General features: G+C 42.0%; 5 protein-coding genes and 1 non-coding gene across 8 annotated transcripts in view; 2 read left to right on the top strand and 4 right to left on the bottom strand.

The window, feature by feature from the left end:
• Window positions 1-4,059, bottom strand: part of gapdh (glyceraldehyde-3-phosphate dehydrogenase) — a 13,678-nt gene extending 9,619 nt beyond the window's left edge. Inside the window, exons 1-2 of the mRNA XM_062971765.1 lie at window positions 3,907-4,059; window positions 3,487-3,532 (exon numbers count right to left, since the gene is read on the bottom strand). Of these exons, the coding sequence (XP_062827835.1) occupies window positions 3,487-3,509 (23 nt within the window). The 5' untranslated portion in view covers window positions 3,510-3,532; window positions 3,907-4,059. The remainder of the gene's footprint in view (window positions 1-3,486; window positions 3,533-3,906) is intronic.
• Window positions 4,060-26,848: 22,789 nt separating this feature from the next.
• mrpl51 (mitochondrial ribosomal protein L51) lies at window positions 26,849-81,663 on the top strand. Of its 2 annotated transcripts, none has more exons than XM_062971764.1 (3): window positions 26,849-26,975; window positions 78,869-79,049; window positions 81,042-81,182. In XM_062971764.1, the coding sequence occupies exons 1-3, from the start codon at window positions 26,969-26,971 to the stop codon at window positions 81,109-81,111; spliced, it is 258 nt and encodes an 85-aa protein (XP_062827834.1). In that variant the 5' UTR covers window positions 26,849-26,968; the 3' UTR covers window positions 81,112-81,182. The 2 variants fall into 2 exon arrangements, with proteins under 2 accessions (XP_062827834.1, XP_003226504.1); XM_003226456.4 differs by lacking the exon at window positions 26,849-26,975 and adding an exon at window positions 79,470-79,574 and having other exon boundaries at window positions 78,890-79,049; window positions 81,042-81,663.
• ncapd2 (non-SMC condensin I complex subunit D2) lies at window positions 30,848-76,791 on the bottom strand. The gene is made up of 31 exons (XM_008119275.3): window positions 76,598-76,791; window positions 73,870-73,945; window positions 72,365-72,423; window positions 71,747-71,928; window positions 66,411-66,544; window positions 66,046-66,173; window positions 65,780-65,903; window positions 65,561-65,708; window positions 63,437-63,634; window positions 60,847-60,981; window positions 60,438-60,519; window positions 59,200-59,374; window positions 57,862-57,983; window positions 57,073-57,285; window positions 54,331-54,505; window positions 53,569-53,653; window positions 51,084-51,217; window positions 49,841-49,973; window positions 47,659-47,743; window positions 47,406-47,567; window positions 46,987-47,207; window positions 44,637-44,748; window positions 43,361-43,484; window positions 43,062-43,217; window positions 42,707-42,884; window positions 39,355-39,449; window positions 38,157-38,237; window positions 34,732-34,918; window positions 34,488-34,629; window positions 31,976-32,125; window positions 30,848-31,200 (listed from the first exon to the last, which is right to left on the bottom strand). The coding sequence occupies exons 1-31, from the start codon at window positions 76,734-76,736 to the stop codon at window positions 31,118-31,120; spliced, it is 4,218 nt and encodes a 1,405-aa protein (XP_008117482.2). The 5' UTR covers window positions 76,737-76,791; the 3' UTR covers window positions 30,848-31,117.
• LOC134297282 (small nucleolar RNA U85) lies at window positions 72,002-72,313 on the bottom strand. The gene has a single exon (XR_010004010.1). It is a non-coding gene; the product is annotated as a small nucleolar RNA U85 (small nucleolar RNA).
• Window positions 81,664-87,388: 5,725 nt separating the features above from the next.
• Window positions 87,389-101,598, top strand: vamp1 (vesicle associated membrane protein 1). Its single transcript, XM_008119274.3, has 5 exons — window positions 87,389-87,545; window positions 94,301-94,424; window positions 94,510-94,668; window positions 96,133-96,184; window positions 96,472-101,598. Coding segments are annotated over exons 1-5 (354 nt in total). The 5' UTR covers window positions 87,389-87,543; the 3' UTR covers window positions 96,489-101,598.
• Window positions 101,599-104,080: 2,482 nt separating this feature from the next.
• Window positions 104,081-141,780, bottom strand: scnn1a (sodium channel epithelial 1 subunit alpha). Of its 2 annotated transcripts, none has more exons than XM_003226464.3 (13): window positions 141,661-141,780; window positions 129,981-130,386; window positions 128,833-129,088; window positions 125,453-125,640; window positions 118,951-119,051; window positions 116,221-116,384; window positions 113,462-113,560; window positions 113,200-113,317; window positions 112,777-112,855; window positions 110,113-110,170; window positions 108,396-108,451; window positions 107,615-107,690; window positions 104,081-105,616 (listed from the first exon to the last, which is right to left on the bottom strand). In XM_003226464.3, the coding sequence occupies exons 2-13, from the start codon at window positions 130,373-130,375 to the stop codon at window positions 105,296-105,298; spliced, it is 1,911 nt and encodes a 636-aa protein (XP_003226512.2). In that variant the 5' UTR covers window positions 130,376-130,386; window positions 141,661-141,780; the 3' UTR covers window positions 104,081-105,295. The 2 variants fall into 2 exon arrangements, with proteins under 2 accessions (XP_003226512.2, XP_008117480.2); XM_008119273.2 differs by having other exon boundaries at window positions 116,221-116,321.
• Window positions 141,781-144,179: the final 2,399 nt, after the last annotated feature.

Here is a 144,179-nt window from a genome sequence, read left to right as displayed (position 1 = left end):
AGTAGTAGATTCAGCTGTAGATTCTGAACCCATTCTGGATGAAGAGAGGGAGATCTTGGCAAAAAATGGCCGACTGACCTTTCTTTTTTACCCCTTAAAGTAGAATTGGATACAACCTACAGGGATATAAAGCAGAAAGCGGACTGAAAGGCGTTCCTCTCATTCATTCCAAGTGGAGCTTGCAGCCAAGACCTTCCTAAAGGATTGTGCCCTTCAGAACATCCAGGCCTTTGTCTTGCCTCAGGCTAAGGTGGCCTTTCACATAAAACCAGGCCTACAATTGCAAAAATTGCAAAAAAATTGGGAGTTTTGGAAGAGCTAGGGGCCATTTTTTGAGGATGGCTTTGTATCTGAGTTCAAAGAGCTTCTTTGCATGAGAAATTGAAAGCTGACCATTCTTTCAATGGCCTTTCAAGGCCTTCCCTTGAAAGGCAATACTCACAACTGCCAGATCTAAGGGGCAAGACAACATGTGGGGAGGAGGCTTGGATTTCCCTCACTAGATCAGTGTTAACATTTCTCTTGGCAGTAAGTGCATCTGCTTGAAAAGTCTCTGACAGATTCGCCCTGTAAGGCTGCTTTGAAGGTGCCTCTCAGCTTTGCAACCAGAGACCCTGGAGACGCCAGACTTGGGCTACAGGCAAGGAATGCCTCCTGCCACTGGTTTCAGGTGTGTGTCTCTCTCTGCAGGAGATGTGTAAAAGATCTTGAAGTTCTCGTGGACAACAAGTTAAACATGGGCCAACAATGTGATGCAGCTGCAAAAAAGCCAATGGGATTTTGGCCTGCATAAATAGGAGTATACAGTGCTACCTCTATATTCCAATTTGGTCAGACCGCACCCGGAATCACACTGTGTTCAATTATGGGCACCGCAATTTAAGGGAGATGTTGACAAGCTTGAATGTGTCCAGAAAAAGGCAACTCAAATGATCAAGGGTCTGGAGAACAAGCCCTATGAGGAGCGGTTTAAAGAGCTGGGCATGTTTAGCCTGCTGAAGAGAAGGCCGAGAGGAGACATGATGAGGGCCATGTACAAATATGTGAGGGGAAGTCATAGGGAGGAGGGAGCTAGCTTGTTTTCTTCTGCCCTGGAGATTAGGACGCAGAACAATGACTTCAAACTACAGGAAAGGAGATTCCGCCTGAACATTAGGAATGACTTCCTCACTGTGAGCTGTTCAGAGGTGGAACTTTCTGCCACGGAGTGTGGTGCTGCCTCCTTCTTTGGAGGCTTTTAAGCAGAGGCTGGATAGCCATCTGTTGGGGTGTTTTGAATGCAATTTTCCTGCTTCTTGGCAGAATGGGGTTGGACTGGATGGGCCACAAGGTCTCTTCTAATTCTATGATTCTATGAGATGTTACTGGAAGCAACCAAGGGAGATACATGCCCTCCCTTTCCCAAGGAACCCTCTTGGAGAGCCATTCCCCTTGGCACCCCCAGCTCCTGCCACAGAAAGGTCAGGAACTAACTTTAGCTTCTCTCCCAGGCACCAGAGATGCAGCAGACTGATCTAGTTACAGCTTTGAGTCTCCCGCACATTGCAAGCAGAAGGTCATGCATTCTTGGGTGGGCCTTTTCATAGGTTTTAGAAAGGCTTTCTGGGGATGGGGGTTGAAGTGAGCCGGAAGGAAGGAGAAAAAGTCCTCAGGTCTCTGCGGCTAGGGCTGCTTCCTGTTGGCTGTGACTCAGCAGCCTAGCTCCGGAAAGTAAGTAAATGAGTCACCGGGCCCTTTTGCTCTTCTCCACGTGTTTTCCCTGCCCCAAGCAACAGGCTAAAGGAAGTGGAGGGAGCCAGGGAGATAGAGTCATAAGAGTTGGAAGAGACCTCGTAGGCCATCCAGCCTAACCCCATGCCAAGAAGCAGGAAAATCGCAATCAAAGCACCCGACAGATGGCCGTCCAGCCTCTGTTTAAAAGCCTCCAAAGAAAGAACTTCCAAAACAGTTTGGGGTAGAGAGTTGCACTACTGAACAGCTCTCACAGTTAGGAAACTCTTCCTAATGTTCAAGTGGAAATCTCCTTTCCTATAGTTTGAAGCCGTTGTTCTGCATCCTAGTCTCCAGGGCAGCAGAAAACAAGCTTGCTCCCTCTTCTCTCACATATTTATACATCGCCTTCATCATGTCTATCAGCTCCAGCTCCATGCGGGGACAGGAGAGAAGCCTCCCACAAGGATGATAAAAACATCAAAACATCCGGGCGTCTCCTGGGCAACGTCCTTGCAGACGGCCAATTTTCTCACACCAGAAGCGACTTGCAGTTTCTCAAGTTGCTCCTGACATGGAAAGAAAAAAAATCATGTCTCATCTCCGGCTTCTTTTCTGCAAGCTAAACATGTCCTGCTCTTTAAGCCGCTCCTCATAGGGCTTGTTCTCCAGACCCTTGATCATTTCAGTCTGGAGAACAAGCCCTATATCAGCTCCGGATCCGTGAGGAGACATGAGAGATGTCTCCCACAAGGATGGTAAAACATCAAAACATCCTGGGCAACATCCTTGAAGACAGCCAATTTCTCAAGTCATTCCTGACATGAAAAATAAATTTAAGATGCTCATAGGGATTCATGGCCTCAAGACCCTTGATCATTTCAGTCACCCTCCTCTGGACACCTTCCAGTTTGTCAAGATTTCTTTTGAACTACAGTGCCCAGAATTAGATGCAGTATTCCAGATGAGGCCTAACCAAATCAGAATAGGGAGGCACCTCTGGACACTATATATAGGTAAAGGTAAAGGTTTGTCATATCTGACTCTGGGGGTTGGTGCTCATCTCCATTTCTAAGCCGGCATTGTCCATAGACACCTCCAAGGTCATGTGGCCAGCATGACTGCATGGAGTGCTGTTACCTTCCCTCCGAAGCGGTACCTATTGATCTACTCACATTTGCATGTTTTCAAACTGCTAGGTTGGCAGGAGCTGGAGCTAACAGCGGGCGCTCAATCTGCTCCCGGGATTTGAACCTGGGACCTTTCGGTCTGCAAGTTCAACAGCTCAGCACTTTAACGCACTTCGCCACTGGGGCTCCAGACATTATATATACATCTCCTTTTAATTGCAGTGCCCAGAACTGAACACAGTATGATTCCAGGTGTGGTCTGACCAAGGCAGAATAGAGGGGTAGCATGACTTCCCTGGATCTAGACACTATATTTTTATTGATGGGGATCAAAGGTGGGCCATTTGCTTAAAGGGACAGCTGCTGCACAGGGAGAAATGAGAAGGGAAGAAAACAGCTGCAGGATGCCTTTGAGAGCAACAGGAGACGACCTTGAGATGTCCTTGTTAGGGACAGAAGGCAGCACTGTGTCTCCTGGCCAAGAGCAGGAGGAAGGGAAGCATCCCTATTGGCTGGGAAGGTCTCCAAGGGCTACCCTTAAAGAGACAGAGCCAGAGGCCCATCTAAGCCCCTCCCCGCCTGCCATGCCCAGGCTGCCCTCCCGCACGTCTGCCTTTCTTTCCCCTTTCTCCACTCGCTCACTTACCCGTTGACTCCGATTTTCACCATGTTGCTTTCTGGGAAAGGTGTTTCTGGAGAAAGAAAGAAAAAAGGCAAAGTTTGAAGGGACTTCCAAGGGAGACATGGGCAAAGTTGGGCCCTGGAGGGGTTTTGGACTGCGACTCCCACCATTCCTCACAGCCTCAGGCCCTTTCCTTTTCCCGCTCAGCCGCTTAAGCGGCTGAGCGGGAAAAGGAAAGGGCCTGAGGCTGTGAGGAATGGTGGGAGTCGCAGTCCAAAACCTCTCCAGGGCCCAACTTTGCTCATGCTTCCTCTAAGAGCTCTCTCTCCCCAAAATAAAACTTTTCCCAAAGTTAGAGACGGGCCCTTCTCTAACGATCCCTTCCAGAATCCAGGCCTTCCTCCCCTTGGAGTTCTTTCTACCCCCTTCTCCCCTTCGCCTCACCCTTGGGATCCCGGCCGAACTCAGCTCCGCGGTGCAGTGAGGAGGTGAAGCGGAAAAAGGGCCCTCGTCCGGGGCCTTTATAGAGTTGGCTGGGGAAAAGGAGGGGCCCGGCTCTGCCGAATCAGGGCCCGAAGGCGCCGCCCGAAAATCTCGTCTCCAAACTCCTCCCCGCCCCCTTGTTTCCTTCTTCCCCTTCCCTGGCCGAAAAGCCCTCCTCGCCTTTCCCTCCCTGCCAAGCTCCTCGCCCCTTTGTGTCTTTCCAATGTGTTGTCGAAGGCTTTCACTGGCTTGCTGTGACTCTTTATAGCCATGTCCCAGAAGCATTCTCTCCTGACCTTTCGCCCACATCTGTGCCAGGCATCCTCAGAGGTTGTGAGGTCTGTTGGAAACGAGGCAAGAGAGGTTGATATATCTGTGGAAGGTCGGGGGTGCTCTGAATGCGATTTTCCTGCACCTGACAGGAGGTTAATTCTATGATTCTATGATTTCCCCCAGGCAGGAAGCAGCCAGGCTTTGAAACTGCAAGGCCATTCAGTGCGAATCAAAGTGGCCAGTTGCAACACTCACACTTGCCACCAACAGACCAAAATTCTTTCTCCCACCCTGGACATTCCAAAGATCTATAAAAAGGTAAAGGTTTTCCCCTGATGTTAAGTCTGATGAGGAACTGGAAAATATAGATTTTTAGACATTTATTTATTTATTATTTATTTACAACATTTATACCCCGCCCTTCTCACCCGAGGGGACTCAGGGCGGCTTACAAAAATTGGCAAAATTTAATGCCCAAATTGCAATCATAAAACAAAACAATATAAACAGATCTGTTAATAACATTGTTAAAACACATTATAAAAACCTTAAAAACATATATATAATTAATTCCATTCATCCGAGATCCTCATGCTTCATCCTTAAATAAGGCCATGTCAACTTTGTCATTTACTCATCAAAAGCTTGGGCACATAACCATGTTTTCACGTACATATATTGTATGCACATTAGAAGCACTGAAATGTAGAAAAATCAGACTCTCTGTGTTAGATTCATCAAGTCCACTTGTGACCGACTCTGGGGGTTGGTGCTCATCTCCATTTCTAAGCCGAAGAGCCGGCGTTGTCCATAGACACCTCCAAGGTCATGTGGCCGGCATGACTGCATGGAGCACCGTTACCTTCCCGCCGGAGCGGTACCTATTGAGCTACTCACATTGGCATGTTTTCGAACTGCTAGGTTGGCAGGAGCTGGGGCTAACAGCGGGCGCTCATTCCGCTCCCAGGATTTCAACCTGGGACCTTTCCGTCTGCAAGTTCGGCAGCTCAGCGCTTTAACACACTGCACCACCACCAGGGTATATATAAACCCCTCTTGATAATAATAATAATAATAATAATAATAATAATAATAATAATAATGTAGACTCTGCAAGGAAGCAGATAAAACAATAGGTCACGTCCTCAGCTGCTGCAAGAAGATCGCACAGACTGACTACAAGCAGAGGCATAACACCGTGGCTGAAATGATTCATTGGAACTTGTGCCACAAATGCCATCTGCCTGCGACAAAGAACTGGTGGGATCACAAGCCGGAAAAAGTTACAGAGAATGAGTATGTCAAGCTACTCTGGGACTTCTGAATTCAGACAGAAAGGGTTTTGGAGCACAATACTCCTGACCTCACTATTGTGTTAAAAGACAAAGTATGGATTGTCGGTGTCACAATCCCAGTTGACGGCAGGATTGAGGAGAAACAACTGGAAAAGTTGACACAATATGAGGATTTAAAGATCTAACTACAAAGACTCTGGCACAAGCCAGTCAAGGTGGTCCCAGTGGTGATCGGCACACTGGGTGCAGTGCCTAAAGACCTTGGCCTGCACTTAAACACAATCGGCGGTGACAAAATTACCATTTGTCAGCTGCAGAAGGCCACCTTACTAGGATCTGCGCGCGTTATTTGCCAATACATCACACAGTCCTAGACACTTGGGAAGTGTCTGACGTGTGATCCAGTTCAACAGCCAGCAGTGTCTGCTGTGGACTCATCTTGTTGTGTTAATAATAATAATAATAATAATAATAATAATAATAATAATAATAATAATAATAATAACAACTTGATTTTTGTATCCCGCCCCATCTCCCCGGAGGGACTTGGGGCGGCTCACATGGAGACGAAGCACAGTACATCATAAAATACAGTATCAATACATTTAAAACAAGAACACATAAAACAAGCATATAAAACAAGTATATAAACAGTAAAACATAATGAACAGTGGACAAAGCACTGTTTGAGTATTCAATGGGGTCAGACGATAAAATATATGTGTGTGCTGGCACTTGCCTAGTTTCCAACAGACCTCACGACCTCTGAGGATGTGAGTGTGAATGTTGCAGTTGATCACCTTGATTAGCATTGAATAGCCTTTCGATTTCAAAGCTTGGCTGCTTCCTGGCTGGGGTAGTCCTTTGTTGGGAGATGATTAGCTGGCCCTGATTGGCTCTACAGGCCACTGCAAACATCAGAAGAGCTGCAAGGCCAAGAACAAGCCAGGAGAGTAAAGACAAAGATCCATCCAGAGAAAAATGTTCTTACCATACATCAAGGGAACCACACTGACCACATAGGCAAACTGATGAAGAAGCACAACCTACAAACTATCTACAGACCCACAAAGAAAATCCAACAAATGCTACATTCAGAAAAGGACAAGAGGGATCCTCTCATCTCTGCAGGAGTCTACCGTATACCATGCAACTGTGGACAAGTCTACATAGGGATCACCAAATGCAGCATTGTCCAAACACAAATCAAGGGACAGGAAGGGCATTGCAGATTCACTCATTCCAAGTGGGGCTTGCAGCCAAGACCAGAGAAGTCAGCCATAGCAGAGCACTTGATGAACCAACATGGGGACAGAATATTATTTGGGAACAGAAATGCTGGACTACTCTAACAACCACCAAGTCAAACTACACAGAGAAGCCACTGAAATCTACAAGCATGTGGACAATTTCAACAGTAAGGAGGAAATTATGAAAATGAACAAAATCTGGCTACCAGTATTAAAAAAAACTCTAAAATCAGGACAGTAAATGAAGAACAACACTTGGAAAACAGGAGACCTCACACCTCTGAGGATGCCTGCAATAAATGTGGGTGAAACATCAGGAGAGAATGCTTCTGGAACATGGCCATACAGTCTGGAAAACTCACAGCAACCCAATTCGACATAGTTTGTGGCATTTTCTGGAGTATAACAGCTACTTTCAGATTTATCACACAATTAAACAGGAAATAACCCTTTCAAACTGTGATCGAGGTGACCACCCTCCCCCCCAGGACTTTGTAAAAGATAGTTCAAAAATCAAGACTTTATGTTCTATATTCCATATATTTACAGTAGAAGGTGATTGAGACTTTTTACTGGAGTTTACTGTGGATTATCCCTGCACTCTGAGGCAAGAGATAACAACTTCATGAATTGTAAAATCATGCTGCTAAAACTCCACTTTTATGAATTTCCATATTGGGTTCTCCAGATGTTATGAACTTCGTTCTTATCAAATATTTTCAATTGTTTATATCATTCATGATTCCCCTTTAGGCAATGTAACTCACTTTTATGGATTCTCCCTTATTTCCATGAAATCTATCTGTCTGCCTATATGTATTTGTACTCTTTGGGATCCCCGGAAAATATGTATTTTTCCCAGCATGGTTTATATTCCAACTTTATTTTATCTTTTTCATTTTATTTCATATAATTGTCAAGTCATGAAATCAAATAGGAAATATTTTGAACTCAACCTGAACCCCAGAACCTATCCCATTTCCTATGACCCAGGCTTCCCTTCCCAAAAACAAAAGGATAATCTGCCACCGCTAAACCCAATCAAATTCAGATTGCATGGACAATATAGGGCTTGAGTCGCCGAATTCGGAGTGTTGGCCTAAAGGTGATTCGCCCCAAGGCAAACATTGTCATATCGCACCCAAAGGAAAATCCAGGACACCTCAGGAAGGCGCCCTGCAGAGCCTGTCAATATGGCTCATCACCACCCATCTTTGCTTCCACCTCTGACACCCCAAGGCATATCTAAAATCTGTATACGTGACAGAAACCCGGACACCCTTGATTGCTGCCATTAATCCCTTTAGAAATCGGTCTAGCAGGTCTTAATCCGACAGTTCCTGCCCTGTCACCTCATTGTTTCAATAACTCCCGCCTTCTCTTTCCTGATTGGCCCGAGTAGAGACAAAAGGTAGCTTCCTATTGGGCCAACGGAGCAAGGCGGGAAACGAAAGCCCGCCTCGTTCAACCTTCTAGCCTATCAACGATCAGATGGGCGGGGGAGCGGGGCGGGAAATTCAAAGGGCTGTCAGACTGAAATTTTGTATAAATATGGCTTTATTTTGATTATGTGGTATCCTAGTAGACTGAATGATCGCTACTAGAGTCCTCTTCAGCTGAATTGCTCAATAAAGACTCCTTGGCGGATTTTCCTTCAACTTTGGCGGACCTTCTTCATTTCGGCTTCAGGTTGTATTGCGGCTCATATTTTCCTATTGGCTCCGCCAAGGTCCGTTCTCTCAGGACCAGATCGGGTCTCTCCTTAAGGGCCCGATCCCCTAAAACGCGGTCGACAACAAAACCAGGAACAGACATTATTTTCAAATTTTGTTACATAGCGTAACAATATTGTTACCTGCCTCTCCTTGTGGCTACAGTAGGATTTAAATGGAGCGATGAAAAACAACTCTATTGAAATCCATGTAATACAATGCACACGTAATAACCACAATAATAAATATATGGCTATTAATAAATACATGATAATTTAATAATAAATACACACACAAATAACAACAACAATAATAATAATAATAACTTATGCCTCAATAATAATAATAATAATAATAACTTATGCCTCAAGTACCACCTCCCAGCAGCAAAGAACTGGTGGGATCACAAACCTGCAAAAGTATTGGAAAATGAGCACGCAAAAATACTGTGGGACTTTCGAATCCAGACTGACAAAGTTCTGGAACACAACACACCAGACATCACAGTTGTGGAAAAGAAAAAGGTTTGGATCATTGATGTTGCCATCCCAGGTGACAGTCACATTGACGAAAAACAACAGGAAAAACTCAGCCGCTATCAGGACCTCAAGATTGAACTTCAAAGACTCTGGCAGAAACCAATGCAGGTGGTCCCGGTGGTGATGGGCACATTGGGTTCCATGCCAAAAGATCTCAGCTGGCATTTGGAAACAATAGACATTGACAAAATTACGATCTGCCAGCTGCAAAAGGCCACCCTGCTGGGATCTGCGCACATCATCCGAAAATACATCACACAGTCCTAGACACTTGGGAAGTGTTTGACTTGTGATTTTGTGATATGAAATCCAGCATATCTATCTTGTTTGCTGTGTCATAATATAATAATAATAATAATAATAATAATAATAATAATAATAATAATAATAATTGGGTCTATACTACTATATAATGCAGTGGCAGTACATTTGATACACTTCACTTTCTGAAGGAAACTTTTACACTCCGAGGCCTTCAGCATCAGCAGACGAAGCCAGGCATTTTTTCCCTGCAACCCCTTCTTTTGTTAAAAACCTAACCAAGGGGGAGTTTTTCCCCTTCTTTCAAAGAGAGTGATGTCAGCGGTTGCTGGGGTAACAAGTGGAAATTCTTTTGGGGGCTGTGAGGTTGGGAAGTAGCTGTTTGCTTGGCCTGCCCTAGTAACTCTGCTAAAGGCACCACATTTCAGGGATGAAGAGAAAGGCAGGAACTGAGAATGAAAGGCACTGCAGGCTGATTCAACCAGAGGAGTCAGCCAGAGCAGAGCACTTGATGAACCAACCTGGACACAACATATTATTTGAGAACACAGAAATGCTGGACCACCTTAACAACCACCATGTCAGATGACACAGAGAAGCCACTGAAATCCACAAGCATGTGGACAATTTCAACAGAAAGGAGGAAATTATGAAAATGAACAAAATCTGGCTAACAGTATTTAAAAAACTCTAAAATCAGGACAGTAAATATAAAGAACAACACTCAGTAGAAAGGGGAATTCCAGACAGGAAACAATCTGGGCCAGTTAACACCTACCAACAAAAGATTACCCAGGCAGGAGGCAGCCAGGCTTTGAAGCTGCAAGGCTATTCAATGCTAATCAAACCGGCCAATTGCAACATTCACATTTGCCTCAAACAGACAACAGTTCTTGTCTGTTTCGACATTCCACAGATATATAGACCCCACCTACATAGCTTTTCAACAGACATCACAACCTTTGAGGATGTCTGCCATAGATGTCGGTTAAACGTCACAAGAAAGTGCTTCTGGAATATGGCCACACAGCATGGAAAGCTCACAACAACCCCGAGAATTTCTGCTTGCCAGGAAGGACAAAGGCCCCATGTATATTGCTATGCAATCCAATTTCTGAATCTAGATTCTTTGCCTTGAACTGGATAACAACAACAACAATAACAACAACAATAAAATGTAGTGTGATTTCTGGGCTGTATGGCTGCGTTTTAGCAGCATTTTCTCCTAACATTTCACCTACATGTGTGGCTAGCATCTTCAGAGAATATTAGTATTATTATTATGTAGGTAAAGGTAAAGGTTTTCCTCTGACATTAGATCTAGTTGTGTCTGACTCTGGGGGTTGGTGCTCATCTCCATTTCTAAGCCGAAGAGCCGGCGTAGTCCGTAGACACCTCCAAGGTCATATGGTCGGCATGACTGAATGGAACACCGTTATCTTCCCGCCGGAGTGGTACCTATTGATCTACTCACCATTGCATGTTTTTGAATTACTAGGTTGGCAGAACCTGGGGGTAACAGCAGGAGCTTACCCCACTCCCCGGATTTGAACTGCTAACATTTTGGTCAGCAAGTTCAGCAGCTCAGCAGTTTAATCTGCTGCGCCATCAGGGGCCAACTAAAATTATTGTTAGTGTGTTGTTGAAGGCTATCATGGCCGGGATCACAGGGTTGTTTTGTGTTTCCCAGGCTGTATGGCCATGTTCCAGAAGTATTAACTCCTGATGTTTCGCCCACATCTATGGCAGGCATCGTCACACCTGTTGTTAGTGTCTTTTAGGCCTGTCCCTGGGGTTCTTTGGGGCGCTGATTTGGAATATTGCATCGGATAGGCCCCTGGTGGCACAGTGTGTTAAAGCGCTGAGCTGTTGAACTTGTGGACCAAAAGGTTCCAGGTTCAAATCCCGGGAGCGGAACCAGCGCCCACTGTTAGCCCCAGCTCCTGCCAACCTAGCAGTTCGAAAACATGCCAATGTGAGTAGATCAATAGGTACCGCTCTGGCGGGAAGATAACGGCACTCCATGTAGTCATGCCGGCCACATGACCTTGGTGGTGTCTATGGACAACGCCGGCTCTTCGGCTTAGAAATGGATATGACCACCAACCCCCAGAGTCGGACACAACTGGACTTAACGTCAGGGGAAAACCTTTACCTTTACTTTACCTATAGGCCACATCAGCACTAGTTTCCTCCGTATGACTTCTGTGGATGGTGACTGGCACAGGGTATGCATTCTGTATCTCAGAAACTAGGGCTGAGAGAGGAAAACTGTTGCAATTTTTTGTAATCAGCAGGTCAAATATATCCAAAAGCAGGGCTAAAGTTTGAGGCACCAAAATGTGTGTTGGCCAGTGTTATTATTATGAGTTCCAGTTGGGTTGATGGGGCATTAATAGCCACCGATTGCACTAAAACTGATTTCCAATCAAATGCCCAAAAGTGCACTTAGCATTAGAAAACCTATAAAGGCCATTTCGCCACCCAGTGAGCCCAACTTTGTAAAACTTTCCATCCCGCCCCCTGCTTGGGGCATTTCCTGGCTCCTTTGTGAGTTTCTTTTCACTGTGCCTATTATGAGGCCCATTCATTCCTTCCCCCATAGGGACTGAGAAGGGCGCCCCGCCAGGCTTCTACTCCTGGAACGTGACAGCGGAAGTCCCGCCTCCTCTCTCAGGTTGGGCCCCGCCCCTCTGGAGGCGCGCGCTTTCTCCCCGAAGCCAGTCCAAGGCAGTCCTGGGGAGCCCCGCGCGAGACCAGTCCTGCTTCCGGCTGGTGTCCTCGTGCCCTCGGGCACGTCTGCCTGGCAGCTCCTCTTGGGCCTCCGGATGTTTGCAACAATGATAGGCTGGTGCACCGTTTGGTAACCAAAATAGCTGACACTTCCCAACAAAGAACTCTCCCAGGCAGGAAGAAGCCAGACTTTGAAGTGGCAAGGCCATTCAGTGCTGATCAAGGTGGCCAATTGCACCATTCATCCTTGCTTCAAGCAGACAAGAGTTTTTTTTCTCCCATCCTGTACATCATTCTACAGATATATAAAGCCCACTTGCATTGTTTTCTAACAGACTTCACAACCTCTGAGGATGCTTGCCATAAATGGGTGAAACGTCAGGAGAGAATGCTTCTAGAACATGGTCATAGTAAAGGTAAAGGTGTCCGCTGACGTTAAGTCCACTCGTGTCATTTCTAAGCCGAAGAGCCGGCGTTGTCAGTAGACATCTCCAAGGTCACGTGGCCGGCATGATTGCATGGAACGCCGTTACCTTCCTGCCGGAGCGGTACCTATTGATCTACTCACATTGGCATGTTTTCGAACTGCTAGGTTGGCAGAAGCTGGAGCTAAAAGTGGGCGCCCACTCCACTCCCCAGGTTTGAACCTGGCACCTTTCGGTCTGCAAGTTCAGCAGCTCAGCGCTTTAACACACTGAGCCACCGGAGGCACAGTATAAACCCCACTTGCATAGTTTTCTAACAGATCTCACAACCTCTGAGGATGCTTGCCATAGGTGGGTGAAACTTCAGGAGAGAATGCTTCTGGAACATGGCCATACAGGCGGGAAAACTCACCACAACCCAGTGTTTTGAGCTATGAAAACCTTCGACAACACAAACCAAAATAATTGCTTTACATCGCCCTGCATTATTTTTAACCAAGCTGCCCTCTGCAAGAGATTTTCTTTTTGTGCCATGATAAATATGTCTCTGGATAAACAAAATCTGGCTACCAGTATTTTAAAAATATCCAAAATCAGGACAGTAAATATAGAACAACACTCATAATATGGGAATTCTAGACAGGAAACAATAAGGACCAAACAATACCTCCCAACAAAGGAATCCCCCAGGTAGGAAGCAGCCAGGCTTTGAAGCTGCAAGGCTATTCAGTGCTAATCAAGGTGGCCAATTGCAACATTCACACTTGCCTCAAACAGACAAGAGTTCTTTCTCCCACCCTGGACACCCCACAGGTATATAAACCACAGACCTCACAACTTTTGAGGATGCCTGCCACAGATGTGGGTGAAACATCAGGAGATAATGCTTCTGGAACATTATTAAATAAATAAATAAATTCTGGAACATGGTCATACAATCTGGATTTTCTGGGCTGGGTTTGGCCCAGTGGCCATAAATGACACATGTGCTCTACATATTCTGTGCATATCTCAAATTTCTTGTCCTAAAATATTCGTAGGTAATTGGTCAAAGAGGGTTGGTATTTGTATTTGTGTGAAACAACATTAATTGAAAAGCACTAATTTTTAAATATAGTAGAGTCACTTATCTAAGCTAAACGGGCTGGCAGAAGCTTGGATAAGTGAATATCTTGGATAATGAGGGATTAAGGAAAAGCCTATTAAACATCAAATTAGGTTATGATTTTACAAATTAAGCACCAAAACATCATGTTATACAACAAATATGACAGAAAAAGTAGTTCAATATGCAGTAATGTTATGTTGTAATTACTGTATTTACAAATTTAGCACCAAAATATCACGATATATTGAAAACATTGACTACAAAAATGGCTTGGATTATCCAGAAGCTTGGATAAGCGAGGCTTGGATAAGTGAGACTCCACTGTACTTGTTTCAAAAAACAGCTATAATAGCTATTATCCACAAATGTGGATAAACTGCTATTGTATCCACGTTATAGCTACATAGGATGAAAACTAGCCAATTAGAGCTGTAAAATAGCAAAGTTGGCAACATTGAGGCTGACACAATGAAAAATATTTGCTGTCTTTGCGATGTATGCAATCGCTTGATACAAAGTTGTCTCCAGTTTCATGTCACAGTCCCAGCTAAGCTTCATTGCACAGTTGCAATAATCATGATGCAGGCCTGTATACACATAGTCAGCCTCACATAATCTGAATCAGAATTATTTTTTTAGGATTAGTTATTATATTCTTAAATATTTTTAATCACGTCAGAAGCAACTTGAGAACATACTGCAAGTCGCTTCTGGTATGAGAGAACTGGCTGTTCACAGAGACGTTGCCCAGGGGACACCCAGATGTGTTACCGTCCTGCTGGGAGGCTTCTCTCATGTCCCCGCAAGCTGGAGCTGACAGATGGGAGCTCACACTCCCTCACGGATTTGAACCGGCAATCTTCAGGTCAGCAATCCAACCTTCAGGTCAGCATTTCACAAGGGTTTAACCCATTGTGCCACCGTGGCTCCTATACTTAAATATAAAGTAGAGATATTTGATATTCAGAAGCACTGGGCAACATGAAATGGGAGGACTGGTGCTCAGTCTATTTTTATGAATGGGTTGTGTTGTCGACCGCGTTTTAGGGGATCGGGCCCTTAAGGAGAGACCCGACCCGGTCCTGAGAGAACGGACCTTGGCGGAGCCAATAGGAAAATATGAGCCGCAATACAACCTGAAGCCGAAATGAAGAAGGTCCGCCAAAGTTGAAGGAAAATTCCGCCAAGGAGTCTTTATTGAGCAATTCAGCTGAAGAGGACTCTAGTAGTGATCATTCAGTCTACTAGGGTACCACATAATCAAAATAAAGCCATATTTATACAAAGTTTCAGTCTGACAGCCCTTTGAATTTCCCGCCCCGCTCCCCCCCCCCCATCTGATCGCTGATAGGCTAGAAGGTTGAACGAGGCGGGCTTTCGTTTCCCGCCTTGCTCTGTTGGCTCAATAGGGAGCTGCTTTTTGTCTCTACTCGAGCCAATCAGGAAGGAGAAGGCGGGAGTTATTGAAACATTGAAGTGACAGGGCAGGAAATATCGGATTAATTCCTGCTAGACCGATTTCTAAAGGGATTAATGGCAGCAATCAAGGATGTCCGGGTTTCTGTCACGTATACAGATTTTAGATATGCCTTGGGGTGTCAGAGGTGGAAGTAGAGATGGGTGGTGATGAGCCATATTGACAGGCTCTGCAGGGCGCCTTCCTGAGGTGCCCTGGTTTTCCTTTGGGTGAAATATGACAATGTTTGCCTTGGGGCGAATCACCTTTAGGTCAACACTCCGAATTCGGCGACTCAAGCCCTATATTGTCCATGCAATCTGAATTTGATTGGGTTAAGCGGTGGCAGATCATCCTTTTGTTTTTGGGAAGGGAAGCCTGGGTCATAGGAAATGGGATAAGTTCTTGGGTTCAGGTTGAGTTCAAAATATTTCCTATTTGATTTCATGACTTGGCAATTATATGAAATAAAATGAAAAATAAAATAAAGTTGGAATATAAACCCTGCTGGGAAAAATACATATTTTCCGGAGATCCCAAAGAGTACAAATACATATAGGCAGACAGATAGATTTCATGGAAATAAGGGAGAATCCATAAAAGTGAGTTACATTGCATAAAGGGGAATCATGAATGATATAAACAATTGAAAATATTTGATAAGAACGAAGTTCATAACATCTGGGGAACCCAATATGGAAATTCATAAAAGTGGAGTTTTAGCAGCATGATTTTACAATTCATGAAGTTAGCCCAACGATTAGAAATTCATACAACAGTGATTCATGAGGGTGTCCAGGTACATAGAATATGAAAATTCACGGATACATTGGGAAAAGAGTTCATCTGTGGTGGAAGGAATTCATAGAAATAGCATGGGGAAGAGGTACATGTGGGTTGCAGTCTTTGGAAGTATAGGATTTCATAAGTTCAGGGGTAGGTCCGGGGAAGAGTGTTCTTCTCATTCATAAAATTATGAAGGTGTGAATGAAACGTGGAGGGCGCCCGCCCAGGCACCCTCCTGGCAGCTGTAGAGAGGGTGAAGGTCCTTGGAGAACTATGTCTCCCCAGCGGGAGAGCGATCCCCCATCCACAGTTCACAGAAAGGGACCAGTGATCTCTTAAAACCATCCCGCGGGTCGCGGGGAGAGGAAAGTCCGGGATAAGGCTGGAAAAGAGCAGTCTGGCTTGAAAAGAGCAGTCGGTTCCGTTTGACAGTCAGCTGATGAGGTGCCGAGAACTGGACCGATTTTGGTTCCGCTGGTGGTCCTTGGGTCAGGAGCCTTAGGAAGGGTTAGGACTAAAAGAGGAGCGTGCTAGGGGTAATTTTGATAAAGATATGAGCCAATTTGTATCGTCCGCCGTATTAACCTATGGCGGGGAAGCCTCCGCCAGGGTTTGAAGGTCGGACGGGTTAGAGAGAGAGAGAGGGGGGATTGCGTGCAAAAGAAGGAGTCAGGGAAAGACACAAAATAACCAGATAGAGAATGTTACTGTTAAAAATGAATGCTACTTTTATTGGGGGGATTTGTTACATAGTTCAGGGAAGGGGAAAGTGAAGAAAAAAAGATCTTTTAATAATAGTCTGCTGCGGTCCCGCTCCGTTCCTTTGGTGATGGATCTGCGGAACTCTCAGCTGCGGGTTCAAATCAATTTGAAAGCTGGCGCCACGGTCATCAGTTGTGATGAACAATGTTGACTTTCTTTCTTAGAGAGCCCCATATATGATGCTTCTGTCCCCTATTATACTTTGTGGCTTAACATCAGCACCCAGAAGGGGAAAAAAAACTTTACATTAATGTATATCCTTCTGCAGTGATCGCTGGGATGAATTGGCTGAAGCTCAGATTAGGAGTCTGTTTAACTTCATACAGATTGGGTATCCGATACTGACAAAGGTTAATGAGTACTAGCACCGCTGAGACTTGCTCTGCCTTAGAAACAGTGATATAATTTCAACTCGGAGATGACATTTTTGGCCTGCATAGCCAGTGTGGTGTAGTGGTTTGAGCACTGAACTATGGCTCTAAAGATTAGGGTTAAATTCTCTCTTTTCCATGGAAACCCACTGGATACCCCTATGCCCCTTCTACACTGCCATATAATTCAGATTATCAAATCAGATAATGCACATTATCTGCTTTGAACTGGATTATCTGAGTCTACACTGCCATATAATTCAGATCAAAGAAGATAATCTGTATTTTATATGGCAGTGTAGAAGAGGCCGCAATCATGTCACACTTTCTCAGCTTCAGAGGAAGGCAAAGACAAACCATCTTTAAACAAATGTTTCAGAGAAAAGCCATTTGAAAAGCCTTCAGAAGCTATTCGAAGGCATACGTGCAACAAGAAAAAGAAGCTTGGTCAATAGAAATGCTGTACATGCATTCATAACAACTCTGGCAGTGTTAGTCTGCCTTTGGGTAACAATTATTTTATGGAAGTGGCCTCTGTCTTCATTAAAACATATGCAATATTTTTCAAAAGCCTTGCTACATGACTCTTGTTTTGCTTTAGCTAACAAGGCCATACTCTTGAAAAACTGCAACACATCATTAATTTTTTATAATGCTATGTCCTGAGAAGTCCAAATTAGTGTTTAAAAATTAAAGGAGACTTGACAGTAAAGATTTAGCATATTCACTTCTATCATTATTATTTAATACACAACAAGATTGGTATACAGCAAACAAGATAACTACGCTGGCTGTTGTATTGGATCACACATTGGACACTTCCCAAGTGTCTAGGACTATGATGTACCAGCCAATACTGCATGCACATCCTAGTAGGGTGGCCTTTTGCAGCTAAGGTAAAGGTTTTCCCCTGACATTAAGTCTAGTCTTGTCTGACTCTGCGGGTTGGTGCTCATCTCCATTTCTATGCTAAAGAACCGGTGTTGCCCGTAGACACCTCCAAGGTCATGTGGCCACTGGCATGACTGCATGGAGCACCGTTATCTTCTTGCCGTAGCAGTACCTATTGATCTACTCACATTTGCATGTTTTCGAACTACTAGGTTGGCAAAAGCTGGGGCTAACAGTAGGAGCTCACCCTGCCCCCCCAAATTCGAACTGCCAACCTTTCAGTCAGCAAGTTCAGCAGTTCAGTGGTATAACCCGCTGCACTGCCAGGTTAATGACAGATGGTAATTTTGTCATTTCCAGTGGTTTTCAAGTGCTGGCTAAGGTCTTTAGGCACTGTACCCAGTGTGATGATGATGATGATGGTGATGATGATGATGATTATTATTATTATTATTATTCTGGTTTTTCTCTTCACATGGAGACTCAAAGTGTGCCGCACACAAAATGTGTTGGTCTCTAATTGCCATCATCCCCTGCCAGCAGAGCTAAGGAGTAGTTTGCTGAGTATACACATATTTGAATGGCCTGACATTTGGGAATACCAATATTCTCTATCACACATTTTAAATGTGAGGAATATTGTTCCCTGCAAAATAGTAAGTTTCATATCAGGCAGATGACTGTTTGTGAAAAAGCTAACTGGAACATGGGATCTAGTTACATTGTTGCCTGTTCCAGGCCTTGCCTTGTGCTTCATGCATTAACATCCAGTCCCTCCAAATGTCCATTTGAAACAATACACCTGGCCTCTCCATATGTGATTTTGAGTAGTACATAACTAGAGCACTTTTTAAAAGAACCCTACCATTGGAGTAATTAAGGCTGTTTAAAGAATAAATCCACTGTTATTCCCTGGCCTGTTTGGCTTTGCAAAGCAAGATTGAAGGGCAGAGGAGCTTGCAAGGGGAGATGGGGGATACCAAGAGACTCCGAAGAAAGTTCATTTGGCTCAGGAGGTAATCTGATTCTATTCACCCAGCTGCTATTCCCACCACTATTGAAGGACCAAGGCACTAAGTTTAGCCCTGACTGGGGTTATAACCTTTAAGGAAAGGCCAGAGGTATGATTTATAATTTGAAACCAAAAAGATGTAAGGGGGGTTCTGACAAACCAGGATATATTGCTTCTGGACCACATTCAGTTTAGTGGGCCCAGACTGTTCAAGGCTACTGTAAGGAAAAAGGGACAGAAAGTTTAGAATGAAACAGTTGGAGCATTTGCACAACCAGAGCCCACTGTTTGATGAGTAAACAATTGTCAGCAAGGACTCTGTGCTGGGGACAGAGGACAAGATGAGAGAACTCCAGTTGCCAAATATTTCCCTAAGTTCGCTACAGCTATGACCTTGTTCACCCTGGTACATTGCAAAGGGAATGGGCAGCATTTATCTCAGAAGGACCACAATGGTTAGAGACAAAGGAAGCTGCCTTATGCAGAATCAGACCATTGACCGACCAATAATAATGATGATGATGATGATGATGATGATGATGATGATTCTGTAGCCCACTTGTCGATGGATGTCCAAAATTGGCAGCATCCACCACAGTCCTTTTTATCCTGGGCGACGACTGAGCCAGTATAGACTTCGTTTTGGTTTGATTCTCCATAATGCTAATGGGTTAGGTGCTCTTAGTTCCACTCCTCAGCTGAGACCTCTCTGGCTTGGTTGGACCTGCCGGTAGTTACACTACCGCCAGCACAGCTCTCAGCATCATTGGAACAGCTAAGCCCCCCCACCACGACAAGGCTATCAAACATCTAAGAAATCTCACAAAATTTCACATCTGTTGTACATGGATGACCTGAAGCTGTATGGGAAAACGGAAACTGAAATCCAGTTTCTGACTAACACTGTCTGAATTTTTAGCACTGATATCAGCATAGAGTTTGGTTTGGACAAATGTTCGACAGTGGCATTGAAGAAGGGAAAAATCATTGAAAGTGAGGGCATAAATATGCCTAATGGCCAAACAATAAAGTGTCACCAGCCAGAGGCCTATAAATAACTGGGCATATTACAGCTGGACAACATCAAGCACGAACATGTAAAAATTGTGGTCAACAAAGAATACACACAATGGGTCAGAAAAATTCTCAAAAGCAAACTCAATGGAAACAACACCATCAAGGCCATAAACACCTGGGCCATATCTGTCATAAGATATACTTCTGGCATTATAAATTGGACACAGGCAGAACTGGACAATTTGGACAGAAAAACAAGAAAACTCATGACCATTCATCATTCACTGCACCCTCGCAGTGATGTTGACCGGCTATATCTGCCTAGAAGATCAGGGAGAAGAGGACTCTTTTACGTAAAACAAGCAGTCAAAGAAGAAGAACATGCCCTGGCAGAATATGTAAAGCAAAGTGAAGAACCTGCTTTGATTGAAGTCAAAAATCAGAAACTCCTCAAAGCACAGCAGACAAAAAACCAGTACAAGAAAACCGCACTACAAACTAGAGCTGACAGCTGGCACAATAAAACATTGCATGGAAAGTTCCTTGACAAAATTGAAGGAAAAACTGACAAGGAGAAGACCTGGCTCTGGCTCACGAATGGGACCCTGAAGAAGGAAACAGAAGGCCTGTTCCTTGCAGCCCAGGAGCAAGCCATCAGAACAAAGGCAATTAAGGCCAAGATCGAAAAATCAGCTGATGACCCAAAATGCAGACTCTGCAAGGAAACTGACGAAACCATTGATCATATCCTCAGCTGCTGTAAGAAATTTGCACAGACAGACTACAAACAAAGAGACAACTATGTGGCCCAAATTATTCATTGGAACTTATGCCTCAAGTACCACCTCCCTGCAGCAAAGAACTGGTGGGATCACAAACCTGCAAAAGTATTGGAAAATGAGCACGCAAAGATACTGTGGGATTTCTGAATCCAGACTGACAAAGTTCTGGAACACAACACACCAGACATCACAGTTGTGGAAAGAAAAGGATTTGAATCATTGATGTTGCCATCCCAGGTGACAGTCGCATTGATGAAAAACAACAGGAAAAACTCAGCTGCTATCAGGACCTCAAGATTGAACTTCAAAGACTGGCAGAAACCAGTACAGGTGGTCCTGGTGGTGATCGGTACATTGGGTGCCATGCCAAAAGGTCTCAGCCGGCATTTGGAAACAATAGACATTGAAAAAATTACGATCTGCCAACTGCAAAAGGCCACCCTACTGGGATCTGCACGCATCATCTGAAAATACATCACACATTCCTAGACACTTGGGAAGTGTTCGACTTGTGATTTTGTGATATCTATCTTGTTTGCTGAGTCATACAATGTTGTTGTGATAATAATAATAATGATTATGATGATGACTACTTTATTCTTGTATCCCACCTTCATCTTCTCGGAAGAACTCGGGGTGGCTTACAAAAGAAAGGTATTGGTTTTGCTCATGTTTTAGGCAGAATTCCCCAAAGAATATACTATGCTGAAAAGACTGTACAATTTGCTGCCCATTCACACTGGGTCAGAGTAATCCACCAGAAGTCTAAGTACAACATAACTAAAACACTCATATGGCAGGTGGCCAGCCCATATTGTGGTCCCTTTTCCATCTTTCTCAAATCCAAACATGCTCTATGTCCTGATGACACACTTTCCTCTTTGTCCCTGTTCCAAAATGTACTATGGAGTATAGATACATCATGGCCTATTTGATCACAACTTCCAACAACTGGCTGATCAAATTTGGAGGTGTCCTGAAGATTTATTTGTTTATTGTGTCAGAAGCAAACAGAGGATACAGTTGTAATGTATTTGAAAACACAAACAAAGTTTTAAAAATTGGCATTATGCTAAATGTTCTTTGACCAGTAGCTGGCCACTCGGAGTGCCTCTGGTGTGGCTGTAAGAAGGTCCTCCACTGTGCATGTGGCAGGTTTCAGACTGCATTGTGATAGGTGGTCTGTGGTCTGCTTTTCTCTACACTCCCATGTCGTGGACTCCACTTTGTAGCCCAATTTCTTAAGGTTGGCTCTGCATCTCATAGTGCCAGAGCGCAATCTATTCAGCATCTTCCAAGTTGCCCAATCTTCTATGTGCCTATGAGGGAGTTTTTCATTCAGTATCAACCATGGGTTGAGGTTCTGGGTTTTAGCCTGCCACGTTTGGACTCTTGCTTGCTGAGGTCTTCCTGCAAGTTTCTCTGTAGATCTTAGAAAACTATTTCTAGATTTAAGGCGTTGGCATGCTGGCTGATATCCGAACAGGGGATGGACTGGAGATGTCACTGCCTTGGCCCTTTCATTATCGGCTGCTACTTCCTGGCAGATTTTAGGCGATGCAGTGCCGGCTAAACAGTATAATTTCTCCAGCAGTGTTGGGTGTAAACATCCTGTGTATTAACTTGGTGAGATGCATTCCACACTGGGCATGTGTATTCAGCAGCAGAGTAGCAAAGCACAAGGGCAGATGTCTTCACTGTGTCCTGAAGATGATCTCACTCAGCTTGGGTTACAAAGAAGCAGAAAGGGGTTTCTAACACTTGCAGTGACTTTGATAAGCTTGTGAGTACCACTTTCTCCTCTTCCCATTGTTTGGACCCAGGATTTTGTGATTTTATGGTAGGGGTGTAGTAATTGTGGCTCTCTAGATTGTCTGCAGCAGCAAATCCCAGTACAGTAGAGTCTCACTTATCCAAGCTTCTGGATTATCCAAGCCATTTTTGTAGTCAATGTTTTCTCTATATCATGATATTTTGGTGCTAAATTCGTAAACGCAGTAATTACAACATAACATTACTGCATATTGAACTAATTTTTCTGTCAAATTTGTTGTTTAACATGATGTTTTGGTGCTTAATTTGTAAAATCATAACCTAATTTGATGTTTAATAGTCTTTTCCTTAATCCCTCATTATCCAAAATATTCGCTTATCCAAGCTTCTGTTGGCCCGTTTAGCTTGGATAAGTGAGACTCTACTGTATTTCTCATATTTTAACTATGTTGCAGATGGGAAGCTACAGTCCAGCAACAACTGGGTAGCTGCATTATTCCCATCTCTCCTTAAAAAGGAATAATAAAATGATCATAAAAATAATAATTACAAAGAAAAGGATATCTACACATTTACTCTACCCCACCCCCCCACCCCAAAATCAGACTAGAAAATGGTCGAGCAACCATCACAGGGATCACAAGGCCAGGCTGTGGTGCAGGCTGGTTAGCAGCCAGCTGCAACAAATCACTCTGACCAAGAGGTCATGAGTTCGAGGCCCGCCCGTGCCTGCATCTGTCTCTGTTCAATGTTATGACATTGAATGTTTGCCTTATATGTGCAATGTTATCTGCCCTGAGTCCCCTTTGGGGTGAGAAGGGCGGAATATAAATACTGTAAATAAATAAATAAATAAATAAATAAAATGGTAAAGTTTACTGTGAGGTTACTGAAGCCCTGCAATTAATGGGATGCCAGAGAATTAGACTTGGCTTAGCCTATCACCCTTAAGCCTAGTGGTAGCAATGAAAAATGCTTTGGAAGTTCTCAAATATACAGTACTATAAATATTTATGTTGCCTTGCCTTTTGATCAGGAAAAGGGTTTGGCACTGGAAAGCGGCTCTACACAGCTTAATAATGCTGCCTGGAATCATAATCCAAAATGGCAATTCCAGCCTACGTTGAGGCTTGACAGGGATGCTCTTGAGTCCTCTTTTCCTTCTCTCATTCTCCTTCGTGAATCATAAGAGGTTGACCGTGCCACTAGGACAAAGTAAGTTACCCTGTCACGGCTGTAGCCAAGGACAAGGACAGGAGGGGCTGGCTGTCCCATATGCAAAACAAACACCATCTTAGTGCAGGGCTCCGTTAATCTAAACTCTGGCTATGTAAATGCCAGGTAAACTGCCATATTCAGGAAGGCAGTTGACTGTAGTCCTTGAGACACTGCCGGACTCCAATCCTACTGGTCCTAGCCAAAAGGATCAATAACCAGGAGAGGCTACAGTACAATATCTGGTGGGACAGGTCTCTCTCACCCATATTTATATATTTGTTTTGGATTTCAGTTTCCTCTATGTTCATTTGTGGCTGCAGAGGCAACAAGCTCAGACATGATACCGTCCTCTCCTGAGGGCCTTCTTGCAGACATCATTCCCAAAGCATTTTTATTTATATTTGGGCAATGAATGGTGTTATGCACTTTCTGGATGTTGCCTCCATTCTCTGACAGGTCAAAGTGATTAACACCAAGTAATACCATTTTGGACCTGAATATTCAACTGAACACTAGCTATAAGATTACAGCGAAAACTTGAATATAGCCATAATCTATGTTTAGGCTTCGGCTACAGAGGCAGAAAAAGGAACCAAAAGATTCTATGCTGCAGTTGAGGAGGGATTTGATCATACTCCAAACAGGACTTGTCAATCATAGGCAATTGGAACATCAAAGTTGAGTTGCAGTTCCCATTATCCTCAGTCCACATGGTGGATAATCAAAAAGTATGGGAATTGTCATGAATGGACATGAGACCAAGTCTTGGCATTTTATATTGTTTTAATATGTTAAATGATCTGTATGTGTTTTAATAGCTTATACAAGGATTATCCAGAAAGTAGATTATGTTTTGGAATTAAAAATGAACCAAGTATAGGAGAAAACATTTACCATATGCAGTTGAAAGCCACACCCAAATACCACTTCTCAACATAGTCACCATTCAAATCTAGGCACTTATCATAGCGATGAATGAGCTTGGCAACTCCTTCCCCACAAAACTCTGCCGCTTGCATCCTCAACCAGCCGGTCACCCTTTTCCGCAGCTGCACATCATTGCCAAAACGCTGCGTTGAGGATGCAAGCGGCAGAGTTTTGTGGGGAAGGAGTTGCCAAGCTCATTCATTGCTATGGTAAGTGCCTTGATTTGAATGGTGACTACGTGAGATGTGTTATTAGGGCGTGGCTTTCAACTGCATATGGTAAATGTTTTCTCCTATACTTTGTTCATTTTTAATTCCAAAACGTAATCTACTTTCTGGATAATGCTGGATATATTTTGATGAGATGTGTTTTATTGTTTACCTGTGTGGCATTGAATTTTTGCGTGATCTGTAAGCCGCCTTGAGTCAATCCAAGTGTAAAGGGGTGTTGTGTGTGTGTTAAAAAATGTGCATTAATTGCTCACAAGATTCACAAGATTTTTTTGTACATATCATTTCCTTTCAATCTTAATCAATAATTTAGATATAAATGGAAATGTCTCCTGTTCATCAAATTCAGAGGTTTTTTTATTACAGAATTTTTATAAACCAATAAGAGATGACAAAGTGAATCCAAGACAAAAGCTTTTACTTGGGAAAATAAAGATAAACAGCCATAAACAAGGCTTTCTGACCGACCAGTCTATGAGATATTATGATGAAGCATGACAAGGTCATTCTCAATCCTGATCTTTGGCAAAGGCACATAAACATGATTGTGCGCCAGAGCTGCAAAAGATGACATCCAGTTTGGTTGGGAAATTGAGCTGTTTCTCAACAAATGGGAACACTGTGAGCTGGAGTCTAAGTGTGGACCTGAAACAAAGTTATTTGACAATGAGACACTGTAACCCTCTTTTATAGTTAGGTGTTGTCAAACTGTCTTTCTTACAGCAACCCTATGAATGAGACCATTTTTAAAAATCATGTCAGAAGCGACTCGCTTCTGGTGTGAGAGAATTGGCTGTCTACAGAGACGTTGCCCAGGGGACGCCCAGATGTGTTAGCTGGGAGGCTTCTCTCATGTCCCCGCAATCTAGAGCTGATAGACAGGAGCTCACCCTGTCTTTTGGTTTCGAACTGGCGACCTTCAGGTCAGCAGTTCAGTTGGCACAAGTGTTTAACCCATTGCTCCACCATGGTTCCTGAATGAGACCTAAGAGATCTTGTTATTAAAAGCCTTGCTCAGGTCCTGCAAACTCAGGGCTGTAATTTCCTTGGGTGAATCTCTACTCAGATCTTCCTCTTTTCTCACCCTTTCCAACAAGTCATGCAGCTCAAGTCAGTTTAGACTTTTAGTGAGACTTCAGGATTAAATTGCTACAAATCCAATCATTCCCCTTTTCAGTAGTCTCTCCTCCAGCACATTTTCAAGGAACTACAGCCACCAGCCATTGTCAGTACTATGGCAGACAAGGCCGTAGCCAGAAAAATTTTTTTGGGGGGGCAGGGTTTGAAAATTTTGGGCGGGGAAGGGGTTGAACCCGCTATAGGCCTGTCAATATTTGCTTGGGATAGTGCTTGTAGTTCCGGAGAGCCTCTTAATTTTTTTTTGCGTCTCATAGACTTAGCATAGGGAGTTGGTTAACCAGTCAAAATTCATAAGTAAACCAGTTTTTTTTTTAACCTGAAAAATTTCGGGGGGGGGGGGGGGTTGAACCCCTAACACACACCCCCTCCGGCTACAGCCCTGGGCAGAGATGATCCTGATCTTGGTGTTCAGCAATACATCTTTATACTCGAGGAGTATGCCTTTCTTGGTAGCCGTCCTTCCAAACCCAACACCATTTCTGATACAGGATGTTTTTAGCTTGAAAATAGCTGAATATCAGTCATAATAGTGTTGTGGAAGGCTTTCATGGCCGGAATCACTGGGTTGCTGTGAGTTTTCCAGACTGTATGGCGATGTTCCAGAAGTATTCTCTCCTGACGTTTCACCCACATCTATGGCAGGCATCCTCAGAGGTTCCTCTTGGCTGAAACCCGAATTTGGCTATTGCTCTTCCCTTTATGAGGGACAACAGCATTCCTCTTGCTGGCAAACACTCTGACCAAGGAGGCTTGGGGTTGAATAAGCTTCTCTGCTTGCATGAGAAGCTGCCTGGAGACTTTTAGAATTACCCTGGAGAGCCCTCTTGTGGCCAGACTGAGAAAAGCATGGTGCTGTAAGAAGTTGTTTTAATTGTGCCATCAAACTTTGCATATCTTTCTCCACAGCAGCTCCCCTAGAGACTTTTTGCTTAGTTGTGGGATGGGGAGGAGAGAGGCTGCAGTGTTCAGGAAGCTCAAAATGGCAGGCCTTGCAGCTGTAAGCAAAATGGCAGACGGCATCACTGCTGATGGTGGGAAAAAAGCAGGAAAAATCAATCACTAATGGGAGGTGAGTCCAGAGGAGCTTGTCAGGGAACCTGTAGAGGGAAATTAGGGGAAAAAACTTCCTTGCAAAGCAATGGGACCCCCAGGGGAAGGGAATGAAATCTGATCACAAACCTCTTCCCTTATAAGATCCTGTAAACTGAAAAATGCTGCCTTGACCACAAAAGATGTTTCTCACTCTGGGATGTTTTCTTCCAACACCACTTCCTCTATATCATGACTTGTTTTATTGTTGATTGATTGTTTTATTGTTATGTTTTTATATTGTTTGTGTAATGTAATGTAAACTTTTATATTGTTTGTGACCTGGGCTTGGCCCCATGTAAGCCGCCCCGAGTCCTTTTGGGGAGATGGGGTGGGGTATAAAATTATTATTATTATTATTATTATCATTATCAGGGGTCCCCAAATTAAGGCCTGTGAGCCGGATGCGGCCCTCCACAATAATTTACCTTGTCCTCACCCTAAAGTTTAGACATAGGGTTGCCCTACGTATGAAATGACTTGAAGGGATGCAACAACTGTCCTAATTAACTTGACTATTTCATTAGCCAAAAGCAGGCCCATATTTCCCATTTAAATACTTTCCCCATTTGGCACATTCTGCACTGGGTTCTATGAATTAGTCTCCTGTTTTAATATTGTATGTTTCATGTCGATTTTAACGATTGTTTTTACTGATATTGATGTTTTTATTGGTATAATTGTTTTATTGCTGTGCTATTGATATTTGATTGTTTTATTGGGCTAGGCCCCATGTAAGCCGCCCCGAGTCCCTTCGGGGAGACGGGGCGGGGTATAAAAATAAAGTTATTATTATTATTATTGGTAAGTTTATGTTGGCTAAAATGGTTCATTTTCAATATTGTATTTTTCTTTCGTATTTTTTGCACTACAAATAAGATATGTGCGGTGTGCATAGGAATTTGTCGATTACACCTCAGTGGAGGTAGATGCATGTTGCCATTTGGACTTCAGTAGAGAAGTATGACTTATGGACTTCAGTGAGTACAACTATATCTAAAGACTATGGACAATTGATTAAGAATGATACGCTGTGTACTCAACACACAGAGAACTACATTCTATCTATAACTGAACTTTAATAAGAAATGTGCCTGTATGGTGAATCAATACAAGATGTTTGTGAGTAAACAAAATACTGTGTAATATTTTTCAAAGATTTTGTCTTTTTAAATCTCTAAGTGCATATTTTAAACTAAGAGGTTTCAAGGGCAACTGCAATTGCAAAGAAACATCTTTTAAAATTCTTCTATCCAAATATATTTTTGTAGTGGCATGTCTTTAACCTTGGCAGTTTAAAGACTTGGTTCTTCAGTTTAATAGCTGACTTACATGTGTGCCATTATGTGAAAGTTTATGAATATCATTTGTTCAAAGGGCTGACTTATAACAAGGTCATGCTTTTCTTGACTAGTGGTTTTCAAAAGGTAGTCTCCACATGTTCACATTTGCAAAACGGATATGACATTTTTCCTTTTCTATAAGGTTATGATTGCCATTTATTTCCAAAGGGATATGTGCCTAGAGACCGGGTGCAGTTATTTCCAATGTTTCCAAGTTCCTTGCTGATGGTTCTTCTGACCAAGGAATGTTTTCAGTCTCTACACATCATATGAAAATAATGGTAATGTTGCCCTCATATCCCATATTACGTCCATATGCAACATAGTTATCTATTGGGCTCTTTCATTAGATATCACAAACATGTGTAATGCTAGACCAGTAGAAAAAAAATTAAGAGGGAATGACAACAGTGTTTCCTATAGTTTTGATTAAAGCTATTGACTTCATGCTATATCAATTGTTTCATTTTATGTCATTTTATTGCATGGCAAATTCCAGTGCTTTTCAGGTTTTTTATTACAGTAGTCTCGCTTATCCATCGTAAATGGACCGGCAGAACGTTGGATAAGCAAATATGTTGGATAATAAGGAGAGATTAAGGAAACGCCTATTAAACATCAAATTAGGTTATGATTTTACAAATTAAGCTCCAAAACATGTTATATAAGAAATTTGACAGAAAAAGTTCAATACACAGTAATGCTATGTAATTACTGTATTTACGAATTTAGCACCAAAATATCACGATGTATTAAAAACATTGACTACAAAAATGCGTTGGATAATCCAGAACGTTGGACAAGCAAGTGTTGCATAAGTGAGACTCTACTGTATGTGGAACCAGCACCCCCCTCCCAAAAGAGCCAGCAACTACCCTGTTTCCCCTAAGATAAGACATCCCCAGAAAATAAGACCTAGTAGAGGTTTTTCTGAATCGCTAAATATAAGGCCTCCCCCGAAAGTAAGACCTAGCAAAGTTTGTGTTTGGAAGCATGCTCGCCGAACAGAACACCAGAGCAGATCGGTAAATGTACGTACCATAGAGTGTTATACATGGAAATAATGGTAATAACAAGAAATTCTTGATAGGATTCACAGTTTGTCTGGTTATGCTGGTTTGTGATGACAACTACTGTCCAGCTTATAATAAATGTTCATTTTTTGTTCAACAATAAATGTGAATTCTTCTTCATGGAAAAATAAGACATCCCCTGAAAATAAGACCTAGAGCATCTTTGGGAGCAAAAATTAATATAATACACTGTCTTATTTTCGGGGAAACACGGTACCACCATATTTGGGTCCATTATCTGCTATGAATGGCACAAGGACTACAACTTTGATCAATGCAAAGTTCCTGCACTCATAAAGAACAGGCAGGCTTGCACGTAGGGGAAAAATATCAACTGTGTAGCTCAATGATCTTATTAACAACCATCCTGTGGCTCCTCAAAATGCTCTTAATCTCCCAGGCTTTATTTCATCAATTCTTGTTCACTGATATAACTGTAGTCTTACATCAGAGAGGTACTCATTCAGGCAGTATTTGCCCACTGTGAAAACTCAAGAAGTTCCTTGGGTTTGGCAGCAGAGGCAGCCAGCTGTTGCCTGCATCCAACTAGTTTAATATGTTGTTGAAGGCTTTATGGCTAGAATGACTGGGTTGCTATGAGTTTTCCAGGTTTTATGGCTATGTTCCAGAAGCATTCTCTCCTGACATTTTGCCCACATCTATGGCAGGCATCCTCAGAGGTTGTGAGGTCTGTTGGAAACTAGACAAGTGGGGTTAATATATCTGTGGAATGCTCAGGGTGGGAGAAAGAACTATTGGCTGCCTGAGGCAATTGTGAATATTGCAATTGGACAGCAGTGTTGTTTTTCATGTACTGTCCTGATTTTAGAGGTTTTTTAAATACTGGTAGCCAGATTTTGTTCATTTTCGTGGTTTTCTCCTTTCTGTTGAAATTGTCCACATGCTTGTGAATTTCATTGGCTTCTCTGTGTAGTCTGACATGGTGGGTGTTAAAAGTGGTCCAGCATTTTTGTGAACAAAATCTGGCTACTAGTATTAAAAAACTAAAAAATCAGGCCAGTAAATAAAGAACACTCAGAAAACAGGGGAATTCCAGACAAGAAACAATCAGGCCAGTTAACACCTCCTAACAAAGGATTCCCCCAGGTAGGAAGCAGCCAGGTTTTGAAGCTGCAACACTATTAAATGCTAATCAAAGTGGCCAGTTGCAACATTCACACTTGCCTCAGGCAGACAAGAGTTCTTTCTCCCACCCTGAACATCCCACCCTATAATTTAATATTTTACTGTGATATAGCAGAACAAATACAGGAAAAGCTATATGCTTATGTGAATCTTTTTATTACTTTTCATTTTATTACCAGCACCCATATCTGCAACAGGTCATGATCAGAAAGCAATTTCCATAGTGTAATGCATGACATCTAAGCAAATATCCATTGCATTGCGTTCACATACAAAACCAGGAGAAGTGGTGCATCATAAACACAAAAAGCTTTATTCCAAACAAATCAAATGTCCACAGGAAAAAAAAAAGATTAAACGAACGAGAAGGTAACACTATACAAAATATATGGAATGAGCAAGTCATTAAAAGCAAGACAAGCCCATCATAGATTACTGGCAAGGAGAAATAACAGAGGCAGGAAGTGGGGATCAACGATATGATCTCTACCTTGCTGGGGCAGCACAAGGAAATAAGACATGCCTACATGGCTGCTTCCTGCAGTCAGAGGAAGGCAACGTCACCGCACACTGCGGGATGATTTACGGGAAATGGGTGTGGTTTTCTTAGGTGTTTCCTCCTCTGTCATTTCAGCATGGAGTTCTGCAAAAGAATGGAAATATTTCACTTTGCAGCTAAGTTTGCATCTGTAGAGAGCGTATCAATGGGCAGCTGTTACAATCAGTCTCGTGGAACAATGTTTGGTTCCTTTTTATTCACTTTATGGATATTTAGCCTACTTTTCAGAATCAAAAACCTTGCCAAGGCAACTAAAAAAAACCCAGAGTTGATTATGGAAATATAGAAGAGGTGCGTCTAGCCCACTGCTTCTTAAATTGTGTGCATTGACAGCAAATGGGGTCCCCTTAGCTCAGTGGTTCTCAACTTGTGGGTCCCCAGATGTTTTGGCCTTCAACTCTCAGAAATCCTAACCACTTGATAAAACTGGCTGGGATTTCTAGGCCAAAACAGGTTGAGAACCACTGCCTTAGCTCAATGTTGGTGCCATGAAAAATTTGGCAACAGCAAAAGGTTTCTGAATGCCGCCTAGATATTCACATGAAACGGTTAGTAGTGTTTACAGTGGACTCTGCAGAAAATACTTCATTTGTGCCCCACAAAAAAAGGATAATCAGCCTGTTGAGCAAGTCTTGGAAATGCTAATGTATTATAATTAATATTTGATTTTAATACCTTTCTTATATCCTGATATGCCCCTGGTCACATACAAATTTATAAGGCAAAAAGGGGTGGAAAAAGTTTACAAAGCTCTGCTGCAGCCTACCTCTATCACTCTGAAACCTTTCTTGGAAAATAAGAATCATCCATTATGCTCCAACTACTACAGTGATCTGGCAAACAGAATATATATTCTCACCTTCCTCCAGACTGTTCTCCTCGTCGCTAGAAAAGACAATAGTAATTTTTGATTTGGTCTTTCTGTGAGGTCTGGAAACACAAGGCTCAGGAGTGATGAAGGAAGAGTCTGAATCTCTATTGCTGCTACGTAGAGGTCGTCGGCGTGAGCCTGGAAAAGAGAATTGAAAGTCTGAGGCCATATAATCCAGTTGAAAGCAGATAATCGGGATTTTATATGGCAGTGTATAAGGGGTCTGAATGAGTCAAAAAAAGACATATGAGCTGAATTCTTATTGCTCCAAAGGTAAGGTACGTTGCAGTATATTTTTCTATAAAAAGTTCTTCAATTTCAGTGACTGGAGGAAGACAATGCCTTCACACTCTGCATAATTCCTTTGTGGTACCTTCCCTATAAGCACTGCTCATTCCTTATGCCCTAATAATCAATCTACCCAAGCAATTCCTAAACAGTATTCTAAAGAACCCTAGTTTCCTCAAAAGCATAACAAGGGTTATGCAAAAAATCTTAAAAACAAAATATAAAATGAAATTTAAAATAAAACCATACGAGGCCAACTATTTGATTTACAATCTCTGGAATAGCTAATTTGTCCTACAACTACTGCTATCAGATATGTACTTACTGACTACTTTTCAACATTATTGTACTGTTTTAAATGTATTTATTGGATTATTCTAAATTGATTGTTTTAATTGCTATGCTTTATTTTTGTACTGTATGTCGGCATTGAAATTGCCAGATTGTGAGCTGCCCTGAGTCCCTTCGGGTGAGAAGGGCGGCATAGAAATGATGGAAATAAATAAATAAATAAATAAAACAAGATTGATTCACACAGTGAATGTTTCACACTGATTTCATATTTCTTTCTGATCTTTGTTCTTTCTTGTACCTTTTTTGAGATGAAAGACATTTAGGTTATTGAAATATCATTCATACAATATCAAGAGTAAACTTTATTTAAAAACTAGACATTACATATAGCAGTGGTTCCCAACCTGTGGTCTGTGGACCACCAGTGGTCCCCAAGAACGAAAATATGGTCCGCAGCCTCACTGTTACTACACCGTTGTAACAAGAGCGACTGGTCCCGCAAAACTCTTATAGTGCCGAGGCAACGGATATGTCGGGAGGGGAGACGCTGACTACTGACTACGTGCAAAAAAAATTCCTTCGTTTTCTTCAGGCTATTGTTTCGACTGTTCGTTTACACAAAATGAATGATGACATTTTCGTAGGAAACGAGGTGACACGAAAATAAAAGCCGCACAGTCATCATGCTTGCTTTCGTTTCCTTTCATTTTCGTCCCATAACAATAAGCAGGTACTGACAGAGGGCTACTTTCCCATTACAGCTGATGTGTACCAATGGGTCTTTGAGGATCATATTTATATTAATAATAAGAACAGCAGTTATCCTGGCAGCCTAAGCTGATTCTGGATCCAGGAGAGGAATGCTTTCCAATGACATCCGATATGGATCAATGGGTCTTGATCATATTTATATTAAGAACAGCAGATATTCTGGCACCCTAAGCTGAGTTTGGGTTCGGTAGAGCAGTGCCTCCCAATTACATCTGATGTCAAAATGCCTTCCATGTGTGGCGATTTTCACCCCACTAGCCCAAAACGGAGCTGGGGGGGGGGGGGGGGATGAATCTTGGAAGCCCTCCCATTGCAGCCAATGGTCCGAAAATTTGAGTTTTTTTGTAAGCCAGATGAAAATTTGTGTCATATAGGTGGACCATTTTCATTAGTGGGACACAAATATGAAAATGAGGCAACACAAATGAAACTACACAAAACGAACAGCAATTCTATACGAGTGCACACCTCTAATATGCTCTGTATCAGAAACTAGAGATGATGTGGTCTATCCAATGCAATTGTCTGAATCGGCACCCCAGATAACCAAACTGAATCTAAAGTTGATCAAAAACTGATGCGTAACCCTTTTGGTACTAATGTTGGAATGGTCCCTGGTCAAAGTTATCACTGGTCAAAAAAAGGTTGGAAACCACTGATATATAGGAAATTAGAAGACACATGTGAATTAGTGTAAAATGATCTACAACACATAGAAGTGTGGTGGAGTAACCTTTCTTGGAGATTTTTAAACAGAAGCTGGATCAGGAGGGCCTGAATTGTGTTCTTGAATGGCCAAATGGGGTTGGACTGGATGGCCTTTGAGGTACCTTCCAACTGTAGGATTCTATGGTACTTTGATTGCACAAATTATTATTATTATTATTATTATTATTATTATTATTATTAATATTACCCTGCTTTTTCTCTCCACAAGGAGACGCAAGGATAGTTACGTTTCCATGGAAAATAAATGCCTTCTAAAAGATTCTATGATCAAAAAAGCTTCTGATGTAGAAAACATGTATAAACAAACTTAGAAAATGATCAATGCTGAAAATGTTGGAAACTAACTTTAGAAATCAGGTGTGAATTTCCATTCTACACAGAGGATGTCTTAATGCAATTGTGTAAATGACAGACATACTTGCTGCTGTTTTTTTCGACGACTGCAGCATAGAAATATTCTTGTCTTCTTGGCCTATAGACTCCCCAGGAGCTTCAATGACAGAGTCCAGACCCTTGCTGTGACACACCCGGAGTTTCTGCTCAAATTCTTCGGTAATAGCCTAATAAAAGACACCACAAGCTCAACACAGTGGAAACTGTGTCTCAAAGGAAGAGAATACTACGGGCTTAGACTACAACAGTAAAAAATATCTGAGCTTCACCTTCATCTCAGGCTTTGTCCCCACCCTGCGGAGTCGAACCAGCATCGCCAGGAAGCAATTGTAGACCTCTTTGTCCTGAAGTTTGTCAGCAAAGCAATCAAAATTGTCTTGCATTTTACGGAGACCCCGTTCTGTGAGTGGCAGCAAGGTCAGGCAATAAGCCAGGTCGTGGTGCTGACGCTCTGTTCTGCAGGAGCAGGAGAAGGGACAACAATTTATTATTATGTTTAATTATACCCCACTTTATTTCTCCCAAAGGACTCAATAATAATAATAATTATAAATAAATAATAATAATAAACAAACACACACCACAAAGTCAAAACTAGGTCTTCCTATTACTTTAGAGGCTGCCCAGTATGTCAGCACCACAATGGCTCTTTCCAACTTTACCCCTGCTCCTCCAACTCAAGCCATGGTTAATGGAATTTTGAAAAAAGCAAACAGAAGAACTCTTGCCTGCTGTCTTCCCTATCAGAGCTCATTTCCTGGACAAAATTGATCTGAGAGTCTTCATTCTTTCTTCAGGTAATATCTCCGCTCATAAACTTATTCTCAGAAAGATGTTCACCCATATCATCCACTTCTAACACTTCTCCCTCAGCAGAAGAAGTCTTGGTACTGATGGCCATGGCCAAAACTGTTAATGGTACAAGTTAATGCCAAAATTGGGGAGCTGGAGCTCTGTGGACTCAGATTTGAACTGGATTATATGGCAGTGTAGACTCAGATAATACAGTTCAAAGTAGATGTGAATTATCTGCTTTGATAACCTAGATTATATGGTAGTGTAGAAGGGGCCCAAGTCAGCTAATCTGATTTCAAATGACTGCTATTTATTCTGGACCCAATAAATCGTGTTTCTTTCCCTTGGGATAGGGGACTCCTAAGATATTTTAAAATGTTCCATTTGATTTGTAGTAGAATCATCCCATCCCAAACAGTTTAAACAATGTGTGTATCAGAAAAAGGGGACAAGGAAAATATCTAAGTTCCTCAATGGTGAAGCAAGCAGATTTATGCAAGATCAGAAACACAACTGTTTCTAAATTACAAGAATTGGTGGGCATTTGGCAATTAATTTGCACAAACCCACATTAAAAATAGAGGAAGGAAAACAGTTTCAGAAATGAAAAGAGGAAGATGGCAAATTCATTAACTAAGGAAGAGTTGTTATGTGAAATAGCTTATGAATACTGGAGCCATGTTCGTGGTTAAAAAGGTTTGTCTGGCCAACTAAAACCCTGTCGTCAACAGGATTCCTCCCCTCCAAGGGCAAGGGTTGTGTCCTTAGCCTCTTTTTTGGGCTCTGAAACTGTTATGAAGCATATGTCGCTCCAGTTACATTGCTGATTCTGCACTATGCTGACAAAAGTCTTACAGGTGCCTCCTGCCTGTAGCCTGCAGGTAGTGATAGAAAATGAAAGCTTGTTTATGGCTCATCATGTGCACTAGAAAGCGAAAAAGCAGGGTGAGCTTGTGAGGCGGGGACAGGTATATACTATTTTGTAGTTCCATGCCTTGGAGGAAATCTTGGGCCCACCTTGCTCACCAGACTCAGGCTTTTTCCTGGAAAAAGCCAGTTCAAAAGCTAGCTTTGTATGTTTTTGAGGCTAATTAGTACAGTCCAGGCTATACTAATTCAAACCGCAGGTTGCCATCCTGTGAGCTCCAACTTGCGGTTTGAATTAGCATAGCCTAGACGCTGTTGGGCCAAGAACTAGGATGCAGACAGCAAAACTAGAAACGCTGGTAACAGAAGATGGGACAAAGTACTGATTGCAGCAATATCCGAAGCTATTTCCAGAGAGAGCAAAAGGAGATATTAAGTGGTAGAATAAGGAGTTGGAACCATTCAAGGAAGATGAAAATGGCGGGAAAAAGAGAGAGTGTTGTTTAGCAAATTCACTCCATACAAATTTATCAGAGCATGGCCTGCTCATTCGCGTTAACAAAAGGAAGCCTTACAAAACACCTTGGCCAGAACTTCCTCCTCAGTTTCTGGGCCTCCATTCAAACTGGCAGCATCTCTCTCTTCTAAAGAAGCAGCTGAGAATGCACAAATTGAAAAGCCTGCAGGTGTTGTTATTTAGACAGATGTCAGCGGAGTAGAAATATCCTTAAAACCAGGACAGCCTTGATTTTAAAATATGAAAAATAGGGGATTGGAGCCACGTGTGGCTATGGTGTCCAAAATATGGAGATTCTGGGATGAAGTTCTATTACGGATAAAATAAATGGTGGGGGAAATAGCACATTTCGGTGGTGCCCTATCAATGATATCTGTATTCAGAAGTGAGAATAAGGATTTGGGAAATAAAAACCTTATATTGCTCATGGTATGTGCCACAAGACTTGAGATTGCTAAAACCTGGAAAAAGCCATAGAATTTGTCAATAACATATTGGTTAAACATGATATGGGCAATAGATCTGTCAGAAAAATTAACCTATAAATTAAGATTAGGACAAATGAAAGAAAATCTATTTGATAACACATGGAAACTATTATTAGCTTCATGTGTAAATGCAATGGTGAATGTAAACCATCAAACGTCCAAGAAAGATTGTGGATGAATAATTAGAAAATGTATTACAATTATATGGATGAGGTCTTTGTTTTATGGATACACTTAGGCACTTTGGCTTTTTCTTAGATTATTTAATCTATTGGAACCACGGTATTTTAAATGTGTTTTAACTAATATTTAATGTTTACTGTTTAGGATTTCTGGGAGTTAAAGGCCAAAACATCTGGGGACCTTCAGGTTGAGAACTGTACTTAGAATAAGCAGAAGTAATAGAATTGACAGAGCTGTATTTTTATAATGCTGTGTGAGTGATGGGAGGGCTGGGGAGTGATATAGAGGGGAATAATGATGTGAAAAAGCAACTGTATTATGTTTTAAGTGTTTTGATTTTTAAAAAAATAAAAAATAAAAAAGAGATTTTAAAATCAAAGAGCAGCCAACTTGCCTCTACTATGCTTAGAACAGTTGTGGTGCTAAGTATCAATCCTTCAATAATTTATTGCACAACTTACCCTCCATGTAGTAAACATACCAATTTTACATTAAAAAAACCCACACTGCTAGGGGAGGCCCCTCACCCCAGGCAGTAATTCTTACAGCATTTCCAACACATGCACAAACTATGCAAGAACCTAGAAAACAAGTAGTTTTGATAGAGGTCCAGATATCACTTGGCATGTAAGGCCAGGAGCTGTCATAGTCCTCTACCAATGTTCCCAAGGCATATCTTAGGACACTAGTCTTCCTGAATCATACTGCAAATAAATAAATAAATAAATAAATAAATAAATAGATAGATAGATAGATAGATAGATAGATAGATAGATAGATAGATAGATAAATAAATAAATAATCTTCCCCCTCTTTTCCAACACTCAGCAATTCCTTTACTCACTGCGCAGTCCGGAATCTCTGACAAAGCTTTTCCACCAAACTCTCTGTCTGCTTGTCCTTTGTGATATAAGAGAAAAGTTGCCTGGGAGACAGGAGGGAGAAAAGGATTAAGACAAATTATCGTGGGTAATAGCGTGAATGGAACTACAGTTGGCCTTACATATTCCCAGTGGTTAGGGATTCAGTACAGAAATGAAACAAAACAAACCATTCTAGCTTCTCTTAAAGATATCCTACAGATGCTGTTTGGCTTTGACCTCTTTACTCCCTTTCTTAAAGGCATCAGTCTAATCTTAAAAGCTGTCCCCACCCATCCATTTCTTCCCCACTTATTCCTTCTCCCCACATCTCTTACCGTCTCTTCTCCTGCTACCAGAGCACCCCAACACCATCCTCTATCATCCCACCACAAGTCTTAGCCTGAATTTAAAGTGGTGGTGGTGAGCTATAGGAGTAAGGGATGAGGTGGATTGGCGGAGAAGGGCTTGAAATTCAGGCTGCAATTTATGGTGGGATGATGGACAATGAAGTTCAGGGAAAGGAGAGGAAGAAAGGAATCTAAGACCTGGATGAGGTTTTGATGGGAGAGGGAGGGACTGGTGAGAAGTGGGACAGCTGAAGATTGGGCTGGGGAGGTTGAGCCAATTAAGCAGTACTGTAGTTACAAAAACGCAAATCTGCAAAAGCGAAACCCACAAATGCGGATGGCCAATTGTATTATAATGAGTTAGGAAATGCTACACTGAGTGTTGGATTTTTTTTATCATGCTCAAATCACAAATGTAACTATTGTGACAATTTTGACCTAAAATATACCTTTTCAACTGTAAGAAAGTTAAAAGAAAGCAAACCTTTTTTTCATCTATTTCCAATGTTCAGTATTTTACTCTCTACTAGTCCAGCTTCCATGTGTGCAAATAGGATATAGGAACAGAAACCTATTTACATCTACCCACAGCCGGGTGATGCAATTTGCTGATCAACTATTGAAAAGCATAGCTTTCAAGAATGGAATATTGCATAACCAAAATCAGTTTTTAGGGCCTGGCATTTTACGAGGTCTTCTGGTCCTCAGATGGCCCATATTCACAGCCTTATGCATTGTGCTGGGTCCCATTTCATTTATAAAGAATTTAACTCAAGACATTCTGTACATGAAACATGCTGCCTTTGGGGGAATAATGAAAAAGCAAGGCTACCTCATAATGGTCCGGAAAGACTGTTCCTCTATGCCCGATTCTGGATCTGAGAGACGGCTGATAATATCTGGTAGCAAGTTGTACACAGCGTTGTCCTGCACAGACAAAGTGAGACTGTGAACTATGTCAGTGGTCCAGGTTTAGAGTCTCTGGTGCCTACAACGTTAGGAATTATGGGCTAACATACAGGCGCTAAAAAAAAAAAGGTACGAGCCCATTTCCTCCCTTTTACCTCTAACTAGGCATATGTGTGATGTCCCATGGACCCTTGGGCCGTGAACCTGACTCCATTGTGGACAACAGCGATGAGGAAACAGGTTTAGCGCCAATTCAGCAAGACTGCCCCGTTCCAGATGTTCCCTATTGACAATTCTAGTTCAGTGCTCATTAAAAAGGGCCTTGAAACGGAGTCTTCTCTTCCCAGCTCTCCTCCCTTTGATAGGAAAATGTTTGTACAAACGAACAGACAGGAGAAAGCTGGACAAAGACGAAGCACGCGATTAGCAGCAAGGGAATCTGCTGATTAACCTATTTTCCCCTGAGAACTCTAAGGGAGGATTGCATCTGGTCAAGATGTTGTTCTAGCTCTTTTCCCTTGGGAAAAGAGCAGTGGAGACACCTGTTCCGAGGGAAGATTCGAAGTTCTTAAAAGTTCTGTGCGCTGGCTAGCCAGCGCGGAGTCAACGTGTCAGTTTGGAGGATTAACTTCGCTTCCAGCCAAGTGTGGACGGCGTTTACGTCCACTACCTTCCAGCCTTGCCGTGCCTAGCCGTGTTTCTTGTCTTGTCTTGCCGTGATTCCAGCCTTACCTAGTCGTGCCGTGTATCCAGCCTTGTCCTCAATCCTTGCCTTGGACTTGCTTTTGAACTTAGAAAAAGACTTGGACATTTCCCCATTCAAACTGCTTGGAAGTTTGAGTGCGTTTCGGTTTTTGGATTACAAACTTTAAACTCTAATATTATATATTGGACAATTTATTACTGGACTATATTTGACCTTCCCTGAAAGGTCTATTGATGAACTATATCTTCTGCTTGTTTTCGTTTTAATTTCTTAATTCCTTAATAAAGATATTAGATTGTTTATTGGCCCCGGTGTATTGGTTTCCAGTGCTCTCTCAGCCAGGGGCATCACAATATGGCCAAATTTTCTCAAACATCCAACATGAAAATAGCTGTCTGGAATCATGCTTAGAAAAGGCATGACTAAAAAACACATTATTTTTCCTCTCTGTAAAAATCAGGCTTCGCCTTTAGACTTCAATTCAGGTTTCAATTCTTGGGGAAAAATATGCTACTTCCCGAGGACAGTTCAGAGATGGACAAAATGGGGGCGATTTGCCTGAATCTACCAGCAGATCTGACATCAACCATAATCTCCTTATAATTCAGACAAGAGTTCAGGAGGCACTGTACCAAGGAGTCACATGTTGCAGTGGCACTGAATCCAGTGCCGAAGTCATTTTGCTGCCTTGAATAGAACCCAAACAGCTTCCTGCATGTCTAATGCTTTTTCTGCCGTTAGGTTTTTTTTGTTGTATTGCTGAAATACTAAGCTGTGATTTGCTCATCTCCATCCCTCCCAATGTGGTTTCTCTCTCCCTCACTCTGTTTTCTGCCAGGCTGTGTTTTGCCAGTCTAGTTGTCTGTTTTATTCATTTTATTGTCTCATATTACTTTTATTTTAAGGCTATCATTTCACCAGTTATAATATGACAACACATGGCAATTGTTTAAGAAACAATGTTTCTTGAATCAAGTCATTTTGTTTAGATTTGTTTCAGAGCAGCTTCAGGAATATACAGTGCCTTTCTATATAAACACGGATTTTCCATCTACAGTTTCCATCAACCATGGCTTGAAACTATTAAAAAAAAGATTTGAAAAGCAAACCTTGGTCATGGCATTTTATGTGCCACTGTATATAATGAAACTTAAGCATCCATATATTTTGGTATTAATGGGGTGAGGGGCTGGAAGCAATCTCCAGTGTGGCTCACTGTGGCTTGCTCTCCAGCTTAGAGAGCAGGCATATTAGAGATCTTTTTGTCACCTTGATCTAAGGGACTCAATATTTTTCAAAGCAAATGACTGTGAGAGCTGTTCAACAAGTGTAGAATGCATTTTTTACATGAGATCTCAATTTACCATTTGAAACAGTAAAATCGAAAGGGTTTGGTCACCATGGTGGGAATCTGGCATTATATTATATCTCTTGATGTTTCTTGCCTCAGGAAATAGGGTCAATTAGATGAAACCACCTACTGCATTAAGTCTTGCCTGCTTATTCTGGAAGACAGGGAGAATGTGTTGCCATCCTCATTAACCATCTGCAAGATGTACTTTGTTCAATTAGGAACTTATATTTAACTTTGCCTAGATTATAATAAAGGAAGTGAAGCTCCAGGAAATACATGAAATTAACAAACAGCAAACCAGTGTTGAAATAATAAAATTCCAGACTACTTGGAAATATACTGGGGAAAAGGAGAGTTTCAGAGTTTCAAGTCATCTTGGAGATGGGAATCAATAAATATCTCGGCTTGGTTGAGTGTGTCCTATGTCAAGCATGTTAACTATGTTCTTAAAGATGGCATGACATCTCAGGTTTTTTTGTTCCAAATTGCCCAGTGTCATGGAATTTAATGGCAACTTTGCTTCATACAGCAATGTTGGAGCTATGTAGAACACATGCAGTTTGATGGCACTTTAACTGCCCTAGCTCAATGCTATGAAATCCTGAGAATTGTAGTTTGATGGAGCACCAGCACTTTACCAGGCCTCATAAACTACAGCTCTCAGGATTCCATAGCTGAGCCAGTTAAAGTGGTATCAATGTGCATTAATTATGTAGTGTGATCCACCCTAGGGTTCTTTCAGACTACAGGTAGTCCTCAAGTTATGAACAAGATAGGTTCTGTAGGTTTGGTTCTTAAGCTGAATTTGTATGCAAGTCAGAACAGGTACATTTTTAAAATGTAACTCCAGCCAATTTTTTTCCAGTTTTGTATAGCATAGGGATGGGTTGACATTCCTGGAACATTTGTTTTGCTGTCTATGCTCTTGTTCAGAAGATTCCACCTCATCTTCTGTTCCTGTGACAACTGGATTTTGAACATTTCAGACTGCCGTGGAAATAACGATTGGTGAGAAAGCTTCAATGGAGACATCTTTCCCCCATGATAACCCTTACAGGAATGAATTTCCCTTCCTAGGGGTAGATTTCCTCTCATGTCCTGTTATCTCATCCCCATTTGTAACTAGGAGTCATATGAAAGTCAGATGTTTGTAACGCAAGGACTGACTGTAGTATGTGTTGTGTTCTAGATTCACACCACAGCCTGCTGCCTTACCTTGCTGGAGAGTTCAGTGAAGAAGTTCCGGGCCAGCCCAACAATTTCCTCCTCAGGATCAATAAGAAGAGTGGCCATTTCACTCACTTGTCCCCTCACTTTTACCATGTCCTTCAGGATCAAGTGAGTCATTACCAAAGCAGCTGTCTTCCTCACGTACGGACAAGGATCACGCAGCCTGTGGAACAAAGACAGCCAAATGATAATAAATATCAAAGCCATCTTACTGGCTTTAATGTTAGATTACCTGAATGCTTTTTTGTTATTACTACTAGCAACACTTTAGACCATGACAACCCTTCCTTGTCCAGACTCAGTCCCTTTCTCCCACTATTTTCTGTACACAAAGCTTTACCTGGCATACAGGTGAGGTGTCCAGGGTTCCACCTGGTTGGGGAAGCGGATGGCCAGGTCTCCAGCTGCAATCATTAGGTTGGCGCGCACACTGGAGTGGGTGGATTTTTCCATCATTGTGAAGAAGAGCCGCAAGTGAGCATCACAAAACTCTGAACTACATGGAAAGGCAAAGCAAACCAATTTCGTGTGTATATATCTGTTAAGAGCTACATTTCACTGGCAGAATAATGCATGACAACGTGAGGGGTGCACCAAAAGAATGAGGGCTAGGATGAGAAGATGGCAACAAAGAAATACCTGATCATGCAGAGTTTTCCAAGGGTCAATGCAGCCGCGGCTGTCAACACCGGATCACCATAGAGTCCTGGGTTGTTACAAATCTTGAGCACCAGTGGGATAAAAGCTGAAAGCAACTGTTTTCCTATAAACACAAGAAATGGTAAAAGTCACAGCTGACCAGTTTAGGGTAGGGATGGAGATGTAGTCTCCAGGACTCAAGCAGCGAGGAGTGCCCTCCAAGGCCTCAGACATTACCCTGCCCCTACATAAGCCAGACACCCCAAAATAATCGAACCCCCCAAACAAAACAAAATATTGGGTATGGAGCACCCAATGGCGCAGCGGGTTAAACCGCTGAGCTGCTGAACCTGCTGACCGAAAGGTTGGCGGTTAGAATCCAAGGAGCGAGGTGAGCTCTAGCTGTTAGCCCCCGCTTTTGTCAAACTAGCAGTTCGAAGAGATTCAAATGTGTGTAAATCAATAGGTACCACTCAGGCAGGAAGGTAATGGCGCTCCATGTAGTCATGCCGGCCACATGACCTTGGAGGTGTCTACGGACAAGGCTCTTAGAAATGAAGATGAGCACCAACTCCCAGAATCGGACAGGACTAGACTTAATGTCAGGGGAAAAACTTTACACCCCCCCCCCCCCCCAGAAAAACTGCAGATATCAACTATTACAGTAGAGTCTCGCTTATCCAACGTAAACAGGCTGGCAGAACGTTGGATAAGCGAATATGTTGGATAATAAGGAGAGATTAAGGAAAAGCCTATTAAACATCAAGTTAGGCTATGATTTTACAAATTAAGCACCAAAACATCATGTTATACAACAAATTTGACAGAAAAAGTAGTTCAATACACAGTAATGCTATGTAGTAATTACTGTATTTATGAATTTAGCGCCAAAATATCACGATGTATTGAAAACATTGACTACAAAAATGCGTTGGATAATCCAGAATGTTGGATAAGTGAGACTCTACTGTATTATGCTCAATCTTGCCCCAGAAGAGATGGGATAACATTTTCAATCCTGGCAAGAGCACGGCCTGCTTAGAGGTGAAGAGTGTCCGTCTATTCTATCCTTTGAAATAGCAACCCCAAATCTGACAATATCAGAAGTGCCCATATTTTGACTATATGTGCTACAAACCAGCTCAAACATAGGTCTAAAAGTATAATTAAAAAATCCTCATGGAGATGTGACATGTTGAAATGCTAATGTTTATTTCTTGCAACATGGAAGACATGGGCCAGAAGGAGAAACCTGTGCTTAGACCAGCACACTCACCATCCAGGAGCTCTGTCTCCTCAATGCTGCGGATGAGTTCTGCCTCCGTGTCCTCCGCAGAAGCCCCAACCAATCCGAGGTCCTCATCCATGGTGGTCTCATTCCCAGTGCTCTGTACAGAAGGAAGACATTATAAGGTAACTTTCCATTTGAGTGCCTAGTTTGAAGCATGGTAGAATACAAAGACATGTCTAACTTTTGGCAGATAACACTAGGTAACATGATTTGTGTTCCCGGGTAATGTCCTATTTGATTCTATCATAAAAACATGGAAAAAGTTTATTAAACGTTTTTGAGGGACATCTTGCAGCACATTTTGCTATGAATATCTCAGTCTCAACCAATTCAACATAGTTTGAGACAACCACAAAAATGACATTTCATATTAAAATAATGTATGAATTTGATTAAATGTGGATTTAATATATATGGGTATGAATGAACTGAATGAAAGGAATGAATGAGCTAATAATTTTGGTGACACCATCCTGACGATGAAGGCCTGCAATGACTAAACCATTAACTACCTGCTTAATGAATTGTAATGAAAACCTGATAATGAGAACTGAAATGGTTGACCTGCCCTAGTAAACTGCGACAAGAACTTTGACAGTCGTAAGAGAAATGTTTACATCTGCCAACATTTACTGTCCAGAAACCAATATCTGTTAAGGAAGTCAACAGAAGGCTCCTTATGTTTACCAACACCAATTAAGAAAAGTTAACATTTGCCAGGAAACTGAGATGAAGACAGGATGTTTCTGGTTGGAAAACATTTACAACAAGAAATATTACTACAGTAGGGTCTTGCTTATCTGACCTTCGCTTATCTTATCTGACACTCTTATCCAAAGGAGGGAAGGTGTAATCCCTCCTTCAGTGATTTTCATGTTAAGCGCAACTTCCAGTGAGCGGGACAGGGAGCAGTGAGGAGGAGAGCAGGCACTGAGAAAAGCAGGCAGCATTGGTGGCGTCGGCAGCATCAGTGATGACGTTAAGGCCAGCAGCCTCCTTACTGGGCCTGTTACCTCCCCCTTCCCTTGGGCCTTGCGGCTCATCTTTCCCCGGGGCCTTACTTTTTTCTTGGGCCTTCTGGCCAACTTCTGGGGCCTGCTGCTTCCTTTTTCCTCTCTGAGGCCTTTTCCTGAGCATCTGGGCCTGGCTGCCTCAGTTCTGAAGGCCTTGCAAAGCACCCAGGACCTGGCTGCCTCATTTCTGAAGGCCTTGCAAAGCACCCGGGACCTGGCTGACCCTTTCCCAGAGGTCTTGCAAAGCACCCGGGCCTGGGCGACTCCTTTCCCAAGGCCTAACAAAACACCCGAACCTTGCTGCCCTTCTTTTTCATGGCTGGCTCCCTCTGGGTCGCTCTAACCCCGAAGAGTGTTGCCTTGCCTTAACCCTTTGAGTCCCTGTTGTTAGCACCAAAGACAAGGGAGTTGGGAGGGGTGGGGGCTGTAGGAGACTCTGTATTATCCCTCATTTTTGTTTATCCAACGTTCTGGCAGTCCATTTATGTCGGATAAGCAAGACTCTACTATATATAAGACCTTATTACAACCCAAAATTGTGGAAGTCCCGAGAAGTCTGGCTCACCCGCTATGCTCTGCTCCTTCAGATGGAGCGAGATATCATATTTGTAAGGTGACAGACAGCTGTGCTGTTCACCTGCCATGCTCTATGGAGAGAGATGCTGTACCTTGGAGTGTCAGATCTGCTATGGGAAAGCAGGATTCTGATCCCTGACATTGCTCTTAGAGAAACAGGATTCATTTTGGAGTTTTGGAAGTATGCGTTACCAAAATTGCAAAGAAGCAGTCTGGTCTAAGAGATGTTCTTCTCTAGGAGACAGCAGGAGAAACGGTGATGTATGAATGAGGATGAATGAATGTGAATGCAGAGTAAAAAGTAATTCTCCTTTGTTTGTTAGCCAATGTAACTATAGGTTGTTTGTGAATTCAATGTAGTTACATAGAATCTGTATATCTGTATCTCCAATGTTGGTCTTTGTGTAAAAGTTCTGATACCCTTTCTCATACTGGAAAATTGCAATAAAAAGAACCTATGCTTTAAAGTTATTGAAAATTTATACCCTGAACATTCCAGAGATATATAAACCCCAATTGCCTTGTTTCCAACATATCTTACAACCTTTGAAAATACCTGCCATAGATGCAGGAGAAATGTCAGGTAGGAATGCTTGTGGATCATGGCCATACAGCCTAGAAAACTCACAGCAACTAAAAGTTTCTTTTAATGAAAACTGAGCTACATAGATACAGCATTTTACAACCAATAAAAAACAACATAAACTGCAGGTATGGGGTATGAAAACAGTAACTACAGCCCTCACCTTGTTCTTTTGTGCTTTTGTATTGTTTGCTGCATGTTCATTTGCTTGTTGTTCTTCCCCAAGGAGCCGCCGCCTTCGTAGCTCACTGCTTACTGATAACTCCAAATGCACTAGCTGCTGCAAGGCCACATCCCCCGCAAGGGAGACCAAATGTGTCAACACTGTGGTGTCAATTGTGCTAGAATCATCTGCAACTTCATTGGGAGAGGAGTCGGCCACATCTAAGGAACAAACAAAACCTTTATAAGATAGCTAGGGTTTTTCTTTTTGGCCTTCTCTTTGGGCCAAATATTTATTGTTTTAGAGTCTGTTGTAATATTTCTCCTCACTTGTCATTTCCTGTCCAAGCCAATTGTCTCATCCACCTCCACTTCAAAGGATTTCTACCAGAAAGAAAGACTTTGGTGCCTTTAGCTCACCTGCCTCTGAACCTTCTTTCTCCTGCAACTTCTCCAAGGCTTGGTGGCTACAAGACTGTAAGATCTGGGCACATATTTCGTCAGGCCCTTCTGCCAATTGATAGATGAGAGTAATTGCTGCCTGGGTGAAAGGGATCCAGTGTGCACAAGGTCTTCCAAAGCCTAAAGGCGGCCAGAAGGGAAGACATACAATCAGGCAAAGGAGAAGGCTTGCCTATACTACCACCGTCCTCTTTCAGCTTGAGATACTCACCCACGGTTATGACTTCACGCAGGCGCTCGAAGAGTATGTGTGACTGGGGAAGCCGGAATGGGGAGCTGCTTTTTCCAGGACTAGGCTGTAGGGAAGGATTTTTTTTTCATTTTTGCACAGCAGAAACTTTTGTTTCTCCTGTGCACAGTCTCTCTGCAAGTTAGAGATGGGCAAACAGCAACTCCCAAGATTAAACAAAGAACTTAACCACTAGAAATGTTGAACTTCTGATACACAAATCAAATGTTCTAAATCACACCATCTCTAATCGTTTGAGAGTATATGCTGTATGAGAATGGATGTGGGCTTGGGGATAGGAATCTTTTGGACCAAGCATAGGGAAGGAACCAAGAACATGAATGGGAAGCCTTCTAGTTTCACATGCAGGTCAAAATAGATTTCAAAAATGCAGGTACTATATCTGTATTAGTGTGCAGTTGTAAAGGTTAAGAAATGTGGCACTTTGGGGTTTTAGAAATATTATTACCATAGAATATTATAGACTGAGGGGTAACACAATTACAATCCTGAACAATTCATGAAACTAGGAAATGTAGTAAAAGCTCCAGAAAGGAGCCCACCTATACCTCAAATGGATGTCCAGCCTTTTGGCTTCCCTGTCAGCCCTTTTTTAGGGCCGAAAAAGCCCCCCCCCCCCTTATACTTGAGTGAGGGTCCTGACCGGCTTATATTCGGGTCAGCTTATACTCAAGTATATAGGTAATCAGAGTTGGACAGTCTTATCTTATTAAAGTCTTATTATTGCATATTAGTTTTATGTAAATATTCAAAAATATTTAACCTACTGATACCTTAATTAATGTAATTTTATTGATATCTATTTTTATTTTTGAATTTTACCAATGTGCCTCAGCTTATATTCGGGTTGGCTTATACTCGAGTATGTATGGTAACTATATCAGTATTTCATAATGTTTTAAGTAAGTTTATGATTTTGTGTTGGGCTGCATGTAGCCATGGGTTGCAGGTTGGACAAGCCTGCCCTAGACTATGGCTAAGGTTCGCCAGGGTAGTTCTTAAAGACAGAACTTGAAATCAGCAAGGAACCTTGCTGTTCTCAACTGGTTTCGCCAGAACTGATGCAGATATGTGAGTTAAAAGAAATTACAGGCGGAGGAAAAATCTGCAGAGAAAGAGATGGTTGAGGATCAAGCTTCCCTTAATCAAATACCATTTCCCTGCAACTACAGCAGTGAAAGCCAGGAGTTGCTGCACTCCCAAGTTGCCCATACACACAAATATCTGTTATGTGTTAGCCCAGAAACTTAATTCTGGGAGAAAGGATTTTCTCAAGGCTGCCACGTGGTAGACTGGAAATTGTGGAGAGAGTGGATTATTTTCAGTTGATTCACTACTCTCTCCCATCAAAATCAATAACTTCTAGTGACCAGCAGTAATGGTGGAATATCCTGCTGTTTGGGAAATGTCTGTGAGGGACTGATCATAGCTGCGTAGGCCACTAGTAATGGAGCCCCCTGGAAATTCTAATCTTTTTCATTAGATACCTATAAAATTATATTAACTACTAATAGTACTAATAGTAGTTAATGTAATCTTCCTTTTTTGGCATGTTTTTTGGCCCGGGCTGTGGTGCAGGCGGGAGAGCAAGCCAGCTGCAATTAGCTGCAATGAATCACTCTGACCAGGAGGTCATGAGTTCGAGGCCCGCTCGGAGCCTGTGTTTGTCTTGCCTTTGTTCTATGTTAAAAGGCATCGAATGTTTGCCTATATGTGTAATGTGATCTGCCCTGAGTCCCCTTCGGGGTGAGAAGGGCGGAATATAAATGCTGTAAATAAATAAATAATAAAAATGTTCTGTATGAGAGGCACCAACTAAGTGAAGACCTTTCTGAAGGATACTGTCTCTGGGCTATTTCTACTAACAGTTATCCTTTATCCATTTAGTATGCAGGCCCTCACATTCCCTTGACGACCACTTGTTGTATTTCTTCGATTGTAAAATACCATCAATTGTAAGACGCACCCTAATTTCATCAGCACAAAAATACATATTCACTTGAGATTCTAAGACAGCCCATTTTAAAGATGTTTATATAGAGAAAAAGTGCATCTTAGAATTGAAATACAGTAATAAACTGGGTACACATGTTATGACAATGAAAACAAGGGAAAACTGTTTTGATCATGGGTATGTTCTAACCTTATGGTTATTGCCAATTTTAGAGATGGCATTACACACTTCCAAGGCAAAGCGATAATCTTCATGCACACGTTCACCCAGTCCCACTGTTATCAAGATATCAAGGTTGCTCCCTACAATCTCAGGTTTCCCCCTGCAGTTGGCAAGAATACATTTCATTAGATTCAACCTACTACAGAGATTCTGTAGCGCATCAGTGACATCAACAGACCAAAGCAACATCTTATATATGAACACTTTAATTAACAGAGCAAATATTCCTAGAGATAAACTTTAATGGGAAATATACTAGAGGCAGAAGTAAAATGAAAAGAACAGAGAGATAAGGTTAGAGTATTACAAAACGTTTCAGCAAAATTTTATTCAAAAACTAAACAAAATGCAAATGTGAAATGAAACAACACAGTTAAACTCTGAATATTTAAACAAAAACATTTTGAACATTCTAAAAACAATGTGAAGACTTTCGCTTTTTCCATGATTTTACTTTTGGTGGGTTTTTTCTATTGTGTCAGAAGCGAATTGAGAATATGCTGCAAGTCGCTTCTGGTGTGAGAATCAGCCACCTGCAAGGACATTGACCAGGGGACACCCAGATGTGTTACCATCCTGTGGGAGGTTTCTCCCATGTCCCCGCATGAGAAGCTGAGGCTGACAGATGGGAGCTCACTCCTTCTAGGGGATTCAAACTTTTGGCGGCAAAATCTATAGACTTATCCTTCTTAAAAATAATGAGGGAGCTGGTGAGGCAGGGTTATTTGCTTTCCCATCTTTTGTTCCTGTTAAGCTCAATAAAGTTTCTGGAGGCAGCTGCTGTTTACCTCACCTTGTAGACTGGCACATATAGCTACAGTAAGGTTGGCAGTAGTAGAATGACATTGTTTTCTCAGCTCAAGCTTTATTTTTTATTTACTACACAGTGACTGCTGCACCCTGATGCCAAAAGTCTATTTTTCTCCAGCCACCTTCCACCATCTTCTCAATGCTAAATAGAAAACAATGAGGAGAGGAAGGCTGGTGGGTGTAAAAAATCTTTGCAAAAAGATTTCTTTGTCAGATATTTGTTAAAAGGAGCATGCCTGTATTTCAAAATCTTCAAAAATAAAGGTTGGCATAGATTCAAGCTTTTTTGGAGGGAGGTGGGGCTGGAAATCTTGACTGATTCTTCTTTAAGGCTTGCTATTGTTACTACAAAGTTATCTATTGTTTGTCAGATGATCAAGTAGAAAAAAACCTGACTCACCTTGCCATCATTCCCAAAAGCATGATAGAAGCACGACGCTCCAGCACTGAGCACGGTGATTTCTCTGCAAATCGCTCCCACAGCAACTGGATCACTGCGGGTTTTATCTCATCTTTTTGAACAAATTCAGAGATCTAGGGAAACAAAGTTCGTCAGGGAAGGAAAACATTATTTTTTCTTAAAAAAATAAAGGCAATTGTCCTGCCCCCATGCTATCTTAACTACTTGGAAGGTGAACTGGCTGCGCAGGGAACAGATTGGAGACTATATAATTGAATCAAATAAGAATTTATTAACTGACAAGAATTTTAGACTTTCTCTCCTCCTCAGTCTCACTACAAAGTCTTTATGACGAGGTAAACTCTTTAAGATATAGATACTGAGGCTCTTGAATCTTTATTTCTTCTTATTGCCTCTTTATTGTAAGTTTTTGTGTGTGTGTCAGGAGTGACTGGAGGAACTGCAAATTGCTTCTGGTGTGAGAGAATTGGCAGTCTGCAAGGATGTTCCCCAGGGGATGCCTGGATGTTTTATTATCCTGAGGGAGGCTTCATGTCCCTACATCTGAAGCTGGAGCTGACTGACAGGAACTTATCACACTCCCCAAATTCGAACCGCCAACCTTGTCAGCAGTCCTGCTGACACAAGGGTTTAACCTATTTCACCACCAGAGGCTCCACTTGTTGTATGGTGTTTTACTGTCTCAATATTTAATTCTGAATGGACTTGAATACAGCTCCGACTGGATGTGCTATTTTGTAGTCTTTCCAGCCTTCTTCTCTCGTCACCTTCCAGTCACAAAAAGGCTGACTCTTCCAAGAACCAGAAGTGCTATGCCTGAGGCTCCATCACTGAGGGTATTCTTAAAAGGGGGCAGGGTGACAGAGGCTTCAAATGCAAAGAGGCTGTCGAGACTGATCCCCCATAAACTGTACATAAAATTTTAATCCCTCTAACTAAAAAGGGCTTAACTACAGTGAGGGTCTCCATGGGGCATGACACAAATCCTTAAGGAGAGTAAGGCCCCTTCTACACTGCCATATAATCCAGATTATTAAAGCAGATAATCCACATTATCCATTTTGAACTGGATTATATGAGTTTACCCTGCCATATAATCCTGTTCAAAGCAGATAATGTGGATTTTATTTGGCAGTATAGAAGGGGTCTTAGTAACCACCATCTCACTCAAGAGAAATCACTGTTGTGTAGAATAAACTACAAACTCCTCCTAATGAGAGGAAACAGGATTTCCACTGAGTTTTTCCTTCTCTGACATAAAAGTGGAACTCCATGAATGTTCCTGTTTTGCAGAATCCTGACTAAAAATAATCTCTGGATACAGGATGTGAGTGCATACATACAAATGTGGAGGTAGCTTGTACTGAGAATTCAAAGAAATGGCTTTAGCTTCTACGAACTCCCGATGGCATGTAGGTCAAAAGACTGCAACATACCACCTTTTATTCTGTGACATATTAGTGTAGATGCTACATAATCTGGGAGCCGCACAGGATCAGACTGAAAACATATCTACTTAACCATTCTGCTTCCAGATTCTAGAAATATGCTATGTAGTTTGCTCCACACAGCTGGCATTCAGAGGAACACAGTTCTTTGAATGCAGAAGCTCCATTTAGCTCATATTATGGCTCTGGGAGGCATTTATAGAGCATTCATCATGCTTGATGTTGGAGTACCATGCTGCCAGCAATTTTTTCTTATATCCTTAAAAGGTATTCAAGCCACTAGTGCTACCACTATAACACATTCTGTAAATTAAGTATGCATTGCGGAAAATTATCTACTACCCTTAGAATCTCCTTCTCTTGGATTTCACTGAATAGCTCTGCAATCCCGTATCACAAGAGTAGAATTTCTCTTCATATGGGAAATGTTAAATTGTACTCCCAAGCCTCTCGATTTTGTTGCTTCCAAGCTATGGGAGACCAAGAGAGGATCAACTTTACTTGCTTCAATAAAATGCCTCAAAGGCACCAGATCCTATTTGATCTTGGAAGCTAAGCAAGGTCAGACATGGTAAGTACTTGGATGGAAGATCACTAATGGATACCAGGTGCAATTGCCTATATTACAGAGAAAGGAACTCTTCTAAGTATTCCTCACCTAAGAAAACCTTATGAAATTCACGGGGTCACCATAGGTGACTTGAAGGCATGTACACACGCCAAACATACAAAAAAATGTATTCAACCATCATGAAACCATCCTTCAGAGGTCCTGGGACCATCCCTATTCAAATAAGCACCTCTGAACTAACAGAAATTTATCAAAATTGCAGGAAAAGTTCTAGACAGATAGCAATACTGTCACCTTGCAGGTGTCACCACTATGAGACCTCTCTGCCCTGAGTCAAGGACAACAATCTGCAGCAAGTACAAGATTCTTAAACATAAACCTAAAATTAGGTTCAACTACTGTAGGATTGTGAGCTGACCTGTTACAAGAAAACAAATATACTCACAATTTTTTCAAGGCACTGAATAGTCCCCAATGACGCATCGATCATGAGAAGGAAAAGAGATTGCATCAGGTTTTGAGCTCTACTCCTATGTAAAAGATGAGCAAAATGTTTTGGAATTATTTAAAAAACATTATTATGGGATTTTACACTACTGCCAACCATCTTGATTACATCCAACAGGAAACTTGCCCCATGCCCATAATCAAGAGCTTCCCTAGGGAATAAGTTTGAAAGCCCAGGTCAATTCACTATGTACCACAATTTCTGTTCCTGGGTTATGCCATTTCTTAATTGGTTCTATCATAAAAACATGGGAAAGGTTTATTAAACTGCAAACACTTTGTTTTTGTTTTGTGGGATAGCATATTTTGCTATCGTTTTTCAGTGAATATCTCCTAGAGTCTCAACCAATCCAACATAGTTTGTGGCAGCCACAAAAACCAAGTGTCTGGAGTAGAACTAATTTCAAAATAATTACTGCACAATTAAATAGGAAATAACACTTTGAAACTAGGAATAGATTTTTTTTTTCAAATTTTGTTAGTGACTGGATCTGCACTTTTTGTTCTGTGATACTAAAGATCCTATTTTAAGGAAAACAGAATCAACCTAACAAATCAAGACAGCTTAGCTTTCACCAGTGGGGTGTACTAACATGACAATTGCATTCTGCATTTTCTTGACTACCACCATCATCCATACCCCAGCTAAGAGAATGCACCTTCTCCTCTGATATGGTTTGCAGTAGAAGGTAACCCAAACCTTTCAGTGTCTCCTTTAGGGTTGAGGTAGAGCTTCCTGTAAGCATCCAACACAGCTTCTCTGATTCCTGGATCCTTAGAGCATATAAGGGGAAGCATTTGGCGGACTCCTAGAACAGCCTGAGGGATGCCAAACTGAGAGACTATCACAAAGAACTCAATGGCTTCTTGTACCACTGGGGGAAAAAAAAGATGAGGAGGGTGTCAGGATCTTATGCTTTGTTTTATCTATTCATGCTGTAACTGCATGTTTGTTATGTAATGTATAGTTTGCTATAGAGCAATGATTCTCAATCTGTGATGTTTTGGCTTTCAACTCCCAGAAATCCTAACCGCTGGTAAACTGGCTGGGATTTCTGGGAGTTATTGCCAAAACACCTGGGGACCCACAGGTTGAGAACCACTGTTATAGAGGGTTATGTTATTCACGAGCTTTTAACAAAATTGCTAATACAAATGTGTGCAGATACTGGGAGATGCCAGGTGAAACTAGTAGCCCAGCCAGAGGCTGCTACATCCTATCACATTAAAAAGAAACTTGCTGATAATGGACAGGAGTTGTAGATTAGTTCCAAGAACAACTTGATACTCTCATGTGAAAAGAAGGCAATATTTTGATTGCTTGACCAGTGAGGAAAAAGAGAAAATTATGCCACGACTTTTAGGCAAATGGTGTTAATGTGCATGAAATGTTAAAATAAAGAAGTTTATACATTTTGTAACTTTTCAGAAGCTGTGATATCCAAGAATGAAGGTTTTCAGCAGTCTGGTGGTTTTATATTGCAGTCCAGATCAATGACTTAAGCAAAAATAACAATGTAGATGTATTCATGTTACAATCTACACTGCTATTTAGTATAAGGCATGCATGCAAGCTGTATGCTTTAATTGAACATGCTATTTCAAAGATTTAGAACAGTGGTTCTTAACCTGTGGGTCCCCAGGTGTTTTGGCCTACAACTCCCAGGAATCCTAACAGCTGGGCTGGGATTTTTGGGAGTTGTAGGCCAAAACACTTGGGGACCCACAGGCTGAGAACCACTGCAGAATCACATTCCTGGTTTTTTGTTCTCTAATTCATAAAAAAAAGGGATAGACCTCTGGAGTCCTATAGTTCCTCTCGAGAGGTGGGGAAAATACTTTGGCTCCCTTTTTATCTGTTTCAGTTTATATTTGTCTATTGCACTAAAATGTGTATAATTGAATTCTCTGAACTAATTACACCTCTTGTAATCTTCTATATAACTCCTTAAAGGATATAAGAAATTTAAGATTCAAAACTCTCCTTATAATTGCCAATAAAAAACAGCTTTTCATGAGATTTCCAGATTTTGATTTTTTAAAGATAAAACAACCTTTTATATTTTAAAAATACTCCTTAAATATTGTAGATATTAAAATATTGTAGATCTTGAACTCTGGCATCAATCCCCTGGTCATGAAGCTGTCCCTGTTGTAGGCTTTCAAGACAGTTCACTTTTTTGGCATGTTTTTGTTAAACTGATCATTGGAAATTAGAGGTTCCTCTAGCTTCTTAAAATGAGGCCCCCTTGGCTCAGTGTTGGGGTCATAAAAATGACAACAGTTGACAACAAAATGACAACAAGCTTCTGAACACCAACTAGAGATTTACACACACCTGTTAGCAGCAATGTGCTGCATTTACAGTGGGTTCTGCAGCAAATGCTTTAGCTATACTCCACAATACAGTGGAGTATGTCTGAATAGTGTGGGCATTATATGCCATTCATACAATTTTATCCATTTGTTAAGAACATTCAGAATACAAGACAGTGGTGCTTATATAACGCAGTGCTAGCTGCCATATGTATCTTTGACAAAAAGTAACTCCAGATAAAGGCTGGAAAACAAAATTGTCTGAGTTTCTCAGCCAGTGTCTTGCTGCTAACTTTTATAAACTGGAGAAGGTCCAAGCATTGACAGTACACATAATATCTTTCTCTACTCCAAGTGTCCCGTCCCTGCTCTTGCGCACTACAAATTGAGAAGTATTACAGTATATACTCGAGTATAAGCTCACCTGAATATAAGCTGAGGCACCTAATTTTACCACAAAAAACTGTGAAAACTTATTGATGAGTATAAGATGAGGGTGGGAAATGCAGCAGTTACTGGTAAATTTCAAAAATAAAAATAGATACCAATAAAATTACATTGAGACACCTGTAGATTAAATGTTTTTGAATATTTACATAAAACTGTAATTTAAGATAGTAAGACTTTAATAAGACAAGACTATTCAACTCTGCTTGCCTTACTCAAGTACAAGCCTACCCGAATATAAGCTGGTCAGGACCCTCATTCAAGTATAAGCCGAGGGGGGCTTTTTCAGCCCTACATGTATATATGGTATATCAATCTAACAAAACTAAACCAGAACCTTTCTTTGAGATCCTATTTTTTTTTTTACAGAAGGTTTGTAAGAAGTGCGGGTGGAAACACCATATGAAAGCCTCACCTATCCTCTGAAGTTGTATTGTCCAAGAGGTTTCACATTCTAATGAGCTGTGTCTAGAGCAGAGTTTCTCAAGCTGTGCTCCTCCGTATGTTTTGGACTTCAGCTCCCATAATTTCTAACAGCTGCTACGTTAGCTAGGATTTCTGGAAGCTGAAGTCCAAAACACCTGAATGAGCAGTTTGAGAAACACTGGTCTAGATAATGGATTTTAGGAATTGCGTATTTCAAGCTACCAACATCCTGCCTTTTCAGATGTATACCTACCGGAGACAGAACTTTCATACATCAGTTTGGAGACCATATTCAAGGCTTCAGTGATTTTTTCAGAGAAGTTGTAAGCATTCTGCAAATACTGTACAAGCATCTCCTGCTTCACCAACTCTTCTGGGGGCTCTTCTTCGTTCTGCGCTTGATCTTCGTTCTCAGCATTTTGTGTACCATTTGCGGATTCCTGAATACTGTTTTCAGTGCGAGAACCTATGCATCAGGAACACAGGGGAAGACCTCTGAACTTTTCAGATCTCATGTGGAGTTGTATCAACACAAGATACACACAAATCTATATTGAAATGGTGAGATTTCTATCCATTGCATCTGAATAATGAAAAATGTAGTGTTTCTAGATCATCCATCAGGGGCCAGTGATGGTGGCAGCCACTTTAATTCAGTCATGTACAAAATTGGGAGAAGGTGGGTCTAATTTCATCAAAGGGTTATATAAGGTGGGAGAAATAACATTTTTTAAACCTTATTCTCCTGTGCCTCCCACCATGTCTTATCCCAGTAATATTTGTATTGGAGTAAAAGGACCTCAGGTGGGCTAATGGCAAAAGAGTTGGGTTGGAAGGAAGAAAAGGTTGAATTCTTCACATTAAAAAAAAGCCCTTAGAGTTGTATCTCATCCACTACCTGCTTTATTTGTGAGGAGACATGTGAATAAAGAAAATACGGCTGCAACTACAACATCTAATTTGGCTCAGGAAAACGGAATCTTTAGCTGCTGTGAACAGAGCCAATGATAGGAAAGCAAGTAGAGTACCTGCAGATGATTACCTAGATAAAAGGATCTCAACATGCTCTGGATAAGATCTTCATGATCATTCTCTATTATTTGCTTGAAGGGTTCCACCTCTTGGAACTGATTTATCCCTTCTTGCACCAGATGGATGGCATCTCTAAAGTGACAATGAACATAGTAAAGTTAAATATGTTCCACACACACAGACAATCTCCAATGTATTTTTGGAAGGTGCAAAGCACCGCATGTCCTCACATAATAGTCAAACTTTTAATACCTTTTCAAAATGTTTTAACTGAATAATTAAATAAGCTGCCTTACCTCCAAAAGGGGAGGAGGAAGAGAAGGGATGATCCAGGCTCAAACAAACAACTATTTCTGGGTTGCTGTGAGTTTTCTGGGCTGTATGGCCATATTCCAGAAGCTTTTTCTCTACAACCTCCGAGGATGCCTGCCATAGATGTGGGCGAAACCTCAGGAGAGAATGCTTCTGGAACATGGTCATACAACCCGGAAAATTCACAGGAACCTAGTGATTCCGGCCATGAAAGCTCTCCAGAACACAAGCTCTGTTTCTGTTTGTTGGTTTTTTATATTGCTTTGCATCAGAGAAAGGAGCAAAGAGAAGGGACCTTCTCTTCTGAAGACAAGGTCTTTTACAAAATGTGAAATGGAACTCTTTGGAGAAAGGAAGGGACAACTGGAGCTCCAGAGACTTCCAGGTTTTTAAAACTTCCTTGCCTTCAGTGAAAGAAGGGAGGGTGAATCAGCAGCAAACATCTCTGCGACATTTATACGATTTAATATCATACAGTAGTCTCACTTATCCAACCTTCGCTTATCCAATGTTCTGGATTATCCAACACAGTCTGCCACCTGCCTGGATCTAAAGCGGTTTCTCTAGGCAGCAAGGACTGAACTTTTTATAGATTTAACGCCGACAATGTTGTTACTGTAAACTCATTTTATGCAAGTCTATCTTTATTTGTAGTTAATTTGTTAGTAGCCAGTGTTTTTTTATAGTCAATGTTTTCAATCCATTGAGATGTTTTGGTGCTAAATTTGTAAATACAGTAATTACTACATAATGTTACTGTGTATTGAACTGCTTTTTCTGTTGGTTTGTTGTAAAACATGATAAAATATTTGGTGCTTAATTTGTAAAATCATTATGTAATTTGACGTTTAATAGGCTTTTCCTTAATCCCTCCTTATTATCCAACATTTTCGCTTATCCAACGTTCTTCAGGCCCATTTATGTTGGATAAGTGAGACTCTACTGTACTTCAAAAATCACTTTGAAGTGGAAATATGAAATATGAGTTCTTCCTTATTGTACCAAATTGCACCATACCCCTCAAAAGTCCACTCACTTGTAATTTGATTTTCTCAAAAGCTGGACAACGCTGTTGGATAATTGTTCTGGGTCCTCTATTGTGAATGTGTGCCTTGTATCTTCCTGTTCCTGTGAGGTAAGGCAACTCTTCAGAGTAGCCTGGAGCTCTGGTTGCATTGCTTCCCATTCCTCCTCTGGAGAAATCACCACTGCTACAAAGCGAAAGGAAGAGTCAGATATAGGCTTCCATCTCCACTAAAGTTAAACAGTTTGTAGAGATTTTTTAACATGAAAGAGGCAGGAAAGGGAGAAACAATATTATCAAGTCTTTACCAGTCTTCCACACCAATATTATTTTCACAATAATTCAGAGGTATTAATAATAATAACAAATTAATGCAATTGTGGGCAAAACGTCAGGAGATAATGCTTCTGGAACATGGCCATACAGCCCAGAAAACTCACAGTAACCCAGTGACTCTGTATCTCAACTCTTGTCAAAAAAGGGAAACATTAATTTCTCTAAATGGAATGGCGGAAAACCTCTTTAAATGTCTGGGCAGGAAAATGGTGGTAGCCCAAGAACAGTGAGCCCCTGAGGCAGTATTGGCATTGTCCCCTTTCCATGGAATTACTCTTTACTTTTTAGTTTCTATAAAAATCTAGAATTTTGACCCTACCTTCAACTTATATACAAGATCAGTTTATAAACCAGTATACACATGATCACAGTCCTACACAGAAGGGGCACTTGAACTGCAAAAATATGGAGAATGTGCTGCAAAGCAAGCAGTTCATACATAACCTGTTTGTGAAATGAATCACCATGCCAAGGTAAATTGTTCCCTTAAATTACTGACTTTAACAACCAGTGCAAAGAACACTTGAAATACAGACCATAAGACTTCGACAGAGCGGAGTATAGCTGCTTGTGTTCCCTTTATTTTATCAGTTTTATATTTATTTTTTTATGCAATGCTTTTGACATGAAATAAAATACAGTCAAAGCTTCCTTAATGCAGGACAATACAAACTGCAAGCATTTAAAATATGCATATGAGTTTTTTTTAAAATGAGGGAGCTTGCAGGTACAACCACTGGAAGGTATTATTGTCAACTCTATAGCTGTTAGGAGGATGTCTTCTCTGTTGCTATTCTCTCATCTTTGCCAGCTCTACACTTGGGAACCTTTCTGTCAGGGGAGAGCCAGCACAAGAATGGGAATTAATCAATTTCTGGATAACTACTTTGACATTAAGAGACAAAGCATTTTACCGGTTGTGGTTCGGCGTTCCTTCATTTTTTGAAGTTTCTGCTTCTCCTTTTCAAGTAGTTCAGTTAACTCTGTGGAGCTTAACTGTGGGCGAGATAATTCTTGTTAATGCAGCCCCTTTCATGGATCCAGTCAAGTTTTCTTCTATCCTTTACCACCAAATGTTGTGTCCTGGTTTTATGGAATTCAAAATAATATAAGCCAAAAACTAATTTGAGTTCCAGTTCCCTAAGCACAGAAAAATCTAAAAAAAAAAATCAGGTGATGCAGTAGCTACTCATCCTGTCTCCCTCCCCTTACCTAATATGGTTAACAAATAAAAATAAAATAAAATATTGATATATCAGCCATTAGATACGGCATATATGAGGGTTTTACTGTGTTTAATAACTTTCTAATGAGGTGTCTTACCTTACAAGAGAAAGGGTTGTTGGAAAGGAAAGCAGCTAGCAGCTGAATAGCATTTTTCACTACATTTATAGATTTGTCTTGTAGCCGACCTACAGCTAGACACACTACAGCATGGAATTGAGTCAAAGGCAGGGCCTGTGGCAAAAAAAGAAAGAGGGACGCAAAGTTGGGACTTCAGAAGGAATAATGAGGAAAGATTCAATTAACATAACTTATGCCACCAGGCTGTGACGTCAACACTGTCCAGGCAGCAATGCAACATCTACTGGAAAGCACACTGCTTTTGGATCTTGACAAAGCTTTGGATCAGGAATGGGCCACTCTAGTACCATTTTGACACTCACTAGAGCAGTGGTTCCCAACCGGTGGGCTGTGAGACCTAAAATAAGATCTGTGAGACATGCGGGGAAAATCAGCTCTAGATTATTAAATGTTTTTTTGTGGGCAAGTAGATGGCAACTACTAAATGACATATGTTATGTATCAGAAATGAGAGCTGGTATGGTCTATCTAATGCAATTTTCTGAAACAGCACCCTAAATAACCAAATCGAATCTAAAGTTGACCAAAAACTGATTTGTAACCCTTTTGATACAAATGTTGGAGAGTGGTCCGTGGTTAAAAAAAAAAAGTTTGGAACCACTGCACTAGACTGTGATGGGGCATACCTACTCATTTTGCCAATCTCTACCATTTCAAGTTGTGATAAAGGTTTTTGGATAAACCTTGCAAGATGAATCCTTATCAGACTATTTAATGTATATTGAAGGCTATGTTAGCCACACAGGTCCCTTAGTCCAAAGTACTGTAACCATAATAATACCCTAATATTAAACAGAGTCTTATTGGGGCCTAAAGAAGTATGTCTTCCAGTATTTGAATGGGAAATCACAATCCTGGAGGACTTGTGGGTCTGTTTGGCATTTTGGGAGGAACTTGAATTGAAAGGCTGTTGCCTTCTCTAAATTGTTTCTGTAAGTTGATTTTCTTCAAGACCTACTTTTATTTAGCCAAAATATCATTTAAACTCTAGGGTGCAGATACATTGCAGAAATAATGCAGTTTGACACTACTTTAACTGCCATGGCCAAATGCTAGGAAATCCTGGGAGTTGTAGTTTTACAAGACCTTTTGCCAGCTTTGCCAAATTGCTCATGTCTCGCCAAACTATTATTCTTTGATTTGGGTAAAAACTAAAGAAAACTAACCACTATGTAAAAAAAAGTTATAGCTGGCCCTCTATGTCCATGCATTCAACAGTCCTTAGAAGGCAAACGCTAATGTGGCCCTTGATGAAAAAGAGTTTGACACCCTTGGTGTAGATACACCATTGGTTGATAGGGTATAGCAATCGGGAGACTGCTCAGGAAACCAGACTAATTTTGTCAATCTCTAGAGCAGGCATGGGAAAACTTCGGTCCTTCGGGTATTTTGGACTTCAACTCCGACAATTCCTAACAGCCAGTAAGCTGGCTGGGGTTTCTAGGAGTTGAAGTCCCAAACACCTGGAGAGCCAAAGTTTGCCCATACCTGCTCTAGAGCCTATGTGGGGCAGAAATCTAATCCAAACAAAGCTTTTAAATCAGAGGGTAAGAAACTAATGGGGAATTACCCATGCAGGTTTTTTTCTCGTGTCAGGAACGACTTGAGAAACTGCAAGTCGCTTCTGGTGTGAGAGAATTGTCCATCTGCAAGGACATTGCCCAGGGGAGGTTCGGATGTTTTGATGTTTTTACCATCCTTGTGGGAGGCTTCTCTCATGTCCCCACATGGAGCTGGAGCTGATAGAGGGAGCTCATCTGAGCTCTCCCTGGGCTGGATTCAAATCAGCAACCTTCAGGTCAGCAACCCAACCTTCAAGTCATCAGTCCTGCCAGCACAAGGGTTTAATCCACTGCACCACTGGGAGCTCCTTACCCATGCAGGTGATCCCGGTTCATCCATGAATCCTCTAATGTAGTGGTTCTCAACCTGTGGGTCCCCAGGTGTTTTGGCCTACTACTCCCAGAAATCCCTGCCAGTTTACTAGCTGTTAGGGTTTCTGGGAGTTGAAGGCCAAATTGTCTGGAGACCTACAGGTTGAGAACCACTGCTCTAATGGGTTTTTTTGGGGGCCCTTAAAATATGGTGGTTTTTGATCTCCTCTAGACCACCTTTGCTCAAGGAAAGGTCTGTTTTCCCAAAAGGAATGAATCTAGAAGTCAACCTTCACCTCACTTATTGTTGAAAAGAGAGCTCTTCTGGGGCTAAAGTGGTATCATGGAGAAGGATAGCACATAAAAAGTTCCTCCAGCCCTTCAAAGTGATGGCTAAATTAGGGGAGGGCAGCCCACATATAGTCCAAGTAAAAAGAGAAGGCACTTTATAGCCACCCAGTATTCCACCCATTTGGATAAGTCAGTGGTTCTCAACCTGTGGGTCCCCAGAAGTTTTTGCCTTCAACTCCCAGAAATCCGAACAGCTGGTAAACTGGCTGGGATTTCTGGGAGTTGTAGGCCAAAACAGCTGGGGATTCATAGGTTGAGAACCACTGGGGTAAGGGAATGAAATGGCCATTACAAAGAAGGGGTCACCTTTACTCAGAACTCACTTTTTGTTGCACAATTCGTGTGAAGAGCTGCAGTACACGACTACGCACAAATACATTGATATCACACACATGTGCCTGCAAAGTTTCCAAAAAGTCATCCCTTGTACTCTTTGCTGTTTCTTCCAGTTGCTCTCCATTCAAGACCTGCAGCAACACTTCTGCCATAGCTGTCAAAATGGCGTTACGCATCGCATAGCTCTGTAGGACAGTAATATTGTTTATTTTTTAGTTGTTCCCAAACCTTGCCAAGCAAAGAGTGCGTGATGCTCAGGGGAGAAATGTCTGAAGGAAGCTTCACGTATGAAACAAGCTGGATTGCATCACTGATGCAGCAATTACGGGCCAAATGCTCTCTATGGCAGCAGCTCTGTTCCAGCATGGGACTATTTATCATTGGCTGCCAAATACTGCAGGGAAAAGGCAGAAGTTGCTGATGTAATACCTGGGAATTAATGGTGAGTCATAACTCAAATGTACATTCAGAGAATTAAGTAGCCACCCACCAGCCTTTCTGAAGAGAGGAAAAAGCACTTCAGTGCTGGCACAGCTGCATTCCCTTGGTATTCCACTTGTGCCATAGGCTCAAGGCTGAACTGCATCCTGATCCAAACTATGATTATTCAGGAGAAAATCCCAGTGTTTAATTCCACTAATTTCTGAATAAGCAAAATCGGGATTGATGTCACACCAGCAGACAACTTCATTAAATAAGAATAAGGGATTATTTATATTTGAGCTAGGATATTTTTTATCAGTAATGAAGCAGAAGCAGAAACAATCTATAATAGTAGTAGTAATAATAAATTTTATTTTTTATCCACCTTTCCTTGTGGCTTGAGGCGGGTTACAGCATAACGAAAATACAAATATTGTAAAAAAAAATCCTTAAATACACATAATTTCTGTAAAAGATACATATTAAAATGCATTTCTATAAAATACTAAGAATATTAATTCTTAGGAATGCCAAAATTTTTATTATAGCACAGGGTGCTCAATTACAATTTTGGAAAAAGAATGACGTCTGGATGCTTATTTTTTCTGCCTTGCCACCTGGAAAGCAGGTAGATTTATAATAAATAATAATAAAACTTTATTTTTATCCCACCGAGAGATGGAAGTAAAAATTGGGCCTTCTGAGATGCAATTTCTTTATTTTATTTATTTAGACTTTTTTTAAATTCTGCTCTTCAGCCACAAAGGAACTCACAGCAGCTTACAAAATGTTGATATGCCCTCAGGTTTACAATTTACATAAACAAATAAGGTGTAATGATGAGGCACAAAGCCGCTGTGTCCTGCTGGCTGCTTTCCTCCCACTCAAGAACAAGGGAGTACAGAACACCAGGCAAATTCTCAGAATAACAACGCTGCTCTGAAGCACAGAAAAGGCCTGATGAATACGTAACATGAATGGGCAAAGGGTGTTTTTGGGGCTACTTGCAGTCCCAAAGACAACCCCTCTAGGTTACGTATATTGTCCTTTTTCTTTTGTGCTCATGCACACATATACACAATTGATTTTTTTCCTGGAAGCCATCAGGAATAGTAATTGACGCTTTAAAATAGGTTGCAGCCTCTTCCTCTACATAGTTCGACAATGCACACTTCTCAAAACCAGAAGTGGAATTCTAGCCACTTTTGTTTAGATTTTTTTTTTTTTGCATTTGGGGTAACTTAATGCAATCTCTGTCAAGCAAAACAAAAAAAAAAACCCAAAAAACCAAAAACAAAACAGAAAAACCCTGGACAGTTGAATATCCAAGGATGCATTTACAATGCAGAACTGATGTAGTTTGACACCACTATAAACTGCCATGGCTCAGTGGTACAGAATCATGGAGTTTGTAGTTTGATGAGATACCAGCACTCTTTGGCTGTGCAGACTAAAGACTGCAAAACTACAGCTCCAATGAGCCCATAGCATTAAGCCATATCAGTTAATGTCAAACTGCATTAATTTTAGAGATGCACCGCAATTTAATAAATGTTGACACTTCTCTGTTCTTACAGGTCAAACATCCAGTTCAGCTACCAGGTTTCTCATGTACTAATTTCAAACAAAGAATATATATAATTTGCCTTAAAATGTATTTTAAAAGTAGGATGTCTGGGAAACAGTACCTCTCCATCCAGATGGTGAAGTAAGACACTCATGTTGGCCAACACAATGGACGGTGTTTGTTCAGCTACTTCTGCAAGGAAGGTGGCATAGCCTTTTGTCCCTGAAGCGTCTCTGGCCAGCTCCTGAGGGCACTTCTTCCCAATCTCCCTGAACAGTGAGCCAAGAGTCAGTAGCTGAAGCTGCAGAGCCCAGCTAGAAAGAAATAGAGCATCTCTCACCTGAGTAACTCTCCCATAATGCTCTTCATACCGTACTCCTTGATCCACACACCCACAGCCTCCACAAACACTGGAGCGACATGTTCAAAGTGTGGAAGCATATGCACGAGCCTCAGGGTGGCACCTATCAAAGACAACTGTGCTAAGAGAAAACCCATTTTCAGAAACAGGGTAGGGAAGCTGGCTTTAGCTAGAGGCACATGGTAGCAGCTAGGCCACATAGGATCAGTCACTGAAATAAATCTAAGAAAGAAGACCAGACTTACTGAGCATATGATTATATCGTCGTAGAGCAACTCCTAATAGATGGATAATTGCCTCTCGTGTTGGCTGATGCTTTTGATGGCCAATACTAGGATTTTCCAGGATGCGATAACAACAACCTGTCACTAAACTAAAGGGAAAATCAAAGTAGGCGTTAGAAGCGATGTGTATTATCCTTTGGGGATCATAACAATGGCATGATTTTGGTGACCACCCCAGATTGAAGCACCGAAGCCCTACTACCGATAACTGAAGTTCACCACATTGTTTTAACAGTCTCATTTCCTTTCAAATTCATGCCACATTCTTTCAATGCAGCATTACATGTTTTTGGGATCCAATGCATCTTTCCATCCAGCACCCATACCTGACATACTCTTCCTCCACTACCAAGCCACTCCACAAGTGATGAAGGTCCAGCTGAAGTAACTGTGTGAACAGTTGTAAGACAGACTGCCTTTCCTCTTCCCACAGAAAGGCTTTAGCATTGTTTTTCTTGCCCTGTAAGGCAAATGTAGAAAAAGATTGGAGAAAAGGAAGTAATTGTTTTTTTAAAAAATAAATTTTATTGTTTTACAGTGTATACAAGAAATAAAGCAGATAGTAAAAAAACAAAGAAGAAAAAAGGGAAAAAAGAAGATACAGTAGAGTCTCACTTATATAACATAAACGGGCCGGCAGAATGTTGGATAAGCGAATATGTTGGATAATAAGGAGAGATTAAGAAAAAGCCTATTAAACATCAACATAGGTTATGATTTTACAAATTAAGCACCAAAACATCATGTTATACAACAAATTTGACAGAAAAGGTAGTTCATTACACATTAATGCTATGTAGTAGTTACTGTATTTTTGAATTTAGCACCAAAATATATTGAAAACATTGACTACAAAAATGCGTTGGATAATCCAGAATGTTGGATAAGTGAGACTCTACTGTATATAAAAGAATAAGCAAGTTTATGAAATGGTATACAGTGTTGGTTAAACATGTGAAAAATCAAATTTGGCTGTACAGTTATTATACCTTAATATGTCTTATCCCTCTAACTCCACACCTGTCAACCCAACCCCCATGAACTCCGACACCTCTTAATATGAATCACATAACTAACCAGCAACTACCCATATGTCTTCTTTCACTAAATTTCCTTTATGGCAATCTTAAAATCTACCTTTGTCTTCTTTTCCAGATAGCCAAGTACCAGCCTTCATTTGTTTGCAAATTCTTCATTATCTCCTCCTCTGCTGCTATTTGTCAACTTGGCCATTTAGATATAATCTACCAATTTATCTCTCCAATCTTTAATACAGTAGAGTCTTGCTTATCCAACCTCCACTTATCCAACGTTCTGTATTATCCAACACAGTCGGCCTGTTAGTAGTCAATGTTTTTGTAGTCAGTGTTTTCACTATATTGCAATATTTTGGTGTTAAATTCGTAAATACAGTAATTACCACATCACCCCTTCCATGTTTTAGCTATTACTAGCTGTGCCCGGCCACGCGTTGCTGTGGCGAAGTATGGTGGTATGGGAAATAAAGTATTGAGGAATTAGTGGTAGTTAAGGTCAAGGGTAAAGGTTTTCCCCTGACATTAAGTCCAGTCATGTCTAATTCTGGGGGTTGGTGCTCATCTCCATTTCTAAGCCGAAGAGCCGGCGTTGTCCGTAGACTCCTTCAAGGTCATGTGGGATGACTACATGGAGCGACGTTACCTTCCCGCCGGAGCAGTACCTATTGATGCATTCACATTTGCATGTTTTCGAACTTCTGGGTTGGCAGAAGCTGGGGCTAACAGTGGGGGCTCTCTCCGCTCCCCCAATTCAAACCTGTGGCCTTTCGGTCCAGAAGTTCAGCAGCTCAGCGCTTTAACACGCTGCGCCATCAGGGGATATTATTTCCTAAAGGTTGTGAATATACAATATTTCTGATTGGTTTTTTTGTTTGTTGGAGGCAAGTATGAATGCTGCAATTAGGAAAAATGATTAGGATGTAATGGCCTTGCAGCTTTAAAGCCTGGCTGTTTCCTCCCTGAGTGAATTTTTTGTTGGGAGGTGTTAGCTGGCCCTGATTGTTTCCTGTCTGGAATTTCCCTGTTTTCAGAGTGGCGTTCTTTGCGATATTTTATGTGCTTCTACTGTCTGTGGCCCTGAGAAAACAGAGGATTTTCCAGACTTTGATGATGGGAATACTTTGTTGGGAGGTGTTAGCTGGCCCTGATTGTTTCCTGTCTGGAATTCCCGTTTTCAGAGTGGTGTTCTTTGCGATATTTTATGTGCTTCTACTGTCTGTGGCCCTGAGAAAACAGAGGATTTGCCTGATTTTGATGATGGGAATACTTTGTTGGGAGGTGTTAGCTGGCCCTGATTGTTTCCTGTGTGGGATTCCCCTGTTTATTTACTGTCCTAGTTTTAGAGATTATATTGTTCTGCATTATTCTATCCCAGTAATTATTTCATATTAAAGAAGAATCTCACTTATCCAACATTCGCTTATACAATGTTCTGGATTATCCAACGCAGTCTGCCTTTTCATAATCAATGTTTTTGTACTCAGTGTTTTAAATTCATTGTGATATTTTAGTGGTAAATTTGTAAATACAGTACAGTAGAGTCTCATTTATCCAACATAAACGGGCCGGCAGAACGTTGGATAAGTGAATATGTTGGATAATGAGGAATTAAGGATAACCCTATTAAACATCAAATTAAGTTATGATTTTACAAATTAAGCACCAAAACATCATGTTAGACAACAAATTTGACAGAAAAAGTAGTTCAGTACACAGTAATGCTATATAGTAATTACTGTATTTATGAATTTAGCACCAAAATATCACGATATATTGAAAGCATTGACTACAATAATGCGTTGGATAATCCAGAACGTTGGATAAGCGAGTGTTGGATAAGTGAGACTCTACTGTAAATACTACATAGCATTACTGCGCATGGAACTACTTTTTCTGTCAAATTTGTTGTATAATATGATGTTTTGGTGCTTAATTTGTATAACGATTACCTAATTTGATGTTTAATTGGCTTTTCCTGAATCCCTTCTTATTATCCAACATATTCACTTATCCTGCCGGCCTGTTTACGTTGGATAAGTGAGACTCTACTGTATATTTCTAATCTTATATTATCTGCTCAGAACTGGATTATATGAGGCCCCTTTTTCACAGCTGTATAAAATGCACACTGAAGTGGATTACATGGCAGTGCGGAGTCAAGATAATCCAGTGCAAAGCAGATAATATAAGATTATAAATGGGTTATATAGCTGTGTGGAAGGGCCTTGAGTCTACACTGCCATATAATCCAGTGCAAATTAGATAATCTGTGGAAGAAGTCTAAGTGAGGCCTAAATCTGCCTGTCCCCCTAACTGAAACCTGGCTGTCCCTTGGTTGCTAGGCAACCAAGTGGGCAGAGATTAGCCCTCTAAACTGGCAGCAATTGGATAAAAAAAATTATTGCTCTCCCTCTAATTAGGACTTTATTTTTTTTTTTTGTTGTATCAACCTTGAGGCGTGGATGGTGGGTTGTGTTGTCAAATTTTGAGGTTGGGGGGCCTGTACTTTTGTTGTCTTGTGAATTGCCGTGATGCCATCACTCTTTTATATATATAGATTAGTCTTGCACCAACAAAGCAATATTGACAAAGTTCTTCATCTCCTACACTAATACACCTTGTAAATAGTCCTTATAAGCACATTTCTGGATTTTAATTGGCCTTTTGTTGATCATATTGTTTGTTTCTTACACCACTTTTCAGGAAGGATGCGAAAGTAGGATTTGCCTCTAAAAATCGGAGTTAGAATGTATCTTCAAGAAGGGCAACAAAGGCCTAATCTCCAGGCTCTATACATATATTTTAGAATATAACTTAGTAGACAACCAGATAAAAACTGCTACGATTACATGGGCCAAAGATTTAGGTAGAAATATTGATTTGGAAGATTGGGAACATATTTGGAAAAAGAGGTTTAAAGTTTCAGTGGCTGGATCAATTAGAGAAAATATATTTAAAATGTTTTATATAACTTACATAACTCCAGAGTTATTGGCCAAAATATAGAAAACAGGACAAGGGGCTTGCTGGAGATGTAAGAAGGTGAAGGAATCTTTTCCACGTTTGGTGGACCTGTGATATAGTTCAAGAATTCTGGAAAAAAGTGGCAAAAATCAAGTATTTGTTGATGTATTTGGGCTAAAAAGGGGGTGCATCTTAGAATTACTGGCAACCTAAATTAACAGTTGTTTTTAAAGAGGACCAAGGGTGGCAATGGTGGCTGAAAGAATGGAAGGAATGTTGGGTAATTTCAAAAAGGAAAAAAACCTTTAAAAAGCAAAGCAGCAACAATAATAATTTAGCAGATCAGAAGCCTCCTGAGCACAACAGTAGAGAAATAACAGTAATTATAGGAACAGAGTCAAGCTACAAAAGACTTTATTCAAGGATCTTCATTTCAATATAGGAAAGTTAGGGACTAGATATCTAACTCACTGGAGACATCTTGCCTCATCTTGCCATGAGGCTAGAAACTTCAAAAAAAGAGGCATGTCCCTGAAAAGTATCAGTCTAACAGGACACAGGAGAGAAAGACAGAGGCAGACAAAGTGGGCAATGTGGGAAGAGCTTTCCCTGCCAGCTAACTCATTTGCTTATTTCCTTGACGAGGACTATAAACTTGTGCGGAATGTGGTTGAGTTTTAACAAGCGAAGCCAGTGAGGAGCCATCAAGCTTCACCCATATCTCTCAGCTGGTTCCTCCTCTCCCCTCTCCCCACTTTCCTTCTCTGCCTCGCTCCCAATATCTCAGGTGGTTTTTTTTCCCTAAAATTGAAGCTCCAAAATGGGGGTGTGTGTCTTGGAACTGATAACGTCCTAGATTCTGTACATTATGGTAGTTTCCATGCATTCAAAACTCACTGTCCTGCAAGCCCTACCATCACTATTGCATGTTCAAAATAAGTACCAATCAGTAACACCTTTACACAATTGATTAAACATTGTCAACCTTCCACATAAGGCACAAAGGTTTGTAATTGGAGCTGTCAGAGACAATGATGTTTGGGTGGGCCAGCGTGTACAGCTTATTCCTCCACCATTCTTTTAAATTGCAGGGCTAGTTTTTAGGAAACAAGCAACTTTGATAAACATACCTTCTATTCCATCTTTTCACACCCCCCCCCTCCCCCCGGACTACCCACTTTGCCCCTTTCCTGCCAGGCTCCTACAAGACAAGATGGATTGCCTGTCCTAGAAATCTCCAGGAACAGCAAACCCCTTTCTAAATTGGTTGAGAGACACAATGTTAATTCTTAGCTCCAAAAACGTCCTCTTTTAAAATGCCTGAAGTGATTTTATGGCTCGCTGTGCAGTCTTTGTGGCCCTAAGGGCCCTAACAGCAGACACTGGCTGCAAGACCCAATACAAGTGCTCATGCCTGCTACAGTCCAAAGCAAATAATCTGGATTTTATATGGCAATGTAGAAGGGGCCTAAAAGAGCTAAAGCTAGTCCTACCAAATATTAATCCGGAAGTATAGAATGCTTCAATAGCCAACAATGCTCAGACTGAAGTATTCACTCTGTAGTTTTCATATAAATTGCAAAAATGGCAGTTTCCTTTTGGTCAACACTCTTCAGAGAGAAAATTTCAAACCAATAAAGTTTATGTATTCACTCTTCTACCTTTATCTTGGAATTCAGGCCCACCAAGTTGTTTTTGCCAGACTCCATTTCAAAAGCCTCTCCCAGCCGTACTAGTACATAAGAGTTCATCTTGAGGGCATTCAGGTGAAGAGCACGAAGTGAGGACACCAGATCAGCACTACTCAGGATGGATGCCAGGGCAGTGGAATGGCTCATCACAACTAGAGGGACAAGTAAAATGATGTGATTATAGATCAGCTCTTTGGGCATCTGTCCTACTTGCAAAACCAGTGCAGCTTTCAGATTACCAAAGACTTGTGCTCATGCCCCAACAGCCAGCATTCTGGCAGCACCCAGCAACCTATAGCCCAGGCGTATGAAGTTGGCCCTGTCCCCATTCCCTTTACCATTCCTTATGATGCTTTGCAAAGGAATGGCCATTTCCTTCTAAATGGAAGGAGGAATGGGATATTCTGTAGGTCTGCCCTTACAGCAAACAAACATTACTTTGTATTGCCCACCAAGATTACAGACCGTTATATGAGCAACAGATTGAGGGAGCAGCCTGCTATTGAGGTCACATTCGCCTTGATGTCATCATGAAGCTGCCAAAATAATAAAATAAGATGTCCTATAATCTCAAGAGGCTTTACTCACCCTTCATCATCAGTTCTAGGGCATCTTCCTTGACAACAGAATCCACAGTTCTGAAGTTGCTACAGGATAGAAATATGAAGGTATTTTTATTTTGTTAAGAATAACGAATATTACTACAGGATAGAAATATGAAGGTCTTTCAATTTTGTTAAGAGTAACTAAAATGGGGGTTCTGTTCATAACAAGTTTGTGCCTGCACTGACTATCTGCAAACACAAACTTTTCAAAGCCCCTAGTGCATATCGGAGCATTTTATCCTGGAGACCATTGTTCAAATCCCTGCTTAGCCATGGAAACCCAGTGGGTATCTTTGACAAGTCACACTTTCAACCTCAGAGGAAAGCAAGGACACCCCTTCTAAACAATCTTGGAAAGAAATCTCCATAAGAGATTCACCTTACAGTTGCCATAAGTGAGAAACAGATGGAAGTACCCCCTACTTCTGTTCGAGTCAAAAATTATTGGTCCCTAAATCATTGGTTGGAACACTGATTCAAGCTTAGATGTACAACACTTAAAGAAAGCTTTTTTAACTGTCAGTGTTGGAATTTTTTCTCACATTTTTAAAGTTGTGCTATTTGAGAACTGTGAACTGTGTTGAACATCTCTTAATTTGGGTTGCTTTTAATTGTGTCAGGAGAGACTTGAGGAACTGCAAGTCACTTCTGGTGTGAGAGAACTGGACGTCTGCAAGGATGTTGCCCAGAGGATGCCTGGTTGTTTAATTTTTACCATCTTTGTGGGAGGCTTTTCTCATGTCCCCAAATAAGGAGCGGAGCTGACAGAGGGAGCTCACCTACTCTCCCCGGATTCGAACCACCAACCTCTTGGTCAGCAGTCCTGCCGACACAAGGGTTTAACCCATTCCGCTACCAGGGACTCCAGATTTCGGTTGCTTATCTTGTACACACAGATATCTGAGGCACTGAAAATATCAAAGAGCTTCGTAGTGTCTTTCACCTCAACTTTTTATTATCTAAAAATATGTCACAGAAAATTGCCATGGCTTTTTTAAAAAGCAAAGTAACTTTAAAATACAGTAAAGTCTCATTTATCCAAGCAAAACGGTTCGGTAGAGGCTTGGATAAGCGAATATGTTGGATAATAAGGAGGGATTAAGGAAAAGCCTATTAAACATCAAATTAGGTTATGATTTTACAAATTAAGCACCAAAACATGTTATACAACAAATTTGACAGAAAAAGTAGTTCAATACGCAGTAATGTTGTAATTACTGTATTTACGAATTTAGCACCAAAATATCATGATATATTGAAAACATGACTACAAAAATGGCTTGGATAATCCAGAGGCTTGGATAAGTGAGGCTTGGATAAGTGAGACTCTATTGTAGTTATATTTCTTGTGTTTTCCACCTATTGGTATCTAGTTCCTACTAACATAAATACGATTAAGAAGAGGGGCAAAGCCAAGAGAATCTTAACCTCAAAATGCAAAGTTCTCTCAAAAAGCTATCAGTAATGCCTTGAGATATGCAAACTCACTGTAGAATACTGTATAGAGTATCAAAATGTTGCAGGATAGCAAGAGCTCCTTGTGTGTTGAATGCTCTCCGAAATTCTGCAAAAGGAGAGAAAGTCAATTTCTTACACAACTGTTGAGGCCTGTCTATAAAGAAATGCTATATGCAATTATATAGTAATGTATACACATACATATTAGCAGAAATGAGCCACAGCAACCACAGCAAAGCTTCCATGACTATAGGCAGAGTTCTGCTTACCTGCTAGTGATCTGATTGATGTAAATGCTGATAGAACAAGGGACAGCTTTGGTTCAGAACCTCTAGCTTTGACTGTCTTAAACATATCATACTGCACTTTAAAGTACTGCTATCCCATTTTAAACCCTACAGCTACCTCCTGTGAAATTCTGGGGTTTATATTGTAGTGAGGCCCAGGACCTCTCTGGCTGAGAATTTTAAAGTCCTCTCCCTTAAACTGTAAATCCCAGAAACTGGGATTTTGCATCATTTTGAAGCAAAGCAGTATGAAAAAATAGCAGAAACTGTACCAATGTTTGCAGGTCAAAGCCTTTCTTATTAGAAGGGACTACAATGTCATCTGCTCCTCCCCATTAGCCCTGATCATGATAAACTCCTCTATAAGCTGTTTCGGGTCTTTAATGGTTTTATTGTTTTAAATACATCTATGTTCGAGATAGTAACCTTCTCAAGCCTCCTGAATCTAATGTTTTGCTTGTTTATAATTGTTGGTTTATTTCCTGAAGTGTATGTCTTTTGTATGGTTAGCTGCTTTGAATCTCCTTTGGGAGAGAGGCTTGAGGTCCTTGGAAGTAAACTGTTATAAAAGAGAGCTGTACAGAATATAGTGTTGAAGAGACTGATAAAGACTATAAATTAAAGATACAAACTGAAAGGTTTTGAAGTTTAACCTGACAAGAAATAATAATAAATCTTCATTTGTATCCCACTTTTCTCCCTAAAATGGGACCCAAAGTACCTCACAACATTGTGTAAAAGGCAATACAAAACACACAATCTATAATACAATTTTACAATCAAAGATAAGCATACATATTTAAAAACATTCATCTAATACAATCAAGTATTTTTTTTTGAAGTTTGAGTAAAACAAACACGTTATTTTAAAGAAGCCTACTTGAATCTTTGTCTGCTGAGAGCATGGAATAGAAATAAGTTATTTACATGCCCAGTGATCATCTATTACTCAATAAAATAAAGGAACACTCCTGAAACTCTGCTACCCAATAGGTTATGTATGATTCTAACAGGTCATAGTCCCCACTAGGTTGTGATCCTAACAGATCATAATCCTCAATAGGCTGTGATCATAACAAGTCACGATCCATTAGTCCAGGGGTCCTCAAACCTTTTAAACCGAGGGCCGGTCCACAATCCTTCAGACTGTTGAGGGGCTGAATTATCATTTGAAAAAAAACCCGAACAAATTCCTATGCACATATCTTATTTGTAGTGCAAAACAACAACAATAACAACGAAAGACCAATACAATATTTGAAAATGAAAATAATTTTAACCAACATAAACCTATCAGGATTTCAACAGGAAGTGTGGGCCTGCTTCTGGCCAATGAGATAGTCAAGTTAAGTAGGATTGTTGTTGTTGTGTGTCTACAAGTCATTTCAGACTTTGGGCGAGCCTAAGTCCAAAATTATTTATTTATTTATTCATTTACTACATTTATTTACTACATTTATATCCCACCCTTCTCACCCCGAAGGGAACTCAGAGCAGCTGTATGTACATACAATATATTATATTATTAGCATAGCACAATATTAGCATTATATATTACAATATTGAACTATACCACTATTCTGTAATATTATATGTAATATATAACATATAATTAATATTATTACATGGTATTATTATTAGTATTGTATAAAATGATAATATTATTATCAATATCATATGTATATACAATATATTATATTACTAAAACTGATATAAAAATATTATATTATAAATGAGGGCGGGGGCCAGGTAAATGACCTTGGAGGGCCGCATCCGGCCCCTGGGCCTTAGTTTGGGGACCCCTGCATTAGTCCAACAATATATCTAATAGGTTTAATGTTTGTTTGCTTTGGATTTTAATTTACATATTCTATGTAAATATGTAGGCAACCTTTTTATTCAGGCAGGCATTTAAAAAAGGTTTTAAAGATCATGTCAGGGGGTGCTGTAGTTTTTAGCTTTTATGGGTTTTAACTGTGATTTTTAAAATACCATTTATATTTATGTCTGTTTTAATGTTTGTATATTTTAAACTATGCTGAAAGGCTTTTAATAAAATCCACTTTGAGTTTCTTCGTTGGAGAGAAAAGCAAGATATAAATAATGTAATATAATAACATTTGTATGGTTAGCTGCTTTGAATCTCCTTTAGGAGAGAAGCAATGAGATATAAATACATATAATAATAATAATAATAAGGTCCTATGTCAGGAAAAAGTTCCATTGGCTTTACAAAAGGCCTGCTTGATACAAAGATGAAAACTGATAGATATGGACATACAAGTCTACCTATCTGCCATCTAGACAACTGTGACCTATCTGCATTTTTCGGAGTCTTTCTTGAGTAGCACAGCAACTTCTGCCACCTGAATGTCTACTGCAGATTAAAAAAAGCCTCACGATTCGTCTTCTACTCGAGGCTACTGTCGGGACGGGCCTATCGCCCTCTCCGCCCGGCTTTCCCCACCAACCTGAAAGCCGGCCCGGGAGCTGCTTGACGGGCAAGACCTCCTGCACCGCGTACTGCGAAGGCGCGGCGCTGCGAAGCAAGTCGGCGGAAGTTAAAGGCAAGTGGAACTCCCAAGCAGGCGCCGAAAGAGAGGCAGCCATGGCCGCTCCACTCCACGTCTTGACCGGAAACTCAACTAAAGCTTCAACGCTTCGCGCCCCAGACGAGAAGGTCCGCCCGCTAAGGAACAGCCTATCACAGACGTCGGAATGCCCAGCCGACCAATCGGAACGCGAGAAACTTTCCCGTATGGAAACGCCGAGCCAGACCCGACCTCTAGCTCGCGGACCCACTGACCAATAGCAAGAGGGGAGGAAAAGCGCGCCAGCATTTCAAATAGCAACCGTTCGGCCAATCAGGTTCTTAGATCAGAGTTGAGGGACCAATGGATGTTCTCCAACTGCAAGCATTCGAATTTCTCTCCAGCGTGACTTCCGGGATGTTGAATCCGAAGTGCTATAGTTGGCAGAAGCTGGGGCTAACAACGGGAGCTCACCTTGCTCCCCGTATTCGAACCACCGACCTTTCGGTCAGCAAGTTCAGCAGTGCTGCGCCACCGGGGACTCCATTATCCAAAGCATGTATTTTTGGCTGGAGTTACGCTTAAACAATGTACCAGTTCCGACTTACAGACAAATTCAACTTAAGAACTTCTTTGTTCGTAACTTAGAGACTGCCTGTACTATAGCCTGAAAAGCCTAGGGCTTATCTTTGTTGTTTATTTGTTCAGTCGTTTCTGACTCTTTGTGACCTCCTGGACCAGCCCACGCCAGAGCTCCCTGTCGGCTGTGGCCACCCCCAGCTCCGTCAAGGTCAGGCCAGTCACTTCAAGGATACCATTCATCCATCTTGCCCTTGGTCGGCCTCTCTTCCTTCTTCCCTTTTCCCCATCATCATTCTCTTCTCCAAGTTTTCCTGTCTTCTCATTATGTTGCCAAAGTACTTCATCTTTGGGGTTGTTGCATGTCTTTTGGGCTGTGTGGTCATGTTCCAGAAGTATTCTCTCCTGACGTTTCGCCCACATCTATGGCAGGCATCCTCAGAGGTTGTGAGGCATGGATAAACTAGGCAAGGAAGGTCAATATATATCTGTGGAGAGTCCAGGGTGTGACAAGAGTCCTTTGTCAGTTGGAAGCCAGCGTTAATGTTGCAGTTAATCACCCTAATTAGCATTGGAAAGGTTTTTCTCTTGCCTGGGGGGCATCCTTTGTTCAGAGTCATTAGCTGTCCTTGGGGCTCCTCTGCCCTCAGAGTGTTGCTTCCCATCTACTGTTCTGATTTTTGAGTTTTTAAATACTGGTACCCAGATTTTGTTCATTTTCACGGTTTCCTCCTTTCTGTTGAATTTTTCTACATGCTTGTGGATTTCAATGGCTTCTCTATGTAGTCTGACATGATAGTTGTTGGAGTGGTCAAGCATTTCTGTGTTCTCAAATAATATACTGTGTCCTTTCCAATGCTAATTAGGGTGATTAACTGCAACATTAACGCTGGCTTCCAACTGACAAAGGACTCTTGTCACACCCTGGACTCTCCACAGATATATATTTACCTTCCTTGCCTAGTTTATCCATGCCTCACAACCTCTGAGGATGCCTGCCATAGATGTGGGCGAAACGTCAGGAGAGAATACTTCTGGAACATGGCCACACAGCCCGAAAGACATACAACAACCCTGTGATCCCGGCCATGAAAGCCTTCAACAACACATACTTCATCTTTGCCTCTAATATCCTTCCCTCCAGTGAGCAGCCGGCCATTATTTCCTGGAGTATGGACTGGTTGGATCTACACTGGACTGGTTTGTCTGCACTGCAGAATACCACTTTTAAATGGCTCAATACTGTGGAATCCTGTTGTTTACGGGGCCATTTCTCTTCTCTGCTGAAAAGTGCTGGTGCTTCACCAAACTACAAATCTCAGGATTGCATAGCATTGAGCCAGGGACAGTTAAAGAGGCATCAAACAGTGCAGATGCACTCCAAGTGAGGAAGTCATGCTAGCCTCAAACTAATCAACACTACGTTTCCCATTTACAGCCCTTTCCTGAACGATAGAAATACTAATACATTGTATTTTCAAACAATTTATTAAACACACCCGTACACAACAAGGAGTTAGGACAAGCACATTTCATCGTGAAGAAACGCACTGTCTCCCAGTTACACAGCTTCACTAAAGTGAGGATGAACCCGGAAGTATCGTTCCTTCGCTGCCTCTCTTTCTTTCCTAGCTCTACGGTGTTCCGCCCCTTCCGATCGGCCCCGCAGGATTGTGGGAAGGAACCAAGATGGCCGCCTTCTGAGGAGCCTGTGCTGGTTTGAAGGGCTCGATGGCGGCCACGTTGTTATGGGCAGCCGGGCGGAGTCTCCTCGGCCGCAGCTCGCTCACTCCTTGCCGACTCATCGCAACAAGTAAGAGAAACGGGGGTTGGACTGAAAGGACAAAGGAGGAAGCAGTTCTTAGGTCACTTCATACAGCTCAATAAAATCCCACATTATCTGCTGTAAACTGGAATATATGGCAGGGTGGACTCTGATAACACAGGGCCTTTCCACACAGTCATATAACCCAGAATACCAAGGCAGAAAATCCCACAATATTTGTTTTGAACTGGGGTATCTGAATCCACACTGCCATATATTCCAGTTCAAAGCAGATAATGTTGATTTTATTCAGCTGTGTGGAAGGGACTCAAGATAACCCAGTTCAAAGCAGATATTGTGGGGTTTTCTGCCTTGATATTCTAGGTTATATGGCTGTGTGGAAGGGCTCTGAGATTTACAGTGGCATGCCTAGCAATTACGCTAATTTTGGATTATATTTTATTGAAGATCCTCCCACATTCAAGGTGAGGGAGCCCCCGCAGCCCAAACTGGTTGACCGATGGACAGAGAAACGAGCACTGTTTGGAGTCTATGATAATATTGGAATTCTGGGTGAGTATCCAGTAGGCATTTATTCAAATTATACAAGAGACCACCCCCCCCCCCCCCCCCGCAAATGGATGGCCACTGTACATCAGAGGAACTGATAATTTAATACTTAGATGTGGTATTTTAATAAGAGAGAAGAATCCGGAAATGCATTTGTTTTGAGGCTTACAATGTAATAGACAAGGTTCAAAGTGAAAAGGAATGGGTAAAAGAAGAGAAGGGCAATCACTTCATTTTCATTAATATACTGGGCTGTGTCTATCCCCTTTACGTTTACTGTATTCGTCATTCTGTGAGGTATAGCCTTTTGGTAGTAGTTGATCATGGCCAAATATTGGAGTTTGCATCCCTACACCTTTGTATTCCCTGCATTGTATTGCCTCAAGTTGGCCAATAAGAAGTATAGGAATTGCAGCGTGATGACCCTGGCATGTAAGAAATAATGCCAGCCAGCATTTTTCTAGCCTGGTCAATTTACAAAGCCAACTGACAATCCTTGGTTCTTTGCTGTCTGCATGTTTCTCTATCTGGGCCGGAAGTCCTATGTAATTGATGTCTCACAGCCATGTTGACTGGTGTTCTACTATAGAGAAGCAAGAAAATAAGAAAATAAAAAAAAAACAAAACTTGCAAAACTACTTTTGAAAAGTAAATCCCTACTTTAAAAAAGCTAACGTAAATAATTGCCATTGATTGTCATTGAAAAGAAACTTTTTTGTTGCTTGCTTGTTGCTTAAAAAACCCAGGTACCAGAATAGTTCCAAATTCTACCAAATTACATCTCCTAGTAACATTCTAGAAACAAGTAAACCTTGCTTGTTTTACTAATCATCTGATTACATTGTCAGCTGGTGTGTAACTTTACAAATACTAATTTAAGATTGATTTCTCCTTCCCCTCCCCTCTTTAACTATGTATTTTCATTGTTAGCAAACTTTTCTCCTCTGTTCTTTGAATCTTTCCTCCTTGAGACTTCTGCTTCCCACCATTAGTTTACCTTAGACCTGCTCTCAGATTTTTTCTGCTATTCCAGTGTCTTCTCTTCTCTGTTCCTGACACTTCTCACCAATAAAGGTGTTGAACACTACTCCCTTCCCAATGTGACTGCTGCTGCAAACCCCTCTTCTGATATTACTAGTATGTGTTTTAAAATGTTTAAGGGAACCTATTCTTTTCTTGGGGGTTGCGGAGAAAATCAATATGAAATCTTTGCTTTTCATGCTATTGAGAGATATAGCTTTTGCTAAAATGTGGTCAGGGAAAACTGCAATGATTATCTCTGCATTTTTTGAGGGAAGGGAAAAGACTTTGGAGGTATGTGAGTTGACAGCAGAGATAGGAGATAGGTAAAAAAAAATCAGAAGAAAAACCCAACGGCTGGCTGCTAAGCAAAGACAGCATTTGCAGTATATTGCAATATTAACTACCCTTTCTGAAATATTTCATTTCTCTCTTTCCTTCATTCTTTAGGGGATTTTTTGGCTCATCCCAAAAACTTGATAAAAGGCCCAAAGTGGTTGCGTGGATGGAAGGGAAATGAACTGCAAAGATGCATCCGCAAAAAGAAAATGGTGGGTGACCGAATGTTTGTTCAGGATTACCACAACCTGAAGAAGAGGATTAAATATTTGTACAAACGTTTTAATCGTACAGGAAAGCATCGCTAAGTGTAGCTCTTCAAGAACTGTCATTTGTCTCTTAGTACATGGTATATTTTTCTAACACTGTGCACTACCTGAAGGAAGTGTTCAGTTATCTCCCTATTTTGTTTTCTGATTGTTTCTTATTTTATATCTATTTTCCCCTTCATCGTTATTTTGTAATGCACTGAAGTTTCATCCCCAAAGACCAACATTGGTTTAAAGATTTCAAGATAACATTTGTTGCAGTTACTGTCATATTTTTGGTACATTAATGCACAGTGGCTGCTATGTATGCCTTCCATGACTATTTACATCTCAAATATTTGTTCCTTGTATTTTCTCTGCTTCATGCTTATTTCAGAATGAAAAAAAAAACTATAAAGAGAAGACATCTTTGTTATAATACAAATATCTGCAAAGATATCAATAATAAAGTAACAAAAATAAAAGTTTTGTCTCTTTCACTGCCTCTATCCTGTGTCTAATTTTCTGAGTTGTGCAGGAATGTATAGACAGTAGCATGAATCCATTTTTTTTGCCATACACTGGATATATCAGCCTATGGGGAGATACAAATTTAAAGGCCATTTTAGTGTAATTACTATATTTTAATTCTGTTTTTACCACACTGTTACTATTTTTTTAACTTTTTTTACAGCATTGCTTTTTTAAAACTTTTGTATTGTAGATTGTTAGCTGCCTTGAGTTTCCATGGGGAGAAAGGTGGGGTATAAATAAAAAAATAAATGAATAAAAAGATAATAATACAGTAATAATAATATCTAGATCATTTTATGAAGAGGTACAAAACTGGTTAAATGCCAAATTTATCTTGGTTTTACAAATATCCTCAATTATTTCTCTGTGTAGTCTTTTCGTCATCATCGGCAATCACTTGTGTTCGAGTATGATTGTTTTCAAAGTGTAGTGTCTTGGTGGTGAGTATGTAGGTAACTGTAGAGACCTATTCTTCATCCACATATTCTTCCGTAGTGAGGACATTGATTTCCAGGTGGAAGGCAGTCCCGGTCAGGGTTGGCTTGACCTGCCTTCTTGACATGTTTCTCCCTTTTGCCTCCATTCATGCCACTTCAAATTCCACAGTACTGTTGGTAACAGCTGACCTCCAATTAGAACGCTCAAAAACCAGGCTTCCTGGTTCTTAGTGTCTATGTCACAGTTTTTAAGGTTGGATTAAAGACCATCTTTAAATCCCTTTTCCTGACCAACATTCTGTTTTCCATTCTTGAATTGGGAGTATATTAACTGTTTTTAGAGATGGTGATTGGGTATTTGGACAATGCGGCCAGTCCAGTGAAGTTGATGGCGGAAGAACACTGCTTCAGTGCTGATGATCTTTGCTTCTTCCACCATGCTGAGATTTGTCTGCCTATCTTCCCAAGATATTTGCAGGATTTTTCAGAGACAACGCTGATTGAATCTTTCCAGAAGTTGAATGTGATGTCTGTAGACAGTCCACGTTTCGCAGGCATGTAAGACGGTTGGAAAGACACTGGATTTGTAAACAAGCATCTTGGTCACCCCATGAATGTCCCAATCATCAAACACTCTCTGCTTCATTTGGAAAAATGCTGCACTCGCAGAGCTCAAATGGTGTTGTATTTCAGTGTCAATGTTGACTTTTGTGGAAGGATGGCCGCCAAGGTAGTGGAAATGGTAAACATTTTCTAACATTACATCATTAAGTTGTATTTCTGGTATTGGAGAAGGATTGGGTGGCGCCTGCTGAAAGAGCACAATGGTTTTCTTGATGTTTAGTGAGAGGCCAGCCTTTTTGTATGCTACAAAGTTGATTTGAGTGGCTTGTAGGTCTTCTGAATAAGCACAGATTACACAACCATCAGCATATTGCAGTTCTATAGCAGATGTGACCTGGGTTTTGGCTTTTAATCTACTGAGGTTAAATGGCTTGCCATTTGTCTGATAGATGATTTCCGCGTCGGTGGAAAGCTTCCCATCAACACAGTGCAGTATCATAGTGATGAAGATGGAGAATAAGGTTGGGGAAATAACACATCCCTGTTTGACACCTGATTCTATCTTAAATGGGTCACTTTGGGAGCCACTCCCGTCCAAGACTGTTGCCATCATGTCATCATGGAGGGAGCCGCAGGATATTCACAAATTTGTCAGGGCATCCAATGTTTTGGAGAATGGTCCAGAGAGCACTGCGATTCACTGTGTCAAATGCCTTTGCAAGGTCAATGAATGCCATGTACAGAGGTTGGTTTTGTTCCCTGGATTTTTCTTGGAGCTGTTGTACAGTGAAGATCATGTCCACTGTTTCTCTGGAGGGGCAGAAGCTGTTCTGGGAGGATGTCTTTTGAAATAGGTAGAAGGCAATTTGCAAGAATTCTTGTAAGGGTTTTAGGGAGATACCTCGATAGTTTCCACAGTCTGTTCTTTCTCCTTTTTTGAGAAGAGTGATGATGGTGGCATCTTTGAAGTCTGCTGGGATTTTCATGGTCACCCACACCTTTTCAATGAACTGGTGGAGTTGTGGAGGTTTCAGCAGGGATCCCTTCAGGTCCACTGGTTTGTTGTTTTTTAGTTGGCTGATGGCTTTGCTGACTTTCTCCAAACTAGGCAGTGCTGCAAGCTCATCCCTGGTATGTTGTTGTGGGATTTGCGAGATAACCTCTTCTGCCATGTTGGAATTGCGGTTAAGGATGTTGTGATAGTGCTCTTTCTAATGCAGTGCAATTGATTTTTTTTATCCTTCAGGTTCCATCTGATGAACATAGGGAGTGTATGCTATGATTTCTTGGGCCATAGATGACCTTTGTGGCATTGAAGAATCCCCTTGCATCATAGACATCTGCAAAGTGTTTGATTTCTTGAGCCTTTTTTGTCCACCAGATGTTATAGCGTTCTCTGGTCCTTCTTTGGACTTCAGATTTTGCACTAGCACATACATTTTTCTTAGCAGTGCAGTTGGTGTCTCTCTGCCATATTTGGAAAGCTTTCCTTTTCTTATCTGTTGGATCTTGTTATCGTTTTCATCAAACCAGTCTTGATATTTCTTAGTTTGCTATCCAGTGATTTCTTTACAAGGTATGATGATGGAGGTCTTCAGTTTATTTGAATGTTCCGCAACATTTTCAGAGTGTTGTATGGGTAGATGATCCTTGAGTGTTGTTTGGAGAAGGCTTGTTTGGAGGGCTCTTGAAGGACTTGGGTGTTCATTTTCTGCCTTATCTCTCTTGGAGTCCGTGTTTGGGAGTGATCGTGATGGCCATCGTGGATCGGATTAACCTGTGGTCTGTCCAGCAGTCAGCACCTGTCATGGCTCTTGTGAGGAGCATGCCACCGTGGTCTCTGGCACGCATAATTACAAATTCTAAGAGGTGCCAATGCTTTGACTGGGGGTGCTTCCATGATGTCTTAAGCTAGTTTTTATGGCGGAAGAGTGCATTTGTGATGACAAGGTTGTGTTCCGCACATTTGGTGAGAAGCAGGATGCCATTCGGGTTGTTGTTTCCAATTCTATCTTTTCTTATGGTCTCTGGCCACAGGTTGAGGAAGGAAGAATCACACAGATTTCAGTGTTTCCATATCAGAAGTAGATCTAACAACTTTTACACCATTTGAAAATTGCTGGTCTGGAGCTCCTGTCAATCAGTGGCAAGGGATGATGATAATTGCACTCCAATGACTAACAGAGCAGAAATTGCCCATATCTGTTCTGTAGTGAAGTACATTGATCTTTTTTTTAAATTCAATGTTCTGGGAGCACGCTATGGGCATTTTATAATATATAATGTTTCCATTGTGAGTGAAATGGGTTTTTCTAGAGAGCCTCTAGCATAGGACACTGGGATGAAAAAAGGCCATGACTGACATCTTTTGAAAATGTAGTAACCATTTAAGACTGTCTTGTTAAACGGAGTTGGAAGAGATCCCAAGGTCTGTTCATTCCAACCCACTGCCATGCAGGAACACACAATCAAAGTCTCTCCAACAGATGGCCATCCAGCGTCTGCTTAGAAACCTCCACTCTCTCAAGAAACATGCTCCACTGTTGAACAGCTCTTACCATCATAAAGTTCTTCCTAATGTTTATGTGGAATCTCCTGTCCTACAATTTGAATCCATTGTTACATTATATCCTAGTCCCCAGAGCAGCAGAAAACAAACTTGCCCCCTCCTCAGTGTGGCGTCTTTTCAAATACTGAAACATGGCTATCATGTCCCATCTCAGCCTTCTTTTCTCCAAGCTAAACACACCCAGTTTCCTAAGACGTTCAACTGTTTTTTTTTTAATTGAAGCTGATTTTATTCTTCATGTTATTGATCCAACAGCAAGTATTGTCCCTGGAGTGGGAAGCCCGAATATTCCGATTGCTGCTACAAATACCCACACATCTTGAGTGTGTTATCAAAAAAGGCCAGAGCAACCATTGGGGCCCAAGCAGATGACCTTAGGTTTTTCCTTTCAATACTCTGGAATTCCCTAAAGGACAAAACCAAATCTTCTTTCCCAAGCCTTTCCCACTCAACCACTAAATAAAAATAGCCAGGCTTCACATTAGCTAAAACCTCATCAAACAGCCTTCTCACCCTTTTGTCTTAATCTCAGAAGCCCATCATGGGACACAGCCACTCATTGTCCCAGATTCGGAAATCTTGTTGGACCCATGTCCCCAGGAGTAAACTCATCAACTACCCGTGACCCAATAATCCAACTGCATCCTAAGGGGCCACGGTGGTACAATGGGTCAAACTCTTGTGCTGGCTGAACTGCTGACCTGAAGATCGGCAGTTCGAATCTGTGAGATGAGGTGAGCTCCCATCTGTCAGCCCTGGCTTTCCATGTAGGGACATGAAAGAAGCCTCCCAGCTTAAGCGGCTGAGGGGGAAAAGGAAAGGGCCTGAGGCTGTTAGGAATGGTGGGAGTTGGAGTCCAAAACACCTGGAGGGAAGGCCCAAGTTGGCCCATTTTTTTGTGTCAGGAGCAACCGGAGTTGCTTCTGGAGTGAGAGAATTGGCCGTCTGCAAGGACGTTGCCCAGGGGACGCCCGGATGTTTTGATGTTTTACCATCCTTGTGGGGCTTCTCTCATGTCCCCGCATGGAGCTGGAGCTGATAGAGGGAGCTCATCCACGCTCTCTCCGGGTGGGATTCGAACCTGGCAGCTTTCAGGTCAGCAACCCAACCTTCAAGTCACGAGGCTTTTATCCCCTAGGCCAGTGATGGGCAAGCTTTTGCACTTGGTGTGTCAAAATTTGCCAAAAAACCTAGCATGACTTGGGTGGTGTGTCACTTTGAGAAAAAAACCATAATTTCGCGATATGTATAGTTTAAATAACAAAAATGTATAAGTGTAATATATAACTGTATTTAATAAATCAAAAACTATTTACCACCGTTACTTCCATGTACAACAATCTATGGTACTTCTTGCAGTTTAAGCTTCACAAAGTTTCCACACTGATTTCTCTCTATTCTAGTTTCAATATAGTCATGAATAATGAATAATATAATAATAATATAATATAATAGTAATCATATGATAATATACTACAATAATAGAATAATAATAGAATGAATGATATAATAATAATAGAATATAAAAATATAATATAATGATATAAAATATATTAATAAGATAATATAACAATAGGAAATAATAATAATCTCTCTCTATATAAATGTACTGTTCATTTGTAGGACTGAGTAAACAAAAAAACAACTGGATGAAGTGACACAAAGTTTGGCCACAAAACACTTAATAATAATAATTTATTTGTTTGACCAGTCATATGACCATTTCAAAGTGCAACATAAATAAAAACAAAACACTTAACTACCCAAGAGGTGACCACCGCGTGTCAGCAAAATTGGTTAGACGTGTCAGTGCTGACACGTGTGTCATAGGTTCGCCATCACTGCCCTAGGCCATCGGAGGCTCCATTTAGTTGGCCCATGCCTGCACTAGTGTTATACAGTACTTTCAAGCCTAGGACCCCTCAGCTTGGGGAGGGAAGCAATGGGCGGGGCTATGCAGATAAGAGCCAGCTTCGATTGGTTATTGGAGGGAGAGGCTTCTGTTTCTGGGACGCGAGCCCGACTTTGAGGGAGAAAGTGGGCGGGGGCGAAACCAGAGCGTGTTTCTCATTGGTTCCCGGGAGACGGGGCGGGGCCAAAGGGACCGCCTTCTTCGCGTGCCCGTTAAAAGGCGAGGGGGTGGCGCGTGTGGCTTCTTGCTGCAGAGCGTCTCGGTGGCCGAGTGAAGGAAAGGGGCATTTCCTGCGGTCGCTCCTGCACCTGGAGAAAAGGAGCGGGGTCTCCTCGAGCCGAGGCCGGCGATGTGAGTACCGAGGCGGGGAGGGCAAGCAGGCGGAAGAGGAAGACCCTCTCGACTGGGCTTCCAGGCTCCGCGCTGCCCCTTCTCCTTCCTCCCTTGCGCGGATGCGGCACCTGCCGAGTGGCGCATTGCAGCAGCAGCAGCACCGCCGCCGCCCCCTCGCGCCCTCTCTCTGCCGTCCGGGGCCGGAGTGGTGTGGCTTGTCTTCCGGGATCGTCCCGGTATAAGGTCCCGCGGAGAAGGCATCGCTAGACTCCAGGATCCCCTTTCGCCTCCAGCCCCAGGGCTCCTTAAACTTTTCCCGCTCGCGACCCAGGACATTTTCTCCTGACCCCGGGTATATAAAATAGGCATAGAAAGACCCGCATTGACTGATCACTCACCAGCTTTTTGCAAGGTTTGCTAAACAGGCTGATTGCTTGGGGTTGGTGTGAATTTCCCGGGCTGTATGGCCATGTTCCAGAAGCATTCTCTCCTGACATTTCGCCCGCATCTATGGCAGGCATCCTCAGAGGTTGGGAGGTCTGTTGGAAACTAGGCAAGTGGGGTTTATACATCTGTGGAAAGTCCAGGGTGGGAGAAAGAACTCTTGTCTGTTGGAGGCAAGCGTGAATGTTGCAGTTGATCATCTTGATTAGCATTGAATAGCCTTGCAGCTTCAAAGCCTGGCTGCTTCCTGCCAGGGGGAATATAGTAGAGTCTCACTTATCCAACATAAACGGGCCAGCAGAATGTTGGATAAGCGAATATGTTGGATAATAAGGAGGGATTAAAGAAAAGCCTATTAAACATCAAATTAGGTTATGATTTTACAAATTAAGCACCCAAACATCATGTTACACAACAAATTTGACAGAAAAAGTAGTTCAGTACGCAGTAATGCTAAATAGTAATTACTGTATTTACAAATTTAGCACCAAAATATCACGATGTATTGAAAACATTGACTACAAAAATGTGTTGGATAATCCAGAACATTGGATAAGCGAACATTGGATAAGTGAGATTCTACTGTAGCTTTGCAGCTTCAAAGCCTGGCTGCTTCCTGCCAGGGGGAATACTTTGTTGGGAAGTGTTAGCTGGCCCTGATTGTTTCCTGTCTGAAATCCCCCTGTCTTCTGATGATTAGCATTGAATAGCTTTGCAGCTTCAAAGCCTGGCTGCTTCCTGCCTGAGGGAATCCTTTGTTGGGAAGTGTTAGCTGGCCCTGATTGTTTCCTGTCTGGAATCCCCCTGTCTTCTGATGATTAGCATTGAATAGCTTTGCAGCTTCAAAGCCTGGCTGCTTCCTGCCTGAGGGAATCCTTTGTTGGGAAGTGTTAGCTGGCCCTGATTGTTTCCTGTCTGGAATCCCCCTGTTTTCAGAGTGTTGTTCTTTATTTACTGCCCTGATTTTAGAGTTTTCTTTAATACTGGTAGCCAGATTTTGTTCATTTTCATGATTTCCTTTTTTCTGTTGAACTTGCCAACATTCTTGAGGATTTAAATGACTTCTCTGTGTAGTCTGACATAGTGGTTGTGTTTCTTCATCCGCATAGGGAAACGGATGAAGAAACACAACCTACAAACTATCTACAAACCCACTAGGAAAATCCAGCACATGCTACATTCAGCAAAGGACAAGAGGAATCCTCACACCCCTGCAGGAGTCTACTGTATACCATGCAGCTGTGGACAAGTCTACACAGGGACCACCAAATGCAGTGTTGCCCAAACACAAATCAAGGAACGTGAAAGGCACTGCAGACTAACTCAACCAGAGAAGTCAGCCATAGCAGACCACCCGATGAACCACTCTGGACACAGCAGATTATTTGAGAACACAGAAATGCTGGACTACTCTAACAACAACCATGTCCGACAACACAGAGAAGCTATTGAAATCCACAAGCATATGGCCAATTTTTATAAAAAGGAGAAAACAATGAAAATGAACAAAACTGGCTGCCAGTATTAAAACACTCTAAAATCAGGACAGTAAATAAATAACAACACTGCAGACAGGGGAATTCCAGACATGAAACAATCAGGGCCAGCTAACACCTCCCAACAAAGGATTCCCCCTGACAGGAAGCAGCCAGGATTTGAAGCTGCAAGGCCATTAAATGCTAATCAAGGTGGCCAATGGCAACATTCACACTTATCTCAAACAGACAAGAGTTCTTTTCCCCATTCTTGGACCTACTACAGATATATAAACCCTACCTTGCCTAGTTTCCAACAGACTTCCCAACCTTTGAGGATGCCTGCCATAGATGTGGGTGAATACTTCTGGAGAGAATACTTCTGGAACATGGCCATACAGCCTGGAAAATCCACAGCAACCCAGTGATTCTGGCCATGAAAGCTTTCGACAACAGGCTGATTTTCCTTTTTGTGGAGTCCAGCTTGATTTTCTGCAGAGTCGAGTGTAAACACTGCACAACCGATTGGTGTCCCAAAAAGCCACTGGATTTTGCTGCAGCCAGGTCTTTTCAGGACCCTCATTTTCTCTTAAGGATCCCATAGTTTAAAAGGCAGGACTTTATTCTCCTATAAGGCTGAACGCTGCAATCTCTGCCGCATCTATACTGCCATTTCTGAATGCAGATTATCTGCATTGAATGGCATTCTATGGCAGTGCAAACTCATATGGTATAATCCAACTCAGTTAATCTGGATTATATGGCAGTGTACATCCAGCTCCTTTCTCATTTTTTGCATTATGAGTTGACCTTGATCTCTGACAGCATTGAATGTGGCTTTTGACAGGTGATACTAGCCTGGTCTGATTGCCCTAATGGAATTATAGACCTAGCATCACTCCCTGATCCCACAAATTGCCTGAAGGAGGAGCATGCAGGGATCTGGATGGCAAAAGCAAGGGCCCTGTCGTGAGATTCCCCTGTGAGCCTGGCATCCTGCCTTGTGACACAGCAAATCTTCCATAGAATCCTAGAGTTGGAAGACACCCCGAGGGCCATCCACTTCAGCCCTTTTCTGCCATGCAAAAACACTCGATCAAAGCACTCCCAATGGATGACTGTTAGCTAAACATCTTGAAAAACTTCCTGACAGTGAGAGCTGTTTGGCAGTGGAAGATGCTGCCTTGGAATCTGGTGGATCACCATCCAGCATCTGCTTGAAAACCTCCAGAGAAGGAGACTCCACACACTGAAGTCCAAAACATCTGGAGGGCCACAGGTTATACAGGCCTGAATTTCATTGAGTTGGAAGAGACCCTAGAGGCTGTCCAGTCCACCCTCTGCCATGCAGGAAAACACAACACTACGTAACAAATTTTGGACAATTTTCTTTTTTTAAAATTTAATTTTTATTAGTTAAGAACACAGATTTTATTATTTACAATATAAAAAGTGGGGCACAAGGGAGAGTGGAGATAAAATTGGGAAAACACTATTGCAAGTGAAAATAATAATAAATAATAATTGTATTGTTATATCCCGCCTCCATCTCCCTGAAGGGATTCGGGGCGTCTTACATGAGGACAAGCCTGATCCAACAGAAATTAAAACCAAACATAGATTAAAGCATATCTCAATAAAATAATAATATAACCCCCCCCCCCAATTTACTAGGGATCTGGGGAAGGAGGATGGTAGAAAAAAAAGAAAAAGTTTGACTTCCAATCTTCTCCACCATGCTATACATTATCCTTTCTTAATTTCTTGTATTTCTACTATCCCCTTTTTGTTTTCATTGGGAAACGATTGGTTGGTTTGCCCATGTTCATTATGTCAAATTATTTTCAACATCCATTGTTCTGTTGTAGGTATTTCTTTTGTTCTCCAATTTCAAGTATTGTATATATTATTCTAGCTGCTGTCACTAAATTAAATAATTTATTTTTATTTTTGTCCATGTCCATAAAATTTCTAATAAAAAGTATTCCGGTTTCAGTTGTATTTTTATATCTAATATCATCTGATTTCTTTCAATTTTGAACAATTTTCTGTTCCTGGTTAGAACATATTATTTCCTGTTTAATGGTGCGATACTTACTTTGAAAGTAGTTGTTACACTCCAGAAACTTCATTTTTGTGGCTGCCAGAGACTATATTGAATTGGTTGAGATTCAGTGAGATCGTTATTGAAAAACTATAGACAAATATGCTGCAGAGTGTTTCGCAAAAACAACTTTTTTTTGCAGTTTAATAAAGCTTTTATAACCCAGGAACAATAATTGTGTTACATAGTGCAATCAAAGCACTCCCAAATATGGCCAAGACTCTGCTTAAATGCCTCCAGAAAAGGAGATTATGGGCCTTTGCACGCTGCCCAGGATCTGATCCCAGATTATCTGTTTATCCCAGGTTATCGGGCAGTGGGGACTCATGTATTCCAGTTTAAAGCAGATAATCCGGGATCAGATCCTGAGATAAAGGGCAGTGTGCTTAAAGGCAATTCTGTCCAGTGCTGAACAGCTCTTGCGGTCAGAAGGTTGTGCCTAATATTTAAGTGGAATTTCTTTTCCTGCGGCGAAGTCCATGACTGTATTGTGTCCTGGCCCCAAGAGCAGCAGAAAACAAAATAGCCGCCTCAATGTGACATCTTTTTGAATATTAAACATGGTTGTGAAGTTCTTCCTAATGTTTAGGTGGAATCTCTTTTCCTGCTTTGTTTGCTGTCCTGAGATCCCTTTCTATTGATGAGAGAAGTCTCCTGACCTTGTTTGCTGCAGTATTTGCTCTCGCGGTGTAACTGTAGCCACAGTGGTACTCACATTGTGCATTTCATGCATTGACATTGCTTCATGCGCATACTTTTCAAACCTCATGACAATATTGTTTTTTAAAAACACCCAATAATCCCTGCTTGTGATTGGGGAGGATGGGCATGAAGGCTAAAGAAGCCGTTTTACCCATTACCACTGCCTAGAGACGTCGTGACTTAGGCAAGGCTAGATTGGTGTGGCGTCCTGGATCATCGCTGGGATTTGTTCATAGTATCAGCTGGGTCGTTCTCTTTTTATTGTCCCACAATGCGGGATACTATGAAAGAAATAAATCTTTTGGATTAGTAAAATGTCGCCATGTTGCTTATCTGTCAATTACTTTATTTTGAATGCCTTGGTATTGCAGTCTCCACAGTATTCCTCATGTGCTGAAGATGATAAGCAAAACTCTATTGAGCCTGATCTAAGTTTAATACCTAACCAGTACTGTTATTGTATTGTGCAGACATTAAGTTGTGGGAAGCAGTACCATGGCATGAAAGCAATGGCTTCCATCCATGACTGTGCCCCATCCATTTGTATCAAGGTAGATAAAACATTGTTCCTAAACATGGAACAATGTTTTTAGCTTTCGATTGGCTAATAGGTGTTGAAACTTGTCCTCTTCAGTGCTGCCAGCCTTCTCTCCTCCTTGTACTATCCAGTATTGAATATCAGATGCTGTGAGCAAAATAATAATAATTTTATTTTTGTACCCCACCTCCATCTCCCTGAAAGGACTCGGGTGGCTTACATGAGGCCAAGCCTGGGTAATTACTATAAACAGAATAAAACGTATCAAAAATAGAAATACACAGGAAAATATAAAATTATACACATTAACATAGTAAGATTAAAATTGTGACCATTGTAAAAACATAATTTAGACACCAGAGTAAAAGGTAAAGGTTTCCCCTGACGTTAAGTCCAGTCGTGACCGACTCTGGGGGTTGGTACTCATCTCCATTTCTAAGCCGAAGAGCCGGCGTTGTCCGTAGACACCTCCAAGGTCATGTAGCTGGCATGACTGCATGGACCGCCATTACCTTCCCGCCGGATCGGTACCTATTGATCTACTCACATTTGCATGTTTTCGAACTGCTAGGTTGGCAGAAGCTGGGGCTAACAGTGGCCGCTCCCGCCGCTCCCGGAATTTGAACCTGGGACCTTTTGATCTGCAAGTTCAGCAGCTCAGTGCTTTAACACACTGAGCCATCGGGGTTCTGGGACACCAGAGTAAAAGTCATAAAAATGAACTGGGCCAAAGTGTGCAGAGTGAATTTTGTAAACACAAGGGATGAGGTAGATAGCTAAAGTGCTACAGAAGGTCCAATTCTGAATGTGTTAAACAAGGTTGCTGTTGGGATCCTGAATTGTATTGACAAAGGAGATACTGTATATACTCGAGTATAATCTGAGTTTTCAGCCCTTCTTTAGGGCTGAAAAAGACTCCCTCATCTTATACACGAGTGAAGGTCCTAGCTGGTTTATATACTCAGTTTATACTTGAGTATATAGGTACCGTAAAATTAGGTGTCTCGGCTTATATTCGTGCCGGTTTATATTCAAGGATATACGGTACATGGCTTCATGCATAATTTCATCTAGCTCTTGTGCTTCTCATTATGATTTTATTTTATTTTTAAAGAAGAAAGAATGAAAAGCTTGTAGCTTTTCCTTGCAGGGAAAACTCTCAACACCCTTATCATTTTCTGTATGCTTTCAAGTGTCACATACTGTTTGGTCTCCATGTATACTACTAATAATATAACATCTCGGGCTGGTACTTCTGATTATCATGTAACCTTCTTTCTTTGGTCTGAATGGTGCATAGTTATTAGTCATAGGGCCCTTCCACATAGCCTTAAAACCCAGAATATCAAGACAGAAAATCCCACAATATCTGCTTTGAACTGGGATATCTGAGTCCAGACTGCCATACATTCCAGTTCAAAGCAGATAATGTGGGATTTTATTCAGCCTTGTGGAAGGGGTCTTAGATATGTGCTACTTATGCCCTTTCTTACTTGGTGTGCTTCCCCAGGTCTGATCCAGCACAGCCAGCTGCCCCAGGGGCAGAAGGAGAAAATGCTGGGGGAGCCCCTGGACAACCTCCAAATTTGACCAGTAATCGTCGCCTGCAGCAAACTCAAGCACAGGTGGAAGAAGTAAGTGGCTGACTTACTGGATCGCCATTTATGGTTTTGAGCTTTCTCCCTTGTATGTAAATTAATTGCCTATTTTCCCATTTAGGTGGTGGATATTATGCGTGTGAATGTGGACAAAGTCTTGGAGAGAGATCAGAAGCTGTCAGAACTAGATGAACGAGCAGATGCCCTCCAAGCCGGTGCCCAAGTATTTGAAAGCAGTGCAGCAGCACTCAAGAGGAAGTATTGGTGGAAGAACTGCAAGGTAAGCTCCTAGTGGATATGTTGTCAAAGGCTTTCATGGCCGGAGTCACTGGGTTGCTGTGAATTTTCTGGGCTGTATGGCCATGTTCCAGAAGCATTCTCTCCTGACGTTTTGCCCACATCTATGGCAGGCATCCTCAGAGGTTGTGAGGTCTGTTGGAAACTAGGCAAGTGAGGTTTATATGTCTGTGGAAAGTCCAGGGCGGGAGAAAGAACTCTTGTCTGTCTGAGGCAAGTGTGAACATTGCAATTGGCCAGCTTGATTAGCATTGAATAGCCTGGCTGCTTTGACCCAACCTGGACACGGCATATTATTTGAGAACATAGAAATGTTGGACCACTCTTAACAACTACCATGTCAGGCTGCACAGAGAAGCCACTGAAATCCACAAGCATGCGGACAATTACAGTGGTAATATTGTGATATGCTAATAATATAATATATTGTATGTACTTATAATATTGATCATAATATTGTAATGCAATATAATACTAATAATAATATGATATAATAATATATAAATATTCTATTATATATTACATGTAATATTACTAATAATATTGCAGTATAGTGGTATTGTATAATATATGATATTGTGCTATGCTAATCAAATCCAGGGAGCGGAGTGAGCGCCCGCTGTTAGCCCCAGCTTCTGCCAACCTAGCAGTTCGAAAACATGCCAATGTGAGTAGATCAATAAGGTACTGCTCCGGCGGGAAGGTAACGGCGCTCCATGCAGTCATGCCAGCCACATGACCTTGGAGGTGTCTACGGACAACGCCGACTCTTCCACTTAGAAATTGAGATGAGCACCAACCCCCAGAGTCAGACATGACTGGACTTAACGTCAGGGGAAACCTTTGCCTTTACTAATAATATAATATATTCTATGTAAATACAACTTGTTAGCTGCTCTGAGTCACCTTCGAGGTGAGAAGGGTGGGATAAAAATGCCGTAAATAAACAAATAATAATAATCTATATATATATAAAAGGGTAATGAAATTTCGCCCTAGGACAAACAACAAAACTACACATCCCAGAAACACCAAACTTGGCAGCACAACCCCTCATCCATGCCTCTAAGTTCATACAACAAAAAGCTCCAGCTACTTCAGAAAAGGATTTGAGACTGCAAGGCTATTCACTGCTATTCCGTCTGGCCAACAAAGGATTCCCATAAGCCACAGCAACGCGTGGCCGGGCAAAGCTAGTAACTAATAATAATCTTTATAGATCATCCTTTTCCCCCAAGGGGACTCAGGGTAGTTTGCATATAAAAAGGCAAACATTCAATGCAATAGACAAATCCAAACACATCAAGATAATACAGAAAATACAAAATAAGGTTTGAAGCTGTTTGAAATGATGGTCTGATTGCCAATTTTGGTGGTAGGACCTTGTCGTTTGCTGGGAATGGCTTTGGAGAGTAGCTGGGTATTACTTCTTCATCTTTCTCTCTAGATGATGATCATGCTGGGAGTGATCTGTGCCATTGTGGTGATTGCAATTGCCCGTAAGTACCAGGAGTAACTCAAGGTAACGGGGTTTATGAGTCACAAGCACTGGATCAAGAGCCACAATGTCCTGCCTATGTGGGATCGTTTTTGCTACCCTCTTCTTTGATGTAGAAGACCTTTGGGGTGATGGGTGTTTCCTTCCCTGGGTGTGGGACAGACATGGCAGTATGGGAGGGACTTCCTCTTCCTGGATGTTCAGCTGCTTTTGTTCTATGTGGGATGCCCAGTGTAACATGCCCTCTTGTTTTCTCCTTTCTCTTCCTTCTGTTGCTTCCACCCCCAGTCTACTTTTTTACCTGAGAATGTGCTTCCCCCTCCCCCCTTCCCCAGTCTGCAGCCTCCTTTCCCCCATAGCCCTTTCCTGTCCTGATTTCATCTTCTCTTTTGTTTCTCCTGTCATTCTGGCTTTGACATCTATTTTCCTTAAGTTACAGTTTAATGCACTGTTTGCAGCTTTGAGTTGAAACCCTTCACAAATGGTGCAGCCTTTGTAAGCAGGCCAGCTCTTTTTTGAAGGGTGGCATTGGGCCTAGTGAAGGAAAGGGATATATATAAGGGGAGGGGTATATGGGAAAGGGGGGCATGGGCTGGGGTCTTGTGTTTGGTGATACATTCAGGTTTCGCTTGTTGCTTGTGGTATATTACAGGTGTCCTTTCCCCTTATGACTCTATTGCAAAGCATCCTCTTTGGCTATGAAATGTCTACAGCATTAGGTGGTAGGAGAGGAGAGAAGCTGAGTCCTGAACATTTTTTCCCCAAGAGAGACTATTTAAGTATGTGACACAATAATTGGTCTTGGTTTTAAATATAAATTCATGCTAGATTCTCTGTTTGTAGAAGTTTTGGTCTTACGAAGACCATAGTTTTTTCTGTACTTTTTCTGAGGTACCTCCTGGCCTCACAAATGCAGTGTAAAAGATACTGGTTGATTCATTTTCCTTGGCTCCAAAGTAGGTAGATGGTTACCTACATTCTTAGTATTATCATAGTTGAAATCAATAGTGATCTCAAAACTGTGTTGTCGAAGGCTTTCATGGCGGGAATCACTAGGTTGCTGTGAGTATTCCGGGTTGTATGGCCATGTTCTGGAAGAGAATGCTTCTGGAACATAGCCTTACAGCCCGGAAAACTCAGAGCAACCCAGATCTCAAAACTGCATACTTCTTTGCTCTTCTATAGCTGTGTAGCTTGCTTGACTACTCAGGTAGCTTATTTTTGTGTGTCAGGAGTGACTTGAGAAACTGCAAGTTGCTCCTGGTGTGAGAGAATTGGCTGTCTGCAAGGACGTTGCCCAGGGGATGCCCGGATGTTTGATGTTTTTGCCATCTTTGTGGGAGGCTGGAGCTGACAGAGGGAGCTCATCCATGCTGTTCCTGGAATCGAACTGGCGACCTTCAGGTCAGCAACTCAACCTTCAAATCAGCAGTCCTGCTGGCACAAAGGTTTAACCCACTGTGCCATCAGGGGCTCCTAGAAGCTTATTGAGAGTCCACCACTCAGCTAGCAAGTCCCGTGCTGCTTGCTTTTTGGCTGAATAGGAAATGCAAATGCTTAAAAGTAGCAATGTGTCCAGGACTTGCTACTCTGCACATGCTGTTGTAGGAGGACATACTTTTTCAAGGCAGTTGTGCTGCATAAGGACAGGTCTAAAAGTAAAACAGTTTCTCGGGATGAAGACAGCAATGTGGTATACGTGGAAACTGACTGAATTCTGATTTTCATGTTTTTTTAGGTCACCACTTGATAATAGTGGTGAGCATGCATCTTTGAGCTCATGCCTAGTGGCCAGCTAACATGATCTGCTGAAGAAAATGCAGGGAAATGGTTGCGAGGAAGAATGTGCTCAAGAGTGAGTACTGCTGTGTTTGCTAATCAGGTGACAGATTTTTGTGTCAGGAGCAACTTGGGAAACTGCAAGTCACTTCTGGTGTTGAGAGAATTGGCCATCTGCAAGAATGTTGCCCAGGGGACGCCAGGATGTTTTACCATCCTGTGGGAGATTTCTCTCATGTCCCCGCAAGGGAAGCTGGAGCTAACAGATGGGAGCTCATCCCGCTCCCTCGATCTGAACCTCTGACTTTGCAGTCAGCAGTCCTGCCAGCACAAGGGCTTAACCCATTGTGGCACCAGGTGCTCCAGGGTACAGGAGGTGATGTATTTATGCAGCATAGTCCAAGACAGACTGTTTTTGGATGCACAAATGCCTTCCTTGCTACAGCCAGATAGAATGCAGTTGAAAGCGGGATAGAAGTTGTGGTGCTGTGTAGGGTTGGGGTGGTCAACAACTGCCCCTGAATGTGATTGGAAAGTGATTTACTTTGTCCTAAAATTCTACCCTAGATGTGGCAGGAATAGCCTTGACTGTCCCCACAGCATGTGGCAAAAATGCTGACTTTTTGCATGTTCACTGCCGTGCACCAGCATTTCATTTGCAGAGTTCATCTCCTTGCGATTGTCCATCTTTCTCCACTGTGGAGGATGATGAAGGAAAACAGGAACAGAGCTTCCATCGTCTTTGGACAGGCCTCTCGCATCTCAGTGAATTGAGCTGACTGAGTGCAACATCTGAAGAGGAGCCAGGGTCCCATTGATGACGATGCCACTACGGTCAGTGTGAGAAGAAACCACAGTAAGATATTGAGGCCTCTCTTGATCTCTTCTGGACAAGATCTTGGTTTGATCTGCTGGCATCTTTATGGAGAGACGTTCTCCTGGCTGCTTTTTTGTGTCTATCTGTTCTCCTGAATGTTGTATGTTGCGCCTCCTCCTCCTCCTTTTCCCATTCCACTGCTCCATCTCTTTATGCATGGGCAAAAAACTACACCCACCCCGCCCTCTGTGCCTACAGCAAGGGACTACTTTCTCTATGCACAGGACTTCAGCCGCTTTCTCACACGCGTGTGGTCTCCCCTTGTGAGGAACGCAACTGTGATCTTTCCTCTTAGCATGTGTATCTACCCGCTCATGTACTCTTAACAACTTCTGCTAACACACACTTCTTCACCACCCAAATGAATCCGGTTTGTCTGTCTGGATATTGGAGGGGGGAGTAGGCCCTGCTTGGAGTTTATAGCAAAGCAGAAGCAGCCAGGCTAAAAATAATGGGCATGAAACATAGCATGTGATACCACCTGAAAGATATGATTTGGTAGCTCTCAGGTAGATAGTGAGACACCATGATGGGCTTAGGAGAGCCTGCAAGTGTGGTGCAGCTATGTCAGTGTTCCTTGCTGCATTGGCATTGTTGTGTCATTGCTGCTTTCCTCCTTAACAGATTGTAAGTATCCCTGGTCCTTGGTGAGAGGAGTTACTTTAGTACAGAGCTGTATTCCATCTTACATGTGCACATGCCCAAAGGCTGGCCTTGGAGAACTTAAGAGCCGGATGCAATTAACAGCAATAGAAGCAGCGATAATCCCCCAGGCTAGCACAAGCCCTGCTTAGCACACCTACGTCTCCACTTTGCTCTTACCTTACTGGCAATCCTGCACATCCTATTCCTTCACACAAACAAATAACTTCAGTAACACTGTTCTTATAGGTAGAATAAACGACATTTAGATAAGCAAATCCTTGGCATTACAGTTTTCCTAATTTGGTTTTCCTTCAGAGAGGTGGAAATATTTTGTGACACTAGCATTTGAGAAGCTGCAGCCAAGATGGCACAAGCGTCTTATTTCTCTATCACATCTAAAATGAATGTTGAAGGCCTTAAGAGCCCTCACCTTGGTGAAAGGGAGAGGTCTTATCAAAGGCTTTCATAGCCGGAATCGCTGGGTTGCTGTGAGTTTTCCGGGCTGTATGGCCATGTTCCAGAAGCATTCTCTCGTAACGTTTTGCCTACATCTATGGCAGGCATCCTCAGAGGTTGTGAGGTCTTTTGGAAACTAGGTAAGTGGGGCTTATGTATCTGTGGAATGTCCAGGGTGGGAGAAAGAACTCTTGACTGTTTGCGGCAAGTGCAAATGTTTCAATTGGCCACCTTGATTAGCATTGAATATCCTTGCAGCTTCAAAGCCCTGGCTACTTCCTGCTCCTTTCAACAGAAAGGAGGGAACAATGAAAATGAACAAAATCTGGCTACCAGTATTAAAAAATCTCTAAAATCAGGATAGTAAATAAAGAGCAACACTCAGAAAACAAAGGAGTGTTGGAGTCTCTTTCTTTGGAGGCCTTTAAACAGAAGCTGGATGGCCATCTGTTGGGGGTGCTTTGAATGCAATTTCCTGCTTCTCGGCAGGGGATTGGACTGAATGGCCCATGAGTTCCAGACATGAATCAATCGGGGCCAGCTAACACCTCCAACAAAGGATTCCCCCTGGCAGTAAGCAGCCAGACTTTGAAACTGAAAGACTATTCAATGCTAATCAAGGTGACCCATTGCAACATTAACACCTGCCTCAACAGACAAGAGTTCTTTCTCCCACCCTGGACCTTCCACAGATATATAAACCCCACTTGCCTAGTTTCCAACAGACCTCACAACCTCTGAGAATGCCTGCCATAGATGCAGGCGAAAAGTCAGGAAATAATGCTTCTGGAACATGGCCAGACAGCCTGGAAAACTCACGGCAACCCAGGGAGAGGTCTGTTTTTATCAGATTTGAACCAGACCGAACAGCATCCCCTGCATGAAAAGTGAGCAGGTCTAGGTAGTATTATGACGTTAATAATGAGCCCAGCTCTTGTGTGCTTTGTCACCTTCTATTTTCCAGTTCAAGAGATGAAGCATAACTGGAAGGAATGGGAGGGGAATATTTATGCATCCATAAATACTTAAATACTTAAAATCTGACTCTGGGAGAAGATTGTGTCTCCTGAAATGTTGTTGGGTTGCAACTCCCTTCACACTTCTGGTAGCCTTGGGGGAAGGTAGAGTCTCATAGCAGCTGGAGGGCCACAATTTGCCCTCTGCCCATCTAACCTACTTTAAACCATTTCTGTTTTAATAATAAAAATGCAAGCAGGCATTTTACAAAAAAAGGGGAGAGAAAAGCTGCTATGCTTTGTGTATGTCGCAATTCTTTGTCTCACTGCTGTCCTTGTTACCTGTCAGTGTGGGAATGGCACTGAAAGTCTTCTGTAGCTACTGTTAACACAGGTGTATATATTGGTGAGTACCAAAGTCAGAGCAAAACTGTGTCTGGCTCACAGAGATGACAGGACCAATTAAAGCAGGACCATTGTGTCTGTGTCTGATACCCATGTCCTCACCGAAATGTTGCTGCCTGAAGCTGCCCTTGTCGACTCATTACATGGCAGAACGATGTCTTCTTTATTTCTCTTCCATACAATGTATGTATTTTCTCTACTATCTGTCCTGCACTGATTTAAAATGGCAAGTGTTTTGCTACAAATACACTGGAATCATAACTGTCATATAATACATTAAACCATTCAATATAACCACCCCAGCTGTAGTGTATGATATAGCAGGCTATTACTTGATTGTGTGTGTGCATATCTATACATATGTGTGTCCACTCTTACATAGAAGAGGTCAAGCTGTCCTTGTGCAAATCTTGAGTTGCTGGAGCAGGAAATGGTTGCAACTTGGAAAACTGCCTAAAAATAATAGCCTTCTAATAAAAGCATCTGCAGAAGACCACATAGCATATGGTGATCTACTACTACTACTTGTATATCTGAATTGTCAGAGGAAGCCATTGGATTATATATGTGCAGCAACCTCCAGCCATCATAGTTGCATTGTTACCTCAAAAATGATGGATACTAAAAAAGTGACTGATACTCAGGTTTCATGGTGGACTTACTATATGAAGTTCCTGGCAAAAAGAGGAAGGGGTCCTGGTAATACGTTTACTCCAGCCATTTCATCATGCTTCACTACTAATAATGCCTTAAGGTTTGTTTTTTTGTGTGTGTGTGTCAGGAGCAACTTGAGTCGCTTCTGGAGTGAGAGAATTGGCCATCTGCAAGGGGATGCCTGGATGTTTTGATGTTTTTACTATCCTTGTGGGAGGCTTCTCTCATGTCCCCACATAGAGCTGGAGCTGACAGAGGGAGCTCATCCGCACTCTCCCTGGGTGGGATTCGAACTTGTTAGCTTTCAGGTCAGCAACCCAACCTTCAAGTCTTGAGGCTTTAGTCCACTACGCCAATGGGGGCATAGGTGGAAAGTTGTAAATATTACAGAATAATCTGAAAAACAGTTAATGATGAATAGAAGGTGGAAAGTCCATCCAAGCACTCACCATGTTTCTAGTGTGTGTGTATGTATGTATATTATGTTGTGTCAGAATCATAACAGATTTGGGGCTGCAGGCAAGCCCAGCCCCAAGAAAAGAGTCTTGAAATTAGGGACTGGTCCAGACAGTATCTTTATCCCAGGAGCTCCTGCTTCAAAATGACGGATGGCAAAATGCTGTCCCCTGAAAACGTGGGAGCAATTGCTACAAATGGCAAAAAATGAGAGATTTTCAGGTGTGGGAATAACCTGGTTCTGGCCAGAAAATGCATATCTTTGTATGTTCCTACACTCGGAAAACACAAGATTTTTTATATTTGGTTTGTTCCCGGGTTATACATGTCAGTTCCTGATTGGTTGTGTCCTAAAAACATGGTAACAGTTGACTAGAGGGTGAAAAATTTATCCTGGCAAGAAAAACATCATCCTCCACATGTTTAATGAAGTTTCTGACACAGAAACAAAGGTTTTGCCATGTAATCAACTTTCTACATGTTTTTATCATAACAATCAGGAACAGACATGTACAACCCAGGAACAGTACCCCATAGTGCCCAGGCACAAGTACACAGCCAAACTTGTTTGCACAGATGACTACGCAGCCTATATAACCCAGGGGACTTATACAATGATTCGCATATTCGCATCTTTTGGTTTTCCCCTGACATTAAGTCTAGTTGTGTTCAACTCTGAGGTTTGGTGCTCATCTCTATTTCTAAGCCGAAGAGCCGGCGTTGTCTGTAGACACCTCCAAGGTCATGTGGCTGGCATGACTGCATGGAGCACTGTTACCTTCCCGCCGGAGCGATACCTATTGATCTACTCACATTTGCATGTTTTCGAACAGCTAGGTTGGCAGAAGCTGGGGCTAACAGTGGGAGCTCACCCCACTCCCTGGATTCGAACTGCTGACCTTTTGGTCAGCAAGTTCAGCCGTTCAGCAATTCAATCCGCTGCACCACCGGAGGCTCATATTCGCATCTTAAGTTTATTTTTAAAAAATTGCCGAAATTTCCAGTGGACGTCCGGCGATGGCCATCTTGGTGGCTGCAAAATTCCAGGACAAAGCAAGTGTGGATGATGGAGGCAGAAATCCCGGGACCAACACATCTGTATGTGGTCCTCTTCTCAGGTCCCGGGATTTTTTGCCCCTAATTAAAACCTGCAATTTGGTGCTGTCTGGAAGCACCCTGGGTGAGGTCTTGTTCTTTGCCAGCATAAATATCCTGTGTGGAACTCTTTCACTCTGTATTACTATATATATATGTATATTTATGGGAAGTGGCGCTGGAAAGTAATGTACTTTGGAAATTTAGAAGGGCTTGCGCAAAAGACTTGATGCTAGTTTTGGAAGTTAAATATAGATACTGAAGTGGCTTGGTGGAACACTGCTCTTTACTGGATTCTTCCTGTCTTGCATAGGTAAGTGGTTTTTGCAGTCATATTTGAAATTGAAACAAATTGCTTATACTCTTATTACCTCTTTATGCCTTTTTAATGTTCTCATTTCATAGAATCATAGAATCCTAGAGTTGGAAGGGACTGCATGGGCCATCCAGTCCAACCCCCTGCTAAGAAGCAGGAAAATCACATTCAAAGCACCCCCAACAGATGGCCATCCAGCCTCTGTTTAAAAGCCTCAGAAGAAGGCTTTTATAAAAGGAAAGATGATTGGAAACTTACTTAGGTGCCCTTTAGAGACAACATAGTTTAATAACAAACAAACAAAACAAAACTTGAGGCCTTTCATCCATTCATCAGTAAATGAAAATAATGAAATTTAGGTAAACAACACAACATTTGTTTCTTTTGAGTTTCCTGGATGTGGCTCTGGGTAGAAGACAGTATGGAGTGTATCTTATATGGTCTGAAAGAAATTGAGTGGGACCAGTGAAAATATTTTTATGGAACTTGGGAATGGTTTGGATCAAACGCAGGTAAGTGTATCCTTGAGGATGGTTTTAGTTTTATACAGGATACTGTTGTCAACATGAATTTGAATAACATCAGAAGGATTGACGTAATTGGTGTTAGTAACCCATTCAGCCATGTAGTTTATAATGAGACCGTATCTTTCTGCTGAACCTGAATTTATGAGGATTAATAAAATCGGGAAGGAGAAACTTGTAAGCCAGCTTTCCTTAGGGCAGCGGTTCTCAACCTCTGGGTCCCCAGATGTTTTGGCCTTCAACTCCCAGAAATCCTAACAGCTGGTAAACTGGCTGGGATTTCTGGGAGTTGTAGGCCAAAACACTTTGGGACCCACAGGTTGAGAACCACTGACTTAGAGAAAAGGAGGGATATAAACCGAACAAATCCCCATAAAGCTGTGTTGAAAGAAAGAATCCTCTAAACTTTTTGCTGGCTCAGCTATGATATCGCCTCTCCTCGGGAGGTTCACTTCACTGTAAAGACACAAATATTTAATATCATTTTTTCACAAGCTCCATAAATATTTTTGAAGTATTCTTGCTATTGTAGCACTTTTACTACTACCTTCCTGTTTCCACAAGCTCCCTGGTGTCCCTGCAAGTGGCAGGGGGACGGTGGTTTGGTTCCAAATGTAAGATGATACTTCTGGGATCCACCTGGGCTTGTGGTTTGGATGTGCTAAGCACGAGGACACCCTGGGGTGCCCTTGCTTTCTCTTTCAGCGTGGTGCTGCGTGTTTCCTACAGCCGATTGCGTACAACACAGGTGAAGAATAGAGATTCCAATCCACAGGGTGTTGTCTGTGTTATAATGCCACACTTCCTGCAACCTTTACAAAAGATCTTGAACCATCCTTGTTCACTGGCGGTCAGCACATATAACGACCAACTTGAGTCTATGGCCACAGAATCATCTTCCAGCATTAATGTACTTCAATGGAGCTGCAAGCCATAGTTGGTCCAGAACTCACTCTGTCTGCTGAGAGGAAACTCTGCACAGGTCTAGTGACTCCAAACTCTTGTAGGACGGCAGTGTAATCACATCAGGATCCACAGAGGCACGTGGTAGGGTGTTAGGAGGAGGCAAGACATTGTGAAATGTATCAGTGGTGTTGCTGGTGGGAATCGGAAGGTCAGATGATCGATTCATGTTCAGCCAGTGGATCGCCAGAATGCAGGTGATAGCAATAAAATCCAAAATCAGTTCCACGAGCTCTACGACTGAGAGGACAGATGAACCAAACCAGAGACTCCACTGACTCCCCAGCTGTGAAAGCAGTGTGACCACCTACAAAGTGATGAGCAAAAGATGAATATTTTTAAAATAAAAAGTTCACAAAACCTCTTTCTCAGTAGATGAGTTATTGATAGGAATAGTGATCCTTCCCTCATTTGCTTTGGGATTTGCCTAGCATGTCAGTTGTGTGTCCACTGTTATAGACTAGTGTTTTAGTGTCCTATCTTTTTTCGTGTCAGGAGTAACTTGAGAAACTGCAAGTCATTTCTGATGTGAGAAAATTGGCTATCTGCAAGGATGTTGCCCAGGGGATGCCCAGATGTTTGATGTTTTATCATCCTTGTGGGAGGCTTCTCTCATGTCCCCACATGGAGCTGCGGCTGACATAGGGAGCTCATCTGTCCTCTCCCCAGGTTGAATTCGAACCGGCAACCTTCAGGCCAGCAACCTAACCTTCAAGTTAGCAATCTGTCGGCACAAGGGTTTAACCCATTGTCCCACCAGGGGCTCCGTGTCTGTTCTATGAAGGAGCAACACAACTTCCAGCCTATCTGTAACAGGACATCATTTTCCATTTGAAAGCTGCATAATATATATAGCACTTGTAATCAAAGTAACATCCTGAAACTCCTAGTTTGTGTTCAGATTTGATGGCAAGCTAAACACTTGTGTTTCAAAAACAAAATTGCTCTTTGACTATCATATGCTTTGATTTATTGAATAACAACATTATGTGGCGCAGCTGGTTAGTAGCCAGCTGCAATAAATCACCACTGACCGAAAGGTCATGAGTTCAAAGCCAGCCTGAGTCGGTTTGAGCTCCCAACCATTAAATAGCCTAGCTCGCTGTTGAGCTATGCAGCTCAAGAGACAGTTGCATCTGTCGAGTAGAAAATGTAGGTACCTCTTTATGCGGGGAGGCTAATTTAAGTAATTTATGACACCATAAAAACTTCCAGCAGCATGCGGAATAATGAGGAATTACTCCCTCAAGGACTCAGTGTCACAAGTAGACGGTGAAGTGGCAGCTCCCCCTGTGGCCAGAATTGAGCATACCCCCATGAAGCCAGAAGCTGGAAAATGTTAAATTGCCCCTGTGTCTGTCTATATGTTGTATGTCTAATGGCATTGAATGTTTGCCATATATATGTGCATTGTGATCAGCCCTGAATCCCCTTCGGGGTGCGAAAGGCAGAATATAAATACTGTAAATAAATAAATCAATATATTATAATTCAGGACAAATTGGTGGGGTAATTTGACTGTTCCTGAACACTGGCTATTGCATATGACAAATAGTAGTATGCAGCACCTTTGCATGCAAAATGCTAGCATGGAATATCCAATATTTGCTAAAGATATATGAACTGTGTTTCAAGCTTTGTAGATGTAGGGAATGCTGTGGATGTAGCATATCTTGATTTCAGTAAGGTCTTTGTCAAGGTCAAAAGCCTTACTGAAAGCTGCTGGAGAATTGCTCACTTTCACCCAAACCAAGCATGATTTCTTTAAAAGAACGTCATGCATGTGTTGTCGAAGGCTTTCATGGCTGGGATCACAAGGTTGTTGTGTGTTTCCGGGCTATATGGCCATGTTCCAGAAGTATTCTCTCCTGATATTTCACCCACATCTATGGCAGGCATCCTCAGAGGTTGTGAGGCAGAATAACACACCGCTGAGAACGCTTGCCATAGATGTGGGCGAAACGTCAGGAGAGAATACTTCTGAAACATGGTCATACAGCCCGGAAAACACACAACAACCACAACGTCATGCATGCTTTTCTTTAAGCCTAAAATGCAATGTCTGAAGACAGTCTGCTTTAAAAAGAAGGCATGTATCTATACTACATTTTAAAAGATAAATGTACTTTGTGGTAGTGTCATGGAAATGGCCCTACGTCATTTTCAGGAGAGTGGGACATAGTTCCCCAAGCTGCAGAAATGAGTAGCTTCTCTTTCAAGGGTAGAGGCTCTTGGAGTTTACATATGATACAAAAAGCATTTCACAAATTTAGCAATTGGTGATTTACGTGAATGAAATACTTACTGTAAAAGCGGGAGACTCCCCGTTGCTTTTATGATTCCACTGCTCAAAAAAGATATTCACTTTGGCAACTCCGTTTCTGGAAATCAAAGAGGGATTGAGTAAATTTAGGTCTACAATAGCTTTCCAAAACATTTTTAGCAATTATTTGACTCTGATATACTAGTATTCCAATTTTATCGTAAAACGCTCTTCCATAATGTATTGTCATATAGTAAACCTTTAAAAGCAACGTGACTGTCAATTCAGATTTCATACTGGGCTTGTTCCTGAAACTACAATTATGAGCAACAATGTCTCCTTACTGATAAAAGCAATGTGTAATATTCTGCAAGAAATAGATTATTGCATTGCTTTTTGCACCAGACATTTTGCACCATACCTCCATAAATGAAACATCTGATTCAAACGATTGAATTTAGAATAATAGAATAATAGAGTTGGAAGAGACCATATGGACTATCTAGTCTAACCTCCTGCCATGCAAGAAAAGCACAATCAAAGCACCTCAACTGATGGCTATCAGTATCCAGTCTTTGGGTTGCTGTGAGTCTTTCGGGTTGTATCCAGTCTTTGTTTAAAAGCCAGAACGTAAGCTTTGCCCCAAACATTTCCTGTAATATACTTATATTCCCCCTCTGGCGCATATAACGTATCTCAAGGGTAGATGCATACTGAATCTCTGTTTCTATCCAGTCTTGACATCTATGTTCCTTTGTCCCTAAGGCTTGAGTTTAATCTTGAATGTGAAATGCTTATTTTGGACGGCAGGTGGCACCCTTACCTTTTGGATGTGATGTTGTATTGATTCTGCCGGGAGAGAATGTGGAACACCCAGGCCTGAAAGTGACAAAACACAGTTTACCACTTCATCACATTTACTAAATTCCACCGAGTCCTACACTATTAAAATCTGGTAACCCACTGTGTTTGTCACATTAGATTGGGTTCAAGTGTAGGGTAAAGCATTCTTTCCATATTTTAAGCATGGGGCCCAGCATTCTTTTTAAACGTTTCAGGCGGTGGTAGGGAATGATCCGGGTGAATGACCAATTCAGTAATGTGATGGCATTTGTTGCTCTCAGGATTAAAATGAGACGTTTCCCCAATTTGTGGGAGGGGCCAAGATACTCTTGTGAGGGAAAGATTATTATGCCACGTCTACATGCTGTGCAGTACTGGGCGTCATAGTTTCCCAAGGTCCATACCCTTCTCTGGGTGCGTTTACACTATGGAATGAATGCTCTTGGACACCACTTTAAATACCATTGCTTCATTCTATGCGTTCCTGGGAGTTATAGTTTCCCAAGGTCCATACTCTTTTCTGGGTGCATCTGTACTGGAGAATAAATGCAGTAGGGACTCATTTAAAATGCTATTATTATTATTATTATTATTATTATTATTATTATTATTATTATTATTATTATTATGCCATGTCTCCATGTTGGGAGTCATAGTTTCCCAAAGTCCATACCCTTCTCTTGGTGCATTTACAATATGGAATGAATGCCCTTTCACCCCACTTTAAATGCCATGGCTACATGCGATGGAGTATTTCTGGGAGTTATCGTTTCCCAAGGTCCATACTCTTCTCTGAGTGCATCTACACTGTGGAATGAATGTAGCAAGACCTTACTTTAAATGCCATGTCTCCATGAGATGGTCTTGGGAATTGCAGTTTCCCAAGGTCCATGAACCTTCTCTGGGTTCATCTACACTGTGATATTGAAAGCAGCTGGACCTTACTTTAAATACCATTTATCTATACTATACAGTCTTGGGAGTTATAGTTTCCCAAGGTCTACGCCCTTCTCTGTGGGGCAACTGAATGAGAGGAAGAGTGCGTCATTGCTTTCCCTCTCTCTCTCCTGTCTTCCTTGCTTCCTTCCCCGGTGGGGCAGCGGAAAGAGAGGTCAGACTGAAAGCTCAGGGATTTGAAGATTCGTAACAGCTGACATTTCAAAGAGAGGAGTCTTTTTTTCAACAAAGAACATGAGCAGAGGGATGGTAGACGGGGCCAAATCTCTACAGTGTGATGGCAAATCAACTGAAAGAATACTGAGTCACATAGATAGATTTAACAGTGTGATTAAGGTAGGGAAATCATTCGTTTCATTTCAAAATTGAGCTCTATGATAAATATACTCTTTCAAACATTTCCTTAAAGTGGTATAGCATGAGCAGTTCAGGAGATAAATACTTGGTATACGGAAATGTGTGCTACTGTTCCCCATCCCATCTTCTTAAAATGGAAGAGAAGAGCGTATGAGTAAAGATATGGGGGATGAAGGGCTTCCCACTTCTGTGCTCCAAATTGCCAGCCTCAAATGGATTTTTCTCCCAGAGCATTTAAGAAGTGTGTTATGTTCCTGTCCTTCGTGGCATCCTTCTCCCCAGGGGTTTTTCATTTTAAGATCTAGCACTGTGATTCTGCTGTATTTGTGTGAAACAGTGGGTCCCAGGTGAATGTGCATACAGCCAGAAAACCAATGCCGTACCTCGGATGCAGTAGAAGGCCAGCGTGAATAGCCAGCTGACAGCTGGTACTCTGTCACCCTGAAGAATAGCATGAGAGATTAAGAAGAATATTAGCACCACAAAACACCTTTACATCTGGCATTTATCAGAAATCTTGTTATGTGGTGGCTCGGTTCTTCCCTTGACAGTTGAAGCCTAGACTAAAATGACCCCAGGCCAGAACCAGCCCTAGGAATTTTTCAAGTGTAGGCAAACAGAATTCCCCCCCACCAATCACTGAAAAATAAAAGCGTTGGATAAGCGAAAATGTTGGGTAATAAGGAGGGATTAAGGAAAAGCATATTAAACATAAAATTACATTAAGATTTTACAAATTAAGCACCAAAACATCATGTTTTACAAGAAATCAACAGAAAAGCAGTCTCAACTGCGCCCCCGTATGTTTTGTGCCCCAAGCGATCACTTAATTCGCCTCATTGTTGGACCGGCTCTGCCCCAGGCTGTAAGATTTTTCTGTTATGTACCTTCAAGCTGAATGTGTTATAGCAACCCTTTCCTAAGGTTTTCTCGGTAAGATTGATCCAGAAGAGAATTGCCATTTCCCCCCCCCCCCCCTCTTCAGTGTGTGATTTGCCCAAAGTCATTGAGTTGCTTTCTGTAACTCAGTGGGGATGCTACATTGCTCGCCCAGAGCCCTCGTTCACCACTCAAGCCACTACAACACACTGCTGTTCCAGATGTATGATGTGGTTTCATTTATTTCGTGTCAAAAGCATTGCCTCAATAAATAAGCTTAAAACTGATAAAATAAAGGGATCATAAGCAGCTAAATAGTTTTAGACCAAGAACGGACAACAGCGACTGCATTGTCTGTAGCTTTAAACACCTCTTTCTCCATACATGAGGCAGGACATTGTGGGCAAGCATACAGATGTTAAGTTGTTTGTTCTGTTCTGCAGTCGCACAAAGTGCAGGATTCTTCTAGGTAGTGCCATTTTGCCTGATTGTCTTTTGATCTGCCCACTCCACTTGTGAGTTTGTTCAGTGTCTTCCAAGTTGCCCATTCTTGGTTTGCCCCTAGAAGAAGACCCTTGTGTGGGGCCGTCCTGCCCAGAGGGACACTCTTGCTGTTGCTGGAGGAACATTTAGAGGAGTGGTGGTTCTCATGAAGCTTTTCCTTGATTTAAGTCTACTGGGAAGTGGCTGATAGCCATAAATTGGTTGGCTTTCACAGTGTTCAACCTTATTTCTCTCACAGTTAGCAGCAACTTCCTGTCGCACACTGTGATGATTCTACATGTCTCATTCAGTGCTATATTCACTTGCTTCACATGGACAGATTTATGCCAGACGGGGCAGGCATACTCACCAGATGAGTAAGACAAGGCCAGGGCTGATGTTCTTATTAATTTTGGGTCTGCACCCCATGTGCTCTTAGTAAGTTTCCACAGGATGTTATTGCATGTAGCTACTTTGTGCTTGGTGTTCACACAGTGTTTCCTAAATGTTAGTGTTTGACCTAAGGTGACGCTAAGATATTTAGGGTGGGAACAGTGTTCATGCTCTTGGCCTTTCCATGTAACCTTCAGTTTCCTGTTGGCTTCATGATTACATAGATGGAAAGCACAGACTTGCGTCTTGGCAGGGTAAGACTTCAAGTGGTTATCTTTGTAATGTATCAGGGCATTATTTAGTTGGTTTTCGACTGTTTCAAAGTTTTTTGCTTGTGTTGTTAGGTCAAGGTCATCAGCGAATATAAAGCTCGGTGTAAGTGGTGGTTGTGGCTGATCGTTAGTAAAAATGTTGAACAAGGTTGGTGCAAGAATGCTGCCTTGAGGTAGAGCATTCTTTTGCCTCCTCCACCCACTTTTCCTGCCCTGAAACTCCACATAAAAGCTACGATTTTTTAGGAGGGTCTGGATGGTTTTGTAAAATCATAGTCCCAGGTGATATGGTAGACTTTATGTAGCAATTTCCTATGTTGCATCATGTCATAAGCTGACGTAAGGTCTTTATTTTGTGACGTGGTAAAGTCAAAATAAAAATCCAGGACAACTGTGGCTCTATCATTTTCTAATACAGTACACAAATGCTGCAGTTTACAATACAGTGGAGTCTCACTTATCCAAGCCTCGCTTATCCAAGCTTCTGGATTATCCAAGCCATTTTTGTAGTCAATGTTTTCAATATATCATGATATTTTGGTGCTAAATTCATAAATACAGTAATTACCTTTTCTGTCAAATTTGTTGTATAACATGATGTTTTGGTGCTTAATTTGTAAAATCATAACCTAATTTGATGTTTAATAGGCTTTTCCTTAATCCCTCCTTATTATCCAAGATATTCGCTTATCCAAGCTTCTGCCGGCCCGTTTAGCTTGGATAAGTGAGACTCTAAAGTATATGGTTGTTACATTGTAATTAGAATCATGAAATGAGGAAATAGCTTACTAGAAGCCCACTAGAGGTCACAGAAGGGGCCCTCTCCCTTGTACATTACAGGAAATGTAGTAAAGCCTTTGGCTTAAGAACTCACAACTGCAATGAAATTTGGGAGGCTAGCACAGAATCATGTGTTGGGTACAAATCCTGTTTTTCTTCATTTCACGGAAGACCAAGCAAGCTCTCTGGAATTTGACCAGGTCTAGGAATGCAACTCTACAAGTTTTGAAGCCAACTTACTTGCAAGGTTTCCGACATTTTGTGAAACAGCCTAGGAGATCTGCCTTAAATTCAGCCAGGAGTTTGTAATAACAGTAACCTAAGGAGGAAACACATTTATATTAATGATTGCTATGCAAATGCATGCATGGGATTATGCTTTAGACCAGAGTTTCTCAAACTGTGCTTCTCCAGATGTTTTGGACTTCAGCTCCCACAATTCCTAACAGTTGGTAAGCTGGTTAGGATTTCTGGGAGCTGAAGTCCAAAATGCCTGGAGGGGCACAGTTTGAGAAACACTGCCCTAGACAACAGAGAATAGTGCAGAAAGCAGTAGGTCTCGATTCAACTGCATCTGGATTCATGTATAATTTCCCCTCCTGATCTAGGGAATAGGGTATGTTGAAGTATGAAATGGGCTTGTGGTCTTTAGTCTGTACTTACCCCAGGCTTTGTGTTTAGCATAGTCACAATAAACTGCTCCAGAAGGCAAAGGGTAGAAATAGTGGCCACAGCCACACCGTTCCACTATGCTATTCTGAAAACAGGAACGAATGCAGACCTAGGGATGGGGAGGGGAAAAGAACATTTTGGTTGCCAACCAACATTGACAATCCCCTGGCAAACTCATCTTGACAGATCTGCAGTCAGAATAAGCCATACTTGGGACAAGGTTAAGATTATGGATAAGGTTCATTAATAATACCTGCTCAGTATAACGGGATGTGTAGAGATTCTTCACTGGTACATCACTCCCATCTTCAGTGCAGTCACTGTAAGTGCCTCCAAGGCGATTTGTTGTTTCCTGTTGGTCAAATTGTAATATGCTGCATCAATACATTTTTCTTCCTTTGTTTCCATCTGCCCCTACTGCAAGTCTTAAGAACAGACAAGCATTTCGAGCTCTGAGGATCATCTGGAAAGGAATCCCACTGTACAGCAGCACACCAGAATACCACGGTTTCTCTGGACCGTGATCTGACTTATAAGCAGCACTGCTTGGATATCAAGCAAAAAGTGGGTGCTAGAAATAATATCATATGAAATCTGACTAGCACAACTTGGAGATCACAACCAGATACCGTGAAGACATCTGCCCTTGTGCTTTGATACTCTGCTGCTGAATATGCATGCCCAGTGTGGAATACATCTCACCACATTAAAACAGTGGATGTGGTCCTTAATGAGACATGCTGCATTATCACAGGATGTCTACGCCCTAAACTGCTGGAGAAATTATACTGTCTAGTCAGTATTGCATCAGCTGACATCTATCGGGAAGTAGCAGCCTGTAATGAAAGGACCAAGGCAGTGACATCTCTGGCCCATCCCCTGTTCGGATATTACCCAGCACACCAACGCCTTAAATCAAGAAACAGCTTCCTAAGATCCACAGAGATACTCGAAGAAACACCTCAGCAAGCCAGAGTCCAAAAGTGGCAGGGTAAAACCTGGAACTGCAATCCATGGCTGATAACAGATGAGAAACTCCCCTCTGGGCACACAGAAAACAGGGTGATTTGGAAGGCGCTGAACAGACTGCGCTCTGGCACCACAAAATGCAGACCTAATCTTAGGAAATGGGGCTACAAAGTGGAGTCCATGACATGCGAGTGTGGAGGAGAGCAAAGCACAGACCACTTACTATAATGCAACCTGAGCCCTGCTATATGCACAATGGAGGATCTTCTCACAGTGACACCAGTGGCACTCCAAGTGGCCAGCTTGTGGTCAAAGGAAATCTAGTATAATGCCAAGTTTTTAACTTTGTGTGTTTTTAAATACATTATAACTCTATCCTCAACTCACTTCTGACAAGATAAATAAATAAATAAATCTGCCCCTAGTGTCAAGTTGTCTTCACTTTTCTTCCTCCTATGCTAAATTTACCATTTGAGTAATGAACTTTGCTGATCTTGGGGCTCTACACCAAGGAACAGGATATGCCACAAGATGGTATTGCTTAGCCTTTGTTGGACACAAAGAAACACCGGTCTCAGGCATTGATGGTTAGCATGATGCCTTTGGATTGCTTAGACCGGATATTTAGAATAAGCCTTAAAGCTTTTCTGTTTCATGATTTTACAGCAGGCCTGCACAACCAGTGGCTCTCCAGATATTTGGGACTCCAACTCCAGAAAGCCCTTGCCAGCTTGTCCAATGGCCAGGAATTCTAGGAACTGAAGTCCAAAACACCTGGAGGGCCATTGATTGTGCAGGTCTGCTTTATAGGATCTGGCTTCAGTGGGTGCTTGCCCCGCTACAATTTATGGGTTAAATCCTGGTTCAGCTATCTGTTCATAAGTAAAGGTAAAGGTTTTCCCCTGACATTAAGCCTAGTTGTGTCCGACTCTGGAGGTTGGTGCTCATCTCCATGTCTAAGCTGAAGAGCTGGCATTGTCCATAGACACCTCCAAGGTCACGTAGCCAGCATGACTGCATGCAGCGCTGTTACCTTCCCGCTGGAGTGGTACCTATTGATCTACTCACATTTGCATATTTTTGAACTGCTAGGTTGGCAGAAGCTGGTGCTAATAGCAGGAGCTAACCCCGCTCCCCGCATTCAAACCGTGACCTTCAGACAGCAAGTTTAGCAGCTCAGCAGTTTAACCCACTGCGCCACTGGGGGCACATATCTTTGCATGTCAGAGAAATAGACTATTGGAATGCTTTAATGTGAAGATGAGGGGGTCCTTGGCATTTAGTAAATAGCTTGCTATGTGCTATGCACAGCAGTGGTGCACTGGATGCAGAAACAAGGGATTGGAGGAGTTAGGTCAGTGCTTTGAGCAATGTCCCTATGCACAGTTGGGATGAAAGATTATTACAGTAGAGTCTCGCTTATCCAACATAAACGGGCAGGCAGAATGTTGGATAAGCAAATATGTTGGATAATAAGGAGAGATTAAGGAAAAGCCTATTAAACATCAAATTAGGTTATGATTTTACAAACTAAGCACCAAAACATCATGTTATGCAACAAATTTGACAGAAAAGGTAATTCAATACACAGTAATGCTATGTAGTAATTACTGTATTTACGAATTTAGCACCAAAATATCATGATATTGAAAACATTGACTACAAAAATGGCTTGGATAATCAAGAACATTGGATAAGCGAGTGTTGGATAAGTGAGACTCTACTGTATCTTCATGTCTGCTTAGTTTGGTGATATAACATAAAAGATGGGTGTGTTGTTTTCTTTTTTCTTCCAAGGTAATAACCCAGTGAAATGTGTTATGCTGAGAAGGAATGTCCATGAGAGAGTTGAGATAAATTCCAGCTCCCTTAGGCATGTAAGCATAGTTTATATACTGGGGAGAAAATATTTCATTTGTTCACACATTATGGACTAGAGGTAGGCATGTATTAATGGACAGTCAGCTCAGGTATTGCACAGATTGTCTTTCACTTTGGGATAGATAATGGCTCTAAAAGAATAAATCTGCTTTCCCCTCTCACCTTTCTCATACTGATGGATGTTTCTATACCAGGCCGCACGTTAAAGCCTCCCTCGTCCATGAAAGCTGGTTCGTTCTGATTGTGGACCATCACTCGGGCTCCTGTCACAGTGGAAAGCAGTGGGATAAAGTCATTTTGCTCTGTGCGAACAACAAGAGAGAGGCCTGTGGAGAGAAAGAGCAAGGAGGATCAAGGCCAGGCTAGACTGGAGGCAATACAGGGCAGGAGATCACAGCATCACAGAGCTGGAAGAAACCATATGGGCCATCCAGTACAACCCCTTACCATGCAGGCAAAGCATAATAGAAATATCCCTGTAGGAAGATGGCTGTAGGAATGAGCAGAGGCGGTCCAACCATAAGGCGAAATAGGCATTTGCCTGTGGCACCATCGTCCCGGGGGCACCATCGTCCTGGGAGGAGGGCACCACTCTCCACCTCCTTCCTTCTCTTTCGGGCCTTCCAGCGGCTGTGCTGGGCCTTCCGGCCAGCGCAGACCCACCTTCGCACCACGCAAGCCCACCTTTGGGGCCTTCAGAGATTGTGAGGTCTGTAGGAACTTGGAAGCTAAGTATGTGGGGTTTATATATCTGTAGAAGGTCCAGGGTGGGAGAAAGAACTTTTCTTTGAAGCAGGTGTGAATGTTGTAATTAATCACCTTGATTAGCATTTAATGGCCCTGTGGCTTCAAGGCCTGGCTTCTTCTTGCCTGGGAGAATCTTTTTTTGGGAGGAGTTAGCTGTCCCTGATTGTTTACTGTCTGGATTTCTTCTGTTTTCAGAGTGTTGTTCTTTATTTATTGTCCTGATTTTAGAGTTTTTTTTAATACTGAGGGCTATCTGGGTTATCTAAGTCCACACTGCCCTATATCCCTGTTCAATGTTTAGTGCTAAATTTGCAAATATAGTAATTCCTACATAACATTACCATGTGTTGAACTGCTTTTTCTATTGATTTGTTGTAAAACATGATGTTTTGGTGCTTAATTTTTAAAATCATAATGTAATTTGATGTTTTATAGGCTTTTCCTTTATACTTCCTTATTATCCAACATTTTCGCTTATCCAACGCTTTTATTTTTCAGTGATTGGTTTGGGGGGGCGCCAAAATTCTGTTCGCCTACACTTGAAAAATACCTAGGGCCGGCTCTGGGAATGAGATAGGCTAGGAAATTTAAGATTGGGGGTTCTCTACACTGCCCTATATCCCATGATCTGATCTCAGATTATCTGTTTATCCCAGATTATATGGCAGTGAAGACTCATATAATTCAGTTCAAATCAGATAATCTGGGATCAGACCCTGGAATATAGTGCAGTCTAGATCCATTTTAGGATGGAGTGTAGTGCTCAGGATAGTCTCAGACATTAGACCAGTATGGGGTTGTTGTGTGTTTTCCAGGCTGTATGGCCATGTTCCAGAAGTATTCTCTCCTGACGTTTCGCCCACATCTATGGCAGGCATCCTCAGAGGTTGTGAGGTCTGTTGGAAACTAGGCAAGTGAGGTTTATATATCTCCGGAATGTCCAGAGTGGGGGAATAACTCTTGTCAGTTGGAGACCTGTGTGAATGTTGTAATTAATCACCTTAATTAGCATTAAATGGCCTTCCAAGCTTCATATCCTGGCCTGGGGGAATCCTTTGTTCAGAGTCGTTAGCTGCCCCTGATTGATTCATGTCTGGAATTCCTCTGTTTTCAGAGTGTTGTTCCTTATTTACTGTTCTGATTTCAGAGATTTTTAATACTGGTAGCCAGATTTTGTTCATTTTCATGGTTTTCTCCTTTTTGTTGAAACTGTTCACATGCTTGTGGATTTCAATGGCATTTCTGTGTAGTCTGATATGATAGTTATTGGAGTGGTCCAGCATTTCTGTGTTCTCAAATAATATACTGTGTCCAGGTTGGTTCTCAATCTGTGGATCCCCAGATGTTTTGGCCTTCAACTCCCAGAAATCCTAACAGTTGGTAAACTGGCTGGGATTTCTGGGAGTTGTAGGCCAAAACACCTGGGGACCCACAGGTTGAGAACCAATGAGTTAGACTATGATAACTTTTCAGAAACCCATGTCTCCGTCTATGGTTTGGAAACTGGAGCTGATAGAGGGAGCTCATCTGCGCTCTCCCCGGGTGGGATTCGAACCTGGCAGCCTTCAGGTCAGCAACCCAACCTTCAAGTCACAAGGCTTTTATCCCCTAGGCCACCGGAGGCTCTGGGTGTATAAGATGCCAATAGACAGAAAAGAAGGGTGCTTCCAAACAATGAACTCCTTTTAGTGCCACTAGTCAAAAGTCCATATTCCTTCTTTCCCTTCCAATATGGATGAAAAAGTATGATGGAAAAGTGGCAATATCTGGACTCACTTTAACATCCTATAAAACAAAGCAAACACACTACACAATAAAAGCCTATTCTGGAACCACCCTAAATGTCCAACAGCTAGCCTAGCTTTTTTGCCAGCTCAGTTGTCCATGTGTGGGGATTTTCCCCCATGGGCTTTCTGATTGGATGCTTAAGCAGCAAGAATTCCTTGTTGGATTGGATGAAATGTTCCAGCTTCCTAGACTGGAACATTTCATCCAAATCCAACCAGGAAACAGACACAGTGCCTTCTTTCTGAGACCCATCCTTTGGCACATATTACTGCTAGCATTGTTCAATTTGAAAATGGGAAGGTCAAGCAGCCACTGGTGGTATCCATCCATCCCATCTGCACCCATTCGCACACTCACCATTATTGATACCAGGCAGGGAGGACATCCAAAGGTTACTACTGTTGGCATTGAATGTATAGCAGTTCCCATAAATGGGGTGATGGAAATGTGTGTAGTTCCTGAAAGAAGAGGCACAAAAGAATCAGGTTAACTCAGTGATTAGAAAAATAGGCAGCTGTGTTGGTATACTAGAAGAACAATCGCACTACTGGTCCAATATGGAAAGGGAGAGGGACATGGAGTCTATGTGGGTCTGTTTGTAAATATGGATGCTTGCATGCAAATTCCAAATGGACTGAGAGAAATCCCTTAATATATGCCATCCTGCCCTTAAATTGGTGCCTGTCATCAGTGATGGACTGAATGAGGTCTAATAAATTGAAGGTAAATCCAGATAAAACAGAGGTATTTCTGGTCAGTCGGAAGCTGGATCAGGGTATAGGGTTACAGCCTGTGTTGGATGGGGTCACATTCCCCCTGAAGACACTGGTTCGGATTCTGGAACCCAAGGTGTCAGTGGTGACTAGAAGTGCCTTCGCGCAACTAAAACTTCCAAATGCCGGCTGAGATATCATCATCATCATCATCATCATCATCATCATCATCATCATCATCATCATCATCATCATCATCTCATTTGTGGGAGACAATGCAGTTCCCACAATCTTGAAGATTGTCCATCCCTGGCTTTATTGGAAGCAACTAAAACATATCCAGTGTTGAGAAAGGTTTTCAGTGGCAGAACTGTTCTGTGTGTTGGCTATTAAGCCCCCCAACACAGGCTTGAAAGTATTATACTGGTTGTGCTTAAAAGCCCAGCTCCATATCTTGTAAAAATCTTAAGATGGAACCAAAGAGGCATTGTCTAATGTAGTTTAAAGGAGTTGTGATATTTTCCCCACTACAATAGAAATGTTTTGCACCAGTACAACCTGATAGTGTGTAGCATCTCCATTCTCTTAAAGGCAATTATGAAGTGTCGACTTATGCTTTTTACCATCTCAGCAAAAACATCTTTTCCTCTTCCCCCAACTGCTCAGACATTTTGCAGTGTCTACATTCCACCAGAACAAAAGTGCGAGACAACTCAGTAAATTGTGTTGACCTGTAATACAGGCTTCCACTGCTCACCAGGGTCCCTAGTATGGTCATGCTTGCTGGGGATTATGGGAACTGCAGTCCAGCATTGCTCAAGGGCCGCTGGTTAGAAAGAGTGCTTGTAGCGAACACTTTATTGGGGAAAGTGACAGATGGGTGTCATGAGTTTACTAAGGAGAAGCAAGAATATGTAGGATGTGAGAACAAAACGAACAAACAAAAAGGTGGTGATGGGGAAGGAAGTAGAGGTGACCTTCCACAAGCTGTGTCTACACTATAAATAATGAGCCCAAGACACCAAGTGCAGATCACAATGGCTTAAATGCAATGTAAATTTAAACAGGAATACAGGGCATTCAACATGGATTCAAAACACTTATGGAGAAGTTCAGTATTAGCAGCAGGTGGGTTTGGGAGAAAAAGAGGTGCACACATTGTGAAAGAAATGGCAATGGAAGATTAATTGCCAACAAGTTCTGGGAACAAATATGCCATGTCTAGATACTATCTGATCACAATACTCGAGGTTCAGATATATTAGTGTTTGTATGGGTGGTGTGTTTGGAGATAGGAGCCCAGCGGGTTAAACCACGGAGCTGCTGAATTTGCTGACCGAAAGGTTGGTAGTTCGAATCTGGGGAGCGGGGTGAGTTCCTGCTGTTAGCCCCAGCTTCTGCCAACCTAGCAGTTCAAAAACATGCAAATAGGTACCACTCCGACTGGAAAGTAATGGCACTCCATGCAGTCATGCCAGCCAAATGACCTTGGAGGCATCTATGGACAACGCCAGATCTTTGGCTTAGAAATGGAGATGAGCATCAACCCCCAGTCGGCCACAACTAGACTTAATGTCAGGAAAACCTTTACCTTTACCTTATGGGTGGTGTGGTGTGAGATTGTATTTCCACACTAGACAAGGGATTCAGCCAGCGTAGCAAACTTCTGTTTAACTGTGGTCAGAGAGGCTTAGGTCATTCAATTTCTTATCATCAAGGCAACGGTACCCCACAAGGGACTTGAGAAACTTCCTTGTTTGTGCTGCTCGCCTGATTCAGCTTATACAGGGAGGAAGGAGCTGGTTGCCAAGCTCCTGGCAACAAGCCTGAGCACTGGGCAATAGGTTGTGGGTCATAGGGAGGGCTGTAAAAATTGCATGGGCTCCTGTAAGTTGAACAGTTGTGTAGAAGAGGGAATTTCTGCAGATGTTGCATGCCACACAACCAGGCAATGATCCACACCTGTTGAAATGCCCCCTTCTATACAACCCCGGTGGCATTATCACTCTGGTGGCAAAGTGTGTTAAAGTACTGAGCTGCTGAACTTGCAGACCGAAAGGTCCCAGGTTCAAATCCTGGGAGCTGAGTGAGCGCCTGCTGTTGCTCCAGCTTCTGCCAACCTAGCAGTTCAAAAACATGCCAATGTGAGTAGATCAATAGGTACCACTCCGGCGAGAAGGTAACGGCGCTCCATGCAGTCATGCTGGCCACATGACCTTGGAGGTGTCTACGGACAATGCTGGCTCTTCGGCTTAGAAATGGAGATGAGCACCAACCCCCAGAGTCAGACATGACTGGATTTAACGTCAGGGGAAACCTTTACCTTTATACAACCATTGAAGGCAGAGAAGCTAGCTCATTTTTCTCCCTGTGCTGTTCTAAATGTTAGTAAATTATGTAAATTAATTCAAACAGAAGTTATTAGAGCCAAAACTATGAAAAAGCTAAAAATGAATTGATTTTAAAAACCACTGGGAATGTGTGCTTAATGAGAATCCTGAGGAAATTGATGGGAACAGGGCCAAGAAGAATAAAGTTGTAAAACATTTACCCAAATGACTCCTGTCAGTGTTATTGTCTGTAATCTAAGAAACTACTTTAAGAATTAAAACCTCCACAAATTTAAAGTGGAATGGGGGAAACAGTTTGTAATTTTTTTTATCTCTCAATGAAACACTGTTTTCCATCCCTACTCACATTTAGCAGTGGCTCACAGGAAGCTACAAAAGAAGCTTCATCCAGAACTGGCAAAGGGGCACACAGTTGCCTTAGCAAACTCAGCTCTGTTCTGTGCCTATGGCTGAGGGCCTGCTTGAGCTAATGGATCTTCAATCTATAGGTCTGATGCCTCTCCAAGTGCAGCACTAGCAAAACCTTTCGATATGACAGCTCTCCTCTCTCATCCAGTTCCTTGTCAGTGGAGAACACAAAAAGCAGCAAAAGTGCATCCAGCTATTTTCCTTTGCACCATAACAGGCATCCTCAAGGACCTCCTGGGCGTCCATGTGAGATCTATTGCGATGGCATTATTGTTATGTGTCCAGCTTAAGAAAATAGCCAGATATATCCCTGCTGATCTCACTACTCGACATTGATATGGAAATGCCAGGGTTTGAGGGAAAACTTGTTATGCTGTTGAAGCAGAACTCTAATCTCTACAATGACCTAAATTAGACTTGTGCCATAGTAGGTCACTAATAGGATGCCACCAGTTAACGTATGCGCTGGTAATTTCCTGATTTATCTGCCTGTTTTGATTTACAAAAGCATGGACTCACCATTCAACAATTGATCTGATGGTCTATTCTACCGTGTTTCCATGAAAATAAGACAGTGTCTTATATTAATTTTTGCTCCCAAAGATGCCCTAGGTCTTATTTTCAGGTGATGTCTCATTTTTCCATGAAAAATTCACATTAATTGTTGAACAAAAAAAAATGAACATTTATTATATACTATACAGTAGTGGCCATCACAAACCAGCATAACCAAACAAACTGTGAATCTTATCAAGAATTTCTAGTTACTACCATTATTTCCATGTACAACAATCTATGGTGCATATATTTACCGATGCTGCATGCTCTGGTGTTCTGTTTGGTGGCCATGCTTCCAAACAAAAACTTTGCTATGTCTTACTTTCGGGGAGGCTTTATATTTAGCAATTCAGCAAAACCTCTACTAGGTCTTATTTTCTAGGGATGTCTTATTTTCGGGGAAACAGGGTAGCTGGGGCTATCAATAGGGATTTGACCATGGCACATGTACCATGTGAGAGAGGCACCTCCCTACATCCCTTTTTTTGCATTCAGGGGGTTAATGAGTAAAAATACAAGACCTGTTAAAAACCCATCCACAGAGTACACATCAGTTCCTGATACAGTAGTGTTTTTGTAGGCTTTTAAACCACAAAGACATAGAAAAGTATCATGTTCCAAGGACACACCTTAGCAGAACTGAAACAAATTAACCTCTTCAGAAAATAATGTTTTTTTCACTAAACAAGGTTCCATCCGTAGATCTGTAGATCTACGGATGGAACAAATTAAGAACTTTGGCCCAAAAGCAAGGTGCTGACTGCTGAAGCTGATGAACAACTGCTTGCATCCTCTCAGATCCCTAAAATCTGGAGGAAAGCAAGAGTCATAGCCATCTTGAAACCAGGCAAAGACCATAATGATCCAAAAAGCTATAGACCAATTTCCTTGTTGTGCCATCTTTATAAAGCTATGGAGAGACTTATCCTGCACAGAATTATTTATTTATTTTATTTATTTCAAATATTTCTATCCCGCCCTTCTCATCCGGAGGGACTCAGGGCGGCGTACAATTGGCAACAATTCGATGCCGATACATCATTAAAAACAACAACATATAAAAAATACAACCAATTAAATACAGTATAAAATATAAAACATTTTGGAAATTATGGAAAAAATAGACCCATTTATGATCCCACAGCAGCTGGTTTCAGGAAAGGGAAAAGCTGGACACCACAAGTGTTGAACTTGACTCAGCACATAGAAAATGGTTTTGAAAGACAGCAGATTACAGGAGCTGTCTTCATAGACCTGTAGATACTGTAAATCATTGCTTCCTTCGGAAAAAATGGTAGAATATCACAAAGGGCTACCACCTCACCCGCTTCATAGGAAATTGCTACAAAACAGGAGCTTTTTTGTTGAGTTCCAGGGTCAGAGAAGCAGATGGCAAAAATAGAAGGGCCTACCTCAGGGAAGCCTGCTTGATCCATCAATGTTTGACATTTATACAAATGATCAGCCACTGTCAGAAGGGACAGAGTTTCATCTATGCTGACGATCGTGTCATCATTGTTCAAGAAGGGAGCTTTGAAAAGGTTGAACAGAAGCTCTCCAAAGCTTTATGTGCTCTTACTGCCTATTCCAGGAAGAACAAGCTGATTCCTAATCCATCTAAAACACAGACACATGCTTTTCATCTTAAGAACAGACAAGCATCTTGAGTTCTGAGGATTACCTGGGAAAGAATCCCACTGGAGCATTGCAGTACACCAAAATACCTGGGAGTCACTCTGGACCTTGCTCTGAATTATAAGAAATACTGCTTGAATATCAAACAAAAAGTGGGTGCTAGAAATAATATCATACAAAAGCTGGCTGGAACAACCTGGAGATCACAACCAGATTCAGTGAAGACAGTGCTCTTGTGCTTTGCCACTCTGCTGCTGAATATGCATGCGCAGTGTGGAATACATCTCAGCACATTAAAACAGTGGATGTGGCTCTTAATGAGACATGCCACATTATCATAGGATGTATGTGCTCTATACCACTGGAGAAATTATACTGTTTAGCCGGTATTGCACCACCTGACATCCGTCGGGTAGTAGCAGCCAATAATGAAAGGACCAAGGCATTGACATCTCCAACCCATCCTCTGTTTGAATATCAGCCAGCAAGCCAATGACTTCAATCAGGAAATAGCTTCCTAAGACCTGCAGAGATACTCACAGGAACACCTCAGAAAGCTAGAGTCCAAAAGTGGCAGGCTAAAACCCAGAATCTCAATCAGTGGCTGATACCCCCCCCCTCCCCGGGCACACAGAAGACTGGGCAACTTGAAAGGCACTGAACAGACTGCACTCTGGTACCACTAGATGCAGAGCTGACCTTAAGAAATGGGGCTACAAAGTGGAGTCCACAACATGCGAGTGTGGAGAAGAGCAAACCACAGACCACTTACTACAATGCAACCTGAGCCCTGCCCCATGCACAATGGAAGACCTTCTTACAGTAACACTAGAGGCACTCCAAGTGGCCAGCTTCTGGTCAAAGGAAATCTAGTATAATACCAAGTTTTTAACTTTGTGGTTTTTCTATACATTATAACTGCATTTTCAGTTTGCTTCTGACATGATAAATAAATAAATAAATAAACCAAACAAGGTACAATTCTGTCCCCTCATTTGCATGAATCCATTGACAAAAAAGAAGGAAAAATGTGTGATCCAATAGTGTACTTTGTTTTCAATGGATCTGATAACCATTTTGACCAGTGATGGAAAATGTGTATCTTTCATACAAAGGAAACTGCAAAACAGGCTGTACTCAAGAAGTGCAGTAAACTCTGTAAATCTAATAAAAAAGGAGTGACTTTGTACTCACGCTTTGTCGCATGTCACCTCGTTGAAACGGCAGGCGTAGATGAAGCTTGCAAAGTCAGACTCATCGAGGCTTTTGGCATTAGGGATCCTTGACAGGATGTTGATGTAATGAAAACTGTACCACTCCCGCACAGCATCCACACCTGAGGAGTACATTTGCTTGAAACAGTCTGTGTTGTTTTCATTGCACTGCAAAGGAGATGAATCCCATTAGGCCATTCTTGGGACAGCAAAGGAATCAGAGGGAAAGGGAAGCATTCTTGGGTACTGGAGAAATAGTGGATGGATGGAAATCTCAAAGGGAAACTGAGGAAATTCCACTCTGGCCATGCAAATATTGTGATTAAAATGGCAAATCAGCTTTTCCTGTCATCCTCCTCTCCTTGCCCTTTACACAAACCAGGCTTTCTGTAATATCTTTTCAGACCATTCTTCCCTTCTTGTGCCCTGTCTAGCTTTTTATCAGCATCAGCATTGGGAGGATTATAGATGAGGGTTGTTTATTCATGCAGAGCTTGCTGACCTGGTCGTTCCATTTCACTTGTGCATATTTTTAGTTATGTAGGAAAACAGCCAATGTGGCATAGTACTTTGAGCATTGGAATATGACTCTAGGAACCAGGTTCAAATACCCACTGGATGACTTTAGTAAGGTGTATTCTCTCATCCTCAGAAGAAGGCAAATGCAAAGCCCCTTTAAACAAATCTTGCCAAGAAAACCCTGCAATAATTTTGACTTAGGGTTGCCATAAGTCAGAACAACATGCACACAGCAGCAACAACAATAACATTATGCTGAAACTTTTTAAAGGTGCTCTTGTTTTCTGAGGTATACCTATGCTGCATTGATTTAACATTTCCTTCCTTCATCCCAGTGAATTTAGGGATAAGTACTGCTGTAAAAGAATACTAAGTTTAAAAAAGAATGATTGGCATCTTCAAATTATAATTTCTTTGATGACTTCAGGATTCATATGCAAGTATAAAATGGATATAAACATGCAGTGCAAATAGAATTTAAGAAAGCCGAAAGAGTCTTTCTTGGCTGTATTCCAGCAAGGGGATTCCTGATTTCTATAGTCCTGGCATTTAGACACTGATGGTATTCAACTAGTAGTTTGAAGACAAAGGTTGTGTTGGCAAAGGGTTTTTGTGCCCTAAAATCCTCAGTGCATCATTTCAGAGGCTGAAGCATTGAGGCTACCTGACTACAATGTGATAAATAATGAAACAGGCCTCAAATTCATGAAGTGCAAGCTATAGCGATTTCATCTACCATATATACTCGAGTATAAGCCGACCTGAAAATAAGCCGAGGCATTTCATTTACCACAAAAACTGGGAAAACTTATTGACTGATAGTGGCAAGGTTTCAGAATGAAGTCTGCAAATTGAATGTAAAATTACATTAATTGAGGCATCAGTAAGTTAAATGTTTTTGAATATTTACATAAAACGGCAATTTAAGATAATAAAACTTTAATAAGATAAGACTATCCAACTCTGATTACCTATATACTCAAGTATAAGCCAACCCAAATTTAAATCGGCCAGGACCCTCACTCAAGTATAAGCCGAGGGGGGCTTTTCCCACCCTAAAAAGGGCTGAAAAACTCAGCTTATTGTTAGGGATTCCTCTTCTTCAGAAAAGGAAGGGGAGCAGGAAAGTGTTCATGAATCTGAGGGTGAGTTGGAATCTGAGGAGGAGATTTAGCAAGTACCCACATTTCAGGAGAGGCGAAAGGAAACAGAACAGAGACTTTGTTCAGCTAGAATAGCTAATTAGGAACTGCCCTATCAGCTGGGAGGGGACTCAGGGCTATAAAGCAGAAGCAGATGCAGCCAGCTCTTGCTGGTAACAGACTGACTCTTTGGCCCCCTTGTGCCTGCTTCAAGTCTGAATCTGGGAAACTGCTCCTAAGGATTTATTGCTGTTTCTTTGTCTGAAGTAAGATTGCTATTTGATTTGGGAATTTAACAGAGACTAAGAGCTGTGTTTACCCTAAGACATTCTTGCTTCCTTTTGCATTATTCCACTGAGTATGCTATACTTTATGTTTTGCTGAAGTAAAGCAGTTTTCATTTACTCACCACAGTGTTTTAAGGCTGTTCTTGAAAGACAAAACAGGACACTTATACTTGAGTATATACGGTAACTTGCCTGCATGCCTCTGATACTTTCAAATGATGTAGATGCAGGTATTTCTCAACCCACTGGGGAAATTTATGTTTACTTTCATCAGGTTGCTCTTTTCATTAATGAAAATAAACAAAATGAGAATAAGGAGAAAATATGTCTAAATAACATATGCTGAAATCCATGACTGCAACACTTACTATAGTGTTATGGAAACACTGGACAACTTTCTGACACAATTTCTATCTGAAACACTTCAAAGTCAAAATTATGTTATGCATTTTGAAGGTGGGCATAAGTTAGGATGTCATCTTGTGATTCTCCATCTACTGATAGAGGGTTTTAAAAAAATAATAATGTGCTGGGGATGTCCATAACTGAGAAGTGGTGGGATAAAGTTCTGAGGCCAAGAGCAGTTTCTGGGCATGATCATGTCTAGCTAATGCTATAGTATGTTCCAATTTTAATAATTCTCAAAAGTAGTCCTCCAAATTCTCTTACTGCCATCATTCTTAGCATGTTTGGCTAGAGCAGATGGGCACTGCAATCCAATAACATCTTAAATGTCGGAAGTTGTCCATAACCGGAAGAGGCATTCATAGATTTTAACTGCAGCGTTGACATTTTTTAACCTGAGGGTCACTGCTAAGAAGTAAAAACCTGGTTCCAAAAATAATCTCTCTTTCAATCTGTTTCTGAGACTTGTGTAGGCCAAAATGTAAGAAACAAACAAGCAATTATCAGACTTGGTGAATCCAATCTGTACATTGCTTCCTTGGGAGGAAATATACTCTTTCAGTTGCCATGCAGTGCTGCTTCAAGACACATTGCTGCTAGATGTGGTTAGTGGATCTGTCTTTGCGAAAGCATCCTCAGTAGTCTTGAGATAAAACTAACCTGTTCTATTGCCAAAATTGGTCCAGGCATTGTGGTGTATCTGCAGGAGGGGTGGTAGGAAAATCCTGACAGCAATGGATCCACCAGCCATTGCACCAAACTAGTGTGATTTGGATACTTGACACTGTTAGATTTAGGACACCAAATTGTATAGTAATCTATAGAGTAAAACAACCTATCCTGTGATAAATCCGACAGCATGGGGGCCAGCAGAAATATTAAACTTCAAGACAATAATATAGGGAGATTCATATGAGGAAAGGATGCAAGAACTGGGGTTATGAGTATGTGAGGTTGGAAGCTAGCAGTGCTGAAAGTATGCTAGAAAGAAGTGAAACCATCCTTACCACTGAGAAGGCAATTTTCCAGTCATTCTTATCCACTTGGGTATTGTTGTCCTCAATGCTGGCCTGGCTGTCACGCTTATATCTGTGTAATGGATGGCGAGAGACATGGTAGTGCAGACTCCGATAGCTGCGTTTCCGGGATAACTGAGCCTTCCGGTTGTTCTGTCCCTGGGACATATCATATTTATACAGATCCATCAGAGTCTTTTGGGTAATATGATCCAGTTCTGCCAGCTCATTTTGAAGAGCGCTGTACCTACAAGAGGGAAAGACAGTCTTCCAGGATCAGGTTCTTCACTATTACTTCCAGGTAGCATTAGTTACACTAGGAGCAGAGCTTTGAAGTGCACGTAATGTGGACAAATTACATTTGGGGAGTTTTTTCTGGCAAAGTTACATTCTATAAGTAATGTACCCCATAGTGATAAAATTATCCACTAATGTAACAAATAAAGCATTCTAATTCTTTTTCCTAATCATTTTCACAGTTTTTAGGGCTATTTTTTCCAGGAGCTTTCCAGTTCTGTGCTACTTCCTTATTAAATATATTATATAAGTTCCTTGCCTCCAGCATTTTCACCACCAAGAGAAACAAAATGTAATTGGAAATTGGCAAATAATTCAGACTGTAATGAGAAATGGAAACAAATCATTTCTCGAACATTTTAACAAGTAAAGAGAACAAAATACTTTGAAAAAGTGACTTTCCACATCTTGATCAGAAGTGGGCAGAAGGTGGTTGATAATTCACTGGTGAGCCAATAGCTCACTTATGGTGGGATTTTTCAAAACAAGGCTGGACGAAGTGTGCTGCATCCATATAGTGATCCAACAGAATTGTATTACTTCTAATGGAGGAATATATACTAAGAACCACAGAACACAGATTGGTTGTACCCTAACTATTAGAAGATCTTAAGTATTTATTAATTCAAAACACTGTTATGTATTCTAGGGGGAAAAGGTAAACCAGGTAATCAGGACAATATTCCAACTTTGCAACAGTTGATTATCAATTTTTGTTAGTATGGGTGTATTGTTGTGTTCGGGCATTGAATGTTTGCCTTTTATGTTTGGAATCTGCCACGAGTCCTTCTGAGGAGATAGGGCAGAATATAAAGTACTATTATTGATAATATCAAGCTTACCTATATGGATTCAGAGTACACAGTGTGACAGCAGGGAAGGTAAACCTATCAGAGTTGAGATTCAAATTCAGGTTGACAGGAAAACTGAAGTATTCTCTATAGATAATTCCAAACTGCCAGTACATGAGACCAAAGGTGAAGAAGAAGAGGATTGACCAGAAAGCAGTCTTCATCCTGTTTTTCTTGGAGCATACAAGCCGGATGGCCCCATGGATTGTTGTATTGTTACAGAAGAACTGGAAAAGCTCCTGATAGGAATGGAAGAACCCAACGAGAGCCTCATTTTCTTCCTTTTTCTTTTCTTCCACCTCAGCTGCTTCCTTCATTTTCTGCGTGTTTGCCTCCTGTTTGAGTTTTCTTATCCTCTTGTCTTCTGGCTGATTTTCAGACTTCATGGTTACAAGACCTGAAAGAAGTGTTCACAGTGATTCAAAATTAATGTGTCTTATATTATAATCTAGCTTCATTGCTGCTGCTGGTTATTGCAGCAACATAAATCTTGTTCGTTAGGACAAAAAGCGATCATGATTCATCAAGGATGAGGAACTAACCGAAGCACATTCCTTTCGGTCTCTTCTATCACACTAATTGCCCAGTTTAGTAACTCTTTGTTCATTTTGTATAAGTCGGATTCAGGAATGTTTCATGAGTCTTTAAGAGCCTCATCAGAAAACCTTGGTGAAGTGTTCTGCTTCACCGGGCTTTTGCGAGGAAAGAGAGAGCAGCAGGGTGAATCTGTTATCCCACATGAAGCTTCCTCTTGGTGATGCTTTCCTCATCACATGGGGAAAGTGTTTTGCTATTGTGGGGAGACCCGATGCTGACTCCATTGGAGCCAGCACAACATGGGAAACCTCTCATGTTGGGGTGGAAACATCTGACAACACGTTCTCCCTGGTTGGGGGCATGACCTACACCTGATGTCACATAACATTGTGTGATGTTCTGCATCAGTCTCTGTCTCCCAGGCAGGGTGAAAGCATCCTAGGATGCTAAAATCACCCCGTCTGATGAGGCTATAAAACAGAGGCTGCCAACCAGTGGTCTGCAAGAAACAAAAAAGTAGTCAGTGGGGGTCTGAGTTGACACAGTATGGCTGTTGAGGAAGGGGCCCCGCAGAAATAATCCCTCTTCCCTTTGCCTAATTTTGGATCCTTCCTTTCTCTTGAGGAGGCTGCTGCCAGAACCCTGTTTGCAATTTCCTCCTTGCAACCAGCCCTCTGCCACCTCAGTCTGCAAGGAAAGAAGGAAGGAAGGAAGGAAGGATTTAACATTGGGTAAAAGGAGGGGTGTTGCACCCCTAGGCTGCAGAGACACCTTAAAACCACACTGGAGCCCAAGGCTATAACCAATGCAAGCTGTTTATTGAAGATAATATGTGCAATAGAAAATCAAAGTTCAAAGTCAATAAAACAAGGTTTTAGTCCACCTGGTGCGAAACAAGGGTTCATAGCAAGGGTCCATAGAAAACCAAACACAAGGATAAATTTCAATCAAGGTAATCAAAATTAGTCCAAGGAACAGGATCATGAACTGGAACAAAGAACAGGATCCAGGACTGGAGCAAAGAATGGGATCTTGGACTGGAACAAGAGATTCACAATGAAAGGTTTTCAGGAACATGACATGATAATCCAAAATACTCAGGAACAGGAATAAGATTTGGAACAAAGCTCAAAATACAAGGCTTACAGGAACTTGGATGAAAGTCCAAAGGTAACATGAAACAAGAGTCCATGAAGCAGGAACAAACCTTTCGATGAGCAAAGTTACCACCTCTGAATTCTCTCAGAAGCGGTTCCTCTTAAAGCTAGAATCAAGGCCACTTTCCGTGGGAAGTTTGCTCAAAACCCTTTCTCATTCATAACCGTTTGCTCCTTCTCAAAACCTCCCTTTCTTGTCTCTATTGACATATTGGTTTCTTTCTGTCAACCTCATTGATCTTATCAAGACTGGAATGCCCATCTGCCAAGGGATAATTCGACCTTGACTCTCCCAAGGAATGCAGTTCAAGCTGCATGCTTGAAACCATTGTAAGCCTGCTCCCAGAATCCTCAGGAACAGCAGCCTCATCTAACTCTGGCTGTCCAGGAACAACAAGCTCATCTAACTCTGGCTGCATAGGAATCCTATGCCCCGATTCAGATTCATATGACAGGTCAGGTGCAGGTACAATCACAGACTGAATAGGCCCAAGCTCAGGCTCACCTGACAGCTCAGGTGCAGACTGGGATACAACAAGGGGCAAGAATTGTAGTGTTGGATCCTTCCTTTCTTGCCTGCTGCTAGACAGAGTGGTAGGGAACTGGGTTGCAAGGAAGTGATTGCAACCAGGGCTTTGGCAGCAGCCTCCTCAATAACAGATAAGAAGGAAGGATCTGACTGGGCAAAGTGAGGGAGCAGTTATGGTAGCGTTGGACCCTTCATTCCTTACCTGCTTTTGAGGTAAGGAAGGAAGCCCTGTTCATAGGTTTGGATTGCAAGGAGGAGGAGACAGCTGAAGCTAGCAGGTCAGGGAAGGTAGGGGCTGAGGGATGCTCTATCACTGGCTCCTCGTGAGAAGAGAAGAGAAGGAAACACATGGGTGCTCTCTCCTTTTGGCTGGGCCAGCAGAAGAGGAACTCTCAGCCCATTCTCCCAGACTGGCTCTTGAAGCCTGAGTACTAACAGGAGCCTGGGAGTCTACTACTATCAAGAGCTAGTCTACTATTATTCCGTGCCAAGACATGTGTGAGGCATTGAGCAATATTATCAATCCAAGAATTCCCTGCCTAGTGAAACAAACACAATTTAAAAATTCACATAATTTTTTTCATTGTCTCATTATGGTGTTTTGCCTTTATATCACAAAATAAAAATGTATATGTAAATATTAGAATGATGATTAATAAATTCTAGTTATTTTAAAACTTTTGTGTGTGTGTGCAGGTGGTGCAGGGAAATGGGTTGATTGACCTCGATGGTCCATGATGTATCCCAGTTTTGCGTCAGTGCTCCATGGCCTCTTAAAGGTTGGGAACTACTGCTCTAAAAACAACACATGCCAACAAGTTAGATTTGTGCTTTGTATCTTCTGTTTTGGGTGCATAAAACTAGGAATGCCACAGTGCTCAAAGTATCCTAGTTTTATGAAGTTTTCAATTCAAAATAATGTGTTCCACACATCTTAAACTTTTGTGTGGATCCAAATATAATTCTGATTCTATATCATATTTGTATGAATTGTACAAAGCATTACTTGATGATTGAAGCATATAAAATTGCATGTTTTAGAATAAGGTAGAATTACAAATGCTTACCCTGAGAGCAGATACATGTTGAAATGGATAAACATGTTCAAAAGTATATATTAACATAGAAACATATGGGTAGATTCTCCCTGAACCCAAACTATTCAGAAATGGGACAGAAGTGATTCTACAAAATATATGCAAAGTTGACCTGGGCCAAAAATAGACTATTCACTCCTACAGAAAACCTACCTTTTCCATGAAGACTTTGGCTCAAACCGTCATCCTTGCATCTAACTGGAAAAAACCCTAAACATAAATGGAACTAAAACTTCTCAGGCAAAAAAGATGCAGCTTCCACCCAAAATTGTGTACTACCCAAGCAGTGAAACACAGAGCTCCTACTGATATATTCCTGTTTGAGCTGCCCTGTCCCCATATTTGTACATGGCTCAAGAACTATTTCTCAAACATTTTAAAAATACAGATATCTGATAATTGTCTTGAAGTGCCATCAGAAATTGAGTGCTGCTTCAGACTATCCAAAAAACCTCTCATTACATAATAAAGCAGAGAGGTCAGAAGGAGACTTGTTGTGCACTTTGTTCCCTTCTAATAGATTTCACTGTATTAATGTACTTATAATTCTTCATGCTAGTGCTTATTTAAACTTCTGGTAGCAGCCTTTACAACTGATATTGCGTTATAATGTGTTTTGGAAAGTTGCTTATACTTTGAGAGAAAGTGTCAAAAAAACTTTAATAGGGAGGGGGTGTAGAGAATTTTTATTTTAATTGTCTAAATAGCTTTTAATGCTGTTCCGCTTTACCCTTTTAATTTGCATTTTAAATCAGAGTTTGTCTAATTATATTTTAACTGTTATATTTAGAATAATAATAATAATAATAATAATAATAATAATAATAATAATAAGGTATGTTGTGTTTTTAAGGTGTCTTATGCCCCATAATGGGAGAAAGTTACAAGGAAAGAGGCTCCACCTAAACTGCAGAAAGAACTTTATTATAAGCATTGTTCTATGGTGGAATACACTGCCTCATAGATTGTGGACTCAGGTGTCTACATTCTCCCGTCCTTCCCTTCGTCCTTGCCCAATACATTCCAGTTGCCAGATCTTATTTGCTCCTCTCTCTTGGGTTACAAAGGTCCCTTTCTCACAGATATTAGATTAATCCCATACCACATTTTCTACACCTTTTAACCATGTGAAATATTTGCATTCCTTCATGGGTTTGTTCATTAATTTGACTGAGGCAGGCTCCTGTGCTCTTTTCATAGAATCATAGAATCATAGAATAGTAGAGTTGGAAGAGACCTCATGGGCCATCCAGTCCAACCCCCTGCCAAGAAACAGGAAATCGCATTCAAAGCACCCCCGACAGATGGCCATCCAGCCTCTGCTTAAAAGCCTCCAAAGAAGGAGCCTCCACCACAGTCCGGGTCAGAGAGTTCCACTACCGAACAGCCCTCACAGTGAGGAAGTTCTTCCTGATGTTCAGGTGGAATCTCCTTTCCTGTAGTTTGAAGCCATTGTTCCGTGTCCTAGTCTGCAGGACAGCAGAAAACAAACTTGCTCCCTCCTCCCTATGACTTCCCCTCACATATTTATACATGGCTATCATGTCTCCTCTCAGCCTTCTCTTCTGCAGGCTAAACATGCCCAGTTCTTTAAGCCGCTCCTCATAGGGCTTGTTCTCCAGACCTTTGATCATTTTGGTTGCCCTCCTCTGGACGCATTCCAGCTTGTCAATATCTCCCTTCAACTGTGGTGCCCAGAATTGGACGCAGTATTCCAGGTGTGGTCTGACCAAGGCAGAATAGAGGGGTAGCATGACTTCCCTGGATCTAGACGCTATACCCCTATTGATGCAGGCCAGAATTCCATTGGCTTTCTTAGCAGCCGCATCACATTGCTGGCTCATGTTCAACCTGTTGTCCACAAGCACTCCAAGATCTTTTTCACATGTACTGCTGTCTAGCCAGGCGTCCCCCATTCTGTATCTTTGCATTCCATTTTTTCTGCAGAAGTGAAGTATCTTGCATTTGTCCCTGTTGAACTTCATTTTGTTAGTTTCGGCCCATCTCTCTAGTCTGTTAAGATCGGAGAGATGGGCTGAAACTAACAAAATGAAGTTCAACATGATCCACTACAGGTAGTTATGTATCAGGTGAAGATGTTCTACAAAGTATGCCCTGGAAGGTTCAGTTCACTGCTAATAGGTCCCTCAGGACTCAGCAGAAGTGATGGTTGGGATGGCTAGAACTGACCTTTGCTAGTTGAAGTTGGTATACCACCTCTTAATCTATCTATCTATCTATCTATCTATCTATCTATCTATCTATCTATCTATCTATCTATCCACGAGGGCTATCCAGAAAGTAGATTACGTTTTGGAATTAAAAATGAACAAAGTATAGGAGAAAACATTTACCATATGCAGTTGAAAGCCACACCCAAATACCACTTCTCAACATAGTCGCCATTCAAATCTAGGCACTTATCATAGCGATACATGAGCTTTGCAACTCCTTCCCCACCAAATTCTGCCACTTGGGTCCTCAACAGTGTGTGACGTCCCCATGAAACAACAAAATCCCCACGCTATTGCAATGCTGAAACACAGCCAGGCTGAACAATGAATGCACCAGGATGAGAGGAGCAGAAGCAAGCAAGCAAGAATCCCGTTCTTGCTTCTTTTGTAAGGAGATCTCAAGAGAGAATCAAAATATTGTAGCTTCCCTTCCCTTCCTGCCAGCTCAAGGAACAGGCGCGGGCTTACCTAAGAAGGTCTGCTTGGCCTGGCTGCTGAGCAAGCTCCGGAAAGCGCCCTGGAGGAGAGCGGCATAGGCTCCCGAGGAGAAGCAGCCAGAATCGGCCAGGGCTTGCAAGTGCTTGCTATTCAATTCAAAACGTAATCTACTTTCTGGATAACCCTCGTATATATATAAATTTAATGTACATAATTAGGACTGAGTTAACAACAAAACCACTGGACCAAATGCCACCAAATTTGGCCACAATACATCAACACATCAGGTACATCTTTCAGTCAACCCCCCCCCCCCCCAAAAAAAAAAAAACCCCGATTGGCCTGTATCTATTTTTCACTTTTCCTCCCTCCCTTTTTGGCCAGAATGGTGTGCTCCCCCTTTTCCCCTTCACTCTCTGCACTTGCCCTGAGGGGGGGGTGACTGTGTTTACAGCTGATGGGGGAGCCGGGAGCGTGGAGAAGAGCAGGTAGAGAAAGAGCCAGCTGCCAGGGCTGTTCTTCTTGGAGGGGCTTTCCTCCCTCCTCGCACACACAATTCTCCCCCTGGCTGCCACTCAGAAGGGTAGGCACCACCACCTTTAGGTCCTGCCCCCTTCATGTCATAGCAACCCCCTTAGCCACAATGGCGCCCAGGGCACAGGCAGGGTTCACTTAGGCCTCTTCCACACTGCCTATAATATACAGATTATCTGATTTGAACTGGATTATATGCCAATGTACACTCAAGGCTCTTCCACACAGCTATATAATCCAGAATGCCAAGGCACGTAATCCACAGTATCTGCTTTGAACTGGATTGTCTTGAGTCCACATTGCCATAAATCCAGTTCAGTTTGGATTTTATACAGCTGTGTAGAAGGGGCCTCATATAATCCAGTTCTAAGCAGATAATATAAGATTATAAATATAATTTATAATAATTACTGTGGTATAATAATACAGAACAATATAATCTCTAAAATCAGGATAGTAAATAAAGAGCAACACTCTGAAAACAGGGAAACAACCAGAGCCAGCTAACTCTTCCCAACAAGGGATTTCCCGGGAGGAAGCAGCCAGGCTTTGAAGCTGCAAGGCCGCCATTAAATGCTAATCAAGGTGACTAATTGCAGCATTAATACCTGCCACACTGAGACTATTCATTGCCATTCAACCTGGCCAACCAAGGATTCCACAAGATAGAAAGCAGCCAGGCTTGCAAGCAGTAAGGCTATTCAGTGCTATTCAATCTGGCCAATCAAGATTTCCCCTCGGTAGAAACCCCCCAGGTTTTGAAGCCACGAGGCTGCTCCATCCCATTCAACCTAGCCAGCAAGGATGCCCTATGTAGAAAGCGGCCAGGCTTTTAAGCTGCAAGACTATTCAGTGCAATTCAAGCTGGCCAAACAAGGAGTCCCCTACAAAGGATGTAGCCAGGCTTCAAAACATCTCTTTGATTGAGGCTTCTACTCCAGCTCACCAAACAAGGATTCCCCTAGCTATAACACAGCTAGGCATTGAAGCTGCAAGGCAATTTAACCAGATCAGCAAAAGATTAACCTTGGTAAAAGGTGGCCAGGCTTTGAAGCAGCAATACTACTCTGTACTATTGAAGCTGACCAACCAAAGATTCCCCTAGGTAGCAAGCAGCCAGGCTTTGAAGTAGTGAGGCTATTCATTGCAATTCTAGCAGCCCAGAAACAATTCCCCTAGAATGCAAGCAAGCCTATTCCATTGTATTCCAGCTCATCAAACAAGGGTTCCAATAAGAAGAAAACGGCCAGGCTTTGAGTCTGCAAGGCTATTCACTGCTATTCCACCTGGCCAACAAAGGATTCCCATAAGCCACAGCAACACGTGGCTGGTCTTATTATAGAAATCATACGCAGCAAAGAGGGTCAGATGATCAGAATTCTTCTAAGAATTCATTCCAATAATTGGTTGCATGGAGTGGTTACTTCATGGAAGAGTCAGGCTATTGGGTCATTCCATACTTGGCTCATGAGTGAAGTGGGAGCGGTTCTCCCTTTCTAAGTATGGAATGTAGAGCATGGAAATTACTTTTTTTTGCAGCTTCAAGAATCCCTTAGCTAGCATCGTCATACTGACCGGTTGACACTGGGACAGTCAAGTTTTGAACTGTACCCCAAATTTGAATCAGGGCCTTAAAAGATTCAAGCATGAGTTTTTGTCATGGCAAGGAATCCTCCTACTGGGTTTCTGATGGATGTGGTAGATGGGTGCGTGGAGGGAGTAAATGCCCCATGATGTGTCCAAAGTTTGCTGTGGCGATCAAACAATTAAAAAATCATTCTGTTGTCTTTGCAGTTTGGACTCAAGCTTCGGGAGCTTCATCCTTTCTGTCTCAGCATGTTTTACCCACTCTCCTAAGCATACAAGAAGTGACTGTTGTCTCCTTTTCCTGCTAAGTTTACTGTTGCAGATTAACCTTCCATCTCTCAAATTCCCAACACAGTGCCCTATTGAGATAGCCACTGAAGGCAATTGCTGACCACACATATCTAGCCTGTGTTTGCACACTTCTCTAAGGCTCCTTGGGAAAGGGATATTATTCTACTCACAGTAGATATTGAATCTTTAATCTAGGAAGGCAATAAAATGAAATTATCTGATGTACAGGCAGTCCCCGAGTTACAAACGTCCAATTTACAAATGACTCATAGTTACGAATGGGGTGGGGGAGACAACAGAAAGCGAGAGTAATCTGCCCCTAGGAAGAGAAATTCACTCCTGGAAGAGTTATCATGGGGTAAAGGTTTCTCCACTGAAGCTTTATCATTGAACCTTGTTTCCACAACCAGCCTTTTTTTTTTTCAAAATCCAGCTATCACAGGGACAGAAAGTGAGGTGAAATCTTCTGAAGAGGGCCACAGACAGCAAAAGAAACACTGCAGGAGTGTTAACCCTTCCTTATGCTAACTTAAACTTGCTCTTCTTCTCTTTCTCTTTCTCTCTCTGGTCATAGAATAATAGAATCATAGAGTTGGAAGAGACCACCTTGGCCATCTAGTCCAGCCTCTTGCCATTCAGGAAAAGCACAATCAAAATACCCCTGACAGATGGCCATCCAGCTTCTGTTTCAAAGCTTCCATGGAAGGAGCTTCCACTGCACTCCAAGGCAGAGAGTTGTTGTAGGACAATCTGTCTAGGAAGAGGACCAGTTCTTATTTAACTGAAGATGAAGAAAAGCCCATATGGTGATAAGCCCAGCTTGTTTTTCAGTGTCCGATAGCGGGCCCAAAAGTATATCAAGTTTCTGAAATGCAGAGGTGGCAATCCACCGAAGATTTTGCCATTGTTTCTTCCATAACTGCTCTGAATTGGTCAGCTGCTTCTGGACCCTAGTTTGGCAATGGGAGAGTTCCCAGCATATCTGTAGAAGCTTCAGAGGCAAACTCCAAGGGAGATTCGTCACCCTTGTATTAGTGACTCCATCAGGTATTAACTTTAATATTTAGAAGGTGTTACAGAAACCTCATCAATGACAAGAACCATAATGCTCCTTGGATCACAATTCGGGGTTCTGTTTCCAACCTCCTCTCCTTCGTTCAAACACTGGCTGGGACAGAGACAGTGTTTGAACTAGTAAAGATACTTAGATCTGGATGTCATCTGCTTGCTGGTACCCAAAAACTACCAGTGATCTCTACCGACAGCTTCAGGGAATGGTTAAACAGCATTGGTGAAGTTACTGACCTCCTTTGTCAGAGATCTCTGGTGCCACAGCAAATTACAAATACCAAGACTCCTTAGGATGGAGCTGTAGCAGTTAAAGTGGTGTCAAGCTGCTATAATTATGCAGGGTGTGTGGGAGGTAAGGTTCATCTTTGAAAGGCAGCAGCCTATCCTTCCACAGGGCCCTCACCTTCCAGAGGTGTTTAATTTGATACCTTTGTTACTTTGAGAGCATATAACGGGAAGCCCTCTCCCTGTACGAAAATCAGCTTGTCACAAAAGCAAGCGGGAGCCGATCCTCTCTTCACCTGCTTTTCATGAGCAGCCTCCTTGCTTTGGAAAGTGTGTGTGTGTGTGTGTGGCACACAGACCCAGAAAGTGCACTCGTGTCTGCTTGCAGCCAAGCACCTCCTTTAGAGTAAGAAGCAGAACTTGGCTGTTGCCTCCTTGCCTTGGAGAGTGCATGTATGGCGTGCAGGCCCAGAAAGCACATGTGCCTACCTGCAGCCGAGCACCTGTCCTCTAGAGATAACAGGTAAGAAGCCTCTTAAAGCGCCTGCCTGCCTGCAGCTGAGTGCCTCTCCTCTAGAGTAAAAACAGCTTAAATGCCTATGACAGGAAAGTGAGTCTGGGAAGCCCCTCCCCATAATGGGCCAATAGAAAATGGATCTTTCGGCACCCCAGAGTGAAAACAGGTATCTGCCCTCCCGATTTTGGGAGGCTCTCAAAATATGGATCGGGGCCCCCACTGAAAGCTGGGACATGAAACGGATCAAGGTTTCCCCAGATTGCACAACCCTATCACCCACTCCAGTTCCACATACATTAACAAGGAAGATATATGAACAATGAATGATATGGCACATGCACACATCATTTGATCCTTGCATGAGGAAAAGGAGATCCCTGGAGGAATAGAAGTTGTCAGGGCTGAGGAGGATTTCAGCAATAAAACCATGAGCAAGGGAAAACATAACAAGGACCACTTCTTTACAGCTTCTCTATAAATCATTTCTGATCAAAAGATTGGTTTCTTTTGGGGGGGGGGTGGTGTTGGTGGTAATGACGGTGTTAACCCATAGGTTTCGAGTGTAACCTTTCCTTGGGCTTAAGAGCAAAATAAAAACCAAATGGTAACAACGTACCTCAATTCTGCCTATGCAAAATCAAAATCTGGGAACTTAGAGCTTTAAAAATGTCCCAAGAAACACAAGACAAGCTCTGTTCTCTCCATAAGTGGCCAAGAAGGCTGTGGGGGGAGAAGTGGGGAGGGAGACAAAGATGTTGAGGACTTGAATGTGGAGAGTATCCTTTTGATGCAAGGGAGAGCAAGGCGTTTTGTCCTGGAAGGGGGAGAGGTTGGCTACAGACAGTGCACAATGTCAGTGTCCCAGTGGAAACGGGATACAAGGAATCAGAGGTGAGTTGGATTAAAAGCACAAGGAACTGAACCCAGCAGGAATCTATTTGTAGACTTGCCACTATTATCTTGGCACCGCTCTGTCTTTAAAGATCAGCCTGACATGACAACCTTTCAACAGTGAACAGATAGTTAGTATGGAGATCAGATGATGAGAAAATGATGAGTTGCTGCCTGAATCCCTACTTGCCAGGCTGTTGCCAAGGCATTGGAAAAGCACCAGCAATCAAAACACCCGGCAACCCTGTTCATTTAGAAATTTGGAGTGATGGAACACTTGTTGTCCTGGAGGAATATTCTGGTCCCTTACTTTTCTCTCCCTTCCTTTGTATCTAGGTGCATCCCACATGGCCTCTCCACTGGCTCATCCTTGCTCTCTTCTGTCCTGCACAATGCCTGCCCGACTGCCTCCCTCCCTCTGCCTTGCCCCAGAATAACTGGGACTTTATGCCAACCTCATACATCTTGCCTTTGATGATGCTTCAGTCCTGCTCCCCTCCTCTACAAAGGGCTGCTTCCCTAGCTGGACTTTCCCTTCCAGAAGAGATCTCTATTTTGCTTACCTTTGGGGTTTGATCTCAGAAGGCTCTCTCTGCCTTGCTGGCAGTTCCCCTTTCTTGATGGTTGGGATTAAACTGGTTCCTTTCCAGATCAGTCTAGCAACTTACTTTGCTCTGGCCCTCCCTGCTCTCCCCGCCCCTGTGAGAGAGGCTGGGATGAAGGAAAAGTTGTAGCACCAGTGGTGGAAGCAGAAACAGCAGTGTCTCGGTTCGCTAGACTGCAGTCGAGGGAAGAAAAGGCTGGAGAAGAAAGAGAGGGAGATGGAGGAGGTGGATGACAAAAGAAAATATGAACAAGGCTATATATGACTGCCCCACCTGATTTCAAAAAGATAGATGTTCAGCACTGTTGAGTTACAGGGACAAAGGCTTGTTGTATCAGTGAGCTGGAGAAAGATGGAGATGTAGAAAACAGTGATACAATAAAAAGTCCACCAGGCTATGAAACCTCTGTGCTCTCTAAAGTTGGGCCTACAGTGAGAATCTCCCAAGCTTCTGGGGGAAAGGGTCAGGGGCACATCCTTGTTTAGGACGGCTCAGATATACTCCATCCTCCGTGTGCCTTCGATGTCCCCTACATCTGATCTTATGCTCATGTTATAGCTAGATGTTATTTGGTTAAGTAAAAAAGGTGGGTTGCCATGACAGTGATTCCTCCATTTCTTACCACTCCAGTTTCCATTTCTGGGTGGGCTTTCCCATTTGTTCTGTACAGAAGATGCTGGGTGCTTGGAATGCCCTGGCCTCTTTTTATTTTGTGACTGTTTTCGTTCATATAGTAGATCTTCATTGAGAGTATGTAATAAAGACCAGGAGGACCCCTGGTGGTGGCACAGTGTGTTAAAGCGCTGAGCTGCTGAACTTGTGGACCAAAAGATCCCAGGTTCAAATCCTGGGAGTGGAATGAGCGCCCGCTTTTAGCCCCAACTCCTGCCAACCTAGCAGTTCGAAAACATGCAAATGTGAGTAGATAAATAGGTACTGCTCCGGCGGGAAGGTAACAGCGCTCCATGCAATCATGCTGGCAGGCCTGGCCCAACACGGCACGCTGACCACGCCCCCGCATTGGGCGCCACCTTCCCAGGGGTGCTATTGAGCCCCTGGGAGGTGGGGCCACACCTGGCGGAGGCGGGGTCGCGCGATGCGGGAGGTAGGGTCGCATGATGTGAGAGGCGTGGCCAGGTCTGGCCCTGCCTCCCATGGGGCACACCCTGGCACAGCCAGGCTGCGTGCTGCGGCAGTCCTTTCAGGCCGCGACGAAGGCCACGGCCTGGAAGGACTCCCGCCACATGCAGCCTGGCTGGGCCAGGACGTGCACCGCAGGAGAAGGGACCAGCCACGCCTCCCACGGTGCGTGCCCACTACGGTGGGAATCCTTCCAGGCTGCAGCCGCAGGAGGAGTGGCTGCCTGGCGCGGTAGGTGGGGTTAGGGCGCGGGAGGCGGGGCCAGTCCTGGCCACGCCTCCCGCATCACGCGGCCACACCTCCCGCGGTGCGGGGGGGGGGGCGCAAATTTTTTTTCCGTACCCCTTTCAATTTCCTCAGGCCGGTCCTGCATGCTGGCCACATGACCTTGGAAGTGTCTATGGACAACGCTGGCTCTTCGGCTTAGAAATGGAGATGAGCACCAACCCCCGGAGTCGGTCATGACTTAACGTCAGGGGAAAACCTTTACTTTTTACCTAATAAAGACCAGAATTTGCATCTCACCTCCAGATCTTGAAAAGTTAGTTCTATACTGCCTCTTTGACCAGTCTGTGTCAGACGTTTGCAGAATACACTGTAGTTTAAGTCCAATGTGTGCCCCAGGGCAGATTGTAGTTCTGCTAGGTGTTCCTTTGTGGATACGGTATCATTGCCCCACTCAGTTTCATCACTGGCCAGAGAGTCAAAGAAGAAATCACTTGCCCTCCAGCAGGGTGCCTCTTTCTATAATGACAAAAGTTTGGGGGCAGGGTTATTGTTCATACATTTAGGGAGCTTGCTATATACTTATCCTCTGCCCTCTGCCATTTCTTTGAGTCTCTTTTGGAGTGCCGAGAGAGTAGGGCATCCTAAAGCCTCGTTTACTGCAGGCGGTTGGAAAAGTTTAGATGCGATATTGAATGTGGTATTATTCATGCTGATGTGGAATTCTTTGCTAGAGTTCTAATGCACTTCCTCCAAACTATGTAGAAATCTAAGATTTGATCCTAATTTTCAACCAAGTTTTAATCCTAATTTTCTGCCCCTCATTAATCCTGGGAAATTTAGTTCCAGAGAATGAATTAGAGCTCCCAGGCAGAGAATTCTAAGTATCTCTTCAAGCTACATATGACATCATTTTGTAGGAGGGAACCACGGCAGTCAAAGTGGTATCAAATTATTACAGCTGTGATGTATAAATATTTGCCAGGAGTAAGAAAAGAAATGGAGTAAATGCGGAGTTGTGATAAATGGGAAAGGAGGTTGTTTATGTATGGAGATGTGTGAATGGATGAGTGTAAATACAATCAAAGCAGAGATGTAGTTATAGGCAGGGC

Source organism: Anolis carolinensis, chromosome 2 (assembly GCF_035594765.1).
Source record: "Anolis carolinensis isolate JA03-04 chromosome 2, rAnoCar3.1.pri, whole genome shotgun sequence".
Classification (NCBI taxonomy): Eukaryota; Metazoa; Chordata; class Lepidosauria; order Squamata; family Dactyloidae; genus Anolis; species Anolis carolinensis.
This window is presented reverse-complemented; position numbering and strand designations above follow the sequence as displayed.

Bases quoted from the DNA above. Each gene is read 5' to 3' on its own strand.
- scnn1a (XM_003226464.3), bottom strand. From the start codon at position 130,375: ATGAAGTCTGAAAATCAGCCAGAAGACAAGAGGATAAGAAAACTCAAA. The intron at 129,089-129,980 runs GTAAGCTTGATA...TCCCTCTTGTAG, and splicing joins TGTACTCTGAATCCATATAG to GTACAGCGCTCTTCAAAATG. The intron at 113,561-116,220 runs GTGAGAGGGGAA...TTTGACCAACAG, and splicing joins CATCCATCAGTATGAGAAAG to GAAACAACAAATCGCCTTGG.
- vamp1 (XM_008119274.3), top strand. The intron at 94,425-94,509 runs GTAAGTGGCTGA...TTTCCCATTTAG, and splicing joins CTCAAGCACAGGTGGAAGAA to GTGGTGGATATTATGCGTGT. The intron at 94,669-96,132 runs GTAAGCTCCTAG...CTTTCTCTCTAG, and splicing joins ATTGGTGGAAGAACTGCAAG to ATGATGATCATGCTGGGAGT.
- ncapd2 (XM_008119275.3), bottom strand. From the start codon at position 76,736: ATGGCTGCCTCTCTTTCGGCGCCTGCTTGGGAGTTCCACTTGCCTTTA. The intron at 65,904-66,045 runs GTAAGTCTGGTC...TGTCTTTGATAG, and splicing joins ACGATATAATCATATGCTCA to GTGCCACCCTGAGGCTCGTG. The intron at 47,568-47,658 runs GTGAGTATCTCA...GGCCGCCTTTAG, and splicing joins GCGTGAAGTCATAACCGTGG to GCTTTGGAAGACCTTGTGCA.
- mrpl51 (XM_003226456.4), top strand. From the start codon at position 78,968: ATGGCGGCCACGTTGTTATGGGCAGCCGGGCGGAGTCTCCTCGGCCGC. The intron at 79,050-79,469 runs GTAAGAGAAACG...ATTTTATTGAAG, and splicing joins TTGCCGACTCATCGCAACAA to ATCCTCCCACATTCAAGGTG. The intron at 79,575-81,041 runs GTGAGTATCCAG...TTCATTCTTTAG, and splicing joins TGATAATATTGGAATTCTGG to GGGATTTTTTGGCTCATCCC.